The sequence below is a fragment of the Myxocyprinus asiaticus genome, chromosome 21, assembly GCF_019703515.2.
Source record: "Myxocyprinus asiaticus isolate MX2 ecotype Aquarium Trade chromosome 21, UBuf_Myxa_2, whole genome shotgun sequence".
Classification (NCBI taxonomy): Eukaryota; Metazoa; Chordata; class Actinopteri; order Cypriniformes; family Catostomidae; genus Myxocyprinus; species Myxocyprinus asiaticus.
The window spans coordinates 13,242,449-13,386,627 of record NC_059364.1 but is presented as its reverse complement, the minus strand read 5'-3'; the positions used below and the strand labels follow the sequence as shown (position 1 = coordinate 13,386,627).

At 38.2% G+C, this 144,179-nt stretch overlaps 4 protein-coding genes across 6 annotated transcripts; 3 read left to right on the top strand and 1 right to left on the bottom strand.

Moving 5' to 3' along the window:
• The first annotated feature begins 36,793 nt into the window (after positions 1-36,793).
• LOC127411862 (thrombospondin-2-like) lies at positions 36,794-76,416 on the top strand. The gene is made up of 22 exons (XM_051647699.1): positions 36,794-37,074; positions 37,724-37,792; positions 38,115-38,668; positions 41,118-41,202; positions 43,206-43,399; positions 48,104-48,244; positions 48,346-48,439; positions 52,054-52,227; positions 57,751-57,927; positions 59,327-59,500; positions 60,212-60,339; positions 61,544-61,696; positions 64,299-64,517; positions 64,608-64,715; positions 65,049-65,208; positions 66,730-66,848; positions 67,479-67,713; positions 70,263-70,490; positions 70,580-70,851; positions 71,189-71,286; positions 71,380-71,519; positions 72,487-76,416. Exons 2-22 carry the CDS (start codon positions 37,726-37,728, stop codon positions 72,492-72,494), a joined length of 3,528 nt encoding a protein of 1,175 aa, XP_051503659.1. The 5' UTR covers positions 36,794-37,074; positions 37,724-37,725; the 3' UTR covers positions 72,495-76,416.
• A 5,226-nt stretch (positions 76,417-81,642) lies between these two features.
• Positions 81,643-127,582, top strand: LOC127411860 (proteasome activator complex subunit 4A-like). Its single transcript, XM_051647697.1, has 47 exons — positions 81,643-82,114; positions 84,236-84,376; positions 85,059-85,157; positions 85,833-85,889; positions 88,645-88,689; positions 90,536-90,685; positions 91,892-91,955; positions 92,061-92,135; positions 92,329-92,451; positions 92,671-92,763; positions 95,438-95,703; positions 96,374-96,560; positions 96,957-97,046; positions 97,150-97,214; positions 97,339-97,489; positions 97,643-97,741; positions 97,837-97,906; positions 97,999-98,066; positions 99,574-99,789; positions 100,687-100,844; positions 101,000-101,095; positions 101,526-101,581; positions 101,676-101,732; positions 104,004-104,059; positions 104,150-104,248; positions 104,341-104,403; positions 104,802-104,897; positions 106,368-106,499; positions 106,688-106,897; positions 107,199-107,335; positions 107,452-107,635; positions 108,175-108,283; positions 108,395-108,548; positions 110,368-110,437; positions 110,609-110,734; positions 110,961-111,113; positions 111,279-111,383; positions 112,512-112,603; positions 112,770-112,901; positions 112,996-113,204; positions 113,361-113,446; positions 115,054-115,182; positions 116,654-116,809; positions 123,989-124,151; positions 124,334-124,467; positions 125,072-125,206; positions 125,804-127,582. The coding sequence occupies exons 1-46, from the start codon at positions 81,855-81,857 to the stop codon at positions 125,204-125,206; spliced, it is 5,616 nt and encodes a 1,871-aa protein (XP_051503657.1). The 5' UTR covers positions 81,643-81,854; the 3' UTR covers positions 125,804-127,582.
• A 366-nt stretch (positions 127,583-127,948) lies between these two features.
• Positions 127,949-130,818, top strand: gpr75 (G protein-coupled receptor 75). The gene is made up of 2 exons (XM_051648416.1): positions 127,949-128,128; positions 128,588-130,818. Exon 2 carries the CDS (start codon positions 128,702-128,704, stop codon positions 130,361-130,363), a length of 1,662 nt encoding a protein of 553 aa, XP_051504376.1. The 5' UTR covers positions 127,949-128,128; positions 128,588-128,701; the 3' UTR covers positions 130,364-130,818.
• Positions 130,819-131,290: 472 nt separating this feature from the next.
• On the bottom strand, positions 131,291-141,128 carry erlec1 (endoplasmic reticulum lectin 1). 3 transcript variants are annotated; one of them, XM_051648454.1, is made up of 14 exons: positions 140,869-141,128; positions 139,309-139,413; positions 139,151-139,231; positions 138,896-138,973; positions 135,350-135,404; positions 134,883-134,935; positions 134,584-134,807; positions 134,104-134,257; positions 133,716-133,877; positions 132,902-132,961; positions 132,663-132,781; positions 132,486-132,563; positions 132,324-132,399; positions 131,291-132,224 (listed from the first exon to the last, which is right to left on the bottom strand). In XM_051648454.1, the coding sequence occupies exons 1-14, from the start codon at positions 140,995-140,997 to the stop codon at positions 132,153-132,155; spliced, it is 1,446 nt and encodes a 481-aa protein (XP_051504414.1). In that variant the 5' UTR covers positions 140,998-141,128; the 3' UTR covers positions 131,291-132,152. The 3 variants fall into 3 exon arrangements, with proteins under 3 accessions (XP_051504414.1, XP_051504416.1, XP_051504415.1); XM_051648456.1 differs by having other exon boundaries at positions 134,119-134,257; XM_051648455.1 differs by having other exon boundaries at positions 135,350-135,401.
• Between the last annotated feature and the right edge of the window lie 3,051 nt (positions 141,129-144,179).

The following is a 144,179-nucleotide window of genomic DNA, read 5'->3' as shown; positions in this document are numbered from 1 at the left end:
CTAAGTCAGGTTTGTAGGCCTCCTTGCTCACACATGCTTTTTCAGTTCTGGCCACAATGTTTTTTTTTTTTAATCAGATTGAGGTCAGGGTTTTGTGATGGCCACTCCAATACCTTGAGTTTGTTGTCCTTAAGCCATTTTGCCACAACTTTGGAGGTATTCTTGGGTTAATTTCCATTTGGAAGACCCATTTATGACCGAGATTTAACTTCATGGCTGATGTCTTGAGATGTTGCTTCAATATATCCACATAATTTTCCTTCCTCATGATGCCATCTATTTTGTGAAGTGCACCAGTCCCTCCTGTAGCAAAGCACCCCCACAACATGATGCTGCCACCCCCATGCTTCACAGTTGGGTTGGTGTTCTTCGGCTTGCAAGCCTCACCCATTTTCCTCCAAACATCACGATGGTAATTATGGCCAAACAGTTAACATTTTTGTTTCATCAGACCAGAGGACATTTCTCCAAAAAGTAAGATCTTTGTCCCCATGTGCACTTGCAAACTGTAGTTTGGCTTTTTTATGGTGGTTTTGGAGCAGTGGCTTCTTCCTTGCTGAGCAGCCTTTCAGGTTATGTTGATATAGGACTAATTCTTACTGTGGATATAGATACTTGTCTACTTGTTTCCTCCAGCATCTTCACAAGGTCCTTTGCTGTAGTTCTGGGATTGATTTGCACTTTTCACACCAAACTATATTCATCTCAAGGAGACAGAATGCGTCTCCTTCCTGAGCAGTATGATGGATGTGTGGTCCTTTGGTGTTTATACTTGCATACTATTGTTTGTCCAGATGAACGTGGTTCCTTCAGGCATTTGGAAATTGCTCCCAAGGATGAAATAGACTTGTGGAGGTCCACAGTTTTTTTTTTTTTTCTCTCTGAGGTCTAGGTTGATTTCTTTTGATTTTCCCATGATGTCAAGCAAAGAGGCACTGAGTTTGAAGTTAGGCCTTAAAATACATCCACAGGTACACCTCCAATTCAGTACACCTCCTCTCAGATGCCAATTGCCTAATTGTCTAAAGGCTTAACATAATTTTCTGGAATTTTCCAAGCTGCTTAAAGACACAGATAACTTTTTGAATCTAAACTTCTGACCCACTGGAATTGTGATATAGTCAATACAAAGTTAAACAATCTGTCTGTAAACAATTGTTGGAAAAATTACTCATGTCATGCACAAAGTAGATGTCCTAAACTATTTGCCAAAACTATAGTTTGCTAATATAAAATCTGTGGAGTGGTTAAAAAATGTTTTAATGACTTCAACCTAAGTATATGTAAACTTCTGACTTCAACTGTAAGTAGGTTTTACTTAATTTTCTACCACTGCAATTAACTTTATGCAAAAACTTGCGAAATAAAAATTAAGTAAATCTTACTAGTCATTTTTGTAGTGTGTATGAAGTTTATGAATTATTATCTATTCTTTTTTAAACCCAGTGTGATAACCCTCCCAAAAACCTATGTGCCAGCCAACCCCACTAAATAAATATTTTGATAAATTATGTTAGCCAGCTAGCATAGCTAATCACAGGCTTACAAATCTCATATAAATATATAGCTGATACCCATCGCTATTAACTAAAATATATTTTCATTTATTTTATTTGTTTTATGCTTTTTCAGACAGACAATGAACCGGTTAAAATAAACTATTCACTTGTTTTAGTGATTGGAACTCCAGTTCATTTTAATGAGTTGGTTTTTTCGGATGGTTCATGTAATTGAAATGGTTTACAAATGAAATATAATTTACTAGTTCATTTGAGTACTACACAACACTCAGAATTTCTTATTGCAGAATTAAAGAGTCAGCTTGACTGTAGTTTAACTTCTTTAAGTTACGAGTAGCTTATAACTTGGAAAACTACAGTTTCAAAGTAGCTTCATATGGTATTTTGGCCAAAGCTGTGGTTATCATACAGTACAGTTCTAGTGGGGTTTTGCAGGAGAACTGTCAGTGTTTTCTTGATATACTTTCCCCAGACTTTTTCTTTTCTCTGCCACAGTTCATGTCAGTTCAGATGTGGTTCTCCAAAACTGGGTCAGCAGTGGCACTTGGGATCATAATGTGATTGATCTTTCAAAATTAGGTTATTATACCATTATGCACTGCAGATGCTGTCTGTAAAGATTTAGTGATCTCTGCCAAAGTAGATGTCATCCTCATTCCAGGACACATTCCCCAATTATATGTTTTTCAGGTGTAAGATTCTTCTACCACTATTTTTTTCCTCTGCTAACTCAGTTTTAAACATGGTAAGGTTTTGCTTTTCTTCCTCGCTTTGAGCAAACATGAAGGTTGCCTGATGGAAAACAGATTAAAACTGTTGCAATGTTATAGGAATAGTTCACCAAAAATGAATATTCATCATTTATACTGAAGTTTTTCTGAATAACTTCAATTTGATGACATTTTGAAGAACATCCTGGCCACTTTTTTTATATATATAATGAAAGTAAATGAAGAAGGAAGGTTTTTCAAGCTCTAAAATAAAAATACATTTTTAAAAAAGCACCATAAAATGGTCAATAGGACTTGTGCAAGTCTTTTGAAGCCATATGATAGGTTTGTGTCAGGAAAAAAACATAAATTTAATTGTTATTTACTTCTAATCTTCACTTCCGCTGTCACTCTCCTTGGCACGTTCATGAGAATTAATGAAAGAAGTATTTGTTTTTAGTTTTGGTAACACTTTATTTTAGGGGTCAGAAATTAGACAGTAATTAATTAATAATATTTTGACTTGTAAAGGACAAGTTACGGACTTGTTTAGAATTTTAGGGTATTTTTTAAACCTTTGTTCGCTGATTTCTTACCCTTGCCTAATAGCCTCTTTACATTTCTTTTTTTTTTTTTTCTAACAATGAACATATTAGGTAAAAACAAAAGATACCAATAGCTAATAAGGTGCAGAATACATCCTTTATAGATTCTCATTACACTGTGTGAATGTGCAGCTTATAAGTATAAAATGAATATAGAAAGCAGAGACTTGTGTTGCTTAGTGTAAATAGCAACAAAAAGCATCTTCTTTGCACTAAGTGCAAATAGTGTTAGATGCTATTTGCACCCCTAATTAAATACTACCACACAGTATACGGGAATCAACATGTTTATTGTGTTTATTTAGAGTCCCACAGACACCCTACACCAACCCCTAACCCTAAACCTAACCCTAACATTCCCTGCTTTGTTGAAATACTATATGCATTCTACATGTATTTTATACTTATAAGCCACACATTCACACAGAGTACTGCAAACCTATAAAGGATGTAATTTGTATCATTCTAGCTACTGATATGTTTTGTTTTTAGCTAATAAATTTATTGTTTTGACAAAAGCAAATGTAAAGGGGCTATAAAACAAGCAGGGTTGGGGAGTAACAAAATACATGTAAATGGATTACGTATTTAAAATACAAAATATAAGTAACTGTATTCCACTACAGTTACAATTTAAATAATTGGTAATTAGAATAAAGTTACATTCAAAAAGTATTTTGATTACTGAAGAGATTACTTTACATTTTATTGTCATTTGTTTAATTTAATATTTAGTCCTTTCAGATGAAAAACATTTATACATATAAATGATGCAATCCAAAGTGCATTTGAACAGCGGTGAAACACTTTCTTATGATGTGTTACATTCATACGAGCAGACAGAGAAGTACGTTTGAAGCAAGTTTGGAGTAGAAGAAATAGACATAAACCTTGTGTAAATTGTCAGCTTTTCGCTAAGCTAAAATGCTATTTCAAGCAGTTTTACATGCACGTTACCAGGCACGATCATATTTTTTTTATCAAGAAAATTCACGTTGGATCATAATTCCTTTTTTACTAGTAAGACCTTTGATTTTAGGGCAAAAATCGTATTCATGATAATAATTTTTGTATTGTTTTCCTGTAAAAATATCTAAAAATCCTTAAAACAAGATCAATATGATTTATCTTGTTTTAGAAACAACACTGCATATGATATTTAGGTTTTTCAGAGAATGTATTTTTAACATGTGTATTTTGTCTTACTGTACTTGCGGAGTTTTTATAGTCAAAACAAGTGAAACAATCTACCAGTGCTGAAGAAGTAATCCAAAGTATTTAGAATATGTTACTGACCTTGAGTAATCTAACGGAATACATTCCAATGACATTTTACAGCATGTATTCTGTAATCTGTAGTGGAATACATTTCAAAAGTAATCCTCCCAACCCTGAAAACAAGAATAAGAAATCAGCCAAGAAAGGCTTAATAAATAATTTATAATGCTAAACAAGTCCATAACTAGTCACTTACAAGTGTAAAAAGTGTCATGATTTACTGTCTAATTTCTGATCCTTGAAATAAAGTGTTACTATAGTTTTTTTAGTCAAAGAAAGAATGAAAGGCATGGGGGCGAGTATATAATAACCACATTTTCATTCTGGGTGAATTATTCATTTTAGCAATGTGATGGTATTAAAAGCGGCCTATTTGTGTTTGTATTTGCCCTATAATTGACATCATGACATAATAACAATGGTATTAGTGGAGAAGTCTGAAGATAGTCATTATCTATAACTCATTAAAATCACTCTTGACCCCATTCAATACACTTCTTCTTCAACCTATTGCCCTCTGGTCCACGCTACAGAGCACTGAGCACCAGAACAGCCAGGCACAGGAACAGTTTTTTTTTCCCTCAGGGCATACACCTCATGAACAGTTAAAACTGCCCCCAAATACTTTCCTTTGGTAAATACAACCATGTGCAATATTCAGTCCATCCATTCCTGCTCATATCCATACTTCATTTATATTCTTTAACATGTCCTACCTCTTCTTCAATACATCACCTGTACATAACTGTATATCTGTATATAAAATATTCAAACAACATTATTGTGCTATTTTATATTTCTTTTTTTTTTTAATGTTATATCATATTTTTTTATTATTTTTTTTTATGTCACTATATGTATATATGTTTAAATGTATATGTTTGTATGTATGTATGTATATACATTGCGTTCTCTTTTCACTGGAAGCTTCTGTCACCAAGACAAATTCCTTGTGTGTGTAAGCATACTTGGCAATAAAGCTCATTCAGAGCTTCACATTTTTCCTTGTTATTAAGTACTTAAAAAGATTTTTAGATTATCGACTGTGCATCATATTTAAGTTTAAATTAAGTTTAAAAAGTTCCTCTTTTCAAAACACTGACTTTTTGTGTCATTAGGACATTTATGGATGAGTCATTGCTGGCAAACAGAGGTGGTAAGAAAAATGAAGTCATTTAAACAGTGGTTTGAGCACATGAAGATATCTCAGCATGTGACTCACACCCTTGGCGTCTGAATAACAAAGCTACTATGTATGCTTCTGAAAGCATAATCCATCTCAGTTTGCCTTGACTTCTCCTTCTGCAGATGCACACAGCTTGACCACCTACCAAACTTTAGAACGAGTGAGAGAGACTTTCCGTTAGGCAGACATGACCCATATGCCAAATCTGAGACATTCCTATGGAAGTTAGTGCAGATGACCCTATGAAGAACCATACTTGTCTATGTCTGCAAACTTGCAGAGGCTTCAATTTTTTTTCTGTGGAATTTAGCAAATTCTGTGCACATGAGAATGACCTACAGTAAAATGAAGATCCAAACATAAGTTCGGGATGAGCTTGTTCATCTAAAGTGGCTATAGACAGTCATCATACCTACATTTACATTTACATTTAGTCATTAAGCAGATGCTTTTATCCAAAGTGACTTCCAAATGAGGAACATAGCGAGCAATTTGTCATACAAAGTTCAACAACATCTGCTGTGTTGTACTGCCAAGTTTTCAAGGTGGCAGGAGTAGTATAGGCGCTAGTGCAGAAGAAAGAGTTTTGCACAGTTTACTTTTCTTTTTTTTTACAGTAAGTGCAAGTTCAATAGTAAGTGCAATTAGTGTGGATTGGTTAAGTGCTTGCAGAACAGAAGTGTTTTCAGCTGGTTTTTGAATGTTGAGATGGTATCAGCAGATCGTGTAGTAGGTTGGAAGTTCATTCCACCACAGAGGAACAGAGAGAGTGAATGATCATGAAATCAACTTTGAGCCTCTTTGTGATGGGACCACTAGGCACCGCTCGTTCATAGACCGCAGAGAGCGAGTTGGTGCATAGACCTGTAATAGTGAATTGAAGTAGGAGGGTGCGGTTCCATTGGACGTTCTGAAGGCTAGAGTCAAAGCCTTGAACTTGATGTGGGCAGCTACTGGTAGCCAATGGAGTGAAATCAAGAGTGGGATGGCATGAGCCCTTTTTGGCTGATTGAAGACCAGATGCGCTGCTGCATTCTGGACCATCTGCAGAGGCTTAATTGTGTTAGCTAGGAAGCCAGCCAACAAAGCATTACAGAAGTCCAGTCTTGAAATAACCTGTGCAGCTGTGCAGCATAATCAGACAGAAAAGGTCTAATTTTCCTGATGTTGTAAATTGTGAATCTGCAAGACCGGTTGATGAAATGTGGGTGGTAAAATTAAGCTGGTCATCTACCACCACTCCCAGGTTCCGAGCTGTTCTGGTTGGTGTTAGTGAACCAAGATGAATAGTGAGGTTGTGGTCAACAGATTGGTTGGCTGGGATCATGAGGAGTTCTGTCTTGGCCAGGTTGAGCTGAAGGTGGCAATCCTTCATCCAAGCTGAAATGTCCGAGAGGCAGGCAGAGATACAGTAGGATCATCAGCCTGGAACAACAGGTAGAGCATCATATCATCTGCATAGCAGTGGTAGGAAAAGCCATGTGCCTCAATGATCGGTCTGAGTGATGTTGTGTACATTGAGAAGAGGAGGGGTCCAAGAACTGATCCTTGAGGAACACCAGCGGTCAGTGGGTGTGACTTGGACACCTCTCCTCTCCAGGAGACCTTGAAAGATCTGCCAATGAGGTATGACTCAAACCATCCAAGCACAGTTCCTGTGATGCCCAGGTCAGAGAGGGTGGACAGGAGGATCTGTGTCGAAGGCAGCAGATAAGTCAAGGAAGATGAGGACGGGATGATTTGGAGATTCGCAGGGTTTCAGCTACTGACAAGAGGGCAGTCTCTGTTGAGTGTCCTTTTTTGAAGCCAGACTGATGTCTGTCGAGTAGGTTGTTCTGTGGGAGAAAAGCAGACAACTGGTTGAATACGACCCTCTCAAGAGTTTTAGACAGGAAGGGTAGGAGAGAGACCAGTCTGTAGTTGTTGACTACTGTGGGGTTATGTGTTGGTGCTGCCTACCTTGTCAAATTCCTTATCATTTTTCACATTACACCCTGGACATTTAAATAAATTCAGTCTAACCTTTTCCAGCTGTATTTACACATTGTAACCTTCAACATCAAAGTGAAAATAACATGAAAAAAATTCTGAACAATTATTAAAAATGAATAGTAAAATACCTGGTTAAGATAAGTGGTCAGCCCCCTAAGAGTAACCATTACAAACTTGTTCAGGTGCAACCAATCACCTTTCAGATCACATACCTGGCTAAATGGCCCCCACATGACATCAATTGTAGTGGTTTTGATTACTTCAGAATAAAACCGGCTGTTCCATGAGGATTCCATTACTAGTGGTGCATGATAATGAATTCAAGAATTCACCATAGTGGGAAAGGTGCTTTCAAAAGGGCTCCAGGATAAAGGCACAGGTAAGGATTTATTTTCTCTCTGCAGCAGAATTGCAGTCTCAGAGTCTTTGCGTTATTCAGTAAGTTAATATATAATCACACACCGCTTCACAAAATAAACTCTCATCATTTGTAATAATAAAACTCTTTGCTTCTTATTCCAGGTCTGTGGTGCCCAGGCTCTCTCTCTTCTACTTGCGGTGTGGCTCTATTTATGCCGCTCTCCCCGTGCTCGCTGAAATTAGAGACAGGTGTTAGACATAATTTAGCTCAGGTGTAAGCGCCCTTACCGCTTTCTCTCTCTCCGGAGAGATGCTTGACCACGCCCCCACAGCCACACTGGGCAATTGTTCAGGATTGAAGGAAAAATGGATGCTGCCATGTACACTCAAATTCTTAAGGAAAATCTGTGGCCATCTGCTCAACAACTGAAGTCCAATGACCCTAAACACACCGCTAAAAAAACAACGCCATGGCTAAAGGATAGGAAGTTCAAAGTCCTTGAGTGCTCAAGTCAAAGCCCTGACCTAAATCCAATAGAAAACCTGCGGATGGACTTGAAGAGAGTAGTCCATCACCGCTCACCCCGCAATTTGACTGAACTCGAACAATTCTGCAAGGAAGAATGGGCAAAAATTCCCCAAACTAGGTGCGTGATGCTTGTAGATACATATCCAAACAGACTGATGGCTGTCATTAAAGCAAAAGATAGTTTAACAGTATTAAAGTATTAAATCCAGGGGCATGATCACTTTTCAAACCCTGTCATTCTAGTTTTTCGTCTTTTATAACTTTTTGGAACTGCTGCCTTTTTTTCGTTACTTGAATGTTGTAAGGCAAAATTTGTCTTTTTTTTTTTTTTTTTTTTTTTTTTTTAGACTGTAAGACAAAAAAAGTGCACTTTTCCAAATGGGTATGATGATTTTCTATAGGCATTGTAGGCCTGCCAATCATATTTTAAGAATATATAAGCTGCTGCTTCCCTACACCAGTGACAATTCTTCCGGCATCCCTCCACCTCCCCATCTCCACCTTTGGTCGAGCCCAATCCTGTGCTTGACCTCCTCCATTATGGACAGCATGCCAAATCAGTTTACTTAAATGTTCTCCAGGACTATATGAACAAGTGAAATGCACAAATTAGTTATCAGTACAGGTAGCTAAGGAAACATGACATGTGAAAGGCCTCAAAATGCATGAAGAAGCTCACAATAATTGCATGTACATGAAACTATTATTCATGTGGCTACTAAACTAATACATATCTAGTAAGCTTCTGTACAGATACATATTGGTATGGATGATTCTGTAAGGACAAGTCAAGATGAGTGCAGGGCACTTGTAGTTGCAAGTGTGGATGTGTAGGACAGTGTGAGAACAGTGTAATATATTGTATAGAGGACAGTCTTAAAGTGATCTGTCTTGGGTTGCATTTGAAAATACTTAGAAAATTAGTTGTCCTTGACAGCTTTGAGAGGTTTAACTTCCAGGCAACCAGCTGTATACAGTATGACCAAAGCAGCAGGGCTCTAACTTGGAAAAGTAAAGGAAGTAGGGAGTCAGGCCATGTGTAGGTATGTTACATTTGTAAAAACTCACTTTTTGGTTTGGTTTGGTTTTAAAAGTGCAAGCCAAACATGACTTTCAATTAAGAGTTGGTAGAATCAGTAAATTGCTGCATTTTTCAACACATCATCTATTTACTAAAGCTATTATCAATGTTCCAATAAGACTGTGAGCCCAGCAGGATGGCATATTTTCCTGATTGTATAACTCTTGTGGCTTTGGGCAGTGGCAGTTGCACTGTCAATTTTCTTTGTCTTTGCTCTCAACGTTTCCCTCTGTAGGTCCACAAATCTACACATTTTTTGGAGACACCCCTCTATATACCTGACATCAGCCCAAAGTCTGGCAACCAGCTTTTAGATCTGCTAATGCAGGATTTTCAGCTCAAATCCACATTGCATTTTATTCTTTAATGCAAACATTCAGAGCAATTCAGACAATTATGTCAAACCTTTATTTGGAAGTAGAAGTCATTTTTTTTTTGTTGTTCTCATAACTCCGTAAATTTTATTTTATTCTTATTTATTTTTAAAGCATATAATCTCAAAGATCATAAATGTTCTTGGTGACTTCAGGATAATCAGGGGATTTACATAGAATTTAAATGAAAACAAGATTTTTATTTATTTATTTTTTTCATTTAAACCTGGAAATAAACAAAGTTTTAGGATTTTGAGAAACTTAAAACAAAAAAAAGGATATACAATGAAGAAGAAATACTCAAGATTCTGCACTAATGTAATTATAGTCAGTTACAGTTATTAATTAAATGGAAGAAAATTTGTAATATTGAGCATGTTAATTTTGTACAAAAGGACACATTTCCTTGCTTCAATTAAAGCTCACAAGATTCTCTTTGAAAATTCTAAAATTGTGCTGGAATAACATGGATCATCCGGTTTTGCATAAACTTTTGGTGTCCCCCCACTGTATCCTTAGGATCCCTTCCTTTCCTTGCCTTTTCTTTTACTTTTGTATTAATTTCCAGTATCAGAGCTGCTTTTATCCATAAAATGTCAAACTTTCCTCATATATACTGTATATTCTATGCATATATACAGAATATATTAAGTGGGCTGTGAATTGACTAAAATCTACACTCACTGACCACTTTATTAGGAAGACTATGCTCCTAATAAAGTGCACGACATGGTCTTCTGCTGTTGTAGCCCATCCGCCTCAATGTTCAACGTGTTGTGCATTCTGAGTTGCTATCTGAGTGGTTATCTGAGTTACCGCAGCCTTTCTGTCAGCTCTAACCAGTCTGGCCATTCTCTGTTGACCTCTCTCATCAACAAGGCATTTCTATCCACAGAACTTCCACTCACTGGATGTTTTTTTGTTTTTGGCACCATTCTGAGTAAACTCTAGAGACTGTTGGGTGTGAAAATCCCAGGAGATCAGCAGTTACAGAAAAACTCATACCAGCCCATCTAGCACCAACAATTATGTCACGGTCGAAATTAATGAGATCACATTTTTCCCCACACTGATGGATGATGTGATTAACTAAAGCTCCTGACCCGTATCTGCATGATTTTATGCATTGCATAAGTTGCATGAAGTGGTTAGTGTATATATATATATTAGGTGTTACATTTCCATTATATTGTGTATTAATATTTGTCGGAAGTGTAATCAAAACCCTTAGGTCACAAGCATAGTCTGACCAAATGCTTTACCCTCTTATAAGCTATTCAACCAAATAAAATTATTCCCATTAGAGCTAAAACACACAAGTAAACATGTCTACAAGATGAGCGTCCATTTGTCCTTCAGCTTTCTTTCTGAAGTCTTGATTTATGTTCCTTCCTTCCTTTGCATTCAGCCAGTTTACACTGCAGTAAATCAGGTTATGAAACCTCTGTCAGAAAGTAAAAGATTTTTGAATTCTTTGATTTACTGTCAAGTTGCTTGTAAAACCATTTAAAGGTTAAAGTAAACTCCTGTGGTGCAAATGAAACAAAGATCCAAGACATCAGGATACATGGAAAATGTAATTCTTTCCTAATAAATTGATGCATTCTTTTTTATGTAGGTTAAGAGATTTTATGATGGAAACTACTTTCTGCTTTCTTCATCAAAACAGTCTGATTCTCATTTCAACTCTATGATCTCTCATTGAAATAGGCAAATGTCTTCATTAATATATACTGTAATTAATCCTTTTTTTCCTTCACACTAAATCAAAAATGGCTGTTTTCTGATAGCCTAAAATTATGTCTTAAGTCAGTAGTTTTATCTCAATTTTAAAAGTTTTCTCACAAGATTTAAAATGCTAAAAGGAGTTTAATTGACTACAATACACAGATCTAATTATACTAATCCTCTCATTTTCGTAGAGCCTTGATGTAAAAATCATACAAGTTCATTAACTGTACTTGTGTTTTTATTGTTTTAAGTGCAGTGGTCTTGCACTGATATAAACACAGCAGTTATGAAGTGGACCTAGCACTGATTTTACAGACACAAATAAACACTGACCCTTGCCATTTTTGGAGTCCATGAGAAAGAGTTGGAACAAACACTGAAATAAAAAAATAAAAAAACATTTTGATACAATGCTGACCTCTGCAGAGGTAACCTTCGTGGAGTTCAATTTATTCTGATGGCTTTGTACCGCTGACTGCACTGACAAACATTTATTTGCTGTATGGAGATGCTTTATCTCTAATCTATCTCAGATAGTCAAATTCTGCTAGACTGGAAACGTTTGTAACTGAATATGATTTTTACCAGACCTTACAAAATCGGCCAGACGATGAATTCATTTTGCCTTTCAAATTTCTTTAAAATAACTTTCAAAAGATTTTAATGCGTCCGTAAAGGCAGGTATGTGATTTTACTCTTCAGGACACACTCCAAATTGCTTCCGTGACAGTTTCATGTCACTCTGTAAAACCTAACTGGACACAATCCCACCTATGACAAAATAGTGATGTCATGCTTGTTATCCAGAGTCTATAACCTTCCAGGCACCATGTGGCGATTTGTTCCTTCTCCCGGCAGGACTGCGTGTCACAACACACTTATGAGACTTTGCTGCTGATTTATGACTGTCAAAAACTAGAAAGAAATTAATAGTCAGTAAAATTCCCTGACCTGATGGGAGTTGGTGGGTTTCCAGTAAACAAACTGGGGTTACACGGGGTTTTATAACTAAATGGCTAATCTTTAGAAGACCGTTATTCAAAGTGCAGGACGTAAAAGTTCAGAACATTTTTATTGGAAAATATAAATAAATGAAAACCAACAACTCTTATACTCCATCATTAGGGCAGCAGATGTGTTGTTATAAAATGTAATGTTTCTGTTTTGTCTGTGGTTCTGAACTGAGCCACTGATAACTTGAAATGACACATACTGTAAGTATGCACTTTTGGAATTAAAGGGATAGTTCATCCAAAAATTTAAATTCTCTCATCATTTACTCACTTTCATGCCATCCCAGATGTGTATGACTTTCTTTCTTCTGCTGAACACAAATTAAGATTTTTAGAAGAATATCTCAGCTCCTTTCAATTTAAGTGAATGGTGGCCAGAACTTCAAAGCTCCAAAAGTCACATAAAGGCAACAAAAATGTAATCCATATGACACCAGTGTTTTAATATATGTCTTCTGAAGTGATGCAATCACTTTGGGTGAGAACCAGATCAATATTTCAATCCCTTTTCTCTTTAATTCTCAACTTTCACTTTCAGAAAGTAAAAGTGAAAGTGGGGATTTATAGTAAAAAGGACATAAATAATCTGTTTCTCACCCACGCCTATTATATCGCTTCTAAAGATATGGATTTAACCACTACAGTCATATGGATTACTTTTATGTTTCCTTTATGTGATTTTTGGAGCTTGAAAGATCTAGCCACCATTCACTTGCATTGTATTGACCTACAGAGTTTAAATATTCTTCTAAAAATCTTCATTTGTGTTCTGCAAAAGAAAGAAAGTCATACAGGATTTAATTTTTGGGTGAACTATCCCTTTAATAACTGCAAACATGTACTTAAGTTCAGTTGAATCAAATACCTCATACTAAACTCAGCAAAAAAAGAAATGTCCCTTTTTCAGGACACTGTATTTTAAAAATAATTTTGTAAAAATCCAAATAACTTTACAGATCTTTATTGTAAAGGGTTTAAACAATGTTTTCCATGCTTGTTCAATGAACCATAAACAATTAATGAACATGCACCTGTGGAACTGTCGATAAGACACTAACAGCTTACAGATGGTAGGCAATTAAGGTCACAGTTATAAAAATTTAGGATACAAAAGAGACCTTTCTACTGACTCTGAAAAACACCAAAAGTAAGATGCCCAGGGTCCCTGCTCATCTGTGTGAACGTGCCTTAGGCATGCTGCATGGAGGCATGAGGACTACAGATGTGGCCAGTGCAATAAATTGCAATGTCCGTACTGTGAGACGCATAAGACAGTGCTACAGGGAGACAGGAAGGACAGCTGATCGTCCTCGCAGTGGCAGACCACGTGTAACAACACCTGCACAGGATCGGTACATCCGAATATCACACCTGCTGGACAGGTACAGGATGGCAACAACAACTGCCTGAGTTACACCAGGAACGCACAATCCCTCCATCAGTGCTCAGACTGTCCGCAATAGGCTGAGAGAGGCTGGACTGAGGGCTTGTAGGCCTGTTGTAAGGCAGGTCCTTATCAGACATCACCGACAACAACGTTGCCTATGGGCACAAACCCACCTTCGTTGGAACAGACAGGACTGGCAAGAAGTGCTCTTCAATGACGAGTCTCGGTTTTGTCTCACTAGGGGTGATGGTCGGACTCGTGTTTATCGTCATAGGAATGAGCGTTACACCGAGGCCTGTACTCTGGAGCGGGATCGATTTGGAGGTGGAGAGTCCATCATGGTCTGGAGCAGTGTGTCACAGTATCATCGGACTGAGCTTGTTGCCATTGCAGGCAATCTCAACGCTGTGCGTTACAGGGAAGACATCCTCCTCCCTCATGTGGTACCCTTCCTGCAGGCTCATCCTGATGTGACCCTTCAGCATGACAATGCCACCAGCCATACTGCTCGTTCTGTGTGTGATTTCCTGCATGACAGGAATGTCAGTGTTCTGTCATGGCCAGCGAAGAGCCCGGATCTCAATCCCATTGAGCACATCTGGGACCTGTTGGATCGGAGGGTGAGGGCTAGGGCCATTCCCCCCAGAAATGTCTGGGAACTTGCAAGTGCCTTGGTGGAAGAGTGGGGTAACATCTCACAGCAAGAACTGGCAAATCTGGTGCAGTCCATGAGGACGAGATGCACTGCGGTACTTAATGCAGCTGGTGGCCACACCAGATACTGACTGTTACTTTTGATTTTGACCCCCCATTTGTTCAGGAACACATTATTCCATTTCTGTTAGTCACATGTCTGTGAAACTTGTTTAGCTTATGTTTTAGTTGTTGAATCTTTTTATGTTCATACAAATATTTACACATGTTAATTTTGCTGAAAATAAAAGCAGTTGAAAGTTGAAAGCAGTTGAAATACATTTATTTATTTATTTATTTATTTATTTTGCTGAGTTTAGTTTTATCTCCCTAAGAGTAGACATTTTTATCACAAAATTATTATTCACTCTGAAACAGGATGGGGTTTTTTTTCCTGTTCACAGCTGTTGACTGGAACACTAGATGGAAAACTGGCTTTGTCTCATCCAGCTAAATCCTCTCTTCTGCTTTAAGTAGGGATCTATACATCCCCAACGGCCTTGTCCCAAGTCCACTGATGCTGCAGACTCTACCTAATGAAAGTCTTACATCAGTCAAGCTGAGATTACTCTGCTGGCGTGCCACCTCTGTGGAACCTACATCATGGACAGGAATGTGTGATTTCATAATATCCGCCACCATTGACAACCTACAGATGTGACAACCCAGTCACGCCCGAACCACAGAGCCAAAGACGCACCCTCAGAGAAAAGCCCATGTGAACTTTACATTGCAACATGTTCACATGCTCTAAAACATTTACGATTATACAGCATTATGAATAAGTTCATTTGTATGAACCTATCTGATATGTAATCTACTCAAAAAGACCAGAATCTTGAACAGTATGTTACCTTCCTTTTTGGGGTAATATGCTCCATTATATGAAATCTAAATTTTGTTTTACATATTTTATAATTGTATTTGTACATTGTGGATGAGCATGTGATTCCACATTTAAAATTGTTCTTGTAAGGGACTGTGCTGTCACTTTTTATTTGTGTAGAATAAAAACAGCCCACTTTGTAGCAATGCATGGTGCTACTGTGCTCTTTGACTGAAGGAAATACCTGTGCTTACAAAGCATTGAAAAAAAATAGTAGCTTTTGTTTTGCTGAAATGCTGCATCAGAGCCACTTTGACATTGTAAGCGATATAGTAGAATGTTAGTCTTTAATGATGGGTGGGATCCACTACAACAGCTGGCAGCATTTCTGCACCAATAACTTGCCCATTTAGCAACTAACCTTTACAGACAATTGCAATGAGAAAACATTCCGCACCAGTTTATATTGACTTTCCAGTTATACATTAAATATACTATATAACTGTATGTAAATAATATATGCATATAAGTGCCAATATACACTGCCGTTCAAAAGTTTAGGGTCACTTACTCATTCTTAATTTTTTTTTTTTTTTTTTTTTTTTTTCACATATTAGAATAATAGTAAAGTCATCAAAACTATGGAATAACATAAATGGAAGTATGGGAATTATGTTGTGACAAAAAAAAAATCCAAAATAAATTAAAAAAAATGTTATATTTTAGCATCTTCAAAGTAGCCACTCTTTGCTCATAATTTGCATAAACGTACTCTTGGCAGTTTCTCAACCAACGTCTTGAGGTATCACCCAGGGATGGTTTTAAAACAGTATTAAAGGAGTTCCCAACTATGCTGGGCACTTATTGGCTGCTTTTCTTTATTATTCGGTCCAAGTCATCCATTTCAAAAACTTTTTTTTTTTTTTTTATAAAATTTTAGTTTTGTAATGAAATAAATTAATATGTTGGCACAATTATATTTTTGTCTACAAAACGAATTTAAAATATTTAAGCATACGCCTTCAGATCAAAAGGTTTTTAAGATCATGAGAAACATTTCAGTCAAGTGACCCCAAACTTTTGAATGGCAGTGTATGCTACATATCCTAATGTCTTCCAATGTAGTTCTTGTATACTTCCATCTAAGTACAGTACCTCCGATTCACACTGCACATGACAAGTGGAACTTGTTCCTTAGAAGACAGTCTTCTGGTATGTGCCTTGTGTCTGGGCTTTATCACATTGTCAGACAGTTTAGGTCATTAAATATTGTTTGAATAAAGGGGGAACCTAAAATTCTCCTCTTCTGCATTGCCCTGTTTACTTTTATAGTCCACAATCTTGTGATTAGAGACATAAGGGAGATGCATCAGAGTGTTACCATAAATTTTACTTTAAGGATTATTCCAGGTTTAATATACGTCATGCTCAATGGACAGCATTTGTGGCATAATGTTGATTATCACAAAAATTAATTGTGACATGTCCATCCATTTTTTGAAGAGAAAAAAAAAAGCAAAAATCTGGGTTACAGTGAGACACTTACAATGGAGATGAATGAGGACAATTTGTGAATGTTAAAATACTCACTGTTTCAAAAGTTTAGCCACAAGATGTAAACAAAATGCATGTTAACATGATTTTAGTGTGATAAAATCACTTACGAACCTTTTCTGTGTAAAGTTATTTCTAATTTTACAACTTGGTTACCATGACGACCTAACCCCATAAACCCTAAAACCCTAGAATGATCGTAAAAACAATGATTTAAACAACTTTACAGCTTAAATAATACACAATTTTTAACAAAAGAATTAATGAGAGTGCTTTTATAAAATGTATAAGCTTCACGTTTCTGCCTTTAACCTCCTGTGACCTGAGCATGACAGCTGTGTGCATTTTCCATTTCCCTTTTTGATTTGTAACTAGTAGCACTTAATAAACAAGCAAAAATAAATAAATAAATAAATCTAAAGCAAATAGTTTTCCTAATAATGTATGTCCACATATGTGGACAGTGGAACTAAGTTCTGAAATTTTTAATAATATCAAGCAATAGAAAGTCACTTTTTTTCCAACAAATTGTTTATGTTTCCAGGAGTGTTGGTTATTCATGTTTTTGAGATGTTACAGATATTATATCAGAAATGTGCATAATTATTCTGATTCAAAGTAATGGCCAGCATCATCCAGTCACTGCCAGCCATGTTAAAATATACATTAGGCTATCAATTCTGAAGCTATGTACTGATTACCATTGTCCCATGTCTGCCAAACATGTTGAGTGGTCCAAACATCATCTGCAGCCTGAAACTGAACTTTTGGTCAGATTTTGGAGTGAATGGACTTAGCTGCATAGAAAGCTATAGGATAGGGGGCCTGGGTAGCTCAGCAAGTATTGATGCTGACTACCACCCCTGGAGTTGCGAGTTCAAATCCAGGGAGTGCTGAGTGACTCCAGCCAGGTCTCCTAAGCAACCAAATTGGCCCTGTTGCAAGGGAGGGTAGATTCACATGGGGTAACCTCCTCGTGGTCGCTATAATGTGTGGTTCTCGTTCTCGGTGGGGTGCGTGGTGAGTTGTGCGTGGATGCCGCAGAGAATAGCGTGGGCCTCCACATGTGCTACATCTCCGTGGTAATGCGCTCAACAAGCCACGTGACAATATGCATGGACTGACGGTCTCAGACGCAGAGGCAACTGAGATTCGTCCTCCACCACCCACAGTCACTACGCCGCCACAAGGATTAGAGCGCATTGGGAATTGGGCATTCCAAATTGGGGGAAAAAAGAAAAAAAAAAGAAAAAGAAAGCAATAGGATACTGCTTTGCTCCCTATTTAGTGAATGACTTAAGCTCCAGTGTGCTGTCTGTCTGCACTGGTCTTAGAACAGTTCGAAATGCACCTTATTTTCATCTTAACTCCATAAAAATGGATGCATCAATTGATTCTCAATGTGAAAATGCACAGTGAATACAGGAATACATTTACTAATGTAAATGAATAGAACCGTCTTGTACAGTGATGAAAAAAATATAATAAAATGTATTATAAAAGAAATGACACAGATGTGTTAATTTTGAAAAATAACTAACATGTTCGTTTTGGTTTTTTCAACTTTTGAGGGAATACACTGCGTGTCCAATTATTAGGCAAATTGTATTCCTCAGGATTAATTTTATTGTTGAACAAACACAATGCTCTCAGTCAATCCAAAATGTTATTGAACCTCAAACCTGAATGTTTAACAAAGAAAAAGTTAGTTTTGTCTTTCTCAGGGGAATATATAAGTGTGCACAATTATTAGGCAACTATTAGTGTGCACAATTATTAGGCTAAACTACTATTACAAAAAGAATTTCTCCCAACTCAATTGTTTATTCTCAATTTTTAGAGTAGGTGCAACAAATAAGTAACACAAAATGACAATTAAATAACATTTTTGGCCTTTCAAAAATATTCAGTGACCAATATAGCCACCCTTCTTTCAATAACTGCCATGAGCCTTCCATCCATGGAGTCTGTCAGTTTCTTGATCTGTTCACGATCAACTTTCGCTGAAGCAGCAACCACAGCCTCCCAAATGCTGTTCAAAGAGGTGTATTGTCTCCCCTCACTGTAAATCTCACATTTGGGAAGGGCCCACGAGTTCTCAGTAGGATTTAAGTCAGGTGAGGAAGGGGGCCAAGTCATTATTTGGGCATCTTTGAGGCCCTTGCTGGCTTGCCAAGCAGTGGAGTACTTGAATGCATGTGATGGAGCATTGCCCTGCATAAAGATCATGGCCTTCTTGAATGCTGAGGACTTCTTCCTGTACCACTGCTTGAAGAAAGTGCTTTCCAGAAACTGGCAGTAGGTTTGAGAGTTGAGTTTCAGTCCATCTTCAACTCAAAAAGGTCCAACTACCTCATCCTTAATGATAGCAGCCCATACCAGTACTCCTCCTCCACCTTGCTGGCACCTGACTCGACGTGGTGCCCTGTGTCCATTAGTGATCCAGCCACGGGCCCATCCATCTGGTGCATCAAGAGTCACTCTCATTTCATCTGTCCATAAAACCTTTTCATGTCTTCATGTATTTCTTTGCCCAATCTTGATGCTTCAACTTGTGAATATATTCAGTGGTGGTTGTGTTTCAGCCTTCTTGACCTTGGCCATATCTCTGAACACTTGGCACCTTGTACTTCTGGACACTCCAGGTACGTAGGTTGCAGTTCTGGAATATGGTAGCACTGGAGGATAATGGGTTTCTTGTAGCTTCACGTTTAATTCTTCTCAAGTCTTTTGATGTTAATTTGTGCCTTTTCTTCTCCATGTGCACCAGTTGACTATTCGCAACAAAACATTTGATTGTCCGGTGGTCACGCCTCAATAGTTTAGCTATTTCAAGAGTGTTGCATCTGTCTGAAAGGCAATTTACAGTATTTGACTTTTCAATGTCAGTTAAATCTCTTTTTTGGCCCATTTTACCTGAGGTAATGAAGCTGCCTAATAATTATGCACACCTTGATATAAAGTGTTAGTCACTTTCGCCACACCTCCCTCATTACACAAATACATACCACTTGAAAATGATTGAATCCAGTTCAAATTTATATGGTTTGGAGTTGGAAAATTTGCATGGAAATAATGATAAGATCAGAATACTCACGTGCCTAATAATTGGGCACGCAGTGTAATGTCCCAAAATCCACATATGTGGACATTATGTTTTTCAGCATGCTGATGCTTGAAAAATGAATGAATTTTTTAAAGCAGCATATCAAAAGAAACTAGAAATGCTACTCTTTACACCTAAACAGGTTTCAATGAAAACTTAAAGAGGTTTCTTACCAAAGGCACTTTTGTTGTCTCTGTGCCCGTAGAATGGACATTGACTCTATTCTGTTGTGTCACATGACTCGGTGCGTCAGACGTTTAACCCCTTAATGACAGTCTAGAGTGTTCTGAACAGTATTCAGTCAGTTTAAAGTCATTTAAATTATGCACTGCGTATAGCGAAGCTAGTCCACGCAAGGTCAAACTCTTCAAAAATTGGCCCCATTAAATTCCATTGTAAGTGCCTCACTGTTACCTTGATGTTTGCTTTATTTTTAAAGAAAAGGAGGGATGGGTCGAAAATATTTTGTGTTGTTATTAGCATTATGCTGCAAATGCTGTCGATTGAGCCTAATTTGTATTGAACATGGGCTATTCCTTTATTTGAGTTTGACTGCATTTATTTAAACATAAAAAAGCTGTTCACTTATAATTATAAACAGAATGATGTCAAATATGGATTCACTTCATTGTCTCATGACAGCCTGTTTCTGTGTGTGAGCTACTTTCAGACACCTCATTTTGAAAAATTATGCCCTTAATGGCTCCAAGTTTGAAAAAAGATGCTGAGAACTTGTCAAAAACAACTGGTGAAACTTAAGAACATATTGAGATTTCTTGTGAAATTAAGGTCAAGTGGTTCTTTCATGCAAAAGATAGTTGTTCAAAGACTACATATTTTGCCAGGGAGTTTTTGGAAATGGTCCAAGTTATCTATCCATTTAGACTTGTGAGATATCCTAGCATTTCTAATGTCATGGGTTTGATTTCCAAGGAACACACGTACTAGTAAAATGTATGCCTTGTATGCACTGTGGATCGCATTAGTTGAAAGCATCTGCCAAATATAAAAAAATAAAAAAATAAATAAAAATAAAATGTTAAAGAGTCCATGCAAAGGATCTTTCTTCACTCTGTTGGTACAGGACGTAATTCATTTATTTTATGTATTGTCGATGGGGTAGAGTGTTGAGCGATCTATCAAAGGAGTTGTATGCACATTAATGAAGAGAGAAAGACAGATATAAATGTGTGGGTTTGAAAATGCATGACTCTGCCAAAAACTTTTTTTCTCAAACAAAAAGTTCGGTTTTATGTGTGAGATATGTGAAAACTGCCAAATCTTTATTCACCTTCTTCACTACATCTGCCACAAGAAGAGTTCCCAGAGTTCAAGGCTCTCACAAGCAGTACGGATGAAGAAATTCACTTATTATTCATATCGCCCATATGGTACACTAAACTGTTTGGTCAGTGTACGCGGAAGGCAGCTGCGGGATGATTCTCGTAACTGAAGTCATTTGATTGCATGACCTTTTGCCGCTTGTCAGTTCTAACAAAGTCCAATTTTGATACTTTATACTGCATGCAATGCTTTGAAGAGAGCTCTGAGAACTGAGAAGTCTAAATGGTAAGTTGCATTGATAAAATGATCACCAGACTGCCAAACTGAACACTAGATCAGCCTGTTTTGCTTGCTTTCCCTGCAGACAGTGACTGACACTGAAATTAAGAACAGATGGAAGCAGCTGGGGAACATGACATGACAGGGGAAGTTTGAACAAAGACATGACCATGAGAAAGCCTATGTGTCTGTTTGTGTGTGTTTGTGTAAGTGTTAAGGAAACATACTGTACACCAACAGGCAGAAAAGGGGAATTTAAAGAGGTTCCCTGAGGCTCACTGATAATTTGAAACAATGTTTCTTGCATCAAAAATCATGACCATTTTCCACCCTATCTGTGAAACTTAGAATTATCCTTTGCCTTTAAGCCACATGTAAACGTCCTTTGTTATGATTAGCTTATTTCTTTGCTTGAGAAACACTGTTTACTTACAGGTTGCAGGCTTGCTGTTCGGTCCAGCTGGTGCTGCTGGTTATACATAATTCAAGACCCGATAGCAGTTGCGGAACACAGACGATCGCCTCTCACCACCAATGTTATTTGATCATAATCTTGACCAAGGGCATAGATTTGGATTGAACAGTGGGGGTTGCAACGTGAAGCATTTACCCATGTTTCCATTGATCATGGTATAAATAATGGGGGGTTGTACTTGCTTGCTTGCTTTGATTATTGGGGGGGGTTACCTACCAGAATCTATGCCCCTGATCTTGACCAACTGTTTTGGAGATTTTAGTCTTTTCCATTCAAATAGATTGGAGCTGTACTCCTATGCTGCCTATATCCATAGAAAATAGCTGCCCAGAGGCATTCCCAAGATGGACGGCAAGTGGAATGACTTGCCTTGAAAGGGACTTTGACCTTTGTTTCGCTACATGAAGTTTAGGAGAAAAAAACAACATTAGGCATCCTACAGTAAATTCTGATGGTAAATTTTCAACTGAAATAAAAGTCATTAGAAGAGTTGTGACTTGCAAGAGATGTTTTCTTTACTATATGTTTTTTTACATCTTTGATTTAATTTGCTAGTCACATTGACATGGGTCAGTCTATCATTCTTTCAGTTTGATTTAAACCATATTATGTTGCCGATCCTAATAAAGCTACTGGCCAACTAGCAAGTAACTGTTTCATTTACTTGGCAAAGCCAATTTTTACTCACATTTTGTACTTGCTTGGGGAATGTTAATTTTAAACCCTGAGTGCTACACACGGCCAGGAACAGCACAAGGTTTGGTGAGCTCACACCCCTTACAACTTACTCTTACTGTTATTGTTGTTGTTAATATGCAACTGGAATAATTGCATTGTCTTCTTTAGATGTTGAGGAGTAAATGCTAATTCTTACTTCACTGCGACTGGCCGGGTTGCTGAACACCAAATAGGAGTTGCTGATGTGCTAATGTGGATTGTCTTGTGTTAACTCATTCATCTTTTTGACATGAGAAATCCAACAGTTTTGAACCAAGCCCTTTTTGCAGCTTAGTAACAATAGATGATCCTTTGGACAGGGGAGAAAGTTTTCACTTCGGAAACTTACAGTAGGCTCTGTTAAATAATTCATAAAAAAATGGACACAAATAAAGAGATGCCAGAACTTAGTCAACTGCTTCTCTAACAAACTTTTTATCAGTAGCCATCAGTGCTTCTGAAACCTAATTCCACAAGCATAGTGTTTCAAAACATTGGAAACATTGGAAGCTCCCAGAGTTCAAGACTCAAGCAGTACAAGTTAAGAATTTCTGTCCTTATTAATATTCATATTGTCCATATGGTGCGCTAAACTGTACAGTTAGTGTGTGAAAGCAGCCTTGGCTTGTTTTTTGTTACTGAAGTCATTTGATTGTATGATCTCTGCTGTAAAACAATTTTAGACTTGTCAGACTCTCTCCACCAAAATACAATACAGTTTTTATTGCTGGTCCAACATGATCACACGGGAAGTCAGCATGTTGTTTTACAGAGTTCCAGTACCCTAGAATCGGCCACATTGTACCGATTCACTGACAAGCGGCATCTCCTATCAAACTTATTTGCATCGGTGTGACCGGAAGAATGTTTCATCAGCAGCGTGGGAGATCTGGGTTTGAATCCAGCCTTGAAATAAGGAAGTAATTGCATTCGCATAATCAGCGATGAGTGCGATTTGGTGGTTGCATTTTCCCCTCTAACAGTTTTACTCCACTGAAGGTTAGGATTAGGTTTGGAGTTTAGGTTGGGGGGTACAGTTTATAAAATATGCATTCCTCTTCACTGTATTACAGCCTGTACAGCTGAAAACAACTCACTTTACAACTCACCTTTGGCATCCCTTCGTGGATATTACACCTGGAAAATGGACCTCAAACATTCCCATGCCCCCAACAACACTTACTGCAATACAATACAATTGTTCAAATTGCTCAGAGAAGGATAAAAGTGTTTTGCAAGGGGCCTGGGTAGGTCTGGCCTGCCGAATCATGAGCTTGGCCCACCTTGGCAACCACACCGCAATCCACCCCTCCAGCTGTTCATGCACCTTACATCTTAGAGCTGGAGCCGGGCCTAAAGTACAACATTATTTGCAGTGTTTTTAACTTTACAACACTGTGATGAGAACAGAGTCTTCTTTCTCTGAAGTGTAATGTCAAAGCATCAGAGGTGACATCAAACATTTATGTTATACCATATCAAAATCTTTCTAAACAAGTCAGTCCACTGGCGGCCATCTTTGGAACGCTCTCAGGAAGCTATTTCCAGTCATGACAGTGCAGCTCCTATCTACTTGAATGGGGGAACACCGAAATCTCAAAAACGTTTGGTCAAGATTATGATCAAAGAACATATTTCAAATCAGCAGTAAAATCTGACAACACTGGAATAATGAATTGTGCTTCTTTTCCTCAGATTACACAAAAAAAAAAAACTGTTGACTGACAGGTGATGTCTGTATCTAAAAGGTGATTGGCTCTTTTATCTGTAAGGCGGGACCTCCTTTCTACATCCGTTGACCATTGGGCATTCCAGTTTCTCCCAAGTAACCTGTCTCTGCTAAATAGTCTCTGACCATATTCATATAAAAAATTTTCAGCACATCAGTCTTAGGGTTTAAACATACTGAAACTTAAGAGGAAGACATCTTTGTCCTGATGTGAAAGCAGATTTGAAGCACGTTTTACAAGCCAAAAGGTTTAAAAAAGGATGATCACTGATTCTACTCACTGCAGACCTTGTTTGAGACCTTTTAACAAAGCTAGCTGGATCATGTCGTAACTAGGGCCGTAACTACCATATGAGGGGTACATGCCAGATTGGTAGTCAATCAATATGGGTTTTCCAATGACCGATTCTAAACTTTTACATATGGTCCCCCTCAAAGTTGAATATTTAGTGACATCCTTGCAAAGAACAGTCTGTTGAATGACTGCTAGAGCTACATCTTCTTATATAAAAATATATATGAGAAACTTATGAAATGGGCAAGACATAGCTTAAAAATGCCATTATATCAACAACAGAACTCTATGACATTGATGAAGTTTAGCAGTTTGCTTCAGGGACCAGGGTAGAACATCAGTGTACTGTGAAATGGCCTGAAAGGGAAAAGAAGTACATGTAGAACAGAATGGATTTTCGCACTGGAGTCTCAAATTCTGAGAATGAGAAGCAGAGGAAGAATTCTATTGTGGATTTTGGGGGGGGGGGGTGGAGTTGAGAGGTGCTTCCAATTCCAACTGTTAGCAATGCAGCATTGCAGCACCTTCTGTGCCCAGGGACCCAGGGCCAGAGCTCCTCCCTCCCTTAATGTCCTATTCTCTCCCTTTCTCACTTTCTCTCTTTTTGCCTCTGCTTTGAGCAGAGTGAGAGAGTTCAAACTCAGATTCATTTTATTATGCAGTAACTCTATTGTTTCTCATAAACACAGTAACTTTCCCCAGTGTTCTGAGTGTCTTCAGGCATGGATTTTTTTTCTGTGCAGAAGAAAAAGGAAATCAACAACTGGATGGCATTAAAATGCATTCAGCATCATGGGTCACAAGTGTGACCAATCAGCTTGACTACTTTGTGTCTCATTTTGCATATAATCGAAAAATGAATTTTTTAATACTTTAAAGGTTTTTTAATATTTTATATGTGTGATGCATGGAAGAAATGGCTTTTTAAGAACATGCTGACTTTGCGGTGTTTAAGATTTTGTTTTGTTTGTGTTTAAAATTTGTATGATCTGGCAAGTGATATAAAGACTGCTTTTGGAAGATATAAGTCTCACAAAAAAATGGATTGCCAAGCTCAGGTCTCTTTTAGTTTCTGTGTACCATTTACCATCTTTTTTGTGCCTACAAAGCCTGTATTTCATTCATTCAGTAGATCCCTTTTCAAAGCTATTTTCCATTTTTGTGACTCTTGGAAAAGACAGGGCAGACCTGATCAGATCAATTTTATAATCCACATTATGTAAACAGTTCCTTGTGAGACATCTGGATCATTCTGTCTGTGTACTGTTCACTGTGTGGGAGAAAATCTTGGTTGTTTAGTCTGATGGCACATCATTATTGTGAAGTGAAAATCTGAGATTTATTTTTCTCTGTTTTTGTAAAATTCCTTAATTCTAATGCTCCTCTCTCCAACATCATAATGGAACATTCCATCTCTTGCGGGTTCTTGGGACGATACTTATGTAACCTGTTATCAAATATTCAAGTATTTGAGTCTTATATAATACCACAGATTCTGAAGGTAGAACAATGGTAATAAAACACAGAATCTGTGGCTTATGCAACCTCGGCATACCATCATTTAATTAAAGGTGCACTCAGTAATTTTTTCCTCATTAAAAAGGTTTAACTCCTAAAGACATAAATTGGAATTTTGCAATATATGTAGGAAATCATGACCACTCACTTTAAAATGAAGACTTGTCATATCAGTAACCTTATAAAAGCTGTTTTATTCTACATGGAGAGGGTCCACACATGGGGGCTGCCATGTTAGAATCACATGACCAGCCGAATACTTCTCACTTAATCTCAGTAACCGTCCTGTTATTTGACACTTTCAAAATTAAAGTAACCATGGCTGACTGTGAAAACTAAATTTCTACAATGTCATCTGAAAATGAAAACTATTGATTTTAAATGATGCTGCATCCCAGCCACTAGGTGTCAGTGTAAGTCCAAGATGACACAAAGACAAAAGTTACTGAGTGCATCTTTAAAGAAAATCTTTTTTTTTTTTTTTTTTTTTTTTTTTTTTAACAAAATCCATTGAAATGCTTGAAATACTGAACATATTTCACATTGTAAAGGTGGAGTTAAAGTCAAAAAGTATTAAGGCAGTATAGCTAGTATATGTCAGTCAAGCCCTTCATATCCATTACAAGCTGTTTTGGGAAAATGTCCAGTTGAAAGACTGGCTGTAAAGTTTGGGTGGCCTCTTAGGTGGAAGAGGATGGACCGGTGTAAGGATCATGTATGAAATGACCACGGAGAGTGAGATGGCAGCATCAACATACAGTATAACAACTGCACCAATATAAAGAGAACTTTCCTGAGACTAGAGAATCTGCTGGAAACTCTGTCAATGTCACACTAACCCAGTTTTAGAACACATCAAACACTAACATGGAAACACACTGGTGGAACTAATGTAAACAACCAAATTGACATTCAATATGTCAGCTGATGTGTTTTAATAGCGTTCATGTTTATTCTACTCTGGATGAAATATCACTCTCTGGAGTTAGAATGAAACCACATTAGACTGACAGACTCAAAGTATTTTTATGACAAAATAAGCATTTTGAATCAGTCGTCTGGTGCTTCCAGTAAAAATGTTTTCAAAGATGGTGCTTTACCTTGGACAAACCAATTTGACCAAATCATTAGTTCTTGTCAAGCAATGGACCCTTTTTGCATATCCGAGTTTGTAATGCATAAGTAAACGATTGCAGGGTAAACTTGTATAGCTGTGAATGGGAGAACACAGCATATATATTTTTTGCTTACTGGTCGTTCCAACAGCAAAAGAAACAATCCACTATTATGCTTTCATAGCTTTCCAAAAAAATAAAAAATAGAGAGCAGTGGAATACAGTGAGTCAGAAGAGAGAAAGAGGCCACATTTTCTGTTACTCCATCAGCAGTTGTATTAGAAACCTCATTGCAGTTGTGGTAACTCGTTTTTTAAAACTTATTCCATGGTAATATACAGTATTGCAAAGTATAATGTTATAAATTGCAAATATACAAAAGTTTACTAGTTTTACGCTGCTAAATAAGGCAGAAACACGTTATCACAGTCTGTGAAAGGGGTCCATAGATCTTGGGTTGAACAGATGGAAAAACACTGCAAATATACCATCCAAATATAAAATTACAGATAACAAGGTCAAGAGTTACGTTCATTATATGCATGAAAATATCAGCTTGAAGACATTGTGACATGTAGAGTTATGTTTGTCTCCAACTGGGACCTTATTAGTTTATGAACACAGATGATATCACGCCGTCCTAGTTTGTACTTCTCTCTTAAAAAGTTTCTGTTTTATACAATGTTGTAATCACATTATACAGTATGTTTAATTCAGACTTCAAACAGACCTAAAATGAAGATTGCATGCATTTATTGTGGCAATACTGTGGCTGGGTAAGAAAAAGTGTAATAAATCAAAACTGTTTGTATACTTTGGGCATTTGGAAAAGAAGCTGGCAACTTTCCAATTGTAAACACGTATATATATAAAATGATATTATTGCTCGTCTACTAAAAACAATCATAGACAATACACACTCACTTTACATATTATAAACGCCCCAAAGCATCTCTCTAGCGTTGAGAGTGTTGTTGAGCAGATTTTTTTTGTTGCAGTGGTCACGTACTGTAAATGTGATCGCATCTTGCAAGGTGGGGGCCTAGGGGGCACGAGATTATGATGGGGTTTTTGCTTCATCTCAGTGAGTCGATTCTTTTTAATCATTTCACCAAAAAGATTTGCTCAGTCACCATTTCTGTAGATTATCTTTATATCAGTAGGTGACAAATGAGTGTCTTTTACTTAAAGCTGAAGGATGTAATTTCTGCGCCACTAGCGCCAAAGAATGGAATTGCAAAAATAAACAATGTTTTCAAAACAGCTTTCCGAATACACCTCCCATCTGCCATTGATCATACAAAGGGATAGTCCTGCCCGCAACTTACGCCATTGGTTTAGTAATGTTGTTGGGGCGGGTCTAATACAGGTCGCTCAAAACAAACACAGGAATTTTTATAGCACCACAAAGACACACAAAGCCAGCGGCTCACTTAAAGGGATGCAAATGGACATACAGTTTACAGTTTTCAAGAAAATGAACCTATATGGCTTACTTATAGTTGTCTCTGCATATTAAACTGGGATAGGGGAAAGTATTTTAACTGAAAAAGTTACATACTTCAGCTTTAAGAGTTAAGAGTGAGTCAGTGAATCAATGATGCAGCCGATTCTTCTGAAAAGTGCATAAAATATGGATTCACGTGCAACATACCAAGTAACGGACTACAAAGGTCCACAGTGGCCATGTTTACATGCAACTAAATAATCATTTAAACAGAAAAATGATCTGATTGAGCTGGATCCAAATGAAATTTCCATCCAGTTGAAGGGGGTGGTGTAGACCAAAAATAATCAGATTAAAAGAAAAATATTAGCCATGTAAACATTTGAATCCAACTACTTTCTAAATCGTATTCAAAATACCTTGCGCTCATGCGCAGAAATGTGGTGTATGTATGTTTATACATGATAATCTTCGCGAACCTACAAAGCAATCACAAAACGCATTGAATATTCTGCAGGGCACATATGTTCTTTCATGACATCACATAAAGCAAAAAAGAATGCTGTGTCATTCTTATTAAGCAGCAGGTGTGGTTACAGTACTGTGTTCCATTATGGCAAGCCGTGTTAGCTTTTATTCATTCGCAGGATATGAATTGTTGATATCAACAGTTCAATTTTCTTACTAGTTGAAACTAGTTTCGTGTTCTTGGGACGATACTTACGTAACCTGTTATCAAATATTCAAGTATTTGAGTCTTATATAATACCACAGATTCTGAAGGTAGAACAATGGTAATAAAACACAGAATCTGTGGCTTATGCAACCTCGGCATACCATCATTTAATTAAAGGTGCACTCAGTAATTTTTTCCTCATTAAAAAGGTTTAACTCCAAAAGACATAAATTGGAATTTTGCAATATATGTAGGCAATCATGACCACTCACTTTAAAATGAAGACTTGTCATATCAGTAACCTTATAAAAGCTGTTTTATTCTACATGGAGAGGGTCCACACATGGGGGCTGCCATGTTAGAATCACATGACCAGCCGAATACTTCTCACTCAATCTCAGTAACCGTCCTGTTATTTGACACTTTCAAAATTAAAGTAACCATGGCTGACTGTGAAAACTAAATTTCTACAATGTCATCTGAAAATGAAAACAATTGATTTTAAATGATGCTGCATCCCAGCCACTAGGTGTCAGTGTAAGTCCAAGATGACACAAAGACAAAAGTTACTGAGTGCACCTTTAAAGAAAATAATTTTTTTATTTATTTATTTTTTTCTTAACAATATCCATTGAAATGCTTGAAATACTGAACATATTTCACATTGTAAAGGTGGTGTTAAAGTCAAAAAGTATTAAGGCAGTATAGCTAGTATATGTCAGTCAAGCCCTTCATATCCATTACAAGCTGTTTTGGGAAAATGTCCAGTTGAAAGACTGGCTGTAAAGTTTGGGTGGCCTCTTAGGTGGAAGAGGATGGACCGGCGTAAGGATCATGTATGAAATGACCACGGAGAGTGAGATGGCAGCATCAACATACAGTATAACAACAACTGCACCAATATAAAGAGAACTTTCCTGAACTTTTCCTATATCTCTAATACTGTTGCAAGCCAAATTGACCTTTATTCATTTGCAGGATATGAATTGTTGATATCAACATTTTCACTAGTTAGAATGCTAATTCTTGATATCAAGAATGTAATTTTTACTAGTGGAAATGGCAATTGTTGATATCAGTAATTACATTTCCACTAGTAAAAACGTGAATTCTTGATATAAAAAATGACGTCATCACTCACAGAAATCACATTCTTGATATCAAAAATGGGATTTCAACTAGTAAAACCCCTAATTTTTTATATCTATAATTTAATTTTCACTAGTAATGTTTCACACTGATATGTCATTCACTCCTATTCAAAACGCAATTATTGATATCAAAAATTAGTTTCTTACTAGTTTAAATTCCAATTTCACATATTAACAATTCTTTTCTTACTAGTAAAAATGTAATTTTTGATATCAAGAATGTAATTTCTACAAGTGATAATGCTAATTTTTGATTTCAACGATTGAATTCCAACTAACAAAAATGCTAATTTTTTAGTTTTCACTAGTGACAGTTTTAATTTCTGATATCTGTAATGTAATTGTTACAAGTAAGAAAGTCTTTTTAGATATCATTAATAACACTCCAAATTATTGATATCTGAAATTCATTTCCAGATATCAAAAATACCAAATGTAACATGTTGAAATTAATTTACTGATATAAAAAATTATTTAAAAAACATTTATTTTTTGTTCATTGTTAAAATAAATAAAATAAAAACAACATTAGATTCACATCTTTGAGCGGCACTGCAATGCCCCTTTCATCTGATTGGCCAACGCATCGTCTTCTGTACTGCCTTAATCCTTTTAGCCAGAATAACAGTTGGTACCGCTCTGAATATTTGACTCAGTTTTAATTAAATATTGTCCCAAACTACCACTCACTGTAAACTACACATGCCATACGCAGAAAAATCTTGTTGCTGGGCAGAAAACTGGTGCTGTTGCGTGGTGTTTTCACTAATGGTAAGAGATCGCAAGTCACATCATATGCTGACTGGGAGTTTAGTCTCATATACAGCTCTGGAAAAAATTAAGAGACCACTCCAAATTTTTCTTAAATCAGCATCTCTACATGTATGGCAGCCATTCCATTCCAGTGTCGGTTGAATTCCTGCTTGAATTTTTGTGCCAGGAGTGGCATAAAATCACCCAACAGCAATGTGAAAGACTGGTGGAGAGCATGCCAAGACACATGAAAGCTGTGATTGAAAATCAGGGTTATTGCATCAAATATTGTTTTCTAAACTCTTCCTAAGTTAAAACATTAGTATTGTGTTGTTTAAAAATCAGTATGAATTTGTTTTCTTTGCATTATTTGAGGTCTGAAAACACTGCGTCTTTTTCATTATTTTGACCAGTTGTCCTTTTCTGCAAATAAATGCTCTAAATGACAATATTTTTGGGGGAATTTGGGAGAAATGTTGTCAGTACTTTATAGAACAAAACAAAAATGTTCATTTTACTCAAACACATACCTATAAATAGTAAATCAAGAGAAACTGATAATTTGGAGTGGTTTCTTAAATTTTTCCAGTGCTGTATGTAATATATTATTTTTATATTGAATAAATTGTATGATTTTGTAATACATTTGTTTTCATGATGTATTAATAAATGTAATGGCAAATGGGATTAAGGGAGTACAGAAGGAGCAGGTGTAAATTGTATTCATTCCAACTGACATTTTATAAACTAAAACCTTCATGAATGCTGCAATATACTGCTCATTATTCATAAATAAGGGTCATTGTGCGGTCTATGTGCCTTCGGAGTTACAGTCAGGACAACTTTTGTCCAAATAATTAGTCTTTGTCACGGTCCTGTCACTCTGTCAGTCTGGGTTTTGGTCTGACAGGACCGTGGCATTATCGTCCCATGTCTATCTTGTGTTTCGTTGTCTGTCTTTGTATGAGTGCACGGTTTCGGTTGTATTCCCTGCCGTGCACTCTTCGGTCTATCTTGTTTCATGTCGGGAGCACGGTGTCTGGATCTTGACTTTGGTTTCGGTCTGTGTTGGGATCCGGACACTCGTGCTTTATGTCAGTCTGTTATTGACGTGGGTGCATCGCGATTATGTCATCTTGGCAGCATGCACTCGCGTCAATAGTTTTTCTGTCTCTTGCGAACACGGGTGCGCCTCGCGTTGCGCTGCAAGCACGGGTCGCGAGCTGCCTTAATGTTGTGCTGAGGTTCGGTCACTTTGGTCTGAGTTGTCGGGTGTGTGTGTGGATGAACTCTCGCATAGGTGTCCTGTTTTGTTTTTGTCACCTGTTGAGTGCATCGGGTGGCATTTGCCTCGTGATGTATGCTCAGGCTTCATTTAGTGTGAGAATGCGTGGCATTTCTTTGTTTGGCGTTGCTACGCATTTTCTCGTCTTGTTTGTCGGTTGGCATGGGCGTATATTGCCTTATTGCCTTGGCGATGTGCGCTCATGCCATTTGGGTGTTTCTGTTGTCTTGTGAGAGCATGTGGCTTTGTTTTGTTTCTGTTTCGCCGTGTTTCTCTCTGTCTTACATCATACCCCACCTCCTTGTTTGCCCATTATTGGTTTATTAGTCACACCTGCCCTGTCTTGTTAACCTGTTGATTTCTCTCCCTATTTTAGTCTCCTCGTGTTTGCTGTCCATTGCCAGTTAGTCTTGTTTCCAGTCTTGTGTGTTCCAGTCGGTCTTGTTTGTTGGTCTTTCTGGCAGCGGGGGCGTGGTCAAGCGTCTCTCCGGAGAGAGAGAAAGCGGTAAGGGCGCTTGCACCTGAGCTAGATTATGTCTAACACCTGTCTCTAATTACAGTGAGCACAGGGAGAGCTGCATAAAAGAGCTACACCGCCAGCAGACGTGGAGAGAGAGACTGGCACAAGGAAGGCCACGGTGCTACAGAAGCTGTTGTGATTATTGTGTTAAAGTGTTTAAGTAATTATTTGCCTGTGAAGCTGATGTGTTTAAATAACTCCGTGCCTGAGAGACTGTTGAGTTTGTGAAACTGTAAGCATCAAGGTGGCCAAATTAAACACTTACCTGAACCTGGAAACCTCGCTTCCCTCCTCCTTTCCACTGAACCCCCTTACAGTCTCATTCATGTCTGTCCTGTTTATTAGCCCTGTTCCTGTTCGATCCGGTCGGTCCTGATTCCTGTTACCTTCTGCCCCAGTCCTGGATTATTCTTTTTCCCCTACGGGGTTGTTTATGATTGTTTTCCCCCTTGTGGGAGTTTTGGTTTATTTTTTATTCATTTATTTTATTTAAATCAATTAAATGAGCCTCTGTCCTTCTCTGCAATCGTGACATTCTCTGACAGTCTTAGCTATAGTTTGATTGTTTTAAATGAGCGTTTAAAATTGACATTACTCTTTCATGCTTTTTCTGACATGAGAAACCAGTAATGAAAGAATTGCTCTGCATTAAACGCCTCCCATCTGCTGCTCTCTGCCCAAGGAAAAAGTCTTCTTACCTGCTAGAAGCCAAAACCTTTTCTGCATATCGCTGCCCCCTTCGGCGTATCGCGGCACCGTTTTGTGGCGCGGTCAGTGTAACGTGGCGGCCCAATTTCGCGGCCGGCCCACCGGGAAAAGTCCCGGTTCTCCCAATGGCCAGTTCGCCACAGGGTAGAACTTTCACCCTAAACTCAAAAAATATTTTAGCATATATATATATATATATATATATATATATATATATATATATATATATACACACACACACACACACACATTTTAATTTCATACCAAAATTTCAACAAATTATAGTTTGCAATCTTTAACAATATTAAATCAATAAAACTTGAATAAATTTAAGTTTTATTAATATTAGCTAAAGATCCCTCAATTATTGTGTTATGAAATTAAAATGTGTAAACCTTAAATATAAGCAAATATATACACTACCGGTCAAAAGTTTTGAAACACTTACTCATTCTTTATTATATATATTTTTTTTTTTCACATTTACATTTTAGAATAATAGTAAAGTCATCAAAACTAATAACATAAATGGAACTTTGGGAATTATGTTGTGACTAAACAAAATCCAAAATAAATCAAAACTGTGTTATATTTTGGCATCTTCAAAGTAGTCACACTTTGCCTAGAATTTGCAGACATGTACTCTTGACATTTTCTCAACCAGCTTCTTGAGGTATCACCCTGGGATGATTTTTAAACAGTATTGAAGGAGTTCACATCTATGTTGGGCACTTATTGGCTGCTTTTCTTTATTATTTGGTCCAAGTCATCAATTTCAAAAACTTTTTTTTTTTTTTTTTTAATAAAATTATAGTTTTATAATGAAATAAATTAATATGGTGGCACAATTATATTTTTGTCTACAAAACTAATTTCAAACATTTAAGCATACGCCTTCAGATCATGAGAAACATTTCAGTCAAGTGTTTCAAAACTTTTGACCGGTAGTGTGTGTGTGTGTATATATCTATCTATCTATATATATATATATATATATGAGGTCTATTATTTTTAGTTAGATAGCCAAGGTAATTGTTAGTGCTTCAACAGGGCTTAGAGACTAAATTCAAATTTTTACCTTAAATATTATAAAAATTTGAAGTAAATTCTAATTTTCGAGTCACCGGATATTTAAATTGACGTTGTTTCCTAGACAGATAAACCCAACAGCATGTTAGTTATTATTGAAAAGAACATTCCTGGCTGTTAAATTAGTGCATTCCATTTTTATAAAGTGCATAAAATAATAATTAAAAAAAAGATTTAGCCGATTTATTTTCTCAAATGTTAAGTAAAAAGTAAAACAGGGGCCTGGGTAGCTCAGCAAGTAAAGATGCTGACTACCACCCCAGCAATTCGCAAGTTCAAATCTCAGGGCATGCTGAGTGACTCCAGCCAGGTCTCCTAAGCAACCAAACTGGCCCGGTTGCTAGGGAGACATACAATTTTTTTTTTTACCACTGCTGTCAAGGCCCAAAGAGGGGTGGGGGAAATCATCATTAAAATACCATAAAAGTAGTCCATACAACAATAAGCTTTTATCTGGCCCCAGAAAGCTTGGAATAAAGTGCACAAGTCATATGAACTACTATAATGTCTTTATACTGAACATTTAATAACGATTTATAGTATTTGTCCTTAATGAAGCTTGATAGCTCATGCTCACTATAAACTGTTATTCTATGGAATAGAGCTGCTTAAAATATCTATTTTTATGTTCCAAGAAAAAATAACCGCATATGGGTTTTGAACAGCATAAGGGTGAGTAAATGAGTGAGTAAAAGTACATTTTCCATTTTTAGGTGAACTACTCCTTTAACTGGTGGCTCATTTTTTTGGGCACAGACCTGATAAGGACATACTCAAAATAAAATGATCTCTTTTAAAAGAAGACTCTTAGGAGATTACATACAAAAAAATGAATTAAAGACATAAAGAAATTATTTAAAAAATCTTAAATTGATTGTTAATTATTACCTAATAATATTTGCACTAAAAATATATGACACTGTCCTTGTCACAACCTAAAAACTCAACTAAAGCCAGAAGTCACAGATCTTACCATGTTCTAGTTCTGATCTGATGGTGAAAACCCTCTACTTTGAGTTTTATCAATCATTTTCTTAGACAATGTGAATTTTCTAAAAAGAAGAAAGAAAAAAAAAGTTCCTTCATTACCACATTCATTAAATTCCTTTACAATCACAATCCTTTATTCACACATTCACTCTTTGTCTTATGCCTGATATGCTGAAAAAGGCTCCGTTAAAGTTTTCACATTCACAGTTATGAACAAACAACATACAAATCACACACTGTAATAACATATTTACATGTGACATGTTATTCCTGCAACAACTTAATGACAATTAGACATCGGTGCATAATGGACTGCAGCAGAACAGCAACAAGGATATAAAATTATTGGCCATATCTGATTATTGATGGGGACTTGTCCCCCTCAATGTATATTGCGGTTATGGCCCTGGTAGAAGATGATTTACGACTAGCTGTGATGTTTAGTGAACCGCGGACTGGCGCGTTGTGCTCTTTTAGAAACAGCCTCAACCGTCTCAATACGGCAAGTTAAGGACGAGATAAGTATTCTAATATTATGGTTACATTTACAAGAATATACTGCTGATTTGTTGGTGAGTGGTTGTCCAGAAGTATTTCTACCCCGTTCTATCCATTGAGCGCTTGCATGTCAGAGAGGGTATCACATCTTGCGCAAGCATCTGCCTCTCCACACACCTCTCTGCAAGTGCTTAATGTTCCTCCTCCCTGTGTCTTTATGGTCGGGATTTGGACGTCAAGAAGTCACGGGAGGGGAGGGCGCGAGGTTTCAGTGCTAGAGCATTGGGAGGCTACCGGCATATGATATTGTAAGATGAGAATCATGTAATTCAGCCCCCTCAGCAGGTCCAGCTTTATATCGGAATATGACTGACATGTTCGGCCAGAAGCGTATATAGGGCTCGAGTTCAGTAGTTCTAATCCCATTGAATTGAAAGTCGTGAGCCGTGTGGATGTTATAGACACCGTGTATTTTAGTGTTTGCGCATCTTATATTTCTCTTGAAGAACTTTTTTTTTTTTTTCCTCAGCATTTTTTTTTTCCCCCAGCATAGAGGACATAGTATTTTTGCTGTTGGAGTTGGATTGCACATTACAACAGGTAAAAGTATTTTCTGTGGATGTTGCTAATGTTTTTGTTATATTGCTTTTTTTATTTTATTTTTTTATGTGGCATTTTTAAAATAGTAATAGTAACAGTTTTCTGGGTTACAGTGAAAAAAAATCCGTGTTCCAGTGAGGCACTTACAATGGAAGTGAATGGGGCCAATTCGTAAATGGTAAAATACTGTGATAAAATTGCTAATTAAGCTTTTTAGTTAAAAGTTATATCCAATATTACAACTTTGTTGCCTAAAACGACCGTAAAAATTACGATTTAAACAGCTTTACAGCTCAAATATTACACAAGTTTTAACAGAATAATGAATGTAAGTTCTTTTAATTAAATTTTAAGCTTCACATTATAAGCTGCCTTTAAACCCTCCAAAAATTGGCCCCATTCACTTCCATTGTAAGCGTTTCATTGCAACCTCGACATTTGCTTTTTTTTAAAAGAAAAAGAGGGAGTCAAAGTAATTTTTTGTGGTAATCAACATTGTCACAAATACTGTGGACTGATCTTAGGCTAATGTGTATAAAATGAAAACTTTTTAGGGGCCAAATTAAACAGAAAACTGTCAGTGTTGAATGTCATGTTTTCTCAGTCATAATTCATTATTAAAAGTGTGTTTTTTTATATATTTGCTAAGTTATGATACTCAGGAGAAGTCTCTGCTTGCTGCCCTTGGTGTTACTATGCATCAGAGCACTACCTCAAGGTAAATGATTTACACTTGTTCCTAAATGTAGGATAGTGCATATTTTTCTGTTGTCATTGATTTTTACCATTTCATCTACCCATTATTTTCTGTGTAATAATTCTGTGTTTGATTTATTGAGAGTCTCTGTGGTACTCAATGATTGTGAATGATGCTTGTGAATGATCTTGGCCTGAGATGGTGCAACAGTTTTCTGAAAGCATTTTTGGGCTTACATAATCATCTTATAAAATGTATTGCGTGTTCTCACATAGTCATCTGTAATTTATTAAAACCCATTGCATCTTTACTGAAATACAATGTTCCGTTGACCCATTCAAAGATGGCCATGTGGAAGATGAATCTACGTTCGACCTTTTCAAAATCAGCAGCATTAGCAGAAAGACAATTGGTGTCAAGCTCTTCAAGGGCCATGACTGGGATTCACCGGCATACCGTTTCATCCGCTTTGACCACATCCCTTCTGTGAACACCATAGCCCTTAATCAGATCCTCAAGCAGATCCAGAACAATGAGGGTTTTGTGTTTGTGGCAACAATACGACAGGACAAGGGCTCCAGGGGCACCCTGATTGGCCTGGAGAGTCCCAGTGGGAGCCGTCAGTTTGAGGTTGTGTCCAATGGGCGCGCCAACACGCTGGATCTGGCCTACTTGGTGGAGGGATCTCAGAATGTGGTGTCCTTTGAGGATGTGGACCTATCTGATTCACAGTGGAAGAACATCACACTGTACATTCATGGAGAGAATGCTCACCTGTATGTGGGCTGCAGCCTCATTGACAGTGTGATCCTGGATGAGCCTTTCTATGAGCACCTGTGGCCAGAGGGCAGTCAGATGTATGTGGCTAAAGGATCTATCAGGGAAAACCACTTCAGGGTAGGTGCTTTTTACAATAATTTTGCATAATCATTTTCTACTGGGCTGTTAATTAGATGATGAAAAGAACCTTGTTGGGTATCTAAAAGAGAATATCCATTCTGTATTATAAACAAGCCTTAAAATTTGTTTTGTTGGTGTAACCTCATGTATTCAGGTTGCTTTGGTGATGCTTGAATAAAACCAGTTAATTTAGATGCTACCTTAAAAGTTTAAATTTTCAGTGTTAACAGTGTGCTTCATGTGGTAATGTAACATCCCTGAATCAACCTGAATACATTAGGTCAGTGGTTCCCAACCTTTTTTGACTCCGAGGCCCGCCCATTGTCTAGACAATATACAAAGCTCCGGATAGGAATGTCAATAGATCAAAATACTTATTACAATTCATTTGGTGATGTTTCAGGAACTGTCAGATTACATGTTGTAGGTCTATATCTTGATTTTAGCAAACTCCTACATTCAAATAAAGTTATTGTATTTTAATGTACAGTGCATTCAGAAAGAATTCAGACCCCTTCATTTTTTTCACATTTAACCTTTTGCTAAAATGCTTTAAATTAATATTATTATTTTCACATCTACACTCCATACCCCATAATGACAAAACATAAACCAGATTGTTGATAACTTTGCAAATTTATTAAAAAGAAAAAACTGAAATATCACATTGACAAGTATTCAGACCCTTTGCTATGACACTTGATATTTAGCTCAGGTGCATCCCATTTCTCTGGATCATCTTTGAGATGTTGCTACACTTTGATTGGAGTCCACCTGTGGCAAATTCAATTGATTGGACATGATTTGGAAAGGCACACACCTGTCTATGTAAGGTCTCACAGCTGAAAATGCATATCAGAGCAAAAACCAAGCCATGAGGTTAAGGAACTGCATGCAGAGCTTAGAGACAGGATTGTGTCGAGGCACAGATCTGGGGAAGGCTACAAAAAAATTTCGGCTGCATTGAAGGTTCCCAAGAGCACAGTGGCCTCCATAATTCTTAAATGGAAGAAGTTTGGAACAACCAGGACTCTTCCTAGAGCTGGCTACCCAGCCAAACTGAACAATCGATGGAGTAGGGCCTTGGTAAGAGAGGTGACCTAGAACCTGATGGTCACTTTGAATGAGCTCCAGTGATCATGTGTGGAGATGGGAGAAACTTGCAGAAGGATAACCATCACTGCAACACTCCACCGATCTGGGCTTTATGGCAGAGTGGCAGAGCCAGAAGCCTCTTCTCAGTGCAAGACACATAAAAAACACCTAAAGGACTCTCAAACAAGATTCTCTGGTCTGATGAAACAAAGATTGAACTGTTTGACCTCAATTCCAACCGTCATGACTGGAGGAAACCAGGCACCCTTATCACCTGCACAATACCACCCCAGTGGTGAAGCATGGTGGTGATAGCATCATGCTGTGGGGGTGTTTTTCAGTGGCAGGGACTGGGGGACTGGTCAGGGTTGAAGGAAAGCTGAATACAGCAAAATACGGAGATATCCTTAATGAAAACCTGGTCCAGAGTGCTCAGGACCTCACACTGGGCCTAAGGTTCACCTTCCAACAGGACAATGACACTAAGCACACAGTCAAGACAACGCAAGAGGTGGCTTAGGGACAGCTCTGTGAATGTCCTTGAGTGGCCCAGCCAGAGTCCGGACTTGAACCCAATTGAACATCTCTGGAGAGACCTGAAAATGGCTGTCCACCAACGGTCACCATCCAAAATGACAGAGCTTGAGAGGATCTACAGAGAAGAATGTCAGAAAATCCCCAAATCCAAGTGTGCATAGCTTGTCGCATCATACCCAAAAAGACTTGAGGCTGTAATCGCTGCCAAAGGTGCTTCAACTAAGTACTGAGTTAAGAGTCTGAATACTTATGTCAATGTTATATTTCAGTTTTTTCTTTTTAATAAATTTGCATAGTTTAAAGCATTTTAGCATAAGGCTGCAACATAACAAAATGTGAAAAAATGAAGGGGCCTGAAAACTTTCTGAATGCACTGTAATTAATTTTAAATAATCTTAAGTCATCTTGAGGCCCCCTTGGAAGTTTGCTGAGGTCGCCCAGTGGGCCCGGCCCCCTGGTTGAGAACCGCTGCATTAGGTTACACCAGAAAAACTACTTTTTGAGGGTTAGATCTGGTAGAAATATCTCCTTAAGGTAACAGTTGTAGGTTACCACTTTTAACAGCATGTACAATACAAATGTATATTGCAAGCAAATCATGGCCAATCTTAATGGGTTAACTTATTTAGTTAGAGTTCGTTCAAGCAGAAGTCATCATTCTGTCTAAGTACCTTTACATTTGAAGGAACCATGTCCTCAGACTACTATATACTGTGGTGTTTTTAATCTGAATGAAGAAAATGATCATAAATATTCTAATTTTGGCTTTGCAATGGACTGATGAAGTTACAATAATCTCTGTTTCATCTCACAGGGTTTACTACAGAATGTACAGTTCCTTTTTGACACCCCAATAGAGAACATCCTGAGACAAAAAGGTTGTGAGATCGCCAAACCTGGTAAGAATTCATTCATATCTCCTATGGTTAGCATGGGAAAACCACAGATGTTTTGTAGAATAGCTTTTCAGTGTCTACTTTCATGAACTATGGCTTGTTTATGCATAAGAGTGATGTTTTAGGAATCACATTATGTTCTCATGATGCCTATACTTCTGAACGCCCCAGGTTGCAGAAGCTCTGTTGGATTCACTGTCTGCAGTTCATGATCAAATTTGTTTTAAGAGGGTTGGTATGTTTTCCTTTGGATTCAGTTTTCATTTGCAGCTCTTTTGACTTTCACATAAGTGGGACATGGAATCTTCAGATCAGAGCTGTGGACATTTCTGACCGTATAACATCATGTTTACTGGAAACACTTGTGTTAGTTTCGTGGTATAAGAGTCAAGCAATGTGCACATGCCATAAAGTGGATAAAGATTGTCATGCTAATATTCATAGGCAGGGTTTTCCTATGTCATAATGTAAGAAAGGTGGAAAAAATGGAAGTGTATACTCACATAATTTCATACACACGTGAGATCATAATTGGTTGGTGGGGCAGATATTTAGGGTGTTGTGCCCATTGGTTGCCTTGTTGTGATCCTAGGATAGACTGAGATTTTGTTAGTGAATAATCTCATCCCTTGAGTTGATTTCATTTCGTTTTAGACTATGACCAAAAAAACCTAAGCCTTGTAGGAGCTGTGCGGGTGAGCATTGTTGTTCCTTTTTATTATAACTGAAAAAGCATGCAAAGGATATGTGCAGTCAAAAAGCTTCCATTTCCCTTTGGAAAATATCTAGAGAGAAATGCGTGCCCACACGGATGCATGCCAACTGCTGAAGTTAGGATGGCAGTGCATTGGTCCCAATAAACTTGCCAGTGCTCCAGTTTAAGAGTGCCACGTAGTACTAAATAAAAGCTAAACTAAACTGTACAAAAACCTGCCTAGAAAGTCATTGAAACAGACACATGCACACACACACACACTTCTTTTCCCAGCGAAGACTGAAACCCTCCTGAGATTTGAACAAGTTCAGCAGTCTCTTTAAAAATGTTGAAGCTTGCATGAACCTCACAGGGACCTCTGGAGATAACAACATGGTTCCCTGATTTAGTGTCTCCTGCCTTCCATAAATCTGCGGAAAATGCACAAAAATGACCCCAAAATAGCTGCAGATATCTAATGGGAGTCTTAGCATAATGGACAGCATTCCTCTGCTTTTGCGTATCCCCATTTTTTTTTAAAGAAATGCCTTGAAAAATCACTTTCTTAAATGTTATTTAAATGTTCTTCTGTTCAAACTTCTGAGTAGCTTCTACAGATTTATTACACTTAAGTTAGAAGGGTGAGATATGGTGACGTACTGAACGTTTAGGATGTGGAATATCCACCACGCATCTAATAAGAGTTTTATTTTATTTTTTACTTTATAATCCATGTATCCCATGCTGCTTTATTTTTACTGTTTATCATAAATGCATGGCTCACATGACCTTTCAAATGTTGTATTTGTTTGCATTTACCAGCAAATTACAAATTAAAGTCTGTTTGCTAGCTGTTAGTCTTTTTTAAATATGCTCAATACTTGAAGGAATATTTCACCCAAAAATGAAAATTCTGTCATCGTTTATTCAACTTCATGTCATTCTACACCCATATGACTGGAATGCAAATGAGGAATTTTAAAGGATGTCCCAATCACTGATTTCAATACAAAGGCAGTTGATAGGGACTCCCTTTAAAGCTTTAAAAGGCACCCAAAGTGTCATGAAAGTAGACCATGCAACTCATACTTTATATTCAGAGTATTCTTAAGGCATACAATATGTTTCTGTGAGGAACAACCCGAAATGTAAGTTACTTTACAGTGAAAATCTTGACCTCTGCCATGGCTGTGCCTTGCACGTTCATGAGTGCAGTACAGAATCTTGTCTATAAGCAACCCTAAGTGTAGTAATAAATATAGTTTTTGTTAAACTACCATTGACAATGACCCTACTTTCTTTTCTCTCCCAGATGAAGTCAATGTGGTAAATGAGAGTACAGAGACCGTGTCTGTCAGTACGGCCATGACCAACTTCATTGGGCAGAAGGAGAAACTGGCATCGGACATGTGTGAGCGCTCCTGTGAGGAGCTCAGCACCATGTTCCAGGAGCTCAAAGGTCTTCGTATCGTTGTGGGAAATCTCATCGATGGCTTACAGAAAGTGGTAAAGTTGCTTATACTTAGTGATTTCTTTATTATCACAATCCCTTGTCAATAAAGGGTTAGTTTACCCTAAAATGACATTTCTGTCTTCATTTACTCACCCTCATGTTGTTCCAAACTTATGACTTTCTTCCGTGGAACACAAAAGTAGATGTAAGGCAGAATGTAAGAGACTGACAGCCTCTGTCATCACTTTCACAGAAAAAAAGATGTAATGGAAGTGAACAGTGACTGAGGCTAATATTCTACCTAACTTCTCATTTCGTGTTCTATAGAAGAACACAAAAGACATCTGGAGACTGAGATCATGAACAAAAATGTAAAAATTTTCATGGAGGACAATTAAAACATGTTTTCAATTTAAATTATTGTTTTTAATCATATCTTGTAAGATTAGGAAAAATCATGAGGCATCAACCTTATATTTCAATGTTAAGTGTATCTTTCAAGCTATTAAAATGGCCTTGGGGGTCTCTCAGATCTCAAACAGAACATGAGGTTCAAGTATTTTCCTTCATACTACATAGAAATTGGACATGACTTAGAGCAGCCCACATGAGTGAGCATAACAGTATTTCAGTCATGACAACTCGGAAATATTTAGCATGTTAATGTGGGCATGACGTATGATAAGATATTGGTTTTGCTGACTAGATCTAATACACTGCTGTTGCAGAGCAAGTACGGAGACTTGCTACTGCTAGAACATACACAGACATACTGAGTTAAGCATGCGGACATGCTGCTGCTGCTGCACTATTAGAAAAACACAAGACATGCTTGTAACTGTTCAAGGTTGGGAGAGGAAGGAGGACACAGGAATTTTGGGACTTCAACTCAAAGGTATGACTTTAAACTAAAAATAGCTTTTCAGCATAACACTCTTTAGATCATAGTTCAACACGGTCTCTTTCTGACTGGTAGCTCTCTCCTCGTCTCTGGCATGGTCCCTTTTTAATCGCTCTCCCCAGTGCTTACTGTAATCAGAAACAGGTGTTAGACATTATAGTGCTCAGGTGTGTGCACACTTACTGCTTTCTCTCCGGACAGAACGCTCGACCACGCCCCCGCCGCCACAATACTGCATCAGTCATGTATGATATGCTGCTGCACAATTAGACATAAATACAATCCCCCAACAAAACAGGGAAGCCACACAAATGCATAACACAAAACACAACCCCCCAAACAAGCAGATCTACCCCCAAGATTTGTGTCCTGTTGTTGCTCCAAAGAGCCATGCGCACAGAGTGTATTCTAGCTAGGTGAGCCTTGGCCTGCTGGCTGAATGGCATAACGCTAATGAACTAAATCTCTATGTGTGCTTGGGTCTGCTTGGCCAAATGGCTTAAAAGGGCTAGTGACCTGACTCAATGCATACATGGACCTGGAAAGCCCAGAGCATTTTTAACTAATGGCTAGCCTAGCTATGTGTGGATTTATTTCAACTAATAACCTGAGATAATGATGTGTGCCAGATTTGGCTACAGCTTACCTTGATAAAGACATGCTTCTATGTGTCATGGCCAAAAGCAGACCTTACCGTGCAAGTTGTTAGAAGAAAAAGCCCCAGCAACTGCCTGAGCAAATAGCATATTCAGAGAAAACTCACAGTGCGCTGCAGGTAAACTGGCTTACTTCTTTGGTTTTATGGCGGGTGGCACCAAAATTAAGGTGCATTATCGCCACCTACTGTGTTGGAATGTGGACCAGAGTTTACCCATTTCATAAAAAATAAATAAATATATCTAAATTCTCTTAATCAGCTCTGTTCTCTTAAGATAATGAAAACACTCTCTAATCCATAAATAAGTATATTTTTAAGCTTTAGTTCTTCCACTCCCGCCTTTCTAAGTTCCCTCTTCGTTGTTTCGCATTCATTCGAATATTTCTGACAGACACAAATAACATGCTCAACTGACTCCTCTATTCCACAGTGCTAACTGGCTTACTTGCAAACAGAGCAAATTTAAATGATAGGCAAAGAGAGAGTACGCAAGTTGATTGGCTGCCTGATTACACGTCAAAGGACCTATCAGCTTACACCATGTAAGCCGATTGGCTTGACATATCACATGTGAGCGAGCTGATTGGCTAACAGATAACAAGTTCAAAGGACCTATCATTTTACGCCATTCAGAGTTTCATGCCTGAACTTAGTTATATATCCTACAAATGCCTTTCATTCTCAAACAGCACTTAATCTTTTCACGCGTGAGTTTCTCCTGTACTGACAGACCCCCCCAGCGTGAGTTCTTTAACGCGTGCTGTAATTAAAAAAAAAAGTCTTACCTTTCACTTTATTGCAGATGCACTAAAGGACAGATTATATCACAGCAGGTGCATTGAAGGTCAGATTATATATTGTCAAGCATATAATGTGGTTTTTTAGATGTTTATAATGATTGATTATGATAGATAAGATGCGAATCCGCTTGCCGGCTATGCACGCCGCCATGTTTTTTACATGCAATGCAACATGGGATTTTGAGTTCTTGATAGACACATAGAAGGTTCTAAAAACATGGCGCTTCCAATTTCCCAGCACCGGAAGTGGTTAGAATGAGTGACGGACAGAATGGGAGAAGGTTCAAGTTGATTGACTAGTTTGTATATTCTTTGTTTGACGTCAGAAAACATGGCCGCAGCGCTGCATCAAAACTCTGACGCTCTGACGTTAACGGCTTTAAACTTTTATTTAGTGATTGTTTGAATGTTTGTAACATAAAAATTAAGATATAGAGATATTGAAAAGACTATTTGAGCAGCTGGTTTATTATGACAACCGCTTCTGTCCTTCTTTTGCTGGTAAACAGCAGCACGAATGCAGATCACACCTGTTTGATCGTACGCATCTGAGTCCAGCCTAGCATAATCACACCGGTTTGTTCATACGTGTGAAAGGTTAATGACAAAATAAATGCTTATAATGTTATTAAAGCTTTGCTGTGTTTGCATGTGTGTCAATTTTGTTGATCTGAAATTTGAACTATTTTATAAAGCCAACTGTTCACTTAAAAATATTTTTTGGGTTGGTTGCCAATCTGTCATGGAGAATTTTATTACAGATTAAATATTTAATCTTGCTGCTTCAGATTGAAAAAGCAAAGCTCTTTTAGTCTAAATAGTACCATTAAAGGAAAATAGAGGCAGTGGAAAACGTGAAGATGTGGGCTTGGATTTAATGACTTGTTTTAGAGGGAGATAGGAAGTGTGAATAGAAACCGAGTCTGGCAGTGTTTAAACAGCCTTTTTATCCTCCACTGGGAGCTTCCCAGCGATGAGGGAGTCTGGGTATAATCTCTGAGAAATCCAGCCATTGGATGCTGCGGGTCCCAGAGGCTCTTCCAGACCGTGTGGTGTTCTGTTTCACAGCCTAACACTCACAGCTACAACCTATGTATTGTGTTCTTCAAATACACACACATTAAATCATCAGAACACATTGACTCGTTTTCTGTTTTTCTTTTCTGTTGTATGTATTTAGTGTGCTTCAATAGTTAATAATGAAGTCATGAAAAGAATGTTTCCATTTTTTTCCTTTTCCCCCTTTCACATTTTCTTCACTTTCTGTATGTTTCTTCTTTCTCAACTCTATGCTCTTTGCCACAAATACAAATTGTAGGATGAAGTGGTATTTTAGGTAATACTATTGTTTTTTGGGCTTGAAGGTGTTGCCAAAGTTCTGGTTGTGTCTAGATTAGGGCTGTGCTGATACAATTATATATCGATATATTGCAATACTCTTTCAGATGATATTGTATCGATGGTACCAATATTTTTATAGATTTTTTTTTAAATTCATATCATATCCTACATTTATATTATGAAGAAGCAGGTCATCTAAATAAGCTCAAACTCTGAAACCAGCATTTCTCAATGCGGTCAGAATGATATTGTGATGCAACGCGATATATTGAATTGTGACATGTATTGCGAAATGTATCATATCTGAGATGCTTTGGAATATAGAGCTCTAGTCTAGATGGTAGAAATTCTTGCAAGACTGACCAGGTTTATTGTGTTTATCTGTAGTCCTGCAGCAGCAGGATGGAGTAGAAATTGAGTTGGCCTATAATAATCAATTATATATAAGTAATCAATCAATAAATATTTTTTGTTTTTGTTTTATTCATTATTACCATCTTGAACAAAACAAAAAAATAGTGATTTGAAACTAGTTAACAAAGATTGAAAACTGACTTACAATCATACATTTTTACCATTATAACATTATTGCATTTGAATGCAATTGACATAACATTCAAAAGTCACTTGCTGAGACTTGTTTGCTTCATCTTTGCATGATGACCAACTCAATGGGGATCTCTTATCATTCTTCTGAGCCCTTGCCTTTATTTATGTGTCCTCCTCACACTGTTGATAATATGCATTTAAATCTTTAAGAGCCGCAGTTTTCAAGGCTCCCCATAATTTTCCTTAGGTGACCATTAGATTTAGTGAGCATGCGTGAGAATTTTGGAGCTCAGGGTTTACAATCCACACATGTACCAAAGTTCTTTGGTCAGAGGTCACAATGAGAAAATCGTACCAGATTCCTACTGCCAGAGCTTCCTTTTGTGAAAGGCCAAGAACATTGCTGGTGAATAACTCATTCATGTGGAAGACATTGATAGGACTATTGCCTCCTTTTGACCTTTTGCATTTGTCTATCTGTCTGTCTTGCTGTGCGTCTGATGGTTAGACTGAGGAGAACACAGTGATGAAGGAGGTGTTGGGAAACATGAAGAACATCAAAGACAAGCACATGTGCTGGCAAGATGGCCGTCTCTTTGAGAATAAGGAGGACTGGGTTGTTGACAGCTGTACGAAGTGTACCTGTCAGGTAGGCAGAACTGGTGTGAGATGGATGGATGAGAAAGCGCATAGCTATCTGCCTTTTATTTGAAATAGTCTGGCTTTATGCTTTATGGCTTTATTCTGCAGGAATCAAAGATTGTGTGCCATCAAATCACATGTCCTCCAGTAGCCTGTGCCAGTCCCACTTTCCTGGATGGAGAATGCTGTCCGGTGTGCCTGCGTGAGTAATATTTCTAATATGTTTCTGAAATGCACTCAGACTCTCTCTCGGTTACAATCTCTCTCACATCGTGGCCTGAATAATGTCTATTTTAATACCCTTTCTGTTCTTTACAGTCAGCTGATAAAAAAAACAACCGAAAAAGAAACACAATGGATGTGGTAAAGAAGCCGTGTGACTCCACACTTGTTAATATGTAAAACACTTCTGTGAGGCATTAGCTGAACTGCCGCCATTCTTATAGTGACAGTACTGTTATAGCACTTTTACATGTCAATGTAAATACTTGTAAAGAGTAAAAATAATGTGTGAAAACAATAAGCTGTCACGATTAGCAGAGGCAGGACCCAAACGCAGAATGAAAACAAAAGATTTTATTAATACAAAACCAAAGTCAAAAACGCAAACTACCCTGTAGGGAAAAAACAAGGACCAAGGCGGTAATCTCGCAGATGGGCTGGATCAAGAAGGGAAAATCACAGGACTGACAGGACAAGTGAACAAGACGAACTTGCACAGGACAGCGCATGAGGAGACTAAAATATGGAGAGAAATCAACAGGTTAACAGGCAGGGCAGGTGAGACAAATAATGGGCAAACAAGGAGGCAGGAAATAATGCAGGTCTGAGAGACACGAGGCAAAACAGAAACAAAACAAAGCCACGTGCTCCCACAAAATACAACACCCGACTGGCATGAGCACATATCGCTATGACAATAAGGCAACATGCGCCCATGCCAACCAACAGACAGGATGAGAGAATGCATGGCAACGCCAACAAAGCAATGCCATGCACTCTCACACTAGACAAAGCCTGAGCGTACATCGCGAGGCAAACACCAAGCGATGCACTCAACAGGCGACAAAATGAGTCAAGACACCTGTGCGAGAGTTCGGCCACAAATAAAACTGACATCTAAGACAGAACTGACCAAACACCAGCACAACGTGAAGACGGTTCGCGGGCACGCTTCACAAACAATTGATTTGAGTACAGGTGCATCTCAATAAATTAGAATGTCGTGGAAAAGTTCATTTATTTCAGTAATTCAACTCAAATTGTGAAACTCGTGTATTAAATAAATTCAATGCACACAGACTGAAGTAGTTTAAGTCTTTGGTTCTTTTAATTGTGATGATTTTGGCTCACATTTAACAAAAACCCACCAATTCACTATCTCAACAAATTAGAATACATCATAAGACCAATAAAAAAAAAACATTTTTAGTGAATTGTTGGCCTTCTGGAAAGTATGTTCATTTACTATATATGGACTCAGTACTTGGTAGGGGCTCCTTTTGCTTTAATTACTGCCTCAATTCGGCGTGGCATGGAGGTGATCAGTTTGTGGCACTGCTGAGGTGGTATGGAAGCCCAGGTTTCTTTGACAGTGGCCTTCAGCTCATCTGCATTTTTTGGTCTCTTGTTTCTCATTTTCCTCTTGACAATACCCCATAGATTCTCTATGGGGTTCAGGTCTGGTGAGTTTGCTGGCCAGTCAAGCACACCAACACCATGGTCATTTAACCAACTTTTGGTGCTTTTTGGCAGTGTGGGCAGGTGCCAAATCCTGCTGGAAAATGAAATCAGCATTTTTAAAAAGCTGGTCAGCAGAAGGAAGCATGAAGTGCTCCAAAATTTCTTGGTAAACGGGTGCAGTGACTTTGGTTTTCAAAAAACACAATGGACCAACACCAGCAGATGACACTGCACCCCAAATCATCACAGACTGTGGAAACTTAACACTGGACTTCAAGCAACTTGGGCTATGAGCTTCTCCACCCTTCCTCCAGACTCTAGGACCTTGGTTTCCAAATGAAATACAAAACTTGCTCTTATCTGAAAAGAGGACTTTGGAACACTGGGCAACAGTCCAGTTCTTCTTCTCCTTAGCCCAGGTAAGACGCCTCTGACGTTGTCTGTGGTTCAGGAGTGGCTTAACAAGAGGAATACGACAACTGTAGCCAAATTCCTTGACACGTCTGTGTGTGGTGGCTCTTGATGCCTTGACCCCAGCCTCAGTCCATTCCTTGTGAAGTTCACCCAAATTCTTGAATCGATTTTGCTTGACAATCATAAGGCTGCGGTTCTCTCAGTTGGTTGTGCATCTTTTTCTTCCACACTTTTTCCTTCCACTCAACTTTCTGTTAACATGCTTGGATACAGCACTCTGTGAACAGCCAGCTTCTTTGGCAATGAATGTTTATGGCTTACCCTCCTTGTGAAGGGTGTCAATGATTGTCTTCTGGACAACTGTCAGATCAGCAGTCTTCCCCATGATTGTGTAGCCTAGTGAACCAAACTGAGAGACCATTTTGAAGGCTCAGGAAACCTTTGCAGGTGTTTTGAGTTGATTAGCTGATTGGCATGTCACCATATTCTAATTTTTTGAGATAGTGAATTGGTGGGTTTTTGTTAAATGTGAGCCAAAATCATCACAATTAAAAGAACCAAAGACTTAAACTACTTTAGTCTGTGTGCATTGAATTTATTTAATACACGAGTTTCACAATTTGAGTTGAATTACTGAAATAAATGAACTTTTCCACAACATTCTAATTTATTGAGATGCACCTGTACATGCTGCCAAGATGACATAATAGTAATGCACTCACGCCAATAAAATACATGGAGCCTGAGTGTCCGGATCCCGACACCAGAATCGAAACCGAACCAGACAGGAGAGTCAGGATCCATACATCCATGCTCTGAACATGAAACACAGAACTGACCGAAGAGCGCACTGCAGGGAAACCACAACTGAAGCTGTGCGCTCACACAGAGACAAAAAACGAAACACAGCACAGACACAGAACAAGAGTGTCAGGATCCTTTCACCACAGAAACCCAGACTGATAAAGTAACAGGATCCTGACATAAGCAAATCGGGTACAATCAAATCCAACCAGGAAATCTGTTTAAATATCCAGCCCTAATTTAAATTAAGTTTTTGTGTAACAAAACATTTTAGTTGAACAGTTAATACAGCAATACTAACATTTATGTGTATATTATTTTACTATTATTTCACGATTCTAAAATAGTCCATGTAAATTCAGTATTTCTAGCAATGTATTTCTTTAAAAAAAAATAAGTTTTTCACCCAATTTACTGGTGCTGAAGCATATTTTCAAGCTTGCAGCTGACTGGAACATGGTTAGTCCTCATTTTAAGATGACGTGTGGCTTCCACACTTGCAGCATAGGCAATCTCAAGCTGTTGTGTCGCCACGTATTGTCTGTCACTTCTGTTATAAACAGTGTCATATGCATATACATAAACAGGCCAGAATTCTATTGAAAAAAAAACTTATACAGGTTTTAATGATACAGAACTGTTATTGTTTGCTAACCGCACAGTTTTATTAGCCGTGAGTAACAAGCATTACTGTATGTTCCCATGCTCTGAAGTGGGCTGAGAAAGATGATGTCATGTATAACTTGAGATCCACAACATCAGAGACGAAGAACAATGTTGCGTTTGCTCTTTAAATATAGTAGCAATGAGAAGCACTGTGATGGGTGTGGTTGTGGTGGGGGTGGGGGTTTGAAGGTTTGAATGGTGTTTGAAGTTGCCAGCACTAAATGTGCTTGTGTGCTTGTGTACGTACAGCTAAAGACAGCGAGGATGATGGCTGGTCCCCTTGGTCTGAATGGACGGAGTGTACTGTCACATGTGGAACAGGTACCCAGCAAAGAGGCAGGTCATGTGACGCCACAAGTAACCCCTGCAGTGGCTCCTCCATTCAGACCCGCAGGTGCAGTCTGGGAAAATGCGACAGTCGGGGTGAGACAGCTTTACTTTCCTTTTTCTTTACATACTTTCTCTGAACACCTGTCATTTGGTCATCTACTGATTTTGATAGCTTTTCCTGGAGGCAATTTTCATGTCTGTTTTGTCCATAAAGCCTTAAAATCAGATCTAGGAAGAAAACCACATAACAGCAGTTTAAGTGATAATGATTTTGAACCCTACTGCTTGTGGTCTTTATAAATGTGCTCCGTAACTCATCTTCACCTTCTAACTGCAAGTGCACAGTTCATTCTCTCTGTGTTTTGTTTCTAGGTGTATCAGAGCATCAGAGATCATTGTAATAATAGAAGTAATGTTCTCATCTGAAAGGGTGTGTGATTGAAAAAGAAGAGTGAGGTCTCAAATGCAGCTGTCATATTAGGCTCGTTTCAGATGCCAAATGCCTCGCCTTGATAGTAGTCAAGATAAGGCGGTTACAGGCAGGGATCAGAAAAAGAGCCGGCAATTAGGACAATTCTAACTTATTGTAGTAGACCAGCAATGTACATAGGCAAAGACAAATGCAACATTTGTATTATTTGTTGTTGATCAAGTGGACGCAATGCAATTGAAATACCACTGCTTTTACAAGAAAGTTTGGGAACAGTTGGTTAAAATGTACTTGAAAAATGGCTAAGGAAAGTGAAGTTATGAGAAAACGTTTCTCATTTGTTTATAGGTGCCACTTGGTATCTGATGTACCTTTTGTTTCATTACCCCACATTTTTTTAGTTTAATAAAGACATAATTTCAGGAAAAAAGTTAACCCATAAATGCATGGGAATTTCACCAAAACTCTTACATATTCTGGTCTTTAGAGACCTGGCACTTTTATCTATCACAAATGGATCTACAAAATGCCTAGATTGTAAAATTTTAGAAAATAATAGAATAAAATATTATTTTGATATATTTTGATGTTTTATTATTCATATATCAAAGAGAAAATGCAACAGAGCAGGACAAAACTAGAACAGGATTCATTAATTTCACACTGAAATTTCATGAGACGCAACTGGCTGTCAAACACATATTGAGCCACACATGACACATAAAATACAAATAAGTATTTTCTCATGCCCTTATTGAGTCTAAATAGATGCACAACTTATGTTATTTCAGTAGTACACCCAAATGACAATAGTCAAATCATTCTGATCATGTGTTACACTTGCTATAGCTTACTTCCGTGTTGTTTCTTAATCAAATAGCAATGTCAAATGTAAATTAAGTCAATCACTGAACAGTGCCACCTTGAGTAAGAAATAGCATGTATATTATGTATGTGTACATGCATGTAACACAATTTTTGTTCCTGGGTAGTAAGTGTTATTTCCTAATTGCTTATGCCTCAAAAGTACAGAAATGGCTATTATTCCCCACAAACTTTGCTTTTGTGTCCAGGACAGTGATATTTTGAAATTTACCTATTTCCAATGAGAAAACGGGTGAATTTGTGTCTTTTCGTTCACATAAAGTCAGAAAAAAACAACATATGAATCCAAATTAACATGTGTTTATATTGAAGTAATACAAAAATGACTACAAAAGATTTAGAAGTGAGTAGTTTTCGACATTTACTATTATACTGTAAATCACTTTCACGAATCAGCCCCCAAATGTAGTCTCCCATCATGTTCTCGTTATACTGTCCTTGGTAGCTGCGTTCAAAGTCCAGTATATCCTGATGGAAGCGCTCGCCTTGCTCCTCCGAGTACGCTCCCATGTTCTCCTTGAAAAGAATCTGAAAAATAATATGCAATTAAATTGGATGGTGACAGGCTGTTACATCTCCATTTGTGTTCTACGAAAAAAAAGGTAATGTGTGTTTGGAATGACCTGGGGGTGAGTAAATGATGGCAGAATTTTTATTTTTGAGTTAACTATCCCTTTAACTGTATGTTGAGAGCAATTTTAGACTCAAATTGTGCTAATTGTCTACCTATTGATGTTTTCAGTTTATTTGAAATGCTCTTGGATCTGAGCTATGAAATATGACTGAGTTATGAGACAATTCCTTTCAGCCCCTTTGTAAATTTACTACTCTAGCTCCTTGGATCAAAGCAAGTAAAACTGGAGGTCGGTGAAAAACTAAGTAGTTGTGGATGTAAAGAAACCTTTGGGCAGAAAAGCAAATAGTCAGCTTCCCAAGAAATCTGCAAAATTGACTCATCAGGGAGGAATGGGAGACAGAACCCTGAGTAAAAGTAAGATCCATATGGTTGGCCACCATTATGGACCACAGCAGTGGAAAGACTTTTTCATTTAGCATACATGCTTTGCCCAGAGTGGTCTCCAGAATACTTTCAAAAGAGACATTCTCCCTGAAGCAACCTGGGAATAAATTTGACAATATTACCTTCAGGTGACAAGCCCAGATCTTCAACCACTATGCTAACACCACCACAGATGAAAGCAGAACATTATTTATGGCAAAGGATATTGTGTAGGGCAACGCTTAAAGGAATGTTCTGGGTTCAATACAAGTTAAGCTCAATCGACAGCATTTGTAGCATAATGTTGATTACCATAAAAATTAATTTAGACTTGTTCCTCCTTTTCTTAAAAAAAAAAAAAAAAAAAAAAAGCAAAATGGAAGTAAATGGGGACAATAAAAGTAAACGTGGCAAATTTTTGGAGGGATTAAACAGAAATGTAAAGCTTATAATTTTATAAAAGCACTAACATTAATTCTTCTGTTAAAACGTGTGTAATTTTTACAGCCGTTTTAGGGTTTGTTGACATGCATGTTGACGTCGTCATGGCAACAAAGATGTAAAACTGACTATAAATGTACACAGAAAAGTTTAGTAAGTGATTTCATCACACTAAAATCATGTTTACAAACATATTCTTCATATCTTGTGGTTATACTTTTGAAAAAGTGAGTATTTTAACGTAAAAAAATTGGACCCCAATCAATTCCAATGTAAGTGCCTCACTGGAACCTCGATTTTTGCTTTTTTAAAGAATAGGAGGAACGAGTCGAAATACATTTTTGTGGTAATCAACATTAAGCCACAAATGCTTTCGATTGAGCTTAACTTGTATTGAATCCGGAACATTCCTTTAAATTTAAAAGTGAAGTGTGTACTTTCTGTGCCACTAGTGTCACCAAAAGGAATTGCAAAAATAATGATCGTTTTCAAACAGATTTCCAGAATCCTCCCCACTTCTTCTATTGGTTGGCCTACAGATAGTCCTGCCCCAAATTCATTTCATTGGTTGAACCAGTGTTTTAAGAGTGCCACAGAGCCACAGTGTTTAAATTCAAATAATATCCATGACGATCACTGTTGTAGCCATTTTATGAAACAAGTATTTATGCGATTTGTGTTCAACTATCTTTAGGTCATGGTTCATTTTTCAATTGTATTTATGATCTAATTTGTATTAGCATTTTTTCTATACCAGGTTGAAGTTGGAGAGGGTAAAATGTTTGGATTTGGTATAATTTTTTTGACCACTTTGTTATTTTGATTCTACTTTCGTTTGAAGTGTAATTTAAATGTAGAAATATTTTTGGTTTAATTTTTCTGTGTTTCAATAACTAATTTTTTCAAAATCAACCGGTAGAAGTGAAATGTTTTCCGATACAATCAGTGTTAATACTAGCCATGATTTGTGTGTCAGTAGATGAAAATGATTATTAATACTTACATTCTCTATAATTGCCCTTGACCCAGCCCATTAGCACTTTGGCGCGCAATTTTGCCAAACTCACTTGCACCTAAACTTAGTGTATGCTTGCACAAGAATACCAAAACTTCATGGCCATACCCACTGCGTGTATGAATTATGGCATAGTGCTGCTCTTAGCGCTAGCGCTTTTAAAATAGGGCCCAGAATGTCAAAAATATATAATATGCATCTTAGAGCATACTTCTGCTTGTGGACTTGTGGAGTTTAAGTTAATAGAACTTTCAGATTTTTATTTTGTATTACACATGTATGTTAATTGCGCTTAACTTGAAATATTGAGTAAGCTAACTCTTTTTAATGGTACTTTAAACATAAAGCTCAACTTAAATACTTCACATAGAGAGAACCCAACTAGCTAATACAGCAAATGCTAGCATGCTGAATGCATGTTAATTGGAACCACTATGCTTTGATTAGCATAGCAGTTGCTTTATAAGTAAAGTAATATACTGTAGCATATTCTTCAACTGTACCTGTGCTCAAACTAAGCACAATCTCCACTATTCACCGTAATGGTAACCCCCAAAAACTTTAACATAACAGAAACTCTACTAAATAAAAAAATAAATACAAAAATTGAACACTAACAAGTCTCTCCCTTTACAGTCATCTTGCACAGACACATTATATAACTTCATTTTAACATTTACTCTCACTATCGAGTGCCATGCAAAGCATGCTGGGAAATATAAAACCCCTACCCAGTTTCAGTTAAATTTAAGTTTTTAAATTTAAAAAGACAACAAAACAACAATAACTCAAAACAATAAAACAATTCAGGTTACTCAAAATGTATAAGTTTTGTGAACTCAAAAGAAAGATAAATTTCTAAATACTCATCAAGGTAAATTTATTAGAACTAATTTAGATGATTTAATTTTTTTATTCTTATTATTATTATTAGGATTTATAGTGCAGATAGGATCTCAGAATCTGTGCCAAAAAATTGCTTGTTTTTCAGTACTGTTTTCTATTGTTCTGTTTGTTTGGAGCTTTTAATATAAGCCATATCAACCAAATATCACTGATTTCCATTCCCTTGAGGAATGCAACAAAACATAATACTGACTGAATTTTATGGCAGTTGGAAGACTAAGTAACAATATGGCTGCTTTTTCCTCAACTGTTGTAAATATTTACAAAGCGTATATAAGCGGATATAAACTCCTGTCCCTGAGTGAGTGGAATGAACTGCTATTCATCACTCACTCTCTGCAAGGTTTTAATGAACGTCATATGGCTCTTTGTGGTGTACCAATTCAGGATTGCTCTGCTAACTCTGGCCTACGGCTGACTCAAATGTTTTTTTTTAACTGAAAATGTTCCCAGCTGGTGTTTTGGATAGGCCTTTGTTACAATTACCACTCTACAATATTCATAAGGGGGACACTTTTTATTTGAATTAGACAAAAATATACTGGATCAAACCAAGTGGCACCTATAAACAAATGAGAAATGTTTCTCATAACTTCACTTTCCTTAGCCATTTTTCAAGTACATTTCAACCAACTGTTCCCAAACGGATTTTTAGAGAGTGTATGAAGTCTCAAGTTCACACAGGTGTCCTAGCATTGTAACCATAGGTTCATCGAATTAACTATGGACATGTTCCACAAGATTTGACAATCAGAAAGGCTAATGGTTGGTTGGTCCAGGTCATTGTTTTGTTGAGTTCACTGGCAGTCTTTCTCTGCCATTCCTGGACTTCATGCCTCTGGACTTACTATTATTGTTATTATTGGTATTTTTGTTGCCTTATGTAAGCCAGTGAATAGGTCTTTAATAGACATGCCAACTCCTTGACTTTCATTATAGTTCGTCAAGATGGTGGTTGGAGTTTGTGGTCCCCCTGGTCTTCATGCTCAGTGACATGTGGAGCGGGGCAGATCACACGTATTCGCCACTGTAATGCCCCCGTACCTCAGCTGGGAGGGAAGGACTGTGAGGGCATTGGAAGAGAGACACAAAAGTGTGAAGCCAAACCATGTCCAAGTGAGTGCTGGGAACAATACAGTTCTCTTTCATTTGATTCATTTTACATGAATAATGACCATTGGCATCAATTCGCTTAGCTATTAGCCTGTGTCTTAATATCATCACATCACATTTATGCATTTTGACTACTGACATATTAGACCTTTTCTTGCATCTATCATCATAAAGTCTTGCAATTATTCTGGCCAAGAACTGCCAAATTATGCAATAAAATACAATACAGTTTTATTTCTATAGCACATTAAAAAACAACTGCAGTTGACCAAAGTGAACACTATGGTCCTAATAAAGTACTTGACATGGTCTTCTGCTGTTGCAGCCCATCCACCTCAAGGTTCGACATGTTGTGCATTCTGAGATGATACTCTGCTCACTACAATTGTACAGAGCGGTTATCTGAGTTACCGTAGCCTTTCTGTCAGCTCAAACCAGTCTGGCCATACGCCGTTGAATCCTCTCTAATCAACAAGGTGTTCCGTCCGCAGAACTGAGTGAGCGGTAGTTTTGCGGATGGAAATGCCTTGTTGATGAGAGAGGTCAACAGAGAATGGCCAGACTGGTTCGAACTGACAAAGTCTATGGTAATTCATATAACTGCTTTGTACAATTGTGGTGAGAAGAATAGCATCTCAGAATGCACAATATTAGGTGGTTGGCAGGTGGTTTTAATATTGTGGCTGATCGGTGTACATTCAAAGGCTCATTAACACCATTGTCGTTGTTCAACTTCAAAAGCCAAATTTAAAAAGTAGGTTTTATACATGACATTTGAAACGACCAATTACAGTTTGCTTTTTTTACATGCCATTTAGAAGTGGTTACAAGAATAGACCAGCATGGGAAAAAATAGTTCAAATAATGGTGCAACAGTGTCAGTCTGGGACCAGCTGTACAGAAAAATATTTATTTAGCGGAAATGTGTGTTGACTTTGTGATCTAGAATTACTATTTGGCCAAAATGAATAAGTACTGATTATTTCACAAACAGAAAACAACGTGGAATATACAGTCCTGCCTGTGGATGTCTAGTTTACTTGCTACTAAGTGTCTCAAACAATCCAATTTTAATATGCAATACATTTCAAAGATTTGATGCCACAACCTGAAAAACTTTGGCAAATCGAGTGAGTAGTTCTTACTCAAAAGTGTTCAGTGCTGTATATCAACTCGGTACCATGTAAATATGAGCCAATCAGAATGAATCGGGTGTTTTTTTTGTGTGTGTGTATGGAATATGCATCAGACAGTCAGTGAATGGACTGTGGGTGGTCCATGGGGGGTGCAGCCTGAGGCTGAGACTACATTAGACCTATTTTAATAACGTGACTTTGGAATATAATCATAAATAATTTGTGTACTTAAACTTTCCAATTGAGATGATCACTTCTTCTTGTAGTTGATGGAGCCTGGGGCCCATTTTCTCCTTGGGCGATCTGCTCTGTCACCTGTGGGGGAGGAACAAGGACCCGAACACGTGTGTGTAACAGCCCTCGACCACAGTATGGTGGCAAGAAATGCCCAGGAGAGTCCAAGGATACTGAAGCGTGCAACAAACAGGACTGCCCTGTGGGTATGTTACCAGCAGACACTTTTCATGGCTCACTCACTCTGAGTGTCTTGTGATCTCTTTTCTTGCCCTCTGTCTCCATCTGTGTTTCTCTGCCACATCGTTACCTTCTGCCCCAGCTCAATCTGGTCACAATAAAACTGGCAGCTGCTAAAGAAGACCTGTCATTCATTTAATTTCAACTTTCAACTTAACTGTCCCCAGAGGGCAATTAATTGCACTACAGTGGCATGCAAAAAGACAGACAGAACAAATATACAGCACTTAATAAAATAACATAGCAGTGAATAAAAATATAAACATAATAAGAACAGCTCAACACAGAAGTTCAGCAAATAAATAAATCATAGGGTGGAAATACTACCTCATTTAGATGTTTATGGTTTGGGTGTGACAGAGGAAATGTAAGGCAATTTCAATATATATATAAGATGAAACAGACTTATCTTACCAATACGTTCTATTATATAAACGTATTGGTTTTAATGAATACAACTTAGTTTATTATATATTATTACATATAGTATTGTGTCTAATGCCTTCATACTAAAATTTTGTTTCAAACACTACATAATATTCATGAGTCAAGATAAGTTTACACATACACACACACACACTTTTCAAATTGTTCCTATAACTCTGTATAAATACATATTATCTTCATGAGTACAAATTGTAATGTCTTACCTCTGTTTTCACTCTCTGCTCTCTCAGACGGTTGTCTTTCTAACCCATGCTTTGGGGGTGCTGAATGCACCAGCGCCCCTGATGGCTCGTGGGAGTGCGGGCCCTGCCCTGTCGGTTTCCGTGGTGATGGAACATTCTGTGAGGATGTGAATGAGGTACGAAGGGGAAAGAGACTGGGAAAACACATAATGCAATCAGCAGTGTGACAAGCAGTTGCTATACTGCATTACACACAATTCTACACAGAAAGCATAGCCAAACAAAAATTGTCTTTCAGCCATTTAAACAAGAGCTCAACAGAAAGAAATAACTGCTTTCAGTCTTGCAATTCATTTATATGAAGATTTGGGGACATGAAATAGCATTATATATAAAAATCCTAAGTTTTAAATGTGGTCTCAGACTATTGGACCTCACTGTACACTGTAAACAGACAGATTTGTACCCAACAAGTCACAATGACTGAGAAAGCTATTGACAATTTGTTTATTGTAATATCTATTGTAAAAATAAAGTGTAGGCCATTGTTTGTCACTCAAAGTTGTTTTGCCAAAATTCTTAAAGGAATATTCCGGGTTCAATACAAGTTAATTTCAATTGAAAACATTTGTGACAATGTTGATTATCACAAAAAATTATTCCGACTCATCTATCCTGTTCTTTTAAAAAAAAAAAGTTTCAGTGAGGCACTTACAGTGGAAGTGAATTTTTGGGGGCCAATTTTTGGAGGGTTTAATGGCAGAAATGTGAAGCTTAAAATTTTATAAAAGCAATTACATTAATTTTTCTGTTAAAACTCATGGATTATCTGAGTTGCTTAAATTGTAATTTTTACAGTCATTTTAGCATTTAAGGGTTTGTTGACATTACATCGTCATGGCCACGAAGTTGTAAAATTGGCTATAACTTTACACAGAAAAGGTTAGTGTGCAATTTTATCACACTAAAATCATGTTAACATGCATATTGTTTACATTTTGTGGCTATACTTTTGAAATAGTGAGTGTTTTAACATTTACAGATTGGCCACCAATCAGTTCCATTGTAAGTGCCTCACTAGAACCCAGATTTGGGCTTTTTTTAAAGATTTTTTTTTTTTTTACGTTTTTTTTTTTTTTTTTGGTAATCAATATTATGCCACAAATGCTGTCAATTGAGCTTAACTTGTATTGAACCCGGAATATTCATTTAAGTGATAAGCTCACTGTACCAATTTTATCTGTGATGAAATAGTATCAAACCTGGCCCACAAAACCCCTAAAAAAATAAATAAAAAAAAAGGTACTAATGCAAATTTCAACAATATTTCTTTTTAAAAAATGTTTCTTAGGATACTTGTTGTTTTTTTCCATCTTATAGTGTGAGATGGTGCCTGATCTGTGCTTTAAAGTTGGTGAATCCCAACGCTGCGTCAACACAGACCCAGGATTCCACTGCTTGCCTTGCCCTCCTCGATACAAAGGGAATCAGCCCTTTGGAATGGGAGTGGAGGCTGGTAAGCAAAATAAACAGGTCAGTTACGCTGTCTACATACAGACTGGATCAGTTATTGCATAAGTACAAAACTGTGCTATTTTCCTGTTGTATACACATTAGCCTGCTTAATCTGACAAGCTTTGACTGTGAATCTCACATATGTGTATCAGGCTAACCGCATGTGCTGATATCCTCTTTGTGTAATTTGCATCAGGTGTAGTAGAGACATTTAGAAAAAAATGGAAACTGCATGGAGGCAGAAGTGAATGTTTTCCATTTCTTTACTTACCGATGTTTTTTTAAGTCTGGCTTAGGGCTTAAAAGTGGTCTCACTGGTGACAGTCCACAAGCAGAAGTATGCTCTAAGATGCATATGTGATATTTTTGACATTCTGGGCCCTATTTTAAGAGCGCTAGCGCTAAGAGCAGCACTATGCCATAATTCATACACGCAGTGGGTATGGCCATGAAGTTATGGTATTTTCGTGCAAGCATACGCTAAGTTTAGGTGCAAGTGAGTTTGGTGAAATTGCGTGCCAAAGTGCTAATGGGCTGGGTCAAGTGCAATTATAGAGAATGTAAGTATTAATAATCATTTTCATCTACTGACACACAAATCATGGCTAGTATTAACACTGATTGTATCGGAAAACATTTCACTTCTACCGGTTGATGTTGAAAAAATTAGTTATTTAAATATTTCTACATTTAAATTACACTTCAAACGAAAGTAGAATCAAAATAACAAAGTGGTCAAAAAAATTATACCAAATCCAAACATTTTACCCTCTCCAACTTCTTCAACCTGGTATAGAAAAAATGCTAATACAAATTAGATCATAAATACAATTGAAAAATGAACCATGACCTAAAGATAGTTGAACACAAATCGCATAAATACTTGTTTCATAAAATGGCTACAACAGTCATGGATATTATTTGAATTTAAACACTGTGGCTCTGTGGCACTCTTAAAACACTGGTTCAACCAATGAAATGAATTTGGGGTGGGACTACCTGTAGGCCAACCAATAGAAGAAGTGGGGAGGATTCTGGAAATCTGTTTGAAAACGATCATTATTTTTGCAATTCCTTTTGGTGACACTAGCGGCACAGAAAGTACACACTTCACTTTTAAATTTAAAGGAATGTTCCGGATTTAATACAAGTTAAGCTCAGTCAAAAGCATTTGTGGCTTAATGTTGATTACCACAAAAATGTATTTCGACTCGTTCCTCCTATTCTTTAAAAGCAAAAATCGAGGTTCCAGTGAGGCACTTACATTGGAATTGATTGGGGGCCAATTTTTTTACGTTAAAATACTCACTTTTTCAAAAGTATAACCACAAGATATGAAGAATATATTTGTAAACATGATTTTAGTGTGATGAAATCACTTACTAAACTTTTCTGTGTACATTTATAGTAAATGTTTTGCCATGACGACATCAACATGCATGTCATCAACCCTAAAATGGCTGTAAAAATTACAATTTAAACAACTTTACAGTTTAAATAATACACACGTTTTAACAGAAGAATTAATGTTAGTGCTTTTATAAAATTATAAGCTTTACATTTCTGTTTAATCCCTACAAAAATTTGTCACGTTCGCTTTTATTGTCCTCATTTACTTCCATTTTGCTTTTTTTTTTTTTTTTAAGAAAAGGAGGAACAAGTCTAAATTAATTTTTATGGTAATCAACATTATGCTACAAATGCTGTCGATTGAGCTTAACTTGTATTGAACCCAGAACATTCCTTTAAGCGTTGCCCTACACAATATCCTTTGCCATAAATAATGTTCTGCTTTCATCTGTGGTGGTGTTAGCATAGTGGTTGAAGATCTGGGCTTGTCACCTGAAGGTAATATTGTCAAATTTATTCCCAGGTTGCTTCAGGGAGAATGTCTCTTTTGAAAGTATTCTGGAGACCACTCTGGGCAAAGCATGTATGCTAAATGAAAAAGTCTTTCCACTGCTGTGGTCCATAATGGTGGCCAACCATATGGATCTTACTTTTACTCAGGGTTCTGTCTCCCATTCCTCCCTGATGAGTCAATTTTGCAGATTTCTTGGGAAGCTGACTATTTGCTTTTCTGCCCAAAGGTTTCTTTACGTCCGCAACTACTTAGTTTTTCACCGACCTCCAGTTTTACTTGCTTTGATCCAAGGAGCTAGAGTAGTAAATTTACAAAGGGGCTGAAAGGAATTTTCTCATAACTCACATATTTCACAGCTCAGATCCAAGAGCATTTCAAATAAACTGAAAACATCGATAGGTAGACTATTAGCACAATTTGAGTCTAAAATTGCTCTCAACATACAGTTAAAGGGATAGTTAACTCAAAAATGCAAATTCTCATCATTTACTCGCCCCCAGGTCATTCCAAACACACATAACCTTTTTTTTCGTAGAACATAAATGGAGATTAGTCTCAGTAACAGTCTCAGTCACCATCCAATTTAACTGCATATTTTTTTTCCATACATTGAAAGTGAATGGTGACTGAGGCTGTCATTCTGCCTCTTCACATTTCCTTTTGTGTTCTACTTTTTGTAAAACATCTACTTTTTCTACATCTACTTTTTGTTAAAGTGCTATTGAGTGTTGCTGAAGTTCATTCTCCTCCCTGCAGGTATGTGAACCAGAGAACCCCTGCATGGACAAGACCCACAACTGCCACAGGTCTGCTGAGTGTATCTACCTCAGCCACTTCAGTGACCCCATGTATAAATGTGAGTGTAAAATCGGCTATGCTGGGGACGGCCTCATTTGTGGTGAGGACTCTGACCTTGATGGCTGGCCTAATCAGAACCTGGTGTGTGGAGCCAACCAATCCTATCACTGCAAGAAGGTAACATGGGTCCTTTCTTGTTTCCAAGTCTTGGCTACAAGACAAAATGTATGATAACTCATGAAAAAAAAAATCCCTTTGCTTGTGCAGGACAATTGTCCCAACCTTCCAAACTCAGGGCAAGAGGACTTTGATAAAGATGGTCAAGGAGACGCCTGTGACAAAGACGATGATAATGATGGAATCTTGGATGAGGGGGTAGGCAAACTCCTTAAATGGATAGTCTACCCAAAACTGAAAAATCCGTACTCATCATCATGTCATACTAAATCCATATGACATTCTTTCTTCTGTCGAACACCAAAGGAGATGTAAGGCAGAATGTTAGGGACTAACTGAGGCTATAATATTCTGCCTAACATCTCCTTTTGTGTTCCACAGAAGAAAGAATGTCATATGGGTTTAATATGACATGAGGGTGAGTAAATATTGACAGAATTTTCATTTTTGGGTGAATAATCCTTTTAATTACATTAAATCACTCTAAGGACATACGTAAATCTCTAATATCTTTTTTCTGTTATGCTCCAGGACAACTGTCCTCTACTGTATAATCCCAGGCAATTTGACTATGATAAAGACCTTGTTGGTGATCGTTGTGATAATTGCCCATATGAACACAACCCTGCTCAAATCGACACAGATGGTAATGGTGAGGGAGATGCCTGCTCTGAAGACATTGACGGTGATGGTAAGAAACTATCAGCCACATTCCCATAGCAACCACCATATCAACAATACTCATGCTGAGTTAATACCAAGGTTATTATTGTTAACAACAACATTTAGTAAGACAAAAACTAGCAGTGAAAAAATATTTTCTAAAATAAAAAATGAAAAAAGCTTAACTGAAACTATAAAAGTGGACTACAATATGAATGCAAAAACTCAGTAGATTCATAGAGAACATGACTTTAGTTTTCGTATTTTCAATCAATGTTGGATGATCTTATATAAATCTCTCAAGCCTGATTTCTTGGTGTATTTCATCAAAAAGAACATTAAAAAAATACAAAATAAGTTCATAATGCATTAATTAATGTTAAGATGTTAATTTGTTGGGTAAGTAAATAAGTAAATACCTGTAAGTAATTCACGATAAATTACTATTTACTATTTTAAAAATGGTATCAGATTACTTTACTGATTACTTCATCCAAAAAGTAATCACATTACTAATTATTTTAATTTTAACTTACTTTCTAAATAACTTTTCCTAAAAAAAAATTTTGGTTTTCTGCTCAAATTCAAAATGTCTACATTTTCTCATTCATTGTCTCACACCCTTCAGCTGTCACAGAAACGCTAACAGACGTACATATGAATACATATTTTAAATGTGTTGCTTTAGCGCAAGTAATGTACTTAAAATTAATTACTTCAATAGAAAGTCAGTAACTGTAATCTGATTACAAGTATGTGATGAGGAGGAGGGCAGGGCCGGGAGTGCAGCAGTTCGGGAGAGAGAGAGCCACATGCAGCTGCAGTGTGTGCATTTGTGTTCTGTGTGTTTTTGTTTAAGTTTTCATCAAACAATTATTTTGACGGTTCAGCCGGTTCCCGCCTCCTCCTTTCCCATTTTAAACCTTGCTACAAAGAATTTAAAATGTAATGTTACATTACTTTTTTTTATTAAAAAGTAATTCTATTACAGTAACTAATTACTTTGTAATCCGATACACCCAACACTGGATATACCATTTATTAGCATAACTTTTAATGTTAAAAATGTACTAGTATGTTGGAATTAACATTAACGAAGATTAATAAGTGCTGTAAGTGATGGTCATTGTTAGTTCATGTTAACTAATCTAGTTAACTAATGTTAACAAATACAACCTTATTGAAAATTTTACAGATAATATTTTGTGGTGTTATAATGGATGAAAACTAAAACTATTCTAAAACTAAATAAAAACAAGTAAATAAAAATAGACATTTTCAAAAAAATGCAAAAAAATATTTATGGGCCATTAAAACTAACTAAAAACTGAAATTGAAATTGAAAACCAAAACACAAAACGAAATAAATATATACAGTATATTTAAAACTATAATAACCCTATAATAACTTGTATACACGCTGTATACATCTCAAAATGGTCAAATATTAACCGATTTATCACACTAGGCGATACGTTGGTCTAATACAAGTAACAGGCCTCATCCACTCAGTGTAATGCTAACATCACTCTTTTTGGGTGTGTTGCAGAGGTTCTAAATGAGCTTGATAACTGCCCCTACATGTACAACAGTGACCAGAAGGACACAGATATGGATGGAGTAGGTGACCAGTGTGATAACTGCCCTCTGCTGCACAACCCTGACCAGGTAGAACACACACTCAAAAAACACAGGTGTACACAAATAGGAGGGATGATCCATAGCCTCTAGATAAGTTGTTTTCAACTGGTTTTGCTTCAGGGCTCATATTTTACATTGGACATCAAGTGGCTACAACACAGTACAAATTATTTATCAAACAAAAGTCAACAAATTTGGCCTAAAAATCAAACATTGAAATGTTTTAATATTGCATGAACAGCATAGGCCCAGCAATATGCTAAATTATTAACGTAACGTACGTATTTAGTTTAGTCTCGGCCGTATGTTCTTTTAGATCATATACTTTCTTAGGATGAGTGCATGCCATCAATCCATCTATGTTGGCATCTAACTAATTTGGCTAGCTTCTTCCAAGTGACAGATTAATTTTTATTTTAGGCCAAAATGCCATAGATTTTGATTGGATGCATAGCCTTTGACATCTACATTGAAAGAAACACTTTCTACTCCCTTTTAGCCTATTTAACCAATAAGCCTATTTATTTTGCTATTGTTTTATTTGTTATTTTCTTGCTGTCCATCCATTACCGTTGAACCACAGCTATAGATGATTCATAATGTTTATGGCAAGAACGACACTACTACTTTAACTGAGTAATTTGCATGTTTTGACAGTCTGACTCAGATAATGACCGGGTTGGTGACCAGTGTGACAACAATCATGACATCGATGAGGACGGTCACCAAAACAACCTGGATAACTGTCCCTACATTCCCAACGCCAACCAGGCTGACCATGACAAAGACGGGAAAGGAGATGCTTGCGATTATGATGATGATAATGATGGAATCCCTGATGATAAGGACAACTGCAGACTGGTGCCCAACAAAGACCAACTAGACTCTGATGGTAAATCATAGTATTGCTCGAATTATAGTTACATGTAAATAAAATAACTAAAAGAGATTCTTTTTATTTTTACACACTGTGGCAAGAAGCTTTCACACATAAACAGATGCTCCCAATAGCAGTTATACACTCACACTATGGTCCTAATAAATTGTCTGACATGGTCTTCTGCTGTTGCAGCCCATCCGCCTCAAGGTTTGACGTGTTGTGCATTCTGAGATGCTATTCAGCGCACTACAATTGTACAGAGTGGTTATCTAAGTTACCGTAGCCTTTCTGTCAACTCGAACCAGTCTGGCCATTCTCCGTTGATCTCATCAACAAGGCGTTTCCGTCCACAGAACTGCCGCTCATTGGATGTTTTTGTCACCATTCTGAGTAAACTTTAGAGACTGTTATGCGTGAAAATCCCAGGAGATCAGCAATACTCAAACCATCCTGTCTGGCACCAACAATCATGCCACGGTCGAAATCACTGAGGTTGATGTGAAAATTAACTGAAGCTCCTGACCCATATCTGCATGATTTTATGCATTGCACTGCTACAAAATGATTGGCTGATTAGGTGTACAGGTGTTCCTAATAAAGTTATCAGTGAGTGTATAAACGCTAGGACTTCATATAGAAGAATTCATATCATATATTCGTATTCATATCAGTTAGGAATTGTAATTGCTCCCCATTCTGTTTGCTCACAAAAGGTCCGCAACAGCATGCCTAACTTTACATCTGTAAAGTTTCATGGAGCCAAAGCAATCATCTTCAATCTATTCATGTTTTTACAAGTTCAGTATACTGTGCCACTTTTTCCCCTTTTGTATCCATTGAGATTTAGACATGTTTTCAGCTGGAAAATGTATTTTAGTGTAACCAATGTCAAGCCAGATGATGTCACCCTCTCCTGAGCTCACCATTTGCAAGTAGTTACTGAAGGGTGCCTGTGATCGCACACACTGACGTTTTGTAAGGGCTACCTGAATTTGTTGTGTTGGTTGGAAAATGGATACAGGTTACAGGTACAGTTAGAGGTCGGTGTTGTCAGATACTAACATACTTTTCCCACCTCATTAGATTTTGTTTATTTGATAGATTCAAGATGGTTCCAAGTGGAGAAAATCAACTCCTACTGTAAAAACAGTCACCTAAGCAAGAGCTGGCATCTGTGCAAAAGCCTACTTTGATTTTCCCCTCATATTTTTGTGCTAGAGTCTGGTTTTAATAGCTTTCATATTTGAAGCCAGTCACGTGTTCATGACAATGACATGAAAAGACAGCTGAGATTGCTTGTTGTGGAGGAGAGAGCTGAGATGCTAGGCGGAGTTTTCATGTGTACCTCCTTCAGAGGCAGTATTGTTCAGTACTGTATTACCCACAATTTAGCTTATATAAAAAAATTACAAAACATAACAAATACCAAATGTTTTTGGTTTGGTACCGGCAGATCTCCTGCCGGTAATTAGAAAATTCTGGATTCTAATTAGAATGTCTGGAGGGCAGATTTAACTTCAACAGATCTATTGTTACTACATTTGCATGGACACCAGAAAATGGCTTATTGCGAGAAAGCAGGTTATTGCGAGAAAGCAGTGTTCCACTTTACATGCACTGTATAAGCGGCATACTCTTTACTCCCGTATACAAGCAGCTCCATAAAGTAAGCAGCTTTCTCCACAGCAATGTAATTTCCCGCAACGCTTAACAAACATGGCATCCAAAGAAGACTTTGCTCTTTTATTCTCCGTTACTTTGCTTTATTTCCAGATATTTCAGAGTTGTTGCTGTGTTTGTTTCCTTAACTTTCCATCGCGACCTGCAGCAAAATTGTGGGGTTTCCCTATTACGTAAAACTTTGAGATTACCCCAATGTATGAGCACCTATACGTGAAAGTGAGGGACAGTCAAAATTTTATATTGGTGTGTATAAATAGGTATAGTTTATAGTGTATGTGCTTTTCCCACTGTACTGCCAGAAATTTTTAATTATTTCCGCTGCATCAGGAGGAATGAAACAGAAGCTGCATTCTCCAGGAGAAACCTGGGTGTGTTAAACCACTTTCTCTTAATCCCTTATGTGGCAAAAGAATGCTGCTTTCTGTAAAAACCCTGGAATTAACCATTTTCTTAAGTGCATGTAAACGTGGTCATTACAAACTGACTCAATGCAAAATCTAATTTGGCCCTATTTTCTTTCCTAATGCATGTAAATGTTCTTATTGTGTACGATTCATTAGTTCACGTTATTACAAATAGATAAAAATTGTCTTCACATTACCAAATGTAATGACTTTCTGCGCCTCTGAAATTATATTTCAGCTGACATCATGAATCCCTTTACTTTTCAACCCCTCCCCTCCAACCACTTATCTCAGTTCTTGGATGTACAGCCACTTTTCACAATCCACTCAATTCTTCATGGATAAAATCATGTCCCACCCTAAAATTTTCCTTGGCGAATACCCTGTTCCACTCTGAAATAGGTCAGATTACTAAAGTTAAATGGGTTGGGAACAGCGCTTCGTGTTGACTTATCTAATCTTGTTTATCCACAGGGGATGGAAGAGGCGATGCATGTAAAGACGATTTTGACAATGACAACATTCCAGACATTTTGGACGCGTGCCCTGAGAATGATGCCATCAGTAACACTGACTTCCGCAAGTTTCAAATGGTGCATTTGGACCCCAAAGGAACTACACAAATTGATCCCAACTGGGTGGTCAGACATCAGGGCAAAGAGTTGGTTCAAACTGCCAATTCTGACCCTGGTATTGCTGTGGGTGAGTATGGGAGCATTCAGAATAGTCTGTCTGAATATGATTTTTACTTTGTTGATGAATGGTTCTTCAATGTTTTAATCACTCATTAGGTTTTGATGAGTTTAACGCTGTGGACTTCAGTGGCACATTCTACGTCAACACTGACAGAGATGACGATTATGCCGGGTTTGTGTTTGGCTATCAGTCTAGTGGGCGATTCTATGTGGTAATGTGGAAGCAGATTACACAGACATACTGGGAAGAGGAGCCTTCAAAAGCCTTTGGCATCTCAGGGGTTTCTCTGAAAGTGGTCAACTCCACCACGGGCACAGGGGAGCACCTGCGAAACGCCCTGTGGCACACAGGGGACACTCCTGGACAGGTGAGGCTCATTAAAAATGATCAGGAACACATTGAATCTACATGTGCAAACACCAGTCATTCACAAAGTTCTACACATCCCCTGCCCGTTGTGGGTTCTTTACTAAATATGTAGGCTAATTTGGTAATGCTTTCAGCTATTAATAAGTGTATAGTGCTCTCAGTTCTGTTTAAGACATTTTGGCCACATTTAAATCCATTTTGCAGAGTTCCACAGATTTTCCACCAAAATCAGTGCAGAAAATGTGAAAGATTCCATCTGGGCCTGCATATAATTGACATCTGTTAGCATTTATGGGAAGCTTTTTTCAAAGTAATCACTGCATGCACTTTGACAGGTCCGCACACTGTGGCATGACCCTAAGAATATCGGCTGGAAGGATTACACTGCTTACAGGTGGCATCTCATCCATAGACCCAAGACAGGCTTCATCAGGTGATTAACAGAAAGGTCTTAATTGCATAGACAGCCATAGTAATCGTATTAAAAAGTGTGTAGAGTTAATAGATCTATGTTCTTTTTCTCCAGAGTGGTGGTTTATGAGGGGAAACAGATCATGGCGGACTCAGGACCAGTTTATGATAAGTCACTAGCAGGAGGGAGATTAGGGCTGTTTGTGTTCTCCCAGGAACTGGTTTACTTCTCTGATCTGAAGTATGAGTGTCGAGGTGAGTAGATTAGCATAACAGAACTTGAGCATGCAAGTGTAAGAGAACGTGTTTTTGCATCTGTCTGTCGACTGGACACTGTGAAAGGGGTAAATGGGCAAGGAGGAGGTGGGAACCGGCTGAACATTCAAAATAATGTTTAATGAAAACTTAAGACATAAACATAAACACACATGGCAGCTGCATGTTGCTCTCTCTCCCGAACTGTCGCACCCGGCTCGGCTTTATCCCTCTCCTTGGCTGATTAGCCCAATTGGAGGCCGGCCATGCGCACTCATGGCCCGGCCCCGCCCTCCTCCTCGTCACACTCCTCCCTGCTTTGCCTCAGGCCAGGGAACCCCCAGGCATGACTTACATCAGAAGGGGGGGGGGGGCATTGCCCTTCCGGCTACGCTTGCCGGCAGGCTTTCCCCTTTCTAGACCTGGGAGGGAGACAAGGGGAGGGAAAAGGGGAGAGGGAAAGAGCGAGGCGGAGCGACAGTGAGAGAGAGAGAGAGAGAGAGAGAGAGAGAGAGAGGAGAGAGAGAGAAAAAAAGTGCTTGCCAGTTCCCAGACACGCCATCGCCTGGTCTTCGACCACTCCACCCTCTGGCAGACGACAGCCGCTCCTCCCCGGGCAGACTGGAGCGAGTTTTAATGAAAATTTAAAAAGACATAAACATAAAAAACAAAACATAAACAAACACGGCGACTGCGTGTGGCTCTCTCTTCTCCCTAACTGCCACATCCAGCTCGGCTTTATTTCTCTCCTCGGCTGATTAGCCCGCTTGGGGGCCGGCCGTGCACACGGCATAAGAGACAGGGTTTGAATTTGTTCCAACAATCCTTTTTAAATAATACATGTTGCATATTTGATATTATTATTAGGTTGACAACTGCTTTATGAAAACAAGGCCTGTATTACCAAAAAATTGTCTGTTTATTCAATACCATCAAACACTTTTTAAATTCTTTTTCTTCCTTTCAGATAACTGAGCAAGAAAGGAAACAGAACCTGTAAAAGACTATAGCACAACAACACACTTGCACACTTTCTGACTAAACACTAAAAACAAAGATTTTGGAGGACTATAGACATCACAGAATGAACTGGACCCCCAACCAAAACTATCCTATAAAGGAGAAAGAGTGAGCATATAGCATCGCAAGCACATTTATAGGGATTCATCTTATAGCTGTTTCGTGCTGTCACTTAAGGTTTGGAACCCCTTTTAGAAGCTATTTGAGCTCAATCTTTTTTAGTCAAATGATGGGTTGTTTAATAGAATAAACAAACATACACAAGGTTTTGTTTTTCTTGTTAAAAAAAATGTAAAAAAAAAAAAAAAAATCTGAGGATAACCAAATCTGTTTTACTTGCACAAGATTTTTGGACTTCCTGTGTATTGTTACATTTTGCAGAATTTTTCTTTGGATTTGCTGTTGTAACGGATACATCTTTTTCTACAACCCTCGATTCTAACAGGGGCTTTGGGTTTGAGCATATTGATGTTTTAGAGACCTGTGAGATGAAGATGTTTATATTAAGACTGTATCATAATTACTTGTGTAAAGTATTTATATGACTCTTGCATTTCAGTACTAAGTTTGTCTAGTTTTTTTGTAGTGCTTTCAGAACCTAGACATTGTAAATACTAATTTATTTGTTTACACTGACAAAATTTGACTATTGCAGAAATAGAGATTGAAAAGATTTAAATTGCTGTGCTTATAGACATTTACTATGCAACTTCATGCCTATGCAGCTTTGTATCTTTCAGTACTTGATAGAATCGTTTTCTAAATGTGAGATGGAAATGTGAGTATTTCTTTTTTGAGATATCACGCTGAACACTGCATTTGTTACCTTCAACACAAACTTGCTGGTCTTGAACCACTTTTTCCTTTAGTGTCTTATTTTTATCCTTTTTATCAGAGAAAATGTCATGGAAGTGCACATGAAACTTCATAGGACAAAGAGACTCGTTTATATATCAATACATACGTATGTAAATTGTGTTATTCATTCAGTCCAGAATGTTGTTGAGCCTTCAGATTCATCTATGTGTTTGTCTTTTTTTTTTTTCATAACCATATTTCATATTTTGTAAAAAAAAAGAAAAAAAAAAAGTATAATGCCTTTTTAAGCAACATCCCCAGAAAACCTTGTAAAGTTTTCTATAATTGTTATTCTTACCTTTTTTACTGTTGTTCTTAAATAAAAGGTTTACGCACAGTTTTCCATTTGGGACTGGTGCTTTGGAATCTTTCTAAATACTGTAATGTACATCATCAACAATAAAATGTTCTAGCAATTATTTTCCACATTCACTCTCATAATTTAAAACAACTGCATGAATTTCCCTTAAAGGTTACAAGTAGCAGTAGGGGGCTGACAAACGGAAAGCATAAAAATTATGTCCCCAACATGTGGAATCAGTTTTAATGCAAAAATATTCTAGCATTAATGAAAGGCTCCATACAAAGATGACTGTTGTGCAAACATCCCTCAACAACATACTGTACTGATATTGTCTGGGTACATTCTTTCCCATTTTTTACATTGCATTTGTATAAGCTTTTTTTCTGCATTTACATAGGCCTTTGTAAACCCATCTCAATTTTTTCTTTTTTCTTGCATTTTAAGGGTTCCAAGTCTTTCGTGATCTCCAGGCGGCACATTCTCAAAGTCCACTTCAAAACACCAATTGGCATTTTGGGACTTGCAGCTGCTCTACAGCAGATGCCAAGATACCATTAATACGCTGTAAATGCATTGAGACCCAGGAGAGATAAATGTGCATGTTTTAACAAGCCAGAAACTGGCTTCAATAGATAATCAAGTTAAAGGAATAGTTCACCCAAAAAATTATTTCATTTACTCACCCTCATGCCATTTCAGATGTGTATGACTTTCTTTCTTCTGCTGAACACAAACAAAGATTTTTAGAAGAATATTTCATCTCTGTAGGTCCTCACAATGCAAGTGAATGGGTACCAAATTTTGAAGCTCCAAAAAGCACATAAAGGCAGCATAAAAGTAATCCTTAAGACTCTAGTGGTTTAATCCATGTCTTCAGAAGCTGATACATGATAAGTGTGGGTGAGAAACAGATCAATATTTTTTAGTCATTTTTTTTACTATAAATTCTCCTCCCTGCCCAGTAGGTGGCAATATGCATGAAGAATGTGAATCGGCAAAAAGAAGAGAAGAAAGTGAAAGTGGAGCTTGATAAAAATTTACTTAAATAGTGATCTGTTTCTCAACCACACTTATATCGCTTCTGAAGATATGGATTCAACCACTGAAGTTGTATGGATTACTTTTATGCCACCTTTAGGTGCTTACTTATTTGGATTACTTTTATGCTGCCTTTATGTGCTTTTGGAGCTTCAGATTTTTGGTACCTATTCACTCACCACTTGCTAGGCAGGGAGGAGTATTTATAGAAAAAAGGACTGAAATATTGAAATATAGTTTCTCACCCACGCCTATCATACTGCTTCTGAAGATTTGGATTTAACCACTGGCATCGTATGGGTTACTTTTATGCTGACACTCAGTCGTCATTCACTTTCATTATATGGGAAAAATGATGCAATGGAAGTGAATAGGCTGTCAGTCCCTAACATTCTGTCTAACATCTCATCTTATGTTTCGTGGAAGAAAGTCATGCAATGAAATAAATGGATAGGGTTTTCTGGACCCCGTGAACGATATTTTTTATTATTTTACTTTAGGCCATAGAAATCATCTTGCTTGTGATGTCAGCCATGTTCCTCGGTTATGTCATTGCAGACTTGGAAAAGGAAAATGCAGACTACAACATTTTCGAAGGCTGAAAGGGAACTTTCATATTGCCTTTACTTTAAAGCTGGATGGGTAATTATTGTGGCTATGCTTGACATTGCTGTTTGAGTTTCAGTTTACTGTCAGAAATATTTGCTTGTCTGGGTGCAGGGGTCAAAGAGCTGCTCAAACAGTTCTGGTCAGGCTGGGAAGGGTCTCTCTCAGTGTTCTGCATAATCATATGTGAATGTGAAAACTAAAGTAGTTTCCACTGGACTGGGCTGCAAGTTCAGTATCCTGGGAAGCAAGTAACAATCTGCTTTCAGCTCCTGAACATAAACCAGCACCATAATGATATAGGCACTTGTGACTGCTTGGGTAAACTCAGTGGAGAGATCTTTGCCAATGCTTCTCAGTTATATTAAAACGCAAGGGTTTATCTTTGACATTCAGGCTTGTACTTAGACTCAAGATGTGCTGAAATGTCTTGGAATTATTTCACTCACACACTGGCCTTCAGTCCACCCATTAAGTTATAAATCTAATAATGAATAAATTAATAACGGGTCAGGCTCTGTGGAAAGATCAGGGCTTCATGGACGTTCATAAATTAGTCCTCCTAAGTTGTGGCATGCCAAAAACCCTCATTAATTATTCTCCAACTGATGGGCGTGTGTTATTGCTTGTTTTGATTATTGGGGAGTTACCTCCCCCCATCCCACCCAGAATCTACACCCCTGGTGGTGATCATTTGCTAGGCTGAATTAATTAACTGTCTAAAGGCAATAAATAAATAAATAAAGGCAGAGGCTATTTGTACTAAGTGTAAATAGCAACACAAATACTAACATACAGTGTAACTGCAGTGTGTTTATTGTGTTTTTTAGAGTCCCATAGAACACTCTAAACCTACCCTTGCACCTAACCCTCACCTACCTTACAAAAGTAACCATGGTATATAAAACTTTTTTGTTTTCTCAGTGTTATTTATCTTAATGTGTTATGTATTCACTCTCAATGACTGTGCTATCTGAACTGTGTTTTGGTGACTGTTCTTTGTTTGTGTATTATTGTGTTACTATTGTAAAGTGTCTTTGAGCTCTGGAAAGGCGCTATATAAATTAAACTTATTACTATTATTATTATTATTATTATTATTATTATTATTATCACCATGGTATTTTGTAATAAAATCCTAGTAACCACACAATTAAACATGGTTACCATATTAACATATTATTGTAATAACATCATGTTTAACTGCATTAAAACTATGGCTTCTGCCTAAAAATATGGTTACAACAATATTACTATAGTACAACCATGGTTAATATTACCTGGATCAATCCTTTCTCTCAACTCTCCGATAGTCACCGTGACCTAATCACTGCGAGGTAATCACTTTTATATTCATTTTATTTATTTTTTCTGATTAACAATTTTATTGATTCACATATTGAACACAGAAAAACAAAACATATATATACAGAATCAACAATTAACCCCCACTATTACCCCTCCCAATCCCCAACCCCCCCCCCCCATGTCATATGTGATTATAGACACATACAAAAATATATAAATAAATAAATAAAATACAAAATAATAATAATCACACATCCAGAAACACCAGATATTAGCCCCATTTCCCCACAAACAAGTTCAATTTCCCCAGTCTTCTAAATTACCCTTCTTCAAAGGCCACCACCCTCCCCATCTCTGAGCACCACTCCTGAAATAAGGGCACTCCAGCATACCTCCATCCCCTTAAAAGTATCTGTCTGGTGATTATGACACTGGTCAAAGTGGATTGTGAGAGGGGTTAATACACTCAGTGTTCTATATGAGAGCAGAGTGTTGAGATCCTTTGAAAATTAGGTTCAACATTTTGGGATTCCCAGATCTCAGTTTTTTAGGTATTTACAGCTGCGCCGCCTGCTCTGTACTATTTTTGGGAGTAGCATACACCGCCCTAAAGCGGCAGATACTCTGTGAGGAGTGGTGATTACTGCTTTTGGAAAAGGTCATGAGGCATCAGTGTATTACTCCCTGCTAATTCAGAGTCTGGGGGACGGAGCTTCAACTTCTCTCAAGAGATAATGGGAGAAAGATTTGAACTTGGTATTGGAGGAGGGAGAGTGGGCTAGGATTCTAAAAAAAACGTCAAGTCTGCATCTATTGATGCAAGGGTGCACCTTATGCAATTCAAGATTTTACATAGAGTCTATTGGACCCCCTCTAGATTGTATTGGCTTGGTCTTAAAGACACACCCAACCTGCTGGTGATGCCAGTCAGAGGATGGAGATATAACCCATGTCTTTTGGGGGTGTGTTAAGATCCAGGAGTTTTGGTTGAAGGTTCAGAGTTTTGTGTATGATGTATTGGGCAATCGGGTTTCATTTTGCCCCAGACTTTGTATTTTGGGCGATGGGGTGGTCATCGATGTTTAGAATAGACACATAAAGATTTGGGTCCTAACCAGCAGAAAGGGGACTTATTAATACATAATTTGGGGTTCAGCTATAAGCTCGAGACAACATTTAAATACATTTCTGTTGTGGTTCTTCCAAGAAAGCCTTCCTTTACTCCTCGCCTCGCATGACACAAGATCTTTATCGGATGATCTCAGAAATTTGGCCAGAATTGATCGGGGCATGTCTCCCTCTGCGTATCGCCAAGCCGGAATTCTATGAGCTTGCTCGATTTCCAGCTTATGGCCTGTTATGTTGAGCTGACACGGAAAGAGCCCATCCAGAAATTCCACCATATTCTGACCCACTGCTCGCTTAGGAATTCCAACAGTTCGGACAGTGTTATGCCGGTTACGATTCTCAAGATCTTCCAACTTTTGTCAAACGCGTTCCAAGTCTGCCTTGGTCGCTAGCGGATTAGCAGCTAATTCTCTCTCCGATGACTCCAGATAATCGATCTGTTTCGTGAATTTCGTCTCCATGGCAGTGATCGATCGATGTATTACAGCAAGCTCCTCCAAGTCCGCAATGACTTTCGTCAGCATTGCCAACATGTTCATCAGTTGACGCTGAATCTCTTTTACCTCACTGGCCAAACTGAGTCCTGGGCTTTCGGCCTGCTGCTCGGGGGCTTCAGCTTGAGCACGTAAGTGTCTTTTAATGTCTCCAGAGCCCGAGGATTTTGATTTCTTTGACATATTGTCTTCCTAGAACAGTTATGAATCAGGGTGTATCGAATCTCACCAGTTTATGACATAAAAAGTATTAAAACCAGCAAAGTGCACACTCCGAACCTCACATGGCGCAACACGACTCCCTATATTAATTTTTAACAATTATTATAAGTAGTATTAAAGGAAATATTAAGAATGGAAACAGGAAACATGATGGGGAAAAGTGGGACTAAAGTAGGAATTGAACCCGGGTCGTCCTCATAAAAAAAAAGCTGAATCACACCATCTTGTCACACTACACCATTGCAGCAACACTAAAGGGTGCAGTTTGTCTTCAATTTCTGTGTTTCCACCAAATTGTTTGAGTGCAAATAGCAGCACTGTGTGGCAGGTGCTATATACATCTAGTGTAAGAAAATTCCTTTCTTATTTAAGAATTTGTAATCTGCTATTGCCCATTTACGTTGTGGCATTGATAAAAGTATCTTTATCTAGATTTTGTGATGCCTTATATGCCATTAATGCCTGTGTACATTTACAAATGGACAAAACAGACAAATAGTCACTGTGTATGTATATATATTAATGAATATGATGCAGATACCTTCTCGTTTCATGCTATGTGATAAAATGACGCAAAAGTTATATCATATGTCTGAAGACACAACTTACACTGATGGTCTAACTCTAACAGATAAGAATAAACACATTCAGTCTTGTAGTATTAATGACTTTGTACTAAAAGCATGTTAAGGAACAGGTTAACTAGCACACTACGTCAGTGAATTGGAGGATACTGAATAAAGAACATCACTGGTTGCAAATGGATGAATGAACTCAACAATACTACACTCACGCACAATTGTCAAAGGAAACAACTGCGCTTGTAAATTCCGTGAATGTGAATGGCGACCTCTACTGGTATACATTTCTTTCTCGTATAAATATATTTGTGAATGTGTGTAAAAGCACACGGGTGAAAGACATTTTACCGTGAGAGGCTTGAAAATACTTATTTTATATACCTTATTTTCTGGCACTATTAAATACAGGGATAAAATGTTCACATGATAAAATGTGGTTGTTGTCATGTCTTTTTGGCATAGAGACTACAGACTTTCGTCAGCATCAAACCACATTCCTGTTTTATGATGAAAACAAATCTGCTAGATCTACAGTAGGTCTAAATGTGCAGACCAGTCACGCAGAGCCTCACATGCCTTCTTATTAACTTGTTGACCTTTCAAGGGGTTTTTTGAGACCTTGTTGTTTACAGATCCCATGGACTGAGCTCTTGAGTAATCAGACTTTCGCACAGATGTCACTAAACATCACAGATTATAATGGCTGCGCAATCATGACAGAGTAATAAAACTACTACCTACTTATTTACAACAAACAACATTCCTAATTGCCCAACAATCATAAAATATAAAATAAATACAGTTTGAGAAGTTGAAATAAAACTACAGAATATGATTTCATGAAGTCTTGTTAGGTGTCAACTGCGCCATATCGAGAAACGAATTTATTAATCCTACTATGGAACAGGTTTTTGAGAATTATTATTAATAACCCCTGCCACGCAACTGAAAGGGAACCAAGAATCGCCAGCAAAACCTTATCAATATTCATGAGCGAAACATTCCCATAGGAAGGACCCAAAGCGACGTCAGCATAACCGTACTGATTTTCTTTTGAATTTAGAAAAAGTACAGTGGGTATACAAAAAAAAGGAGTTTGCTTATACAGCATAAAACAAACAAGTGAATAAATAATAAAAAATAAAAAAAAAGCACATGAAGTTACAAATATAAAACAACAAAAATAAATAAATAAAATTGCAAATATAAAAAACACAAATAAATATATAAATAAATAAATGTATATTGAACAGTTATGTTTCCAATGTGTCAATAATTATTTTCAATAAAAGATACGTTCTGATCGCTTCTTGTTTGAAGTAGAACCCAGGAAGTCAAAAAAATTATAATTTTAAATCGATACAGAAAAGCCTAAAGTTGGGTTTTGAAGCAGTAACCTTGCATTTGTGGATATTAAATTGTCTACAAAGGGTTTAAAGATCGCTCACCCAAAAATGAAAATTCTCTTATCATTTAGGCTACTCACCCTTATGCCACCCTAGATATGTATGACTTTGTTTCTTCTGCTGAACACATTCAAGATTTGTAGGAGAATATCTCAGCTCTGTAGGTCCATAAAATGAATGTTGGCCAGGCTTTTGAAGGTCCAAAAAGCACATAAAGGCAGCATAAAAGTTATCCATATGACTCCAGTGGTTAAATCCAAATCTTCAGAAGCGATCTGATAGAGGTGGGTGAGAAACATATCAATATTTCAGTCCTTTTTTACTATATATTCTCCTCCATGCCCAGTAGATGGCGATGTGTACAAAGAATGTGAATCGCGGAAAGCAAAAGAAGAATGTGAAAGTGAAAGTTAAAGTGGAGATTTATTGTAAAAAAGGACTTAAATATTGATCTATTGCTCACCCACACCTATCATATCGCTTCTGAAGACATATATTAAACCACTTTTAATACGAATTTATTTTTATGCTGCATTTATATGCTTTTTGGATCTTCAAAGATCTAACAACCATTCACTTGCATTGCATGGACCTACAGACCTGAGATATTTTTCTAAAAATCTTTGTTTGTGTTCAGCAGAAGAAAGAAGGTCATACACATCTAGAATGGCATGAGGGTGAGTAAATGATGAGAGAATTTTCATTTTTGGGTGAACTATCCCTTTAACGCTTAACTACAGTATCATCCATCCCATCCAATATCCTAATGTCCAAATATTATAGTCATAATCTAATAAAAACTAAAAGTTTGTTCTTTGTAATAAAAAAAAAAAAAAAAAAAAAAAAAGCGATACGTTTTTAGAACTTATTTGCATAAACATGCTTCATTTAATATTTATGAGCTTTGACTTCTCCATAGTAGGTCGGTAGGATTTGTTTTTTGACGATGGTGACAGGTCTTAAAACGCTGTTCCTGGATCTGTGCTTATGCACCATGTACCCGGCAATGTTATTTTCTGTATATTGTATTGTTTATATGGCAATAAAAAATGCTTATGCATCATGTGTTGTGCGGTCAGGTGGAAGTGACGCACTGTGTGAGGAGGGTGGAGTGGCGGCCTGTTTGTTTGAATGAAACGGATACATGGAGCGCTCGTACAGAAATACGATGCATGACAACAAGCAGTTCTCCTTAAAAGAAGTGCACATTTTCCTCAAGAGTTCAGAAACGAAAAGATTTTACAGCAAGAAGATATCAGTGCTCTATTATGGTTTTTATACATTTACGATAATTCTGTATAATTTATAATATTCTTGTCTCTTAATTCTCATCTCAGAAGCTCTTCTCTATTTGGAATATTTGCTTTTGTATGTTTTTCATGACTGTCTCTAATATAATCGAAGTGGAGGAGACACATTTGGGGGAGTGTAATATGAAAAAGGAGGCATCCGAACTATTAGGGTTTGTTCCTCAAAAAGATATTGTTTACAACGAGCTTCTGCCTTACAAGGACAAATTAGACGAGGAGTCCAATGAAATCTTGGCACAGATCAAAGGAAACCTCGGCCGAGCCGTCCAGCTCAGAGAGGTATGGCCAGGTGTCTTATTCTGGACGAGGAAACTTTCCACGTAAGTATTTAGGAGGCATTAACTCGTCCAACACTATCATGAACTCACCCGGATAGTTATGTGTACCCAAAAAAAAAACACACATTTTGTGTTCCTAGATTGTGTGTAAGCTCATAAAGTCATCAGCTTAATAAATGCTCTTCCATCTTAACATAATACACTAAACATATGATGTTCATATTTAAAGACACCGTGAGAGGAAACACTGAATGACCCCTTTGTATTTAGCAGGATAAAGCAGACTAGGTTAAAATAACTACATTGCGTTTTAAATAGTGCGCTAATCAAAGTCATTCACTGCGCACTTTGTTTCACTGAGTCATTTATTTACAACTATGTGTCGTTGTTCAAACAAAGAAAAACTATTGGGTGTTCGCTTTGAGAAAGATACCTATAGGAGATTTTAACCTCGGGTTATCCACTATCTTGTTTATGTGTATAGTTGTTAAAGGGACAGTTCACCCAAAAATGAAAAGTCTGTCATTTACTCACCCTGATGCCATCCCAGATGTGTATTAGTTTTTTCTACTGCTGAACACAAGCGAAGATTATTAGAAGAAAATCTCAGTCCTGTAGGTCCATTCAATGCAAGTGAATGGTGACCAGAACTTTCAAGCTCCAAAATCACATAAAGGTACCATAAAGTAACCCATAAGACTCCAGTGGTTAAATCTATATCTTCATAAGCAATATGATAGGTGTGGGTGAAAAACATATCAATATTTCATTTTTTTTTTAATATTTTTTTTTTTACCATAAATCTCCACTTTCATTTTAACATTCTGAAAGTAAAAGTGGAGATTTATAGTAAAAGAGTACTGAAATATTGATCTGTTTCTCACCCAAAGTGATCGCATTGCTTCAGATGATATATATTAAACCACTGGAGTCGTATGGATTTTTTTATGCTGCCTTTATGTGATTTTTGAAACTTGAAATGTCTGGTCACCATTCACTTGCATTGTATGGACCCAGAGAGCTGAGATATTCTTCTAAAAATCTTTGTTTTCAGCAGAAGAAATTAAGTCACACATCTGAGATGGCAGGAGGGTGAGTGAATGATGACAGAATTTTCATTTTTGGGTGAACTATCCCTTTAATAAATTAATACAGATTACTGGCATAAATATAGTTTACCTTACCAACAACATGATGTTTTGTTTTTTTAACCCGTGTGTGTTATAAAATATGCATTCATTGGTGTGAGCCGCCATTGTGAGAGAAATTGACTGGATTGTAACAAGACATATTTGTTCAGTGATTGCAAAATGACTTGTCATGATTTCCCCACTCAGTGCTATTTTAAGAGCACAACAAGCACAAAGTGTTACTGATCAGACGACGTGTGACTGATGCAATACAGGTCTCTGTAAACAGTAAACAAACATGCACAGCAATACTGTACTGTATGCCATTCCAGCCACATGGGTAAAACAAGACACTTTAAATTCTTCCTTAGAAAATTATTAATGGAATTTGTGGATTACATCACTTAAAGTCACAATCGCTCTCAATGGAAGTTTCCTTTGTAAACCCAGCATTCATTCCATTCCCATGTTTGGAGATGTCATGGCCTCAGTGTTTGTGCTGACTGTGGTCTATGTATCTGTGCAAAGGTTAGGTGTTTAGGACAGTGTTTTCTTCATCAATGTCATTCTAAAGAACATCCCAAAAACACACACTTGGCAAGCCACAAGCATTGCCAGCCCGAGCACAGAAATGATGGTGTCCAGGTCTGACCTAGATTATGCTATTGTGTCAGGTTAGCCATAATAGCAATTTCCTTTTAACTGGAAAGCAAGCTTCAACAGCTTGACCTAAATCTTGTAATTAAAATTATTTACTTAAAGCTATCACATGTTGCTTTTGTGTATATACCTTTCAACATGTCACAAGAGAAAGTAAATACAAATTAACATCATTTGAAGGGCAATCCGAATCCAAATCTTTCTTTTATTTATCAATAAACTTGATGCATAAGAATTTAACTAACTATTTGTTTTTACACCATGTGCCTCGCCATCAAAACCGTCAATGGCGGTAAAGTGGGATACACAAAGTTTGAATGAAGGTTTTATCATTTAAATACTAAAACCCCTGCAATCCTTCCTTGTCTTTCAGGTACATGAGACTATATGGGAGGAAATTCAGCAAAGAGGACCATGTGCTCTTTGTCAAGCTGCTCTACGAGCTGGTCACCATCCCCAAGCTGGAGATCAGCATGATGCAGAGCTTCACCCGTCTCCTCATCAACCTGCTGAAGTAAGATTGAATTCTTGGGCACACTTTAGTCCCCTGGGGATGACATAAAGTCAAGTCATGTCATTTTTATATGTATAGCGCTTTTCACAACCCACATAGTTTCAAAGCAGCTATACAGAAAATTATGCTATAACAGAAAATGAACCTATAATGTCTGTAGTCTTAAAGTCTTCATTGTGTGGTTTGATGAAAATGTGGTTGTAGATTATGCCCTATTATTTAGTATTTAGACACCCAATGAGCAAGCCTTGATCCATGCTCACTGTGGGGGCCAGTTCCTCTCTGGTTAAACAGCATGAATATAATGCCAATATTACTAATCTAAGTGTAGTACAAGTCATGTGATAAATTAGTAAACTGAGTAAATGTTAGTGAACAATGTTTAAACAAAATACATCAGTATTGGAAGCACAGAGATGATGTCATTAGTGTGGAGTATTTCTGTAGTAATCTGAAAATTATTTAGCCATGCCTATAGATGTGACAATATATTCTATTATTATTCTGTCATTATAAAACGGATGGTTACGGTCCTGGATGTTGATTGACTTTAAATGTCAGGGACTACAGTAAATTAGCCATGACTATATTCATATTATACTGTAGCATTATTCGTGAAAAAAATAATAATAATAAAATAGTAGCAAAGCAGTTGTTCCATGTAAATTTTTTTCTCTTCCAGGAAGAAGGAGCTACTTTCAAGAGATGATTTGGAATTGCCATGGCGACCCCTGTACGAGTTGCAGGACAGGATCTTGTACTCAAAGAATTGGTTTCCGAGGTACGTGCATTTCCCATTTACAGTAAACCATTCTTTATTTAACATTAATAAAAAGTTAAAGCAGCAATATTTTAACTTAAAGGGTTAGTTCACCCAAAAGTGAACATTCTCTCATGATTTACTTACCTTTAAGTCATTCCAGATGTGTAAGACTTTCCTGCTTCAGCAGAACTGAAGTGAAGATTTTTGTAAGCACATTTCAGCTCTTTTTGTTCATACAGTGCAAGTAAACAGGTGCCATTAGACTGCTGGCTATTTGACAGTCCAAAAGGCATATTTAGGCAGCATAAAAGTAAATGTTCATTTTTGGGTGAACTATTTCTTTAATTCCACATCATTATTCTCAACAATTTATTAGAAATAAATACAAAACTATCCAGTGTTGTTTTTGTAGTGATTTTTTTGTTTATTTATTTTTTTATAACTTTAATGTCAATTATTTGCATCTGTATTTCTACTGTATAAAACAGGCTTACCAGCAACACATGTGAACAATTAGTCATATGCAGTCACCTTTATAACTTCCATTCCAACTGATTGCCTATCACAGTTGGCATGCTCTGTCCTCTTAGTTCTTAGAACTGGTGGTGCTGATGTTGAGCATCACATAAAGAAATGTAGGCTTAGCAGGGAGGAAGTTCTGATTGTGCCTGTTTTCTTTCCTCTCATATTCAGTTCTCTGCGGCCACGTTCTTCCACTAAGTACATAATCGTTAAACTTGCTCAGAGGTGGTAAGGAGCATACTTCTTTGTCAATATATTGAAAGGTGCACTCAGTAATTTTTTTGTTTATATTTTTTTTGGCTTTTTTCGTACCGGTGGTGTTTGACTTTATACTGACACCTACTGATGTGGATGCACAAAGTTTTTGTTTATTAGGTGCTGCCAGTTCACATTGGAGCTATCTGTTTGTCTTTTGTTTGTTCCTTAACATTCATCTATATTTTCCTCTGTCTATATGTTGTTTTTATTAATTAATACATTATAAATGTATATAATACATTATATTAATGCATTATAAATTACATGAATATATTAAAGGAATAGTTCACCCAAAATTTAAAATTCTCTCATTATTTACTCACCTTCATGCCATCCAAGATGTATATGACTTTCTTTTGCAGAACTTAAATGAAGATTTCTAGAAGAATATTTCACTTCAGGTCAATACAATGCAAGTGAATGGTGGCCAAAACTTTGAAGCTCCAAAAAGCACAAAGGCAGCATAAAAGTAATCCAAACGACTCAAGTGGTTTAATCCATGTCTTCTAAAGTGATCTTATTGATTTTGGATGAGAACAGACCAAAATATAACTTATTTTTCACTATACATCTTGACATCAGCAATCTCCTTGGCGATCATGATTTCAAGCTCGATTGCACAAACACTAGGAAGTGTAATCGAGCTTGAAATCATGATTGTGCCTAGAGACTGCGATGGCAAGATGTAGGAAAAAGAGTTACATTTTGGTCTGCGATCCAAAACCGATTGGATCGCTTCGGAAGACATGGATTAAACCACTGGAGTCTTATGAATTACTTTTATGCTGCCCTTATGTGCTTTTTGGACCTTCACAATTTTGGTTACCATTCACTTGCATTGTATGGACCTACAGAGCTGAGATATTCTTCTAAAAATCTTCATTTGTGTTCTGCCGAAGAAAGTAAGTCACACATCTGGGATGGCATGAGGGTGAGTAAATGATGAGAACATTTTTATTTTTGGGTGAACTATTCCTTTAATACTTAAACAGAAATATGTATAGGTAACTTCCTTTTACTGCTAAAGCTTCTGTGATGTCACAAACAAATGACTAAAATTCTGAGTTACAATCTTCCAATTACGAGTTCAACAAAGATGTGTTTTTTTACTAATTGAACTTAAAATGATCAGTCACAACATTAAAACCACCTGCCTAATATTGTGTACGTCCCCCTCGTGCCAGCAAAACAGTGCCAACCCGCATCTCAGAATAGCATTCTGACATGCTATTCTTCTCACCGCAGTTGTACAGAGTGGTTATCTGAGTTACCGTAGACTTTGTCAGTTCTAACCAGTCTGGCCATTCTCTGTTGACCTCTCTCATCAACAAAGCATTTCCATCCATAGAACTGCTGCTCACTGGATGTTTTTTGTTTTTGGCACCATTCAAAGTAAATTGTAGAGACTGTTGTGTGTGAAAATCCCAGAAGATCAGCAGTTACAGAAACACTCAAACCAGCCCATCTGGCACCATCAGTCATGCCACGGTCCAAATCATCGAGATCACATTGTATTTGTTGTTGTATTGTTTGATTTGCTCGTTTTGTTTATACTGTATGTACTTTTATGGATTGTAAAACTCCTTGGAAAAGTGCTTTAATAAAGTAAACATTATTATAATTAATTCTGTTGAATTGCAAGGAATGATTATGTGATCTCAACACTGTTTATTGTTGATCTTTGTTTAACATTGTTGACCTCAAAAGCCGCTCTATGCAGAATAAATTGCCTTTTTATTAGGCTACGGATATGACTGTATGTCATTTTAAACATATTTATCCAGAGAGATGTTCATTTCTTTTTGTATAAAACGTTTTTTAATGCATAGAAATTACTGAATGCACTTTTAACAAATAAGATGCATGTCACGTTGCAAAAAAACACTGGCACCCTTACTGGCTGTTGGACATAAACTGTGTTTTTGTGTATGCTGTTGTGGCTCGCTTCTGTCTGCTCTCACACCATTCAGTGACATGCAAACACCCTGTATAGAACATTGTTCTTGAGTGCTCAGTCTGTTTGTAGCATCTGTTTCCACCCTGCTCCTAAGTGTAGACATCTGATACTCCAGTGTCTTTTTTGGCTCCCACTGCATGGGCTGCAACAGTGAATCCCTGCTGAGGGTCACATTCTTTCCTTTTTCTGAGTCTAGAGGTAAAAGATTTCTTTGGCCCATTTCAAAACTAGGACAGTCAGATTCAGGGGCCCTGTCTAGGTGTCAAATATCTGCAGTTTTTGGTGGCACTCAAAGACTTGTTTGCTATGTGATTTTTGGTGCATGTGTTTGGTGGGTTTCATGTGAATATGATTTGGTGTTTTGGTTTTGAAGGTCATAATTTCATGAATTAACCCCTGCACTTTAGATGCAGTAAAAAAGTTTTGATAAAACTTAAAAAGAACATTGCTGGCCTGCTTCTAACCAGCATTTAGGTCACAGATTGGCAGTCAGAACCCAAAATGTCCATCCTTGCACAGCTTCGATCGAAGACAACTAACCCGAAATTTAAAACTCAATTTCCCAAGGGTTCCTCTGCCACTGGTCTCACCAGTACTTCCCCTTATGATGGACATTAATATGGGTTTATAAAATGAGAGATTTGTAATGCATGAATTGGTCTATCTAACAGCACTAGTGTGTTGGTCTTGGTAGAATCATTTGCATGGAAATTGAAACTGCTATTGGATTAAACGTTAATCACTTTAAATTGTCTTTTCCATTTGCAGCTCAGTGGAAGCAGTTCTAAAGGCCTTAATCAAGAACTGCAGGCCGTAAGTACATTCTTCTGTTTCATTTTGAAATGCCAAACATATATCTTAATGTAGAATTTACAAATTTACTAGATACTAGATTACTAAACTGGCTACTAGTTTACAGCAATATAACAAATGATTTAAAATCCATGGTTACTGTAACCAACAGGCTCTGAGTATCGCACACTTTGCTTTATTAGTTGACCTTTTGTATGATATGAGATTTAAGGGGTCATATAATTTTTTTCCCCCTGGGGATCTCTAATAATGTTAGTAAGGTGTTTGTTTGTTTTTTTGACCTATAGAATTAAACTTGTTTAGTGGCTATGCCTTTAAGACTCCTATGTAAATGCCCTCTTAGCATTTGTAATGAGATACAGCACTGTGCTGCACTTGTGCTGCAGTTGTACTGTATGATTTGTTCAAATGTTTTCATCTGTCTGACATCAGAAATTTGCAGAAGTACAGAACAAGCCATTTTGCTGCTTAGTTTCAATATTTATTTTTCCACTCAGAAAGAAATTTTGAGTTCTGAAGTATGTTTCATGGTACAATGAACCCTCTTATAGGGATAGTTCACCCAAAAATGATGCCATCCTAGATGTGTATGACTTTCTTCTGCTGAACACAAACAAAGATTTTTAGAAGAATATTTCAGCTCTGTAGGTCCTCACAATGCAAGTGAATGGGTGCCAAAATGCTGGAGCTCCAAAAAGCACATAAATGCAGCAAAAATAATCTGAAAGTCTCCAGTGATTAAATCCATATCTTCAGAAGCAATATGATAGGTGTGAGTGAGAAACACAGTGGTTCCTGTTCCTGGAGGCCCCCCAACACTACACATTTTGTATATCTCCCTTTTTTGACACACCCAGTTCAGGTCTTGGAGTCTCCACTAACGAGCTGATAAGTTGAATCAGGTGTGTTTGATTAGGGAGATATCCAAAATGTGTAGTGTTGGGGGGCTTCCAGGAACAGGGTTGCGAACTACTGCTAAATTCTCCTCCCTGCCCAGTAGGTGGCGATATGCACGAAAAATGCACATTTCCAAAAACAAGCAAGAATGTGAAAGTGGAGATTGAATGTAAAAAAAGGACTTAAATATTTATCTGTTTCTCACCCATTTTTAAGTCCTTTTTTACTAGAAATCTCAACTTTCACTTTAACACTCTTCTTGTTTTTGGCGATTCAAATTCTTCATGCATATCGCCATCTACTGGGCAAAGAGAAAAATGTATGGTAAAAAGGACTTAAATATTGATCTGTTTCTCTCCTACACGTATCATATTGCTTCTGAAGACATGGATTTAACCACTGGAGTTTTATGGATTACTTTTATGCTGCCTTCATGTCCTTTTGGGGCTTCAAAAGATAAATGGAAAGAGAGAGCCAAATATATTCTGAATGGTGTAGTGGCTTTGTTTCCTCTTTAAAACAGTAATTTAGAAAGACACTCCAGCAGCCATGTGGAAATTATCTTGGGTGAGTCCATGTGAGGCTGCATGCCATTAACTTCTCTCGGGCTCATCTGGGATTAAAGAAAAGGTTATCATGTGTCTTGTCAGTGAAATCCATATTCTCAGAATGTGTAGATAAGATACTATTTTCAGATTGCTAATGGAATGCCCAGTAGATGATTGACTGAAACCACTGTGTGTTGTGAATAACTGTTAATTTTGGGAGTCTCCATGTTGCTTAGTCTCCGACGGACTGTAATCCTTTTACAAAAGCAAATTAACTGGTTATCCATTTAATCAATTTGTTGATGCAACTTATAGTTTCACAGGGTTTTCAGATACAAGCCAGTCTATGGTACGTCCTTATTTAGATAGCCAAGTAAGTGTGTGTGTGTCTGTGTGCACAGATATTTCCCTGAATCAGCCACACAGGAGATGCTGGACGAGTGGAAACCGCTGATGTGTCCATTTGATGTCACCATGCAGAGGGCAATGGGATACTTTGAGCTATTCCTGCCCACCACTCTCCCCCCAGAGCTGCATGAAAAGGGCTTCAAGTGAGCACTGCCTGAACCACATTATGACACACTTACATTCTGTGTTACCTCTCACAGTCACTCCCATTCATCTGTCTACTAGACTTGAATTAAACATTTTTGATTGGAATTAAAGGGATAGTTCACCCAAAACTGAAAAATCTCTCATCATTTACTCACCTTCATGCCATCCCAGATGTGTATGACTTACTTTCTTCTGCTGAACACAAACAAAGGTTTTTAGAAGAATCATACAATGCAACTGAATGGTGGTAATACCTTTAAAAAGCACCAAAAAGCACACAAAGGCAGCATAAAAGTAATCCATATGACTACAGTGGTTAAATCCACATCTTTAGAAGCGATATGATAGGTGTGGGTGAGAAACAAATCAGTATTTAAGTCCTTTTTTACTATAAATTTCCACTTTCACATTCTTCTTTTGTTTTTGGTGATTCACATTCTTCGTGCATATCGCCACCTACTGGGCAGGGAGGAAAATTTATAGTAAAAAAGAATTTAAATATCAATCTGTTTCTTACCCACATCTATCATATCGCTTCTAAAAATGTGGAAACTTTTACTCTCAGCTGTGCAAAACTTCTCATAGAGTAAAAGATTGATATCAGGATTGTTCAAATGAAGATCGCGATTAATTGGAATATCAATGTTTTTATCCATCCCTTATTGTACTATTTTTATTTTAAGCCATAATTGTGATTTTTGTTAGGTTCAACATAGCAAAATCCAATTCTTTTTACGTACCCCCTTGAACCTGCTTGCGTAACCCCTGGGGTACGCGGTTGGAAATCACTGAAATAGCCTATATCATGAAGAATGCTTTATAACAGATATGAGGGTCAATCATGATATATAGTGAAATAGAATGATAAAATAATGGATATGTTTGATATTACATTTTGATAGGAGTATAATATAGTGATAAAATAGAGACATTTTGAATACAAACTAAAGACCACAAACAATTTCCCTCTCTGTATAAGCCTGCAAACAAGACAGGATATCTAATATCTGATTTACTTTGTTTGACATCACCTCATATTTCACTTAAAACTTTCAAAATAGAGGATATAAAAGTTTGACAGGGAATGTTCATAAAAATCAACGATGTACCTGACATGTATTGCGTTATATTGCATTATATGAGTTTGTGGTCTTCTTGGAACTTTCCGTCACATACGTTTTGCGGTGTTTGTGTTTCTACAGACTTTGGTTTGATGACTTGATAAGCCTGTGGGTATCTGTGCAGAATCTTCCAAGCTGGGAAGTGGTGAGTACAACTGATTTTCTTAATGTTGACTTTGAACTCTGTGGATTTCTGCCCACCTCACTGATGTCACTATTTCAGTTTTAAACCTTTTTTTATCTGTTCCAGCATCTTGTCAATCTTTTTGCACGACTGGCGAATGACAACATTGGTTACATAGATTGGGACCCTTATATACCCAAGGTGAGATGGTCACCTGTTTAATACTTGCTGTGAAGGGAAAATATTAGTAGACTTTTTGTTTCTGTTCAGACTCTCATATGCACGGTTGGCTCTTCAGTCCAGATCTGATTCAGTGTTTGAGGGAGCAATGGTACTTTGTATAGCATTCTTATTGTGATTCTCAAATAAAAAATAATTATTATTTTTTTTCCAGATCTTCACTAGGATCCTGAGAAGTCTTAATCTTCCTGTCGGATCTAGCCAGATGCTGGTGTCCAGATATCTGACAAACGCTTATGACATTAGTCATGTGGTGATCTGGATATCTGCTTTGCTGGTCAGTGTAAAATTTCAGCACCTTCCTTTGAAGATTGTGCTTTTAATTGCTATTAAAATATCTTTAATTCTGTGATGAAACCAATTATTTAATGAATTTGCATGTTTTTGACATTCCAATCCATTTCTGTTCTGGATGGTAAGCAGAAATATGATGTGTGTTTAATTGTCTCATGTGCTGTGACCTTGGCTCAAGTATGAATGTTTATGTGTATTTTAGGGAGGGCCTAGTAAGCAGACCCAGACCCAGCTCAGCGGCCTTTTCAACAGTATCGCCTCATTTTTCCACCCCTCTAACCACGGCCGGTGGCTGGTGAGTTACACAACAGAGAACTCTGAAAAATGAATTGTAGTGTTGTAGGAGCAATGCAAAGCGAAGTGTAGCTATTTAGAGTTGCTGAACAACATTGCAATTTGTCACGATAATAAATAGAATTCAACTGATCTGCTATTTTACAGCAGCTTTGAAAGTGGCAGAATCAGAATTTAGAGTCAGAACTATCCTAATATATTGCTGCATTCACGTCCTCTCAGAATTACTGTAATTACGAGATGGCAATTTGGAGATTCTACATGGAGCTGTTATTTTTTTTATGGCAACACTCATAATGGCAAAATAGATCCTTGTGTTGCTTTATTGTTGATGACAGTAAAATATTGAATCACTATTCACTACTTTAATTAATTGACCTCTATATGTTCTTATAATAAAGAAAGTGCTCCAGATAGCACTAGTTATAATAAAATTGCATATGTAACAAATATGTTTAAAGGCGAAGTACTGCATGTAATTTCTGCGCTACTAGTGGCACAAAACGGAATTACAAAAATAAAGTATGTTTTCAAACAAACTTTGCCAACACCCTTTGGACTCATCATGCTCTTTCGTACTCTCTGATTCCTTATGAACATATAGGCCATACTAAATAAAAGGTGAAAAATGTTTAATGTTGAGAAGCAACCCGGCAAGTTTGGCCTCTCCATCGAACCTCAGAAATTCCCTCAAAGTCCTCCACCTTGTAAATGTGATGCCAATGTTCACTCTCATTTTACTCTGTTTTATGTCTCTTTGTCTTTCAGCGAGTCTTCAGATTTTGGCTTTAACATCTGTAGGCGAAGCTAAATGTATTTTCCCCTGAACACGTCTTCCATGGATGTTGTTCATATTCCCCTGGCTGAATAGCTTACTACAAGTAGGCTCGCCCCAAACTCACGCTATAGGTTGAGCTAGAAAGGGATGGGTGGAGCTGAGAGGGCCGCTCAAAATATAAACATACATTTTTTTTTTTATAGTGCCTGAGAGGCTCAGTGTTTTATACTTTTGGGGGAGGTAGACCCTTGAATGGCCTAATTTTAGTTGTCAGTGAACAATAAACTGGGATAGTAGAATGTATTTTGACATCAAAAAGTTTACATCACCTTTAACTACCTTTAACTATTGAGGCCACTGCATTACTTGTTCTTGTTTTCATGATGTCATGACCGTCAAGTCTGAGTTTTCATAAAATTCAGAGTTTACAACTTGTAATTACGAGTTCTACAAAGACGTGAATGGTTTTTATAAGTCAGAATGTAGTAAATATGTTAATTCTGACTTGCCGTGAAGTTTCACTTTTGTTTTAAGCTCAAGTGTTACATGTTGCTAAGCTGTTTTTGCACTGATGCCGGACTTATCATTAATTTGTTATGAATTATCTTAAGTTTTGATTTGCGTCCATCAAGTTCGAAATTAAAAAGAGAAAATAATCAAATGAGATGAAGTGCCTTTTATTTGTAAAGTATGTAATTAACTAGATTATTCTAAAACAAGGCATTACCACATGGTTTTTGGATGGCATTTTGGTCATTGAAACTCCTGTAAAAATAACTGTATTATGATATATACCGTTCCGTGATAATTGATTTTGGTCACACACCCCACCTCCAAATCAAAATGTAAACATAAGATTTGACCAAGGTAAGAGGAGCAAAATGCTTGTGGAATATGCTGGAAAAATATGCAGAACAAAAGATACTTGTGTATTAGCCAACAGTCTAACATAATGAGGTTAAACTGTTGGAAGTGAATATGTCAAAGTGATTGTCCATATAATTATTTTCCACTGGTCTTCAGTTACTATCTAGATTCTCTCCCAGAATGTTTTAAAAGCCTCAGACACAAGAGCCTGCAGCTGTGTCTGTTTGAAACACAGTGCTGTTGTCAACAATGCATGTCATTCTTTTTCCAGAAACATCATCTCACAGACCACAGGACAGCTTGTCTTTTCATGGAAACGTGTTTTCATTGTCTCAGGGAGACATCTAGTAACTGTTTCGAATGTCACAGCCCTGCGAAAATCGTCCTTGCGTTGTTGTCACATTGTTGTGTCGACACTTTGTGCCCCCTCTGCGCCTACTGTTGATGAGATGTCATGGAACATCTGATTTGTTTTAAGAAGCCTACAGAAAGTGTTCTTTCTTTGATGCAGATGAATTGTATGGTTTGTGGTGGGCATCACAGGGTACAGAAAGTTTTATGGGATGAAGGAATGTGTCAATGGTCAACACACTGTCTCCCATGGAGATGGATTTGTTAAACAGGAAACTGGAAGTTGGAACAGTCTACAGATGTCCTTCCTATTTTCGAAATGGCATTTGCAATGGAGTTTTGACAATAAAAGCTCTGTAGAACAACAATTTCTTTTTACCCATCCACAAAATAATGTTTGCTTTTATTACTTGCAGGCCTTAATGACTCATTTGTCTCCTTAGAAAAATAAATCCTACATTTACAGACCCATTACCTATGTGCATGCAGAATGTTTGCTCAATCAGTCTGTTCCCCAGTTGTAATAATATAATTGTGGTTGGAGCCATGACAGAGCAACAAATGAAAATAAATAGATTGTTGAATTTTTTTATTGTAAGAAAATATAATTTCCATAATGACTATCAGTTACAGTCCTGTTTAGCACATATATGAATAAACGATTTTGCTCCATCCCCAGATGAAACTCATGAAGCTCGTTCAGCGTTTGCCTGCCAGTGTGGTAAGACGTCTACATCGTGAACGTTACCGGACACCCACATGGCTGAGTCCTGTTCCCGAGAGTCACCACCTGAGTGAGCAGGACATCACTGACTTTGTGGAGAGCATGAAGCAGCCTGTCCTGCTGGCCATGTTTAGCAAAACCGGCAGTCTGGATGCCGCCCAGGCACTGCAGAACCTCGCACTGCTCAGACCTGAGCTGGTCATTCCACCAGTGCTTGAGAAGTAAGTGTTTGAGTGTTTGTGAGATGCTAATGTATTCATTGCCTGAAAAACCCAGACTTAAAAAGATGGTTTGCTGGTCTTAGCTGGTTTAGATTTATCACAAGAAAGCTGGTCAACTGGTTTCCAAGCCTGACCAGCTGAAAACGCCAAAACTTAATTAAAACCAACCAAACAGACCAGATGGTTTGCTGGTCTTAGCTGGTGTAAGTTTGTCACAAGAAAGCTGGTCAATTGGTTTCTAAGCCTGACCAGCTGAAAAACCCAAAACCTAATTAACACCATCCTGACCAGGCTGAGAGACAAGATGACTTGTAGGTCTTAGCTGGTTTAGGTTTGTCACAAGAAAGCTGGTCAACTGGTTTCCAAGCCTGAACAGCTGAAAACCCCAAAACCTAATTAAAACCAGCTAACAGACCAGCCTGACCAGGCTGTGAGACCAGCTAAGACCATCAAACCAGCTTAGGCTGGTTTAAACTTTTATTTTTTTCAGCAAGTTTTTGAGTAAGAATTTTGAAAGCAAAAAAAACATGTGCCATCTTTAATCTTTATTAAACCCTTCAATATTAGATATTACAAAGTTTACAAAGGAGTTTTATTTGGGAATAAATTGGGTCACATACATGAGTCACATACATCAGGACATTACTCTTTTATCCTGTCTCATTTTAAGGACATATCCCGCCATGGAGACCCTAACTGAGCCTCACCAGCTGACCGCCACTTTAAGCTGTATGATCGGTGTGGCGCAGAGCCTGGTGACCGGGGGCCAGAGGTTCCCAGAGGGCCCCACACACATGCTGCCTCTGCTCATGAGGGCCTTGCCTGGGGTCGACCCCAACGACTTCAGCAAATGCATGGTGAGTTTTATTACAACAAGATAATGGGTGAATGATTATAATTTCAGTTAGATAAAATTATGCAGATAAAGATAAATTAAAGTTTAGACTTTAATAAAGACTTTTAGTCTCCTGTAATCTTACATTTTTTCATTTTTATTTTAAAGATTATTATACCATCAGCTATATTTTGTGAAGTCACCTCTGTTGACAGTCTTGGTTAGTGGTTAGTGTTTTAAATGCAAATATGCACTTTTGGCACAAGTTATGCTTTTTGGCACCAGTTTTATATACATTTTATATATGGAGTACTGTATGCACCAGTAAATCAGGGTGGTAGTGAGGACAGTATACCACAACAACATATGATCTCAAAGAGGTCTGCATGTTTTCAAAGATTTGTACTATTTCTTTCAGATAACATTCCAGTTAATAGCAACTTTTGTTACTCTTGTGCCATTGGTGGACTGTTCTGCAGCTGTTCAGGCAAGAGATGACCTCACACAGGTGAGAGCCTGATGTCCATCTGTCATCTTTGTGCATACAGTATATTTATTTATGTATGACTCAGTTCATTGATTCTGTGTTCTCTCTGTTTTTTTCTTTGCAGGTGGAAAAAGAGCTGTGTTCAGCCTCAGCAGAGTTTGAGGATTTTGTTCTTCAATTTATTGATAGGTAGAAAGCTCTGTGTCACATTGTCATATGTTGTATTGTAATACGTTCTTATATGTTGTGTGTATTTGTATCTGCATGTGTATCTCTTTCCCATTCTCCCTGTGTTTTGTCTGTTTGTGTGTAGGTGTTTTGCGCTGATTGACAGCAGTACTCTGGAACAGACCCGGGAGGAGATGGAGACAGAGAAAATGACTCATCTTGAGAGTCTGGTTGAGTTGGGCCTGTCCTCAACTTTCTGTACTATCCTAACACAATGCTCTATGGAAATATTCCAGGTTAACACACACACATACACATGCACACAAGCAGACACACATTTTCCATACCTAAACTGTGCTACATAGAATTAAAGGCATCATCATAACACACATTTCCATAGTGCTATGACTATATTGTAACACCTGAATATATGTCCTTAATTTCCACAGGTGGCTCTGGAAAAGATCTTCAACTTCGCCACTACAAACATTTTTGAGACTCATGTGGCTGGACGCATGGTGGCAGACATGTGTCGAGCTGCAGCCAAGGTCAGTGTCCTCAGCTCCACTCATGGACATCCACAGGTGACAAAGTCTTTTGAAATTTTGGCTAATCATTGTTTCTTTTATTATTTTCCTTTCAGTGTCACCCAGCAGAGGCTCTCAAACTCTTTGTGCCTCACTGTTATAATGCCATATTTTACATCACAGCTAGTAAGTTCCACCTGCATGAGTGTGTGTTAATGTTAGTGTATTTGTTGTCCTTTTTGTTACGGGTTTCTCATTAATGTACCATGTGTCCTCAGATGAAGAGGTGTTAAATGAGGAGGAGCTGGATAAAGAACTGATGTGGAACCTCCAGCTGTTGTCTGAGGTCAGTTCACCAGATTCTAGAGCTCGAAGCAGTAACCCTCTTCAAGAAACACATCTACAATCTACACCTAGAAGTCCAGAAATCTATATCTAGATTTTTTTTAAATTTATTATTCTATACCTATAAATATTGAACACTATTTATATATGTAGGAATATATATCTGGAAAACTATACCAAGAAATCCAGAAATCTATTTCTAGAAATCCATGAATCTATAGTATATCTAGATACCTAGAAATTTAGAAGTCTTGTCTAAAGATCTATATACAAAAATGTAAATTTAAAAATAATTTCCTAGAAATTAATCTATATCTAGAATATATCTTAATCTATATTTAATCTATATCTAGAAATTTTGAAATCTAAACCTAGCAATGTAGAACTCTGTATTGAGAAACATTCATAAAAAGCTATACCTAGAAATCTTGAAATAAATTCCTAGAAATCTATATCTAGGCATTTTGCAATCTACACCTTGTCTAGAAATCTGTAAGCATACATGTAAATCTAGAAATCTTCTCCTAGAAATTTTTTAATCCATACCTAGAAATCTAGAGCTCTTTATCTAGAAACATATGTAGAATTCTATATCTAAAAATATGTACATAGAAATCCAGAAATCTATATATAAAAATCTATTCGTGAAAATCTAGATATCTACATGAAGAAAGTAAATCTAGAAATCATTTCCTAGAAATGTTAAAATCTATATCGAGAAATTTTGAAATCTAAACCTAGTAATCTAGAACTCCGTTATCTAGAAAAATATATGTAGAATTCTATATCTAGAAATCTATACATAGAAATCCAGAAATCTATTTCTAGAAATGTATATCTAGATGTTTTGCAATCTAAATCTACATATCAGTATTTAGATATCTAGAACTCTAGACTATAAATCTGTAGGCAGACATGTAAATCTAGATATAATTTCCAATAAATTTTGAAATTTACATCTACACATCAGTGTCTAGAAATCTGTACATAGAAATCCAGAAATCTATATATAGTAATCTATTCCTGAATGTTTAGATATCTATGTAGAGCTCTAGTCTAGAAATGTACATGTAGAAAGTAAATCTAGAAATTATTTCCTTGAAATTTTGAAATCTATATCGAGAAATTTTGAAATCTAAATTTAGTAATCTAGATCTCTGTTATCTAGAAACACATAATATGTGTAGAATTCTATATCTAAAAATCTATACTTAGAATATATTTCTAGATATATATTTCTGGATTTCTAAGAAATATATATTTAGATATTTTGCAATCTATACCTACATATCAATATCTAGAAATCTAGAACTCTGGTCTAGAAATCTGTATGTTGACATGTAAATCTAGAAATAATTTCTTGGAAAAGTTTGAAATCTAAGTTGAGATTTTGAAATCTATACCTTAAAATCTGTTCCAAGAAATCTAGAACACTTTATCTTGAATTCTATTAAACTGTATCCAGAAATCCACAGTTCTTCTCCCTCTACACACATTTTTCTCTATAGGTGACCCGTGTGGGTGGTGATAAGCTATTAATCTACAGTTCTCAGTTGGTTCAGATACTTCAGTTAACTCTGCACCTGAAATGTAAGCAGGGCTACAGTCTGGCCTGTAAGCTACTCCATCACATCCTGCGCTCCATCTCCCTCATCTACCCCACTGACTACTGCAGCGTGCCTGGTGGCATCCAGCAGCACACTGACAAATATCTGCCAATCAAGGTCAGTCTCCAGTGGAAAATGAGACCGTCGATTCAGCCATTGACCCTCTCATAGTGACACATGCCTCAGCTGTGCTCAGAATAAGATATGAAATATGATACTGAATGGGAATCAGAACTTTAATGTTGTATATACTTACTGTAATGCTGTTGTATATTAATAGTCGGAATCCACTGAGTACTCCAGTGTATTTGAAATCATGTCTTTTAATTTTTCTTGCACGCTGCAATGTGGTCAACCAATAGAAAGACAAATTGTTGTAATATATCAAGTGGCGTAAAAATCACATTTGTTAATATTCAGAGTCTGGGCTGATGATTTGATTGGGCAAATTAATGGATTAGTGAAGCTCCAAGTGCCTTTTCTGAGAATGAACGTCACTTCCTCACTGTCTGACGTGTTATTACGCTGCTAATTTGAACTTGGCTCTGCTTGATAGTATTTGTTTGGAAAAACACTGAGCAATACACAACCAAGAAAATGCATATCCCTGCATCACATAGAATTTCCGAACACCTTTTTATTTCCTTCTCTGAACTTTATTTATCGAAACATGTTTAAAAATTAAGAGAAAGATACAAATATCAAGGATGATTTTAAAAATGTAATAATCTTTTAGTTTGTGCTGAAATTACTTCTTTAGATGTTTTTCCTTACTGCTTCCTTTGGTATACTCACTAGGGGTTTGTAAGGCACAACTGTTTGTATTAAATCTTTTTGAAACAATGTGTATTATGAACAGTGCTATACAAATAACTTGAATTGTATTCTGTATTTGAGACTAGATATTATAGTATCTGCCCAAATAAATTTAATAACCATTTGTGAAAAAATCCTGTCATGGAAACTGATGTTCTACTGATTTTCCTCTCTCTCTTTCTGGTCTCTCCTGATCAGGACTGGGGTCGGCCAGGAGACCTGTGGAACCTGGACATCCAATGGCACGTGCCCAACATAGAGGAGACAGAGTTTGTCTTCTACCTGCTGGATCTGCTGCTGAAGCCTGAACTCCAGCGGCTGCAGAGACACACACAGGGAGTGCAGGACATCAGCAGGTCAGACACAAAACACAAGGATCTGAGATTTTTTTGTTTCTTTCATAGACAGAGAAATTTAATTTGATTTGATTGATCCACAAAGGAACATTCAGGAATAAGAGAACAACAAAACAATATGAGGACAGCTCATTTGTTTTGTGTTGTCTCTTCAGGGATGATGTTTTACAGAGTCTGTCTATTGTTCATCATTGTCTTTTGGGAGCAGGCAGCCTTCTGCCCTCACTGCATGGAGAACCAGTGCCGGATCTGTGAGTCACACACACAAAATATGCCACAATTCAAAATTAACTTTAGATTTTGCATCACATGGATGCCAAAAGTAAGTTTTGTGCTCTTAAAATTATAGTTCAGCCAAAAGTCCTGACATCATTTACTCATAACACCCATAACACCTTCACCTATGTTAAAAGGAGATGTTAGACAGAATGTTAGCCTAAGTCACCATTAACTTTTGTTGGTTGGAAAAAATATGGATGCATTGAAAGTAAATGGTAATTAAGGCTAACATTCTGCATAACATCTCCTTTCGTGTTCCACGGAAGAAAGTCATATTTGTTTGGAACAACATGAGGTGGAGTAAATGACAGAATTTTCATTTTTGGTTGAACGATCCCTTTAAACATTGCTTTTTATATTTTAATGTGTTATGATTATAACATTGTATTGATTCTCATATAGGATCAACAGTATGATTCAGATGTATGAGACTAAGGTGTACACCGGAGTAGACTATGGTAGGAGAACCTCTTCTCATTTGAAACTCTGCACTGGAGCTGTTGTATTGATTGATGTTTAATCAATGGTCCATAATTATTTATTCTTTTGCAGACCTGTCTAGACAGAACTACAGAGAAGACATCTGTAAGGCGATTAGACCTCTTCTGAGTAAGAACTCACTTAAACCTTAATTTTACAAACACCAGTCCTCTTCTTAGACTAGTGCTAAAACTTATATTAAAATTTTTTAAAACTTTTGTAATTCTAACTGTAGGTTTAATACAGCAGTTAGTATTTTTTAAGAAAGAAAGATTATGAAAAATTCTGACTGCTTAGGGTTTTTTGATCAACCTTTTAACATTTAATCAGGGCATTTCTAAATAAAGGATGACAGGCATCCAAAAGTTTCAGCAGACTATGTCTTTCAAGATATACAGGTGCATCTCAATAAATTAGAATGTCATGGAAAAGTTCATTTATTTCAGTAATTCAACTCAAATTGTGAAACTCGTGTATTAAATAAATTCAATGCACACAGACTGAAGTAGTTTAAGTCTTTGGTTCTTTTAATTGTGATGATTTTGGCTCACATTTAACAAAAACCCACCAATTCACTATCTCAAAAAATTAGAATACATCATAAGACCAATAAAAAAAACATTTTTAGTGAATTGTTGGCCTTCTGGAAAGTATGTTCATTTACTGTATATGTACTCAATACTTGGTAGGGGCTCCTTTTGCTTTAATTACTGCCTCAATTCAGCGTGGCATGGAGGTGATCAGTTTGTGGCACTGCTGAGGTGGTATGGAAGCCCAGGTTTCTTTGACAGTGGCCTTCAGCTCATCTGCATTTTTTGGGATCTTGTTTCTCATTTTCCTCTTGACAATACCCCATAGATTCTCTATGGGGTTCAGGTCTGGTGAGTTTGCTGGCCAGTCAAGCACACCAACACCATGGTCATTTAACCAACTTTTGGTGCTTTTGGCAGTGTGGGCAGGTGCCAAATCCTGCTGGAAAATGAAATCGGCATCTTTAAAAAGCTGGTCAGCAGAAGGAAGCATGAAGTGCTCCAAAATTTCTTGGTAAACAGGTGCAGTGACTTTGGTTTTCAAAAAACACAATGGACCAACACCAGCAGATGACATTGCACCCCAAATCATCACAGACTGTGGAAACTTAACACTGGACTTCAAGCAACTTGGGCTATGAGCTTCTCCACCCTTCCTCCAGACTCTAGGACCTTGGTTTCCAAATGAAATACAAAACTTGCTCTCATCTGAAAAGAGGACTTTGGACCACTGGGCAACAGTCCAGTTCTTCTTCTCCTTAGCCCAGGTAAGACGCCTCTGACGTTGTCTGTGGTTCAGGAGTGGCTTAACCAGAGGAATACGACAACTGTAGCCAAATTCCTTGACACGTCTGTGTGTGGTGGCTCTTGATCCCTTGACCCCAGCCTCAGTCCATTCCTTGTGAAGTTCACCCAAATTCTTGAATCGATTTTGCTTGACAATCCTCATAAGGCTGCGGTTCTCTCGGTTGGTTGTGCATCTTTTTCTTCTACACTTTTTCCTTCCACTCAACTTTCTGTTAACATGCTTGGATACAGCACTCTGTGAACAGCCAGCTTCTTTGGCAATGAATGTTTATAGCTTACCCTCCTTGTGAAGGGTGTCAATGATTGTCTTCTGGACAACTGTCAGATCAGCAGTCTTCCCCATGATTGTGTAGCCTAGTGAACCAAACTGAGAGACCATTTTGAAGGCTCAGGAAACCTTTGCAGGTGTTTTGAGTTGATTAGCTGATTGACATGTCACCATATTCTAATTTTTTGAGATAGTGAATTGGTGGGTTTTTGTTAAATGTGAGCCAAAATTATCACAATTAAAAGAACCAAAGACTTAAACTACTTCAGTCTGTGTGCATTGAATTTATTTAATACACGAGTTTCACAATTTGAGTTGAATTACTGAAATAAATGAACTTTTCCACGACATTCTAATTTATTGAGATGCACCTGTACATCGATCAGCCACAACATTAAAAACACCTGCCTAATATTGTGCATGTCCCCCTCGTGCCGCCAAAACAGCGCCAACCCCCATCTCAGAACAGTATTCTGAGATGCTATTCTTCTCACCACAGTTGTATAGAGTGGTTATCTGAGTTACCGTAGACTTTGTCAGTTCTAACCAATCCATGCCACAGTCCAAATCGCATTTTGTCCCCATTCTGATGGTTGATGTGAACATTAACTGAAGCCCCTGACCTGTATCTGCCTTATTTTATGCACTGTGCTGCTGTCACACGATTGGCTGATTAGATAATTGCATGTATAATTAGGTGTACAGGTGTTCTTAATAAAGTGCTTAGTGAGTGTACAGTATATACATGGTAGAGTATAAGATTCTCTTGAACTTGTTTTAATTTTGTCTCCACAGACCACACACTGGAACATTCAGAAGATGACACCAAATCCCTTTTCTCTATTATTAAGGTAAACAGCATTTATGTCCGGTTTTCTCCAGCAAATGTCAAGCTGACTTTTGTGTGAATGTGTACACGTGTCACTGTTTTCTCTCCATAGATCATCAATGACCTCCTCCACTTTAAAGGCTCACACAAACATGAGTTTAATTCTCGCTGGAAAAGTTTCAGCCTGGTCAAAAAGTCCATGGAGGACAGGGTGAGGTTGCTCAAGGAAAACACGTTTACTTTCTGTGTTCTAATCATTTACATTTACCATGTAGTTGACCCTTTTTCTTGCTCTCTTTCCAGCTTCATGGCAGTAAACGGCACATTAGAACCCTGCTCATAGACAGAGTCATGCTGCAACATGAGGTAACTGTTTAGAATGATGTCCGGATCACATTCCTACTTTGTAGGAAGTAATTATATACCACGTATTTTTTAAGCAAATTTAAATAAAATATAATTACAGTAACAATTTTTACAGTCATGAGAATAATGGGAAGTACAACAGCCAGACACATAATAAATAATGCAAATCTTGGTGGTCTTAAAATAGACTATAAATTATTTTTTCATTTGATATTTAGGGTGAAGTGTGACCTGAGATTCACCATTTTATATGATGTAAAACATTTTTGGACACCTTTTCATATAAGAGTGTGTTTCACCGTCACATTCTAAGAACATTCCAAAGTGTTTTCGGGCTCTTAGTTGTTTTTGATTATGTGATTTCAGTTGTTAATGGATGTGTTATGTGCATGTTTCAGCTAAGAAATTTAACCATGGAGGGGTGTAACTACATGAGAATTCACCAGGACCTGATGAATGATCTGCTTAAACTGTCTACCAGCAGGTACAGTCAGGTATGATGAGGTCATAAACACACACACACACACACATATACATATATATATATATATATATATATACACACACACACACACACACTGGCAGCCAAAAGTTTGGAATAATGTACATATTTTGCTCTTATTGAAAGAAATTGGTACTTTTCATCAAAGTGGCATTCAGCTGATCACAATGTAAAGTCAGGACATTAATAACATGAACAATTACTATTACAATTTGAAAAAAAATTCTTAAACTACTTCAAAGAGTTCTCATCAAAAAATCCTCCATGTGCAGCAATGACAGCTTTGCAGATCCTTGGCATTCAAGCTGTCAATTTGTCCAAATACTCAGGTGACATTTCACCCCACGCTTCCTGTAGCACTTGCCATAGATGTGTCTGTCTTGTCGGGCACTTCTCATGCACCTCACAGTCTAACTGATCCCACAAAAGCTCAATGGGGTTAAGATCCATAACACTCTTTTCCAATTATCTGTTGTCCAATGTCTGTGTTTCTTTGCCCACTCTAACCTTTTCTTTTTGTTTTTCTGTTTTAAAAGTGGCTTTTTCTTTGCAATTCTTCCCATAAGGTCTGCACCCCGAGACTTCTCTTTACTGTTGTACATGAAACTCGTGATGAGCGGGTAGAATTCAATGAAGCTGTCAGCTGAGGACATGTGAGGCGTCTATTTCTCAAACTAGAGACTCTGATGTACTTATCCTCTTGTTTAGCTGTACATCTGGGCTTCCACATCTCTTTCTGTCCTTGTTAGTGCCAGTTGTCCTTTGTCTTTGAAGACTGTAGTGTATACCTTTGTATGAAATCTTCAGTTTTTTGGCAATTTCAAGCATTGTATAGCCTTCATTCCTCAAAACAATGATTGACTGATGAGTTTCTAGAGAAAGCTGTTTCTTTTTTGCAATTTTTGACCTAATATTGACCTTATGACATGCCAGTCTATTGCATACTGTGGCAACTCAAAAACAAACACAAAGACAATGTTAAGCTTCATTTAATGAACCAAATAGCTTTCAGCTGTGTTTGATATAATGGCAAGTGATTTTCTAGTACCAAATTAGCAATTTAGTATGATTACTCAAGGATAAGGTGTTGGAGTGATGGCTGCTGGAAATGGGGCCTGTCTAGATTTAATCAAAAATTACATTTTTCAAATAGTGATGGTGCTGTTTTTTACATCAGTAATGTCCTGACAATACTTTGTGATCAGTTGAATGCCACTTTGGTGAATTAAAGTACCAATTTCCTTCCAAAACAGCAAAATCTGTACATAATTCCAAACTTTTAGCCACCAGTGTATGTATATGTGTGTGTGTGTGTGTGTGTGTGTGTGTATATATATATATATATGTATCAGAATCAGAATTGACTTTATTGCCAAGTAAGTTTTCACATACAAGGAATTTGTATATTACCCAACAAAAAAATGAATAAGGGCATTAATTAAGAGAGTCTTTCTAACCTCAGGTGAGGAGTATAGCTCAGAATGTGCTGTTTACTGCTTTGGGAACCTACAACTTCTGCTGCAGAGACATAATGCCAGCTGTGCTGGAGTATCTGGACCCACACCGCACTGATGTCACCCATCAGCAAATCAAAGTTAGTATCACATACCGTACAATGAATACACAACCAAAGAAAAGACAATTCTGCTTTATGACACAACCTCTGTTCAACTTCAAACGGGTCTTTTTTTTTTTTTTTTTCTGTTCCCACCTCTTTATTTCCTATAAACTATATCTTATGCCCCCCCTTTCACCTTCTCCCTCATTCCTCACTTTTTTCAGGGTGCCTTGTACTGTTTGTTGGGGAACCACTCTGGGATCTCTCTTGCTAACCTGCAGTACTGGGATTGCATTGCTGTGACATGGCCCGCCATTATGCATTCTGGCATGAGCCCCTCCATGTCTGTAGAGAAACCTTCAGTAGTCCGGCTCTTCGATGACCTGGCTGACAAAATCCACCGCCAGTACGAGACCATCGGCGTTGACTTTTCTGTGAGTTCAGAAAGTAAATTCACCTACAGTAATCAATGGAGGAATTTTAAAGCTGAAGTGCGAAAGACCAAACAAAATTACAAAACATAATGGCCGATCAAACTTCATGGTCTCTCTGCATAAGCTGAAATACGAGAGAGGATTTTTACAGTGATAAAATTACACACTTGAGCTTTAACGAAATTATGAGCAAGGGCTGTTCTTTTTACTTAACATTTTCCATAATAGGAAATAGATAAACTGTATCAATAAACAGAAATTTAAGTATTTTTCTTTACACTGATCTTTGTATTGTTTCCAGATCCCAGAAAGTTGTGTGGAGGTTGCTCTTGAACTAATTAAATCTAATAACCCAGAACCGATCCCTCTTGCGGCCTCTGAACAGGAGGAACTGGAGGGAATTCAAAGGCAGCAACAAAAGAACAAAGACTCGGTGCAGTGAGTAAACATACAAAAACATGCATTCAACTATGCTGTACATGTTCATATCAAGGTAGACAGTCAATATACAGAAATATACTTTTTTTTCGGGGGGGTTTTTTATATCCTGAAAGGAAATATGAGAAGCTAGTGGCGGATCTTTTGGACTGCCTCTACGACAGAAACATTCCCTGGAAGTTTGAACAGATAGCTATCGGCTTCCTCTCTCTGATGCTGAGAGGCGATCACCCCCTGCCCTCCTCTGCTGTCCTGTTTTTCGTCCAGAGCCTCATTCACGACTCACTCTTAGTTCGCAATGTATGTCTTTGCGTGTGTATCTCTATGTGACTGTGTGTATATGGGTCAAGCCTACATTTGTTCCCCACAAGGATAGTAAATCAGCCAACACTGGTTTCCCCTAACAAAGTAATAAAGTGATAGAAGAGTATTATTTGTGTGCGGAACATTATCTTATTGTATAACGTATGTAAGTTTGATCAACGCACCTACTGAACATAAAGAAGCAAAAAAAAATGCCAGAGAGCGTGGTGTAAAAATCAGTTAGAATTTGACCAGTCAACACTCCCCATGAGGAAAACAGCTTAAAAATGCAACTACATAATGTCTTAATAAAAATGAAAAAAGGTTTCTGTGAGGGTTAGGTTAAGGGGTAGAGTGTAGAAAATATAATTAGCTTACTGTAAAAACAATAGTAGTCAATGGACAGTCCAACCATGGTAGAAAAATTTACATGTTTGTTGTGTGTTTATACATATTGTCAGAATTATACTTACAAACTAAAGAGCAAGGAAAACTACACTTACATTTCATTCTGTTGTGTGCTGTTTATTTTCCAGGTTGCGATATCAGCAGTGAGTTCAATTCTGAAGCAGCTTAAGAGACCTCACAAGAAAGTGGCAGTGAATCCATATGACATTTCTGAGCTCAAAAGCTCCCTACAGTTATGTGAGTACTCCAAAAAACAAGAAATAAAAAATGAGTACATAATCTCACTAGTTGGACGGACAATTGCATGGCGGTTCAGTGCTGTAAATATTGTCTTCTATTGTTTATAAGGTAATGATGTTGGTCTAAGATGTTTGATGGCTGGAGACAGGCCTGATAACCAGTGGCTGCAGTATGACAGCAGCAGATTGCCGTGCTCCCAGCAGGACTGGAATGAATGCTGCTTTATCGAGAAAACCCACTGGGGTTATTCCACATGGCCACGGTACACGCATATACAATTTATATATTGAATGAGGACTAAAGCTGTTCTAAAGGCAAAGGATGGTCATATGTGTAGTGTCAAGAACATTATACATTTTGATATGAGACTAATCTTAGAAACCTTGTCTGTGCAAAGCTGTAGCCATGACCATGTAAATTGGTTAATACTGGTAACTTTTCCACATTGATACCAAGTAGGGATGTGATGTAACTATTCATAAATAAAGTCATGGAACAAAACTCCACCCACAAGAATTACATCAGCTGCACTTAATTAGCATAAAACGTATCTGTTCTGAACAATTGTACCACTGTTAAAAGGACAATTTAGATTAAATTCACAGCTGAAATAATGTACGTTTTTGTACATAAGAATTCATATAAGCTCTTTAATAGGCAGAGAAGCTTCACATTTTTGCCTTTTAAAACCTTTGGTGCTCAGATGCCGTTTAACCCTTTAAGCTCTGAGGGTATTTTTTAAAGACTTCCTGTTTCAGTGGCATATCCCAAATTAAAGGCTTATAACGTGACAAAAACACAAGGCGGGTCAAGTGTTTGGTATCATTGTAAAGAAAACTTATCACATTTTTTAATGATATAAAAAAAACAAATTCTGATTTGTTTTGTTCCAATGATGTCAACTGTAACTGAGTAAAACATTTTGTTGATACAAAAAATCAATCAAAAGTTATAGCATTACAAAAATAATTTACCTTAGTGTCCAAAAATGTCTCCAAGTGTCCAAATGCCTCAAGCAAATAAAACATAATAATTGTACATAAGAATGAATTATACATGCAAACACAACAATGACGAAAGGTTTACATAGCATGCAGACATGATTTTAGGGATTTCACAGAATGAGTTTCATTCTGTGCCATCTGAGCCATCGAGTCTGTGTCATGTATTTGGCGCCATCTCCTGGTGGCCATGTGTAACAGTCACCAATCACATGTCTTTCTGCTCAAATATGGGTGACTTTTTGCACTGATTTGAACCCAGTCTGATTGTTTTAGCATTCCATGATGCTACATAGTTTCTGATGATGTCATCTGATCCAGGAATGCTAACGTGTTTTCAGTCAGATTGCAAGATGCCAGATAGCCAGATGCTGTATGCACTGTGTACATTGTGCTTCTTGTCAATTATCTAATGACCTATGCATCCGATTACCTTGTGTGTGTGTGGGCTTGTTTGAAAGATAATCGACGACTCTAAGTAATAATGTTACATTTTATGTTCTGTTTATTTTTCGTGAAGATATAAGTGAAAATGCGGCATATTGGCAACACTGGTTCACATGAAACATAAATGTCAAAGCCATTACTTGCTATATTTTTGTCTGAGTAAAACAAAGGCTGGTTGTATTCTACTTTTTCAGGGCTTTCCAACAACATGTTACACATGGCTATTTGATGAGATTGATGATTTTACTGATTACAATAATATGTACAGTGCAAAATTTGTAATCAATTATCAAAATGGAACACTTCTGATTTGTCTGCAAATTTCAAAGCACTTGTTATGTTTTGGTCATAATGCCTACATGCATTGTGAAGCAGAGCTTTTAAGCTTTCAAATGATACCTATTTTGCATTGGTCAAGACTGTAGTTTTTAATATTTTGATAAAATAAAATAATTCTCACGGGCCCGTCCCATCCTTGCTTAAAGGGTTTAAAAAAACACTAAAAGTTTTGTGAAAGCAAATGGAATCTGAGCTGCTTTGGATTCATATTGCATCAACTAGTTTAATCATTGGATTATAAAAACTTTTTGTATGTCATGATTTGTTGGGGGGGGGTTTTCTCTCTCTTTTTAGGAAGCTGATGCTCTATGCCCCTCCTGAGGAACAGCCCAAACAGGGCAAAACAAGAGAAGAGATGAATGAGGTAAGCAAATATTCAAACCTACCGACTTACATCCAACCAAAAACTCAATAGGCACTCTGATCTCTTTGACCAGTCAGTTTTTTTTTTCTCATCATAATTTCAGTTCTTAATTTTAAATTGGCTTTTAACCTTATTTTTTAGGTTTGTTTATGCCTGTTTTCTGTATTGTAGAGTGAACAGATCGTATACGATCATTTCTTAGACCAGTTGTTTATAGATCAGCTCATCCAGTATTTATCTCTGGAGCACAGGAAGGGGAAAGATAAATTCAGCTCACGACGATTTAGCCTCTTTAAGGTAAGAGTTTTTAATGACACAGAGCTAAACTATATTTTTTTAAACCCAGTGACAGTGATGAAATGTAGACTGTATTCCAAGTTTATAAGGCAAGTCTTTAGCCCTGTTCACACTTACTCAAATGCCAGATTTTCTCTGAAAAAGGTTTGCCTTATACCTTATAAATGCTTTTAGGAACTTATAATACAGTATTTTCACCTCGAACAATATCTTTTTGTTATAAAAGGGTATTTTCCGTCACTTTGATGATGCGTTCCTCCCATTGCTGAAGCCTCATATGGAGCGTCTGGTTACAGATTCCAATGATAGCACACAGTGCTGTGTGGCTGAGATCATCTCTGGACTAATCAGGGGCTCCAAACACTGGAGCTACAGCAAGGTACACATACACATACACATGCACATAAACCTTATAGATTCTATACATTTAAACACAATTAAATGGATAGGGGTCAGCAGTGACAGCATTGTCTTCTGTTTAGTGGTGGTGATGCATGCCTGATAAACACTTGAACTTGACTCTGTATGTATGTGTTTGTTACAGGTGGAAAAACTGTGGGCTCTACTCTGTCCACTTCTCCGTACGGCCCTCTCCAAAATTACCGTAGAGACATATTCTGACTGGGGCACTTGCATCGCCACTGCCTGTGTAAGTATACCTCTGTCTTTCTCTCTTGAACACGTTCTCCCTTTTTATCAGGGTTAGGTCTGTTCACCTGCAATCACTGTGTTGAAATCTGAGCCATTGTAGCCAAGTACATTCAAAATAATTTATGAAATAAAAATCTAGATAAAGATAATGAATGCATGTCAAAAATGTCCACTAAATAAACTCAAGGAAGAATCATATTTAATTTATAATAAAATAAATATAATTTATATGCACCAATACTCTAAGAATTTTTTTTACCTACATATATTTTTAGAAAACATTTTTTTTTTTTTATGAATAGGGTGTGCAAAACCTCACCTTATATTTTGGAACCCAGATTAATATTATTTATTATTGTTAAGTCAAGCTTATTATTATAATATGATATTGAATTATTATTGTTTTGAGGATTTTTTTAATACAGTATTTCTTTCATATTTACTTCACCTGGAGCTTTTACTTTGGCACACGTTGATAGTGTGATACTGTGTTGCCTTTTTAGATTTTTAATAATATCTTTAAGCGGGTTCAAATTTTCGGAATTGCGTGAATGGGTTAACCTGCAGCACTTTGCCTTCACAATGCATGTAAACCGCTCCAAGACGGCTCGTAACAGCAGCATAACCTCGCATGAACACAAAATAACGCGTCACCGTCACCAGACATCCGGGGCCCCACGCAATTGCATGGTTGCGTGGTGGTTAACACCACTACTGTGTCTGTGATCGTCATAGTACATAAAGTCTAAGACAATTTTTTACATTCTATAAATAGATTTAAAGATAACTATTGGCCGATTTATCGGTTATCGGCATTTTCCACCACCTTAGTTATTGGTATTGGCAAATTCCATGATCGGTCGACCTCTACCTGAAACAACTTAAAAATAGCTGCACATGTTACAGCTATTAACTCTTGTTATCATCTGTTGTTACATCATCTGTATCTACTATCAACTGATGAAATCTTGCCACTCCTTACTTGTGGGTCAACAGACAATGAGAATTCCAAATGTATCCGTTGGTTGTGATTGTGTGCACTAACTCGTACGTAAATTAGGCTAATGACTGAAAATGTGTGAAAATATTGCCCAAAATTTTATAAACTTGTGTGTATGTGGTACAGGAGAGCCGAGACCCAAGAAAGCTACACTGGCTGTTTGAGATGTTAATGGAATCACCAGTCACTGGAGAAGGAGGCTCTTTTGTGGACACTTGGTATGACATCACCGTCACTACATACAACACTTCAAAATGTCTTTAAAGAGTAATGAACAATTTTTGTGTTGAAGTTGAATGTAATGCATGAAAATGCATAAACATTTTCCAAATTCCAAAAATGGGTACAATGTACCTCTCTCTCTCTCTCTCTCTCTCTCTCCAGTCGTCTGTATGTTCTGCAGGGAGGTCTTGCTCAGCAGGAGTGGAGAGTCCCAGAGCTGCTTCACAGGTTACTGCAGTGCCTGGAGCCCAAACTCACTCAGGTCTACAAGAATGTACGGGAAAGCATCGGCAGGTATGTGCTTAAACATGCACATGCACCCTAAATGCCATTTGTACATAAACATCACAACAAAGCAGCCTGAAGTCTTTCTGCTCTGATCTCTCAGTGTGCTCACCTACATCTTCATGATCGATGTGAATCTGCCTCACACTCGTCCCACCATGTCCCCGCGCATCGGAGAGTTCACAGAGCGTGTGCTGGCCAGACTCAAGCCATTAATGGAGGGAGAGGAAGAGATCCAGAACCATGTGGTTGAAGAGAATATTGAAGGAGACCAAGATGAGAGGACACAGGCCATCAAATTACTCAAAACCGGTATGTTTTATCGTATATTTGTGTGCATGTAAGCTTGTTTGAGAAAATACAAGAATGTGTGCATAAGTTCTTGTTTTCCAGAACTATGTGGTTTCATTGAGACTGAAAAGTTTCCAGTTTACAACAGAGTAACAACAGTGATTTTGTGTGTGTTAGTGTTAAAGTGGCTAATAATCAGTGCTGGACGCTCCTTCTCTTCTGCTGTCCCAGAACAGCTGCGCCTCCTTCCTCTCCTCTTTAAAGTGAGTGCCATTTTTGTCTTATATCTTCCTCAATTGCATGGAACAATATATTTAAAGGGATAGTTCACCCAAAAACGAAAATTATCTTATCATTTACTCACACTTATGCCATCTAAGATGTGTTTGACTATTTCTTCTGCTTATCACAAACGAACATTTTTAGAAGAATATCTCAGCTCTGTAGGTCCATACAATGCAAGTGAATGGTGGCCAGAACTTTGAAGCTCCAAAAAGGAGATAAAGTCAGCATAAAAGTGTAGGACTCCAGTGGTTTAATCAATGTCATCTGAAGCAATCCAGTTGGTTTTGGGTGAGAACAGACCACAATATAACTCCTTTTTCACTGTACATCTTGCATTGCAATCTCTAGGCACGATCCTGATTTCAAGCTTGATTACACTTCCTAGTGCTTGACGCATGCGCAGAGTGCTAGATGGCGCTATAGGAAGTGTAATCGAGCTTGAAATCATGATCACCAAGGACACTGTGAAAGCAGAGGAGCAGAGAAAGTGAATGATCGTGAAATAGACTTTGAGCCTCTTAGTGATGGGACCACCAGGCGCCGCTCGTTCATAGACTGCAGAGAGCGAGTTGGAGCATAGACCTGAAGAAGTGAATTGAAGAAGGAGGGTACGGTTCCATTGGCTGGCTATGGGTAGCCAGTGGAGTGAAATCAAGAGTGAGGTGACATTGGCCCTTTTTGGCTGATTGAAGACCAGACACGCTGCTGCATTCTGAACCATCTGCAGTGGCTTAATTGTGTTAGCTGGAAGGCCAGCCAACAGAGAATTGCAGTAGTCCAGTATTGAAATGACCAGAGCTTGGACCAGGAGCTGTGCAGCATATTCAGACAGGAAAGGTCTGATTTTCCTGATGTTGTAAAGCATGAATCTGCAAGACCGGGAGGTCGATGAGATGTGTGCAGTGAAATTTAGCTGGTCATCTACCACCACTTCTAGGTTCCGGGCTGTTCTGGTTGGTGTTAGTGTAGTTGAACCAAGATGAAAAGTAAGGTTTTGGTTAACAGATGGGTTGGCTGGGATCCCGAGGAGTTCTATCATGGCAAGGTTGAGCTTAAGGTGTCGTTCCTTCATCCAGGCCGAAATTGTCTGAGAGGCAGGCAGAGATATGAGATATTCTTCTAAAATCTTTGATTGTGTCCAGCAGATGAAAGAAAGTCATGCACATCTGGGATGGCATGAGAGTGAATAAATGTTGAGAATTTTCATTTTTGGGTGAACTAACCCATTAGACACTGAAAATGTAATCATTTACTTACCCTTATGTTGTTCCAAACCTGTATGACTTTTTTTTTTTTTTTTTTTTTTTGTGAAAACAAAAGGCAGAATGGGACTGAAAGCCTCAGTCACCATTCACTTTCATTGCATCTTTTGTCCATAAAATGAATGTGAATAGTGACTAAGGCTGTCAGTCCCTAACTTTCTATGTAACATCTCCCTTTTGTGTTCGGCAGATTAAAGAATGTCATACGAGTTTGGAACAACAAATGGTTGCTAACAACAATATATACATTTATAAATGCCAACAGAATTTTCATTTTGGGGGGAACTATACTTTCAAGCCTCTCTCTCTCTCTGTCTTTCCAGATTGCTCCTGTAGAGAATGACGACAGTTATGATGAGATGAAGATAGACGCTAAGACCTGTCTGTCTCTCATGTCTCAGGGGCTGCTGTACTCCGAACAGATCCCACAAGTCCTCAGTGCACTGGAAGAGGTGATTGTACAGTGCTCACAAACACGTATACTAACATAGGCATTGTTTATAACATCTGTCCTAACATACACTATATTGCCAAAAGTATTCGCTCACCCATCCAAATAATTGAATTCAGGTGTTCCAATCACTTCCATGGCCACAGGTGTATAAAATGAAGCACCTAGGCATGCAGACTGCTTCTACAAACATTTGTGAAAGAATGGGCCGCTCTCAGGAGCTTAGTGAATTCCAGCGTGCTACTGTGATAGGATGCCACCTGTGCAACAAGTCCAGTCGTGAAATTTCCTCACTACTAAATATTCCACAGTCAACTGTCAGTGGTATTATAACAAAGTGGAAGCGATTGGGAATGACAGCAACTCAGCCACGAAGTGGTAGGCCACGTAAAATGACAGAGCGGGGTCAGCGGATGCTGAGGCGCATAGTCCGCAGAGGTCGCCAACTTTCTGCAGAGTCAATCGCTACAGACCTCCAAAGTTCAGGTGGCCTTCAGATTAGCTCAAGAACAGTGCGTAGAGAGCTTCATGGAATGGGTTTCCATGGCCGAGCAGCTGCATCCAAGCCATACATCACCAAGTGCAATGCAAAGCATCGGATGCAGTGGTGTAAAGCACGCCACCATTGGACTCTAGAGCAGTGGAGACGCATTCTCTGGAGTGACGAATCACGCTTCTCCATCTGACAATCTGATGGACGAGTCTGGGTTTGGCAGTTGCCAGGAGAACGGTACTTGTCTGACTGCATTGTGCCAACTGTGAAGTTTGGTGGAGGGGGGATTATGGTGTGGGGTTGTTTTTCAGGAGCTGGGCTTGGCCCCTTAGTTCCAGTGAAAGGAACTCTGAATGCTTCAGCATACCAAGAGATTTTGGACAATTCCATGCTCCCAACATTGTGGGAACAGTTTGGGGATGGCCCCTTCCTGTTCCAACATGACTGCGCACCAGTGCACAAAGCAAGGTCCATAAAGACATGGATGAGCAAGTTTGGTGTGGAAGAACTTGACTGGCCTGCACAGAGTCCTGACCTCAACCCGATAGAGCACCTTTGGGATGAATTAGAGCGAAGACTGCGAGCCAGGCCTTCTCGTCCAACATCAGTGTCTGACCTCACAAATGCGCTTCTGGAAGAATGGTCAAAAATTCCCATAAACACACTCCTAAACACACTTGTGGAAAGCCTTCCCAGAAGAGTTGAAGCTGTTATAGCTGCAAAAGGTGGGCCGACATCATATTAAACCCTATGGATTAAGAATGGGATGTCACTTAAGTTCACATGCGTCTAAAGGCAGATGAGCGAATACTTTTGGCAATATAGTGTACGTCTCGAGTGATCTGATCACAAATGAACAGCTTGTTAGGGCTACACTGCTAAACAGAAGGGTGAACACTTCACAAATGAGTCATGTCTCTCACCTACAAAGATGGTGTAATGTGCGATCTGACCAGGTGATGGTGCTGTGTTGTAACAGATCTCAAGGAGCAGCTCATGGCACGCACGTTACACAGTTCTCACCTACCTGCAGATTATGGTGTTCTACAATCTCTTCACTTTCCTCAGTGATGCCAAGGCCATCAGTGACGTAAGAGCGCTGGTGCTACGCCTGCTGGAGGATGAACAACTGGAGGTGTGTGCATACACCTACATACACACTTACACACACAGGTTTGTTTCACTGTATTTCTGAGGATGTTGACTTCTTTTGTATTTAAATTAAGCAAATTATATTTTCTGCACTCTAAATCAACACCTAAGGCATTATTTGTACTTATTTATGAACCTTTATTATTTGCGAGGACATTTTTAAACATTTTGCCCTCCCAAGTGTTGAAAAAACAAATGCACAGACACACACATAGATACACAACCAGAATAATTTTCTGCACAAGGGGCTGTTTACACAGGGTGCATTTTGTGCGTTTAAAAACTCAGAGGCGCAGCACAGCCGAAGGGAACAGAGTGCAGGCATGTCAAGGCATGCTTTTAAAAGTTGAACTGGACACTGAGTCTTAAAGCTGTAGTATGTAATTTCCGCAACACTAGTGCCACCAAATGGAATTTCAAAAATTAACATTCTGTTTCAAAACAGCATTCTGAATATGCCCTGTCAATGGCTTAATTCTAGCTGTCTCTGCATATTAAGCTGGGATAGGAGAAAATATTTTAACACAGAAAAAGTTACATACTTCAGCTTTAAAAATGTGGCACTCATGCTGTTGTTATGCAATAATGCTAGACCGATATATCTGCTGATATTTGGCCATTTTGTGATAATCGGCATCGGCCGATAACCATGTTCGCTTTGCTGATTAACAGAAGTGTTATCGACCCCTTGTGACAGTTTCAAAATCGACCAATAGATTTGTAAAACCTTTCTGTTTTCAAGGTTTTTGTTTTGTTTTTTTCAAGTTCAAGTGAATAGTGTTTAAATATTGTATAAAATAAGTGTTCGTTTCAATTAAAACATTGATTTTCTGTTGTTAAATTGTATTATTTATATTAGCATTTCTATCGGTCATCGATATTGATATCTGTATTGGCATCGGACATTGAAAAACCTTTATCGGTCGATCACCAGTGATAATTTACATACAATCTACAAGCAAATTCTTTCTGTTTGTGTTGCCTATTCACACTAAAATGTACACATATAACTTACAGACAATGCAAAGCTCAGACACACTGCTTGTGCTTATTGCTGTACTCTAGACAAATCTACACAATTGTCCTTGAGCTCTGAGTCTGTTCCTACTGATTTCATTTCCAGAATATGTGCATATTAACATCCATTTAAGACATTTTACGTTTGACCCCAGTGAATTAAGCCTGATCACTGTTAAGTATCATATACCTGATCAAATCCTCAAGCAAAGCAGCTGTTTGTGTGTTTATTCAAGTCTTTCAGGAGGAAGGTCTAAGCTGAACCAACTACAAATAAGTATGACCAACTGTTCATGTGTGTTTGAGTGTAATCGCTAAGGTTAAATGTGTCGAAGGGCAATTATGTAAGCCACTGTGGTGAAAGAGTTCTTTCTTTTCAATGATGTAGCACTCTTGTTTTCCTTTCTTCTCTCTTTCGCTTTCTTTTCTTCTATCCCTCTTACTGTTACCATAGCAACTCCCAGGTGCAGCAGTTTTCTGTTTCCATGGTGATAGATGTTCAAATTTCCAGAGAGGACAGGAAGGGGAGAGAAGAGGCTAAAGGGAGAGTAGAATAGGGTTGCGAGTGGAAGAAAACCACTTTTAATCATATAGCCTATTAAAGGTGGAGTACGTCAATTTAATCCAATACACTTTTTGTCAAATTCCATGAATATCTCTTCACTGTCCACTAACAGTCCGCAGTAAGTAAGTAAGCAGATGGTCCCATCAGTAAATGGGAAAATAAACAAAGTGGATCAGACCGATCCACACAACACTATTGCGCGTGCATGAATTTGGGAGGCGGAGCTTCTGTAGGAGCACCGAATGGAGAGGTGTGTTTGTTTGGCTGTTGAGTTCAAATATCAACAGTCTTTCTCAGAAATTGCTTACTCCACCTTTAAATGACAGTACCTTTGGATTCCATGTGTTAATGTTGCATAGGACCCCTTGCCTGCTGATGTAATAAAGTCAGTCAGGTGATCATTGCTATCAGAATGACACAGTGACTGTGTACCATGGTTAAGAATAACAGCAGATGAGCCAAAATAACAAGATTTCAGCACTTCAACAATGGCCACATGGAATCAGCGCCCATAGAACTTCACTGATTTCCAGAATTGGAGCACTCTTCATTCACAAAGTTCTACACATCCCTCACCACTTACATGTGTGTTTAAAGAAATATTCCGGGTTTGATACAAATTAGCCTCAATCAAAAGCATTTGTGACCATGTTGATTGCCACAAAAATTTATTTTGACTTGTCCCTCCATTTCTTTAAAAAAAAAAAAGCAAAAATCTGGGTTACAGTGAGGCACTTACAATGGAAGTAAATGTGGCCAATCCTTAAACATTAAAATACTCACTGTTTCAAAAGTATAAGCGCAAGATGTAAAAATATGCATTAACATGATTTTAGTGTGATAAAATTGATTATTAACCTTTTCCGTTTACAGTTGTATGCAATTTTACAACTTCCTTGGCATGACGACGTAACGCTGTAAACCCTAAAACCCAAAAAATGTCAATTTTACTTTACAGCTCAAATAATAAATGACTTTTAACAGAAGAATTAATGTAAGTGCTTTTATAAAATTATAAACTTCACATTTCTGCCTTTTTAAACCCTACAAAAATTGGCACCATTCACTTCTATTGTGTCTCACTGACCTCAAATTTTGCTGCTGCTTTTTTTCTTTTTTTTATGAAAAGGAGAGGTCAGCATAAATGCTGTCAGTTGTGCTTAACTTGTATTGAACTTGGAATGTTCCAATTATTATATATTTTGGGTAATTTTATTGTGCTTTCAGCTACTAATAAGAGTGTAGTTCCCCTTCTGTCACTCACTCGACGTTGTGTCGATGTAGTGACACTAGGGGTCACTCTTGAGAGCCCCGATCACCTCAGATCTTTGAGAAAATGCCAATGAGAATTGGCGAGTGGAATTTGCATGCCACTCCCCTGGACATATGGGTATAAAAGGGAGCTGGAATGCAGGATTCATTCAGATTTTTTCTACGGAGCCGAGCGTTTGTACTATCGGCGAGCTGAATACTACTGCTGTTCCATTCACCTCTTAAGAAGCGTATGCTGTTGGATATACGGCGCATTTCCAGCGGCTTTCTCTCCTTCTGCACGATGAGTGCAGATTTCGCCCCTGGGTGCCTTGACAGCACTAAAAGAGTGTATATTCCTGCTAAAGAGTATATTTTCTCTATTAGAGCACACACATTGACGTTGAACGTCTTTTTAAAGATGCCTTTCCGTCTTTGTGTGATTCCTGGATGCGTTCATTATCTCTCCACTTCCGACGGCCATGGGCGCTGCCTCACGTGTCTGGGCAGCGATCACACTGAGGCAGCGTTTGTGGATGGTTCATGTTCTCATTGCGAGGATATGACCATGGCAACGTTGCGGTCGCGGCTTTCCTTATTCTGAGAGAAGGCCACTCTAGCTGCCCCCCATGCTGTGCCTTCTACCCACGGGTGTGAGGCCGGCCTGGCTGGTTTTGGAGGCGATTTGGTGAGTTCAATGGGTGTGGTCTCGCCGGGTAATTCCCCGTGGACCTCCCGTTCCCCAGCACGCTCGTTTGCTCCTGTCCAGTTCCAAAATGAGACCAGCCCACCTCATGGCTGGCTTGAGGTCTCTTTCGGGGCCCGCAAGCAGGATGAGTCTTCGATTGCTGCATCGGAGAGAGCACTGGCGATGTCGGATGCCGAGGACTCGACTGGGCTGCCACCTTCGGGTCTGCCCGCCCAGTCTGAGGCCGACACAGAGCTGACAGCCATGCTTGCCCGGGCCACCGCGAGTATCGGGTTGGACTGGAACCCTCCAGCCTCCCCTGAGCGCTCGTGGCTTGATGATTGGTTCCTGGGTTCGGGGCGCCGCTCACAGCCACACCCCAGTTCCTTTCTTCCCGGAGGTGCATGACGATGAGTAGAATATATAAATTGCCAAGGCGGCATACATTCATGTCACAACTTGCCCGCCATCTCCTCCTCTGGAGTCAGCAGAGTTCCCTGACGGGAGCCCCCCTCGGGTCAGATGCGCTGGCACACAGCTGGCCCCGGGGGCTGCGCAAATACGCATTTCCCCCAGTGAGCCTTCTTGCACAGACCCCGTGCAAGGTCAGGGAGGACAAGGAACAAGTCACCCTCGCGGCCCCATACTGGCCCACTCAGACTTGGTTCTCGGACCTCACGCTCCTCGCTAAAGCACCTCCCTGGTGTATTCCCCTGAGAAAGGACCTTCTTTCTCAGGGACGGGGCACCCTCTGGCATCCGCGCCCAGACCTCTGGAATCTCCATGTATGGCCCCTGGACGGGACGTGGAAGGTCTAAGCGGTCTACCACCAGCAGTCATAGACACGATCATTCAGTCCAGAGCTCCCTCTACCAGGCAGCTTTATGCCCTAAAGTGGCGATTATTCACGAATCCGCTCTCACTACCCTCGACGGCGGGGCTATCCACGGGTACACGGAGGTCCCTCAGGTGGATCAGGCGGTTGCGATTCACCTGTGCCCACAAAATGGCGCCACCTGGCGGGATCGTCCGGTGCTTCCCTCCAGAGCCTGTAGGACTGCGTCGTCTCTGGCGGCCAAAGCCTACAGTGCCGCTGGACCATGGCCCTCCTGTAGATACACCAGGCCAAGGCACTGAAAGAACTGCACGTGGATAGTCCTGATCCCAATGTGCTGCAGGAGCTGCGTTCGGCGACTGACCGAAGACCCCCAGAGATGCGCAGTCGGATCAGTGCACTCATTTCTGCAGGAGAGGCTGGAGAGGCGGCTGTCTCCCTCCACTTTGAAGGTTTATGTAGCCGCTATAGCGGCTCACCATGACGCAGTCGACGGTAAGTCCCTTGGACAGCACAACCTGATCATCAGGTTCCTCAAATGTGCCCGGAGGCTTAATCCTCCAAGGCCATGCCTCTTCCCCTCATGGGATCTCACCGTGGTCCTCCTGGGCCTTCGGAGAACCCCATTTAAGCCATTAGACTTAGTCGAGCTGAAAGCCCTCCCCTTAAAGATGGCCCTCCTGATTGTGCTCACCTCCATCAAGAGGGTAGGGGACTTGCAAGCGTTCTCTGTCAGCGACACTTGCCTGGAGTTCGGTCTGGCAGATTCTCACGTGATCCTGAGACCCCGACCGAGCTATGTGCCCAAGGTTCCCACGACCCCCTTTAGGGATCAGGTGGTGAACCTGCAAGCGCTGCTCCGGGAGGAGGCAGACCCAGCCCTGTCGTTGCTGTGTCCGGTGTGTGTTTTGCGCACCTACTTGTATCACACGCAGAGCTTTAGATGCTCTGAGCAGCTCTTTGTCTGCTTTGGTGGACAGCGGAAAGGGAATGCCGTCTCCAAACAGAGGCTTGCCCACTGGATCGTGGACGCCATTGCATTGGCCTACCAGACCCAGGCCATGCCCGCCCACTTGCGGGTTCGAGCACACTCTACAAGGAGTGTGGCGTCCTCGTTGGCACTGGCCAATGGCACCTCTTTAGCAGACATCTGCAGAGCAGCGGGCTGGGCAACACCCAATACTTTTGCGAGATTTTACAATCTCCGGGTTGAGCCGGTTTCGTCCCGTGTTCTTTCATGTACGAACAGGTAGAGTTCGGTAATACAGAACAGCTGGCCGGGTGTATCGCTTGCGTATAGCGACTTTCCCCTCCCCTTAGGCAAAAACGTGCGCTTTTACCCCCAGTTGAGTTCACGAAGTCGTGGACCCTGGATGTCCTTCCTCCCTAGCCCTATGGTTCGCGAACTCGGTGGAGGAGTTCGCAGCCAGCCCCACTACAGGGTCTAATATGCCCTGTACTGGGATAGGTGCTCCACAGGTGCTGTTAACTCCGGTAACCCCTGTGATGTATATTCCGTGTACGGTCTCCCTGTTGGCGGACCCGCATCTCCCTTGGGCAGAGCTCTCTCTGCCCCCGGTCACTGTGTTTGTAGAGTCCCCCCCCCAACCTTTTTTCGTGGCGGGACCTACCACTGCGCCTCTTCCATGTGCGGCTGCCACATGTCGACTTCCCCTTTTGGGCAGGATGTGGTCTCCGTGGGGTCTTTTCCCCCTGAAAGAATAGGAAAAGAAAAGAACACCTTCCCCTATGCGTATGATAGCGTTAGATGGCCCCCAGCTGGCGTAGCCTGCTCCCATGCTAGTTACGTCGCTTCCCCCCCTCAGGGATGTGGGGAACTACATGATGTCTTTTGGGGTGTTGGGGGAGGTTACGTGCAGTCTGATGCACCTGCTATTATGCACACAGCAGCTTGCTTTCACCTGCATCGGCAGTTCGCGTAACACGGTTCAGCTGTTGTGGCATTTTTCCATAGGGACCCCTAGTTTCACTACATCGACACAATGTCGAGTGAGTGACAGAAGGGGAACGTCTCGGTTACTGTCGTAACCTCCGTTCCCTGATGGAGGGAACGAGACATTGTGTCCCTCTTGCCACAATACTGTACTAGCCGCTGAAATAGCTGGGACCGTGTCTCGGCTCCTCAGCACAAAACCTGAATGAATCCTGCATTCCAGCTCCCTTTTATACCCTTATGTCCGGGGTAGTGGCATGCAAATTCCACTGCCAATTCTCATTGGCCTTTTCTCAAAGATCTGAGGTGATCAGGGCTCTCAAGAGCGACCTCTAGTGTCACTACATCGACACAACGTCTCGTTCCCTCCATCAGGGAACGGAGGTTACGACAGTAACCGAGACGTTTTCTCAGCTCTGTATAATACATTTGACCATGTTAACATGCCGATACATTCAACAGAATTCTGCACATTTTCTCCCAAAATCTGCACAGAAATTGCTGAAAAGTAAGCAGACCAACTATGCAGAATTGTATTTTACAGAATTGCATTAATGCTGAGTCAGCTTGCTAAATTTGCTTTTGGTCTTTTTTCAGCATGACTGGAGTGCTACTCTGGAACACTGTGTTGTGTACTGTGATACAGATTGCATTGTTCTGCTATTTGACAAATTTCCTTGGCTTCTTTTCTTCATTCCCATCTGTACTTTATTTTAAGAAAAGTTCTCACACAGAAGACCCCATCCCCACCCTTTGGATAACTGTCTGAATTTTTGGCCTCAAGGTTTTAGCTTGAACTGTACACATTAGTTTCTTTTTCTTTCCTTATTTCTCTCTTTCTCTGTATTTTAGGTTCGGGAGATGGCCGCCACCACTCTAAGTGGATTTCTGCAGTGTAATTTTCTCAGTATTGATGTACCCATGCAGGCACACTTTGAGTCCCTGAGCAAGACCCGTCTGCCCAAGCGCAATAGGAGAGAGCTGGGATCAGTGGTGGACACTATCCCTTCTGCTGGTAACATGTACACTTTTGTACAGTATATATATATATATTTATATAAAATATTAATGGGGTTAATGTGGCCACTTTTTGTCATTGAGATGAACGGCAATGGCCCAATTTACCTTAAATCACCCCATGTGTATTGTTATATATTATGTAAATAATTCTACCTGAATTTGTTACTATATCTGTAGACCTAGTGCGGCGACATGCAGGTGTGTTAGGTCTGAGTGCCTGCATCCTGTCCAGCCCGTATGATGTGCCCACCTGGATGCCCCAGATTCTGATGGACCTGAGTGCCCACCTCAGTGACACACAGCCCATAGAGGTCAGCTCTCTCTCACTCTCTCATTTACTTGTATGTTCTCAGTGTGGAGAGAAGGGGGTTTAGATGAGCAGTTGCAGCTGATTACAGTAGTCAGGCAGTCCAGGCTTTGACTGCTTTGAAGGTCAAAGCCAAATGTAATCTTTGCAGCTGCAAGAGGCCAGTGTTGAAACTTGAGCGAAGATGTGACATTTGATTGTTTCTGGAGGTTCGATATGACTCAAACAGCTGTATTTTTGATGCACTCAAGGAAAAGAACAACTGAGGTAGACTAGCAAAAAAAGTGCAATAGTTATAAGATAACTTGAGCTAAACCGAAGGCTGTGTGGTATAGGGGTCAACAAAGGGTAATTATTGGTTTTGTTTTAGAGCATAAAGCAATAGGACTAGACGGTTGCCTTAGATCTGGTCAGCAAAGGTCAGATACTTATGAAGGATGACTCATAGGTTTTAATGCACCTAAAGGCAACAATTGTGGGAAGAGTTAAAATAGTTGTTGACTGTGGGAAAGACAAGTTTAGTCTGAGGTCAAGAGAAACCATCCTTGTTGCATCCTTGTTTCTTTTTCCCTGTCTTATCTGTTTGTATATATTTGCACTTTCTCTAGATGACTGTGAAGAAAACACTCTCTGATTTCCGTCGCACTCATCATGATAACTGGCAGGAACACAAACAGAAGTTCACAGATGACCAGCTGCTGGTGCTCACAGATCTGCTGGTGTCCCCTTGTTACTATGCCTAGGTCTGCTATAAATACACACACAGGCTCTGTTCCACAACCTAGTGAACTGCCTTCCTGTCTACTGCCTACATAGGCTCTTTTAAATGATTTGTAACCTCATAAATGACCAATTTGGAACATTCTACATACGCAGCAACTCTGTGCGCCATACAAATAGCACACCTCATGCGAAACATACAGGAGACTTGACTCACCATTGATTTTAATAGAGTTCGGCTTTAGCAGTTTGCTTAGGATGTGATACTCTGAGCATAAAAATACATCACATAAACAAATTTTAATTTTTGAATTAGATTGAACTATTTTCAACTATTTTTGAAGTTGAGTGAATTAGATTTATAATCAACATTTCCCTCGCTTCGTTCATAATTTTAGGATACATGCAATGAATTTGGTTAAAACAAGGAAGCAAAATCAGTCAAGGTAGCAAAATCAGTCATGCCTGCCTTTTGGAACTGCCATTGTTTCAGGATCATGTCTATGATTCCTTAAAATGCTGCCTGCCTAGGCAGCTCACTAGGTTTTGTTCAGGTACACACATTCACAAATCTTTCATCTTCAGTCCCTTCTTAAGATCATTTCTATTCTCTCTTGCAGACTGATGCCACTGTCTGATGGAGGGGAAATATTTCCTACATTTGTCTTGATGGAAAGGCAAAGCTAATTTGAGTGCTTGAATCCTGAATTTGTTTGTATGTATGTGTTTTTTTTGTTTTGTTTTTTTTTTTACTCCAAATGTCTGGGATTATCTCAGACTGAATAGTTTTGGAGGACATGTTTTATTTTTTACTTTTTTGTTTATTTTCCGGACGATATTACAACTGCCTCCAAGATGCAACATAAAGGGAAGGCGACACAAATGGGTAAACTAGAAAAAGTATTTATTAACAGAAAGAAACAAATGGTAACATAATCAGAATATCAGTAATCAGTTGTGTCAGTCAGTCGTGATGTGTGAACGTGAAATGTTGTATCAGTGAGTGTATGGATGCTCAAAATAAACAACAGCCAAAACTGAAGCGGGGAGCTGGCAGACTGCCTAAGCAGCGGCCACAACTAGCGGAAGCACAGCGTTTAAATCGGTCGCCGCAACAAGGCTCAGGTGAGCACAAACCACGCCCCAATCACATCAACTGAACCTGCAAAGAAGAAAAGAAAACACAGACACAGCACTGACTGGATTGTAACAGGATATACTTAATATTTAAGGGGAATCTATTGCAGGTACCACTGACCTGCATTATGTAATGTTCTTGACAGTTTGCGGTTTTTGCTTGTGTGTGTATGTGCAAAAGAGCAAGAGTGTGTGTGTGTGCAGAAGAGAATTTCTATTGAATATTATTGAAAGTATGGATTGTTATAGTCCACTATAATGCAGTATTCTGCACTGCTTTCTACAATTATTATAACAATTTGAGCAGTAATCTGTTTGAAATCTATACATCATTTTTGTTTTCACATTGCAAACATTTTTCATGAGTATATTTCCTTTTTGAAGTTATGCTCTACATTTTTCCCATGCCTCATACAGAAGATGTGCATTTTGAACCGTGTATGTCTACATACAGTAAATGAGAGAGACGTAAATGAGAGTTACTCTAATTGTATTTCACTTGCTGGTAGTTGATATTTTCAGTAAAAAAAAAATATATATATATATATATATATATATATATATATATATATATATATATATATATATATATATATATTTATATTTATTTGATTGGACCGTTTGTCAGTTTTTAATCAGTTATTACATTTAGGGTTTGTGCTTTGGTTTCTTGTACTAAGCCAGGTGTTTTTTTGAGATTCTATAAGAAGGTTTTTAAAGGAACTACAGTATACTGTCAAAGGCACCTAGAAATGGCACTTTGCATATTAGTTTCCAACAAGTGTTACCAAGTGTTACTGTTTACAGGTTTGCTCTCCTGCTAATTTTTTTCAATAGCAACAGTTACAGATGGAACCTTTAAAATGTCTGCTAGAAAACAATAGTTTGTTGACAAGCCTGCATAATAAGTATAATTAACACTGTCAAAATCATGTTATAAGCCAAACAGAATTGAACTTTGGTCAAGAGGCAAAAGTCGCAAGCCATAGAGGACACTTGTGTTGGTTTAGTCTGTGATGCTAATGTTTGACTGATTCATCACCAGCTGTTGTTTTTGTCTTGATGTTCCTTATATAAATATTTGAAATAGAAATGTAAAGCCAAGAAATGTTTGTAATAAAGTGTGACAAAGTGGCATATATTATAGGTCTGTCTTTTTTGTACTTTTCCTCTATTATTGTTGATAATGAACAGTTTATGTTTGGTCTACAACTAGACATCTGTCACTTTACGAGACAGTTACACATCAGTTGATCTGACAGATTCCAGAAATTCACTTTTAGTTTCTCCTTGATGAAACAATACTATTTCCAAAGTGTCTTTATGAGGGAAGAGTCAGTAGAATGTCTCAAAATCTCTGCTCTTGTTTATTTATTTACAGTAACAACGATAGTTATATTTGATATATTTAATTAGAAAAATCCAAGCCATAATTATTAATATTTTATCATTTAATTAGGTATTAATTATAATAAAAAAATATTAATAAGATATAATAAAATAATGATGTAAAGCATATCATAGTTAAATAGAAAAACTGTTCACTCCTTAGGTTACCTGAGTGAGCGTCCTGTTCTCACGGGCACGCGCTTGCTGTCTGTTGACGGGCTTCAATATGATTTCAGTGAGGCGCGCCCACTCCTCTACTGCGCATTAAATGTACTCGATTTTTCATATTCATCATATCCTCTGATACAGAAGACGACTCTGTTTGCAATTAGGATGTTTGTGACATTCATAAACCTTGGATATTAACACAAATGTGGACAGCACGACGTCGTAAAAATGTCAAACACAGAGAATACATGGTAAGAAAATCATTTTTATAGTTAGAGAGAAGAGAGCGTCAGTGTTATTACAGTTGACGCGATCATTGGTTTAGAAAAAAACGGATAAAAAACAACCTTAAAATAATGTGCAAATTGTTGCAGACGCGTATTAATTTATCGATAGATTTGTAAGTAGATGACGGGAGCGCGCGCACAAATGAGATAAGGAACAACATCCATCCTGATGCTGTATGTATTTTAAAGGGACTAGAACCGTGATCGTTATATAAAATCTAAACAATTATTATGTGCATTTCATTAATTGATGACAAAGATGAATTAAAATGAAATCCACTAATGGCTATAAAGCCTTTTAAGGCCATTGTCATATTAATGTACTGAGTTTAAATTATTTTGGTCTTATTAATTTTTAATATACTCAAAGCTTCATATTATCTATTACTGATCAGCTCTTCTTCATCCTCTTTGTCCTTGCAGTAGTCCAAAGAGTCTACCATGAGCTAACCACACAATGGAAATATCATCTAATTCTTGGGTGACCTAAAGGCGAGCTGGGCAAAGCTCTGAGGCTGTGAGCACTTTGCGTCCCCAATGTGTACCATGAACAGCACTGCCTGGCCTTTGGACCTGGCTGAGTTTGTGAAACCTCGGGGCTTCAACAGCTCCCAAAGCCAGTCTGCTTCCACCAGCAGCTGGGCCTTGATCCACACAGCCACCCTTGCCTTGTGCTCCCTTCTCTTGGTCCTCATCTTTTGTCTCGGTTCTTATGGCAACCTGGTGGTCTTCTTGTCCTTCTTCGACCCCGCGTTCCGCAAGTTCCGCACAAACTTCGACTTCATGATCCTCAACCTGTCCTTCTGCGACCTGTTCATTTGCTGTGTCACTGCGCCCATGTTTGCACTGGTACTCTTTCTGGATGTTGGAAATGCTGGTGGTGGAGTATCCAAGGGCTTCTGCTTTGCCTTCCACCTCACCAGCTCGGGCTTCATCATTATGTCCCTCGAGACAGTGGCTGTGATTGCCCTGCATCGCCTTCGCATGGTCCTGGGTCAGCAACCCAACCGTACAGCCTCTTTCCCCTGTACTCTGGCCCTCACGGCACTCTTATGGACCACCAGTTTCACGCTGGCAGCATTGGTTACCTTGCGAGCATATCCCAAGAGCTCTGGGCCCTGCCTGCCCCACTTTGGTCTTACTGGCAACAAGGCCAAGGTAGTATTATACGTCTATATTGCAGATTTTGCTTTCTGTGTAGGTGTGGTGTCCATCTCGTACCTCATGATCGCCCAGGCGTTGCGGAAGAATGCACAGGTACGAAAGTGTCCCATTATCACGGTAGATGCGAGACGCCCACCTGCTCCTCACCCACCGCTCATAGCTGCTGGTTTCGAAGGCATGCAGTGTACAGTCCAGGTGCCCTCACTTTACCGCAACCAGACATACAACAAGCTCCAGCATGTCCAGACGCACTCCTTCACCAAGAGGACCAACCAACCCCTAGTGCCTGGGGCTGCCGCTGGAGCAACCTGCTGCCAGCTGGTCTCCACTGTAAACCTGGCGACAGCCAAGGACTCTAAGGCTGTGGTGACATGCGTGGTGATTGTCATTTCTGTGTTGTTGTGCTGTCTGCCACTGGGCATATCCTTAGCGCAGGATATGGTGTCACCAGAAAGCAGCTTCATTCATTACCAGTTTGAGCTTTGTGGATTCGCCCTCATCTTCCTCAAGTCTGGCATCAACCCATTTGTGTACTCGCGGAACAGCGCGGGTTTGCGACGCCGTGTGCTTTGCTGCCTCCAGTGGCTGACGTTAGGATTTCTATGCTGCAAGCCCAAGACACGCCTGCATTCCATGGGCAAAGGGAGTCTGGAAGTAAATCGCAACAAGTCCTCGCACCACGAGACCAACTCAGCTTATATGCTCTCACCGAAGCCCCAGAGGAGGCTGGTGGATCAGGCTTGTGGACCCAGTCACTCCCGGGACAGCATGCCTAGTCCCGTTGCCACAGCTGGACGCAAGCCCCGGCCCCCAAGCACATCTACGCCTATCAACACACGTATAGAGCCCTACTACAGCATCTATAACAGCAGTCCGTCAGTAGGACCAAGTTCCCCCAATACCCTGCAGCCGGTCAACTCTCAAACCACTGCCTTTGCCAAGAGCTACATTGCTATGCACTACCACACCCACCAAGAGGTGCTGCAGGACTTTGACAGCACCTCGGCTCATCAGATTCCTATCCCATCAGTCTGAGTTCAGAACGTTACATTACTTGCTCAGCATCCACAAGGGAGCATTTAGTGTTTGCTTGTGGTTTGCTACTGTTGTTTTGCTCAAGAGACAAAGCATATCATTAGGGTCTAACTCAGACTTTTAAAAGAAGTAACTGTCGCTTTCCCCAAAATGTTATTATTGCTGTTTTCTGGATTCAAGGATGTTATATTTTTACATTGACACAGCATTTTCATGTAATGGTACTCACTCAGATAATGTATTTGTGGAAACATCAATTTTATATTTCAACTAATTAAATGTTTTGCAAGTTCATCTTGCAATTTTCCATTTCTTTATTTTGAAATGAATCATTTAATAATGTACCACTGTGGTTTGCATTATCAAGCATCTCTTTTTAGAGCTAGACTACATATTCTGTGTGAACAACTCATATAAGGGCTGCTAGCACCATCTAGGTAAAGTCCCTTGTACTATTAAACACATGCCTTATCAATTTATTTCTCCACAAGAAACACTATTTCTAATGACTACTGCTGTGTAATGATTTTACCCAAGACAATATATTGCTTTGTGTTTCATTATAAAACAAATCCACTACTTGATTTATGCTTGGCAAACATAAGCTTGCATGCTAAATTAATGCTAATCATCCCTAATGGATAGTTCTCCAAAAAGTACAAAAATATAATCATTCACTCACCTCATGTTGTTACAAACCCATATGACTTAACATCTTTTTTTGTTCCACAGAGTAAAGGAGAATGTTCGCTTCAGTCATCATTTACTTTTAATGCATCCTTTGTCCATATAATGAAAGTGAATGATGACTGAGGCAGTCTGCTTAGATGCTCTCGTGTTCCAGAAAAGAATGAAAGTTATCCATGTTTGGTTCAATCTGAGGGTGAGTATGATGACAATTTAATTTAGGGTAAAAATTACCATATCTTAAATGACCAAACATGACACTCATGTTTTATTCATTTGAACACATTTACAGGCTGAGCAACATCCAGAAAAATAGTCAATGCAACTAAATAATAATCCTTCGTTAAAACTCTGCAGTTAAAACTTCTCGTTAAAGAGCAACCCTTCACCAAATATATTTTTGTTGTGCATCAGGTGCAACCTATAGGTGAAAACCTTGGAACCATGTCAACCAGTTTTAGTGGTTACATTAAAGGGTCATCACAAATTCTGAAAATTACACAATGATTTCCAAAGACCAGTTTAGTTACTTTCACTTTCCTGTGCGTAAAAGCATTATCCCATGCAATTTGTATTTTCGTTAGTAGCTTCTTCAGAGCTAAATCACTGTTTTAAAAGTAATATTTTTTAAAACAGTCTCCAATAGCACAGTGCTAGATGGCAAGCATTGAATTACCCAAATAAAAAATGCATGGTTAAAACAGCTGAACAACACATATATTGACTGACTCAGAGCAAGTGAATAATTTGATGAGTGAATCATTTGGAAGAACATTTCCCATGGCCAAAACATGAAGAAAGTTGAAAAAGTATTCTTCAGCAGGTTTGACATTTGTTAATAAAACATTGAGAATTCAGTCCCAACTGCATCTCCAGGTTTAAAAGGGTTTCATCTCCACCCTGTTTTAGTCTTCAAACAAGAGAAAGTGCAGTCAATGAGGGAGTTGTCACTGTTCTCAAATTGAGCTCTGAGGTTCAGCATGTCTATCTTCATGATCTTTTGAGTTAGACATTATCAGACCATCCCTCCCATCCTCCTCCATTGTATTGTTTGTTCTTCAATCTATTGTCCATTCCTCCATCACAGTACCAATGATGTAGGCTAGCTAGGGAGAGAAAGAAGTCCGTTCTCATCTGCAGTGTCCAGGATCTTGCATATTACTGGCGACTCAACCTATGGCAGAATGGTAAATATTAGAAAAGGTTAGTATTAACAACAAAACACCATGTGCTTCTCATGGATCTCATTAATGCCACTGTCTTTGATACTCACCCCAAGAATATATTGACAGGTTTGAGGTTCCAGCATGTACACTGTAACAGCATGAGGTGACTCTGATTCCTTACACCTGAGGCAGAACAGGTTAGTGTTAGTGATGGCATTTACAGATGAAACCTGAAAACATCATTGCAGTATAAATTATGAGTAACGTACTTCAGCTTGACTATAACCTGTCTTGGTTTCCCTGTTAAGTCACATACATCTCCATGACCATAGAAGTGAGAGACAACTCTGTTGAGGTATCACCATGACAACATATTTATTTGAAGTATTACTAAAATCCGTAACATTTAAAATATCAGCTTGTATGTAAGAGAAATGTAATCATACTTCACTTTCGCTCCATCGTCTTTTGAATAAGATCGCGCTACATTCTTCTTGACCCAGTTCAAATGATCCTCCCTATTCCAGCTGCCCACCACCACAGTGTTCTTCCTCTGCTCTTTATCCTTCAACCAAATGCACAATATGGAATTTAGAGTCACTCAAAAATGTATGCTATACTGGAATTTGTTATATTATTTTAAATTGTTCAACGATTTTACAACTCATTTTTATGTTTCTCATACCTCATGGTACTGGTGGATGTGCTTTCCATAACAGAATTCATACTTCCACCAACCAACACCCTAGAAAAACACAAATGTGTGTAAATATGTATAAACTGTTAAAAAGAGAAGTCTGTCTACAGATACAGTGGCCCCAAAAAGTATTTGGACACTTAAGCCATACATAGAAATGTATTAATGTCACTGCATTAGATAGCACTATATCAAACCAAATGGCAATGATGCCAGACCTTTTCTCAGCGCTAAGATTACTTTTTGAGCCATATTTGCAAATACTACTGCAATGTCTGTTTTTTTTTTTTTTTTTTTTTTTGTGGAAAGTAATCATGTGGTTTTTACTTTTCCTATAGACATGATCCTCTCATCATTTACTCACTTTCATGCCATTCCAGATGTGTGACTTTCTTTCTACTGCTGAACACAAATAAAGATTTTTAGAAGAATATTTCAGCTCTGTAGGTCCTTTCAGTGCAAGTGAATGGTGACCAGACCTTTGAAGCTCCAAATGGCATAAAATCACATCTGGGATAGCATGAGTGTGAGTAAATGATGAGAGAACTTTCCTTTTTGGGTAAAGAATCCCTTTAAACAACAACAAAATAAGTTATTTTGAACAGAATATCTATATTTTTATCATTTAAAACCAAACAATCATCTTTTTGTGAAATGTTTTGCTTGAAAAGCGTGCTATTTTTCTTTAAAATAAATTCCAATTGGTTTGATATTTTGTTATCTAATGCAATGACATTAAGGCATTTTCAAGTGTGACTTAGGAGTCCAAATACTTGTTGGGGCCAAATCTATCCATCCTCACCCCATGCAGACAGTATGAGCCGCTCAGGAACTCCTTGATCAGCTGTTCATCAGTAAGACGAGAGATATGGGTGGTGCCAACGGTGACCTGAGATTGCCCACCTACTGTCAGGGGCTTATGGGTGGAGGTATAGGCTTCCTCCTTCACTGCAGATGTGTCCTCCTTAGAAAGAGACACAGAGGGAAACGATCAATTTGACTTACATTTCGAATATGTGCAATGTTCTCTTATTAATTCTAAGTCAAATGTTTTAGTTGCAGACCAAGTTTAACTATTAATAGTAGCACAGTTTTCCATTACCGCCCCCTTTTCCTGAAGCAATATATAACTATCCCACTCAATGGCATAGTGTAAATGTAGAAGATAAAGGGCATGTGTCTTTGCTCACCCTGGATCTCCTCACCTCCCTCTCACTGCTTGAGCTGAACGGTGGTTTAAGGAGCTCTTCCTGCTCACGATCCATCTGGGAGAGACTCTGTGGCCTGAGAGGAGAGTCACCCAGAGACTGGCAAAAGATGTCATTCACTGGGGAGGACTTGAACCTGAGGAGAGGTGTGCTGGGTTTTAACACAGAGGTCTATGCTGTAAATGTACATAATTATGCTGCCTTCACTTCTGGATTACATCTATGATGCCTTAAAATGCTGCATACTGTATGTACTGTGTGTATGGGTTTTGAAACAAGAAGAGGTTGAGTAAAGTATGAGAGAACCTTCATTTATGGATGAACTATCCGTTTAAGCTCCTGCTTATTCTTTTGTTCAGAAAATTATCTTATTGATAACAAAAATGTTTTTTTTAAAAACATTTAGCTAGACATTTGTTTTGCTTAAACCACAGACTGAGTTGAATGTATATGTGTGTATACCTGTATTTCGGGTGAGGACAGAGTAGGGGCGTGAGCACCACCACCTCATACTGACAGGTGAGGACCTCAGCGATAGTAAGGATCTCGTGTTTTGCCTCCGGGTGACAGACGTACAGCACTGTGGTGGCGCGAGGCTGATTCTGTCTCAGAAGGCATTCAGTCCCATGTCCCATCTCTACAGGATAGTATGGTGTCAGCTGACCCTCTATATTCTTAGTTGGCACCTGGGGACCCACGGAGATGAGTGAGTTACAAAAAAACAAACCTCATTCTTACCTTCATATCTAAAACTCACAAACCTCAGTGTTGGTGTTTGATTCTTCTGATTTAGAGTCCTTGGCTTTTTCAGCATCTGAGGAGCAGATAAGAGCACAGCTGACAGAAGATGTAAAGCAAAATAGTCACTGAGAAATTAAAAATTAAAAGTATAGTTTACGCAAAAAGGAAAACTGTCATCATTTACTCACCCTCATGTTGTTAAACACGTATTACATTCTTCCATTCAACACAAAAAGAAATGCTAGACAGAATGTCAAGAATGTCAACCTCAGTCACCATTCACTTTCATCGTATGGAAAAAAGATGCAATGAAAGTGAATGGTGACTGAGGCTGTCAGTCACTAACATCCTGCCTAACATCTCCTTTTGTGTTCAGAGAAAAAAATAAATCATGGGTTTGAAACAACATAAGGCCGAGTAAATGGTGAAAGAATTTTTTTTTTTTTTGGGTGTACTATCCCTTCTAAGTATATAAAAAATGTCCAACCTGCACCATCATTTTTTTTCATAGTTCCCAGATAGTATTCCTGAGCGCTGATCTTCTGAGGGACCAACAGATACAAATAATCAGGTAGGATCAAACATGTCCATTTGCAGTAGGGCTGGGTATTGATAGAGATTTCCCGATTCGATTCCGATTCACAAGCTCTCAATTCGTTATCGATTTACACTGACAGCCAAAAGTTTGGAATAATGTACAGATTTTGCTCTAAACTACTTCAAATAGTTCTCATCAAAAAAATCCTCCACATGCAGCAATGACAGCTTTGAAGATCCTTGGCATTCTAGCTGTCAGTTTGTCCAGATACTCAGGTGACATTTCACTCCATGCTTCCTGTAGCACTTGCCATAGATGTGTCTGTCTTGTCGGGCACTTCTCATGCACCTTACATTCTAGCTGATCCCACAAAAGCTCAATGGGGTTAAGATCCATAACACTCTTTTCCAATTATCTGTTGTCCAATGTCTGTGTTTCTTTGCCCACTCTAACCTTTTCTTTTTGTTTTTCTGTTTTAAAAGTGGCCTTTTCTTTGCAATTCTTCCCATAAGGTCTGCACCCCGAGTCTTCTCTTTACTGTTGTACATAAAACTGGTGTTGAGCGGGTAGAATTCAATGAAGCTGTCAGCTGAGGACATGTGAGGCATCTACTTCTCAAACTAGAGACTCTGATGTACTTATCCTCTTGTTTAGTTGTACATCTGGCCTTCCTTATCGCTTTCTGTCTTTGTTAGAGCCAGTTGCCCTTTGTCTTTGAAGACTGTAGTGCACACCTTTGTATGAAATCTTCAGTTTTTTTTAGCAATTTCAAGCATTGTATAGCCTTCATTCCACAGAACAGTGATTGACTGACAAGTTTCTAGAGAAAGCTGTTTCTTTTCTGCTGTTTTTTTGACCTAAGACATGCCAGTCAATTGCATACTGTGGCAACTCAAAAATAAACACAAAGACAATATTAAGCTTCATTTAAAAAACCAAATAGCTTTCAGCAGTGTTTTATATAATGGCAAGTGATTTTGTAGTACCAAATTAGCAATTTAGCATGATTACTCAAGGATAAGGTGTTGGAGTGATGGCTGCTGGAAATGGGGCCTGTTTGATCAAAAATTACATTTTCAAATAGTGATGGTGCTGTTTTTTTACATCAGTAATGTCCTGACTATACTTTGTGATCAGTTGAATGCCACTTTGGTGAATTAAAGTACCAATTTCCTTCAGAAACAGCTAAATCTGTACATTATTCCAAACATTTGGCTGCCAGTGCATATGGATATATTTCAGTTAGAATGTCCCTTTTGCTTACATATGAAAGACATTCTCTCCCAGCTAATGCTGTTAATCATACAGGGGACTTTTTACTAGGTACGTTATGAAAATATAAATGTTACTAATTATATTATATTAGTTTTTCAATTAAGTCAGTGTATTCAATCAATAAATATAATACTATATTTATCGAGCTAATTTAGTGCCAAAACTAAACAAACAAACAGGACGTTTTGCAAACAAACACAATCTGCTTTGCAAAGAAAGTCTCTGCTCTCAAACAAATAGAAAGCGATTTGCAAATACAAAGTGACATTTGAGAGAAAATGAAGGGTAGTTGTCGTGTACCACTGGCTTAAACAAATGCGCCATGTTTTACAAACATAAAAAAAGGAGTTCCATACAAGCACACATCATATTTCACAAATAAATACAATCTATTCTACACCATCACTGAACAAATCCACACCACTTGTGGGTCACATGACTTTTGGCACAATTTTCTCAACCACTGTCTTGATTTTCTCACAAATGCATCACTGCAGATTTTCTCACAAATGGTCTGAGCAATCCTCTTTCAAAACATTAGATGATGCAGTGCTGCCACAAACATAATATTTTCTTTCACTCAATATGTCGTTATTACTAGATATTATGTGGTAAAAATGACTCATTTTATAGTAAAAATGAGATCCTCGAGAATGAGAAATAAGGAATTATGTCATAACATTTTCTAGTAAAAATAAATGTTCTAGTAAAAAACACAACTGATCTAGTAAAAACAAGAAATGTTCTAGTATCCTTTGTCATTTTAACTAGATGATTTTGATGTGACAATAAATTGACAGCTTATTAATGTTCTTTATTCACTTATGTCAATGGTACACTTGCTGCTCAGTATGGAATAACTGGAAATGAAATCAGGAACAGCGTTTGTAATCATCATTGCATAGTTAATTGAACTGATCTCTTTATACTTTAACCTCACTTTAAACCATAAATTAATTTTAATAGCTTTAAGTCTAAAGCTGGGTTTCCTGATAAAGTTGCAACTTTAACGCTGCATGCTTTTAAGATCATTTTATGATGTTCATTATTTACGATACATAGTGCTAAGTCCTGAAACCAGGCGATCAATGAATGAACAAAGTGTCTCTACAGTATGTGGAGAAATGGTGTAGATCAATACAACGCTGAGGCCCGTCATTGTAATCCTGTTCTGTGTGCATCTGCTTCCATCCAAAGGAGTGGTCACTGAAGAGCCCATTATAACAATTAAATAATACATTTTATTAATCCCAATAAAGCTGAGCATCAATACATATGAAACTTGTCTTTACCAAAGCCATAATTGTTTCTTTTATTAAATAAATGTTTAATAACGTTAATAAGGACCTATACAAGATGATGTGCAGTTTCCATGTTTGGCAGCATTATTATCCACTTTATTTTCATGTTGAGGAGACAAACTCCTGGATACATTGTTAAAAGTTTCAGCTGTTGTGTGTGTGTTTCTCTCTCTAGAACTGCCGCATCCAGCTCATCTTTATCCCTCTCCTCGGCTGATTAGCCCGATTGGGGAACGGGCGTGTGCACTCACGGCCCAACCCCCACCCTCTTCATCACAATTTTATTAAATGTTTATGGTTTAATTGCATAATTTGTAATATTTACAAGAATTTACATTGATTTGTTGAACACCTGCTTAAAACTGGTATTGTCTCTTTAAAGAATCCTGCTGTTCTGTAAACAGCATCTGTAAATGAGCGCATATTAACAAGAGAGACTCGAATGGCTTATCTCATCTGTGCTATGCTGATAAGAATTAAATGTTTAGTTTTGGTTGTTTTTGATGAATACAACTGACTGTAAAGAACAGAAAGGGTTTTAAAAGAGACATTATTCAGTGACAAATTGGTTGTGTGGATCTCGTCTTTGGACACACAAGGAACAACGTTTACTCTCAACATGCAGTAAAAGGATCTTGCTGCTGAATACTCTACAACTATACTACACAATTAATTCACTGGTGAGTGAAATCTAAACATTTACCAGCCAAATATATACGTCTAATCGCATAGTGCAAAATTTGGTTGCAAATGCGAGTTGTTTCCTCTCATTGTAGTAGAGGGTTGTGCATGGAGTAAAAGATAGATCTTGGGATTAAAGAAACGATTTTGAGATTGCATCACAATCTTCATTTGAACATCGGAAAAATCTATATTTTACCCACCCCTAAGTAGCAGCATACATCATAAGTTATTCTACCTGCCCCGTCTCCTTGTCCTCATGGTACTGTCGTACATACTTCCCGTGGCACACCTCATATGTCCAGTATGACTCAATCTGCAATGCACAGATGATCAGAAGCCGGTCGTGAGGACAAACTATGTAAATATAAACTTGATTTCTTTTGCAGTGCATTATAAGTATTATATCAGAATACTGGTGTTTAACTGATATCCAACATTTTATTTGGAATGTAAAATAACAGATATACAGAAACTGAGATATGAAACTCACTCTGTAGGAGCAGCTGCTCTGTTTGAATAACGGCTCCAGCAGCATGGCTGGGCTCGGCCCGCTGTACTCTTTCTCATCATTCTTCAAAAGAAACGAAGAACATTGAAACTAAAATAAAGTACACACTGAAACACTCAAAGTAATAGCCATAACCATACCTCCTGGGTGCTGGGTAAAGACGGCAATAAGCACTTGTACTTCTCCTTTTCTGCAGTTGTCATGATAACATAGTCATCTTCTTTGTACAGGGCCCCTGACATTGGCTGTGAAGAAAGGAATACTATTGAAAAACTAAGATGTAGTGCACACACTATTTTGCATTGACAGTGGGGTCCAAGATTCTGAGACCACTTGTGAAAATGCTTCTATTCAGTTTTCTTCTAATATAATATATTTACGTCATTAAACGTTATATTATCAGCATAAAAATTGGAGTGAAAAGCAGAAGTGAACTTTTTTTTTTTTATTATTCTTTTGTACCCATTTGCTTTACAGCATGCACTGAGAATGGATTACACAAATCTGTGCAATTTTGCTCACATTCTATAGGTGACCTAGAAATACTGTAGAATTTTAAAATGTAAAAAAACATTTTTTTTTTTTTTTATTGACGCTGACTACCACCCCTGGAGTCGTGAGTTCGAATCCAGGGTGTGCTGAGTGACTCCAGCCAGGTCTCCTAAGCAACTAAATTGGCCCGGTTGCTAGGGAGGGTAGAGTCACATGGGGTAACCTCCTCGTGGTCGCGATTAGTGGTTCTCGCTCTCAATGGGGCGCGTGGTAAGTTGTGCGTGGATCGCGGAGAGTAGCATGAGCATCCACGTGCTGGGAGTCTCCGCGGTGTCATGCACAACAAGCCACGTGATAAGATGCACGGACCGACGGTCTCAGAAGCAGAGGCAACTGAGACTTGTCCTCCACCACCCGGATTGAGGTGTGTAACTGCACCACCACGAGGACCTACTAAGTAGTGGGAATTGGACATTCCAAATTGGGGAGAAAAGGGGATAAAAAGAAAAAAAAAATGTAATCTTCATTTTACAACATAACTTTTCTGTCATATTTTTAAATCCTAAAACTTTGTTTATTTCCTGGTAGTCTCAGAGGTCTGGACACCACTGCATATGCATTAAAGGAACAGTTCACCCAAAAATGAAAAATAGCTCATTTATTCACTCTAATGCCATCCCAGATGTGTATGACTTTCTTTCCTCTGCAGAACACAAACTAAGATTTTTGGAAGACTATCTCAGCTCTGTAGGTTCATACAATGCAAGTGCATAGTGAGTGACCAAAACTTTGAAGCTCCAAAAAATGCAAAGGCATCAGGAGACATGGATTAATTTTATTTTGTGTTCATATGCTTTTTGGAACTTCAAAGTTTTGGTCACATTCCACTTGCATTGTGTGGAACTACAGAGGTGAGATATTCTTCTAAATATATTTGTTTGTATTCTGCAGAGTAAATAAGGGTGAGTAAACGATAAGAGAATATTTTTATTTTTAGGTGAACTATTCCTTTAACACTCAACAATGCTGTTGGAGAGAATACCCATGCTTGGACAATAAATATACAACAACACACCACGAGAAATTCGAACTTAATCGAGTTACTGACGTCTCGAATCTGAACCCAAAACAAAACCGGACACATTCATCTTAACGGAGCAACCTGAGCTTGTATTTACATCTGCCATATAGGTGATGATTTCACTCACCAATGTGACGTCTGCCCCAGGCCAGTTGATTTTGAAGGGGATCTCATCAGAAAACACCGGAGATCCTGCACGGTTAGCAGACACTCCGACCCAAATCAGCCCCCAAAGACACCGCAGAAACACCCGCATCGTCCCTACTCAGCCTCCAAAACCGCTATCGGGTCATTAGAAAAAAGATAAATTAAAGAGAAGGCTCAAAACACGGTTTGTGGAGGTGACAGGCAGCTGACTGCTACTACAAGAGTTCAAACAGGAAGTGCATCAGGAGCTTGTCATTTGCCACGTCCATTTCCGGCATCAGACGGAAATTCCCCTCATTCCAAGGGCGTGATGGCGTACGGCAATATTAATACAACTAAATTACTTGATTACTAAATATTAAAGACAGTTGCGGATCGGCAAACGTGTATGTCACACTCAATAATCGATCACTTAATTGAGAAATCATAAAACTATATTTATAAATGGGCATAGTCATTCATTTTTTCATGTTCTTTTGGCTGACGTCATATGATAAATAATTTCCTGATTGTCAAATTGTTGGTTATTGTATCTATTCAAACGCATGTTTAGAAAGAGTTAATAATTTATTGTTTAATGGATAAATGGATTTCTCAAATGACTATTGAGAGCCTCCCAAAAAAGGCTCCCGTAAACAGTTTTAAAAGCGAAATAATCACTCAAATTAGCCTGCCTTGTACTACCCTTTATTACAAAAGTTACCATGGTAACCAGTTTCCACCAAAAACCATAGTTACTAGACCGAGTACAGTTGTAACACTTTTTGCTTTTTTACCGCACAAATACCGACCAGAATAAACATGGCATTTTATTTATTTATTTTTTTCACATGAGATTATCAGTTTACCAACAAATAAATATCAAAAGCAGAGATGGGCACTTTCAGGTCTGCACCAAGTCGGCTGGGAAGGATTATCCTTCTTCACCCTTCCTAAACTCACCACTTTTATTCCGGTGGGTTCAGTGCTACTATTCTCCAATCTGTAACATGTAAAGAGAAAAATGAATTGAATAGTTCCATAAGATGTCCATGTAAACAGCTTAATCTGAATAATGCATTCTCCAGGCACAGTCAATAGTGGGATTATTGCAGTCAAGTAAATGTAGCCACTGGCCTAGAATGTTGTCAATGCCCTGATAATTCAGTATCTTCATTCTTAAATCAAACTGAACAGTTCAAATATTTGATGAACCACTTGTGGTTGCCTCTCCCATTTCTCCACACAAAGGGTTTGTTCAATTTCTGATTTTTTTCCCCCCTCATTCTGAGAAAAACTCTCAATCACTGTCAAAATAGCAGACTCAAACTGAAATAGAAATGACAAGGATGACATAAGCCACGTGGACAGTGGATGCAGTGCCATCTTCCCTGGAGTGGTTGTGTCCATGGGCATTGATTTGGTCCAGTGTACCTGGGATGTGTGTCATGGCCAATGACAAGCCTCACAAAACAGTTTGAGATGTATAGAGTGTGCAACAGGGCGATAGTTATTGAGGCACAATACACAACACTTATTTTGCACTGGGATGATGAGTGGTAAAGCCTATGGGGACAAAAGGGAGGTTTCATCTTGTTCAGTGTCAGTTTGGGGATCCTTGATTAAATCATATATTTTCATAACATAGGGGGTCTTGCTGGTGCTTTTGATGCCAGTGGAGAGACTGGTCCTGGCTACATTTAGAGAATATCACCAGAAATGAAAGCAGAACTGGGAGCCTTGAGAAGATTTAAGTTATTTAAAGGAATAGTTCATCCAAAAATTAAAATTCTGTTATTATTTACTCATGCCATCCCATATGAGTATGACTTTCTTTCTTCTGCAAAACACAAATTAAGATTTTTAGAACAATATCTCAGCTCTAGGTCCTCACAAAGCAAATGGGTGGCAATATGTTGACGGTCCAAAAGTACATAAAGGCAGCATAAAAGTAATCCAAATGACTCCAGTGGTTAAATCAGTGTCTTCAGAAGTTATATGATAGGTGTGGGTGAGAAACAGATCAATATTTAAGTCAATTTTTGCTAGAAATTGTTCTTCCTGCCCAGTAGGGGGCACATGCATGAAAATGTGAATCACCAAAAACACAAGAAGAAGAAGAATCTGCCACCGAAGGACACTTTGAAGGGACACGATTTTGGCCGCCATGTTGAAGGGTCATTCCAAACTGAAGGGCTTATAAATAGCTCCTGCGAAGGGCCTTTCGAAACAGGCATTTCCGTAGGGTTAAACAGATGGACACTTAACTACAAGCGGACCGGAACCGGAGCATACATCACAAATATGGAGTTTTGCCAAGTGTAATTTTGTGTAAATTAAACCAGCTGCAGCTGCAGTATGTTTCTATTAACAAAAACATGTGACATTCCTTCATCTCCGTAGTCTATAAAAGCTTTTAATTATTATAAAGAACTTTTAAAAATTATTTTAAACCCCTTGCGTTTTGTTTGAAACTGGTTAATGCTTGTGTTATTTTAATATAAATTCACTGGACCAGTTATTCTTAAGGAGTTTAAATAAAATAATAATACAAAGTGGCATTTTTAATAAGTCCTTTTTTTTTTTTTTTTTTTTTTTTTTTTACTATAAATCTCCACTTTCACTTTCAGATGTAAAGGGAAACCAAACAGGTGCCACATGTGACTTTCAGTTGTGAAAGAGAAAGTGGAGATTTATATTAAAAAGGACTTAAATATTGATCTGTTTCTCACCCACACCTATCATATTGCTTCTGAAGATATTGATTTAACCACTGGAGTCATATGGATTACTTTTATGTTGATTTATGTGATTTTGAGCTGTGATTGGAACTTAAAAATGTTGGCACCCATTCAGTTGCATTGTATGGACCAAAAGAGCTGAGATATATTTCTATAAATATTAATTTGTGTTCTGCTGAAGAAAGAACGTCATACAGTTCCGGGATGGCATAAGGGTAAATAAATGATGAGAGAATTTTCATTTTTGGGTGAACTATTCCTTTAAGTCCTTTTTTTTTTTTTTTTACTAGAAATGCACCTCCCTTCCCAGTAGGTGGCGATATGCACGAAGAATGTGAATCGCCAAAAACAAAAGAAAAATGTGAAAGTGGAGATTTATAGTAAAAATTTCAATCTGTTTTTCACCCACAACAATTTTATCGCTTCTGAATATTTGGATTAAACCACTGGAGTCATATGGATTACTTTTATGCTGCTTTTATTTGCTTTTGGGGCTTCAAAACTTTGGTACCCATTCACTTGCATTTTGAGGACCTACAGGGCTGAAATATTCTTCTAAAATTCTTAGTTC

Coding starts and splice junctions, on each gene's coding strand:
- gpr75 (XM_051648416.1), top strand. CDS start 128,702: ATGTGTACCATGAACAGCACTGCCTGGCCTTTGGACCTGGCTGAGTTT.
- LOC127411860 (XM_051647697.1), top strand. CDS start 81,855: ATGTTTTTCATGACTGTCTCTAATATAATCGAAGTGGAGGAGACACAT. Junction 97,742..97,836: donor TGTGTCGAGCTGCAGCCAAG/GTCAGTGTCCTC, acceptor TTTTCCTTTCAG/TGTCACCCAGCAGAGGCTCT. Junction 110,735..110,960: donor GACGATTTAGCCTCTTTAAG/GTAAGAGTTTTT, acceptor TTGTTATAAAAG/GGTATTTTCCGTCACTTTGA.
- LOC127411862 (XM_051647699.1), top strand. CDS start 37,726: ATGATACTCAGGAGAAGTCTCTGCTTGCTGCCCTTGGTGTTACTATGC. Junction 38,669..41,117: donor TCAGGGAAAACCACTTCAGG/GTAGGTGCTTTT, acceptor TTCATCTCACAG/GGTTTACTACAGAATGTACA. Junction 67,714..70,262: donor AGACCAACTAGACTCTGATG/GTAAATCATAGT, acceptor GTTTATCCACAG/GGGATGGAAGAGGCGATGCA.
- erlec1 (XM_051648454.1), bottom strand. CDS start 140,997: ATGCGGGTGTTTCTGCGGTGTCTTTGGGGGCTGATTTGGGTCGGAGTG. Junction 132,782..132,901: donor ACATCCACCAGTACCATGAG/GTATGAGAAACA, acceptor ATTTGGTTGAAG/GATAAAGAGCAGAGGAAGAA. Junction 132,564..132,662: donor GACGATGGAGCGAAAGTGAA/GTATGATTACAT, acceptor ATACCTCAACAG/AGTTGTCTCTCACTTCTATG.